Here is a 144,179-nt window from a genome sequence, read left to right on the forward strand (position 1 = left end):
CGTGTGAACCGCAAAAAAATGAGGATCGGACGTGGACTGAAAATACTATGGTGTGCATTCCTAAGAACAGGGATCATCAATCTCTGACACTCCAGCTGTTCTGAAACTACAACTCCCAGAATCCTCCTTTCACTTTGATGGGAGTTACAAGAACAGCCAAGTGCGTGTGCATGCTGGGAGTTGTAGTTTCACAGCAGGTGGAGTGCCGTAGGTTGCTGATACGGTTGAAAGATACGAGCAGCTGTGCCCGGGAAGAGGGTGGTGGGGTCTGATGATGGAATATGTGCTCGATTTATCACACCACTGGGATGGGGGAATGGGAACCCTGTTCTCTGGATCGATGGGGGTCCCAGCACCGATCAGTTCGTTATCCTTTTTGGGAGGCAGTGATGGGGGAGGGCGGTAAGCAATTCTACCATTGTTCTTTGCACTTTCAATTATCGGCGTTCACGGTTCAGCATAAATAGCGTGTTTTATTCTATGGGTCAGTACGATTGTGCAGTGGGCGCCATGGCCGGCGAGTCTCCGCTGTTTCAATGACCGCGATCAGCATTATTGCATCAAGTGTGATCACGGCATCTAAAAGCTAAAGAATGCTTCCAGGGTTCTTACCAGCATCCTCTGCAGCCAATGAGGATGCCGGTGTAACAGGCCAGAGTATACCTGGGGTTAAAGTGGCCTAGGCTAATTCATACCCCTCAGGTCATAGTACACCCCCATCAGTAGCATTAAGTGATATACACAAGAATTACTTAATTTTTAAACATTTTATTGGGGATTCAGCTTTGTCTGGTAAGTTAAAGGGTTTCTACCACTTGCATATCACATATTTGGTGATCAGACACTAGCGATCCGCTAGTGTCTGATGTAGCTTACAAGCTAATTATTACCTTAATCCGTTCGGCCCATACCTCAAAAAAAGCACTTATATATTTATGCAAATGAGCCTCTAGGTGCTATGCAGGCGTTTTTCCAGCACCTAGAGGCTCCGTCTACCTTGCAGTTTGCCGCCCATCGCCTCGCTCCAGCACGCCCATCTTCAACTCTATTCGATCCTCCCCCTGCTTCTGCCTTCCGAAATCTCGCGCCTGTGCCGTTCGTCGCGGCATTCGGCGCAGGCGCAGTCAATGTCTGACCGCTCCGTGCTCAGACATTTCCACTGCGCAGGCGCAGTGGAAATGTCTGAGCACGGAGCGGTCAGACATTGACTGCGCCTGCGCCGAATGCCTCCGAATGCCGCGACGAACGGCGCGGGATTTCTGAAGGCTGAAGCAGGGGGAGGATCGAATACGGTAAGAGATGGGCGTGCTGGAGCGAGGCGATGGGCGGCAAACTGCAAGGTAGACGGAGCCTCTAGGTGCTGGAAAAACGCCTGCATAGCACCTAGAGGCTCATTTGCATAAAGATATAAGTGCTTTTTTTGAGGTATGGGCCGAACGGATTAAGGTAATAATTAGCTTGTAAGCTACATCAGACACTAGCGGATCGCTAGTGTCTGATCACCAAATATGTGATATGCAAGTGGTAGAAACCCTTTAAGTGATAAAGCTAACTGACTTGTAACCGTCATGTTTTCAGCAACAAAAACAATTTTAGCATATGTTAGTGCTGCAGCAGCATTATGCATAAAGCAATCTTTAGTTTCTTCACATACCACTGTTTTCCTTGAGTTTTTCCCTTAGTTACGGCTGTTTAAACATTTACAATATGAGGACCTTCTCAAGATGGCTCCCCAGTTCTCTGAGGCCAAAACTCCTTTCCCTCACTTCCCATACACACTTGCTGTAGCCCGCAGCTTCCTGCCAGCCAATCAGATTGGATTACTGAGAGACACGCCTCCTCACTCTGAAACCTATTGCAGGCATGCAGTGTAGAGGACGCCCCTCCGTCTTCCTGTCTTCTTAGCCAGAGACAGATTATTTTCAGGTTTCTTTTGAAGGATTCCACTGTAGGTGAGAGTCTGATATGTTGGGGTAGCAAGTTCCAGAGTATGGGGGATGCAAGGGAGAAATCTTGGAGGCGATTGTGGGAAGAGGTGATAAGAGGAGAGGAGAGAAGGAGGTCTTGTGAGGATCGGAGAGTGCGTGTGGGGGTGTATCGGGAAAGTAGCTCAGAGATGTAGGGAGGGGACAGGTTATGGACGGCCTTGTATGTATTTGTTAGTACTTTGAAGTGAATTCTCTGGGCAAAGGGGAGCCAGTGAAGGGATTGGCAGAGGGGAGAGGCAGAAGAGTAACAGGGTGAGAGGTGGATTAGTCGGGCAGCAGAGTTGAGGATAGATTGGAGGGGTGCGAGAGTGCTAGATGGAAGGCCACAGAGGAGAATGTTGCAGTAGTCTAGGTGGGAGATGATGAGGGCATGTACAAGCATTTTCGCAGATTCAAAGTTAAGGAAAGCGCGGATGCGGGAGATGTTTTTGAGTTGGAGGCGGCAGGTGGTGGAAAGGGCTTAGATGTGCGGTCGGAAGGAAAGGGCAGAATCCAAGGTCACTCCAAGGCAGCGGGCTTTGTTGACTGGGGAGAGTGTGTAGCCATTGATCGTGATAGATAGGTCTGTTGGGGGAGTTGAACAAGATGGGGAAAGATTATGAATTCTATGTATCCATGTTACGTTTTAGAAAGCGAGAGGCGAAGAAGGATGATATAGAAGATAGGTATTGTGGGATTCTTGATAGTAAGGTGGTGATGTCTGGACCAGAGAGGTAGATTTGTGTGTCATCAGCGTAGGAGTAGTGATGTCCCGAACTATTCGCCGGCGAACATAGCTTGTTCGCGTTCGCTGCGGCGGGCGAACATATGCGATGTTCGGTCCGCCCCCTATACATCATCATTGAGTAAACTTTGACCCTGTACCTCACAGTCAGCAGACACATTCCAGCCAATCAGCAGCAGACCCTCCCTCCCAGACCTCCAGGACAGCATCCATTTTAGATTCATTCGGAAGCTGCATTCACAGAGAGAGGAGGGAGAGTGCTGCTGCTGCTGATTCAATAGGGAAAGCGTTAGCTAGGGCATTGTTCTGTGTCCACAGACTCATCTGCTGTAAGGACAGCGTCCTGACAGCACCCCAAAAAGCCCTTTTCAGGGCTGGTACATCAGTCTGCTTTTTTTTTTAATATTGCCCGTGTGTGAGAGGCTGCAGGCTCAGTCACAGACAGCACTGTGTGCACACCATTCATACAGGGTGTGACAGAAAATACCTTGCAGATAAAAAAATATTATATTTAATATTTTTCTGTGATATAATCCCAGTTGCAAGCCTGTGTGTGTCAGGCCCACACAGACTGTATTGTGGCCACTGGCTAGTGGCTAGGCCTCCACTCATACCGTTACAGGGTGTCACTCACTCAAATACCTTGCAAATAAAAAAATTCTATTTAATATTTTTCTGTGATATAATCACATTTGCAAGCCTGTGTGTGTCAGGCCCACACAGACTGTATTGTGGCCACTGGCTAGTGGCTAGGCCTCCACTCATACCGTTACAGGGTGTCACTCACTCAAATACTTTGCAGATAAAAAAAATTCTATGTAATATTTTTCTGTGATATAATCACATTTGCAAGCCAGTGTGTGTTAGGCCCACACATACTGTATTGTGGCCACTGGCTAGTGGCCAGGCCTCCACTCATACCGTTACAGGGTGTCACACACTCAAATACCTTGCAGATACAAAAAAAATTATATTTAATATTTTTCTGTGATATAATCACATTTGCAAGCCCGTGTGTGTCAGGCCCACACAGACTGTATTGTGGCCACTGGCTAGGCCTCCACTCATACCGTTACAGGGTGTCACTCACTCAAATACCTTGCAGATAAAAAAAATTACATTTAATATTTTTCTGTGATATAATCACAGTTGCAAGCCCGTGTGTGTCAGGCCCACACAGACTGTACTGTGCCCACTGCCCACCACTTATATAGGGTGGCACAGTACCTTGCACGCATAGTACCATTTATCTAAAAATAAATGACAGGCAGAGGCAGGCCACCCCGCAGGGGCCGTCCTGGTCGTGGTGCTGTGATTTCCACTGGCCCTGGAATAATGCCCAGTGTTCAGAGGCCACGTACCCTGAACCCAAAAAATTCAGAGAAAATAGTTTACTGACTTACACAGGACACCCAATCTTCAACAGCTTCCACTAAGAACCTTGACGCACCATCCTCCTCCAGCTCAGCTTTGGTCACCTGCTCTCAAGTTACCACTCTCCCGCCCGCCGCCACCACCACTAACACCACAGCCGCTTCACTTGATCCCTCAGAGGAGTTATTTACACATCAGTTGGATGAAATTAGTGATGCGCAACCATTATTTCCAGAGGATGTAGATAACAGGGATATGTCTCAGTCAGGCAGCATTACACACATGGACGTACAGTGTGATGATGATGATGATGTTGTACCCGCTGCTGCTTCCTTTGCTGAGGTGTCAGATACAAGTGAAGTGGTTGATGATGACGATGTGTCCGTGGATGCCACGTGGGTGCCTTCTCGAAGAGAAGAAGAAGAGGGGGAAAGTTCAGAAGGGGAGACAGAGAGAAGGAGGAGACGAGTTGGAAGCAGGGGGAGGTCGTCGCAAGGAGCTAGTGGCACAGTCAGACAGCATGTATCAGCACCCGGGGTCAGCCAGACAGCACGCTAATCAACGCATGCTGTTGCCACCACCAGAGTGCCATCATTGCAAAGCTCAGCAGTGTGGCATTTTTTTGGTGTGTCTGACTCTGATAACAGCAATGCCATTTGCAACCTGTGCCAAAAGAAACTGAGTCGTGGGAAATCCAACACCCACCTCGGTACAACTGCTTTGCGAAGGCACATGATCTCACATCACAAACGCCAATGGGATCAACACATGAGTACAAGCAGCACACAAACTCAAAGCCACCATCCTCCTCCTGGTCCAGCATCTTCAGCCACGTCAACCACTACTGTCCTCCTTGCCCCCTCTCAACCACCCGCCACTCCGCCTCTCACCTTCAGCAGTTCCATCTCATCTGCCCACAGTCAGGTGTCTGTAAAGCAAATGTTTGAGCGTAAGAAGCCAATGTCACAGAGTCACCCCCTTGCCCGGCGTCTGACAGCAGGCTTGACAGAACTCTTAGCCCTCCAGCTTTTTTTTGCCACTATTGGGACACCACAGTGGAAGGTACCCGGACAAATTTTTTTTTCAAATAAGTCAATCCCAAACCTCTACTCAGTGATTGAAAAGGAAGTCATGGCATCTCTGGCATACAGTGTTGGGGCAAGGGTCCATCTGACCACTGATACCTGGTCTGCAAAGCACGGTCAGGGCAGGTATATCACCTACACTGCGCATTGGGTCAACCTGCTGACGGCTGCCAAGCATGGAATGCGTGGCTCTGCAGCAGAGTTGGTGACACCGCCACGACTTGCAGGCAGGCCTACTGCCACCTCCTCTACTCCTCCTACTCTATCCTCTTCCATAACCTCCTCGGCTGAGTCCTCTTCTGCTGCAGCGTCTGGCTGCACATCAACTGAATCCCCCCAGCTCCCCAGGGGCTATTCCACATGCCGGATACGACAGTGTCACGCTGTCTTGGGGTTGACTTGCCTGAAAGCAGAGAGCCACACCGGACCAGCACTTCTGTCCACCCTGAACGCACAGGTGGATCAGTGGCTGACCCCGCACAAACTGGAGATTGGCAAAGTGGTGTGTGACAATGGAAGCAATTTGTTGGCGGCATTGAATTTGGGCAAGTTGTCACATGTGCCGTGCATGGCACATGTGTTGAATCTCATCGTACAACGCTTTGTGTCTAAGTACCCAGGCTTACAGGACATCCTCAAGCAGGCCAGGAAGGTGTGTGGCCATTTCAGGCGTTCCTACACGGCCATGGCGCACTTTTCAGACATTCAGCGCCGAAACAACATGCCAATGAGGCGCTTGATTTGCGACAGCCCGACACGTTGGAATTCAACACTCCTAATGTTCAACCGCCTGCTCCAACAAGAAAAATCTGTCAACGAGTATTTGTATGACCGGGGTGCTAGGACAGCCTCTGCGGAGCTGGGAATTTTTTTGCCACGTTACTGGACGCTCATGCGCAATGCCTGTAGGCTCATGCGTCCTTTTGAGGAGGTGACAAACCTAGTCAGTCGCACCGAAGGCACCATCAGCGACCTCATCCCATTTGTTTTCTTCCTGTAGCGTGCCCTGCAAAGAGTGCTGGATCAGGCTGTAAATGAGCGTGAAGAGGAAGAGGAAGAGTTGTGGTCACCATCACCACCAGAAATAGCCTTGTCATCATCGCTTGCCGGACCTGCGGCAACGCTGGAAGAGGAGTATGAGGAAGAGGAGTCAGAGGAGGAATGTGGCTTTGAGGAGGAGGAAGACCAACCACAGCAGGCATCCCAGGGTGCTCGTTGTTGTCACCTATCTGGGACCCGTGGTGTTGTACGTGGCTGGGGGGAAGAACAGACCGTCAATGACATCAGTGAGGACGAGGAACGGGAAATGAGTGTAACAATACAGCCTGGACCGCAGCGGCTCCCTGTGACGATACGCTGGCTTGCGCTCCAGCGTGGAACGCACCGGCCGTCTGCGATGATACGCTGGCTTGCGTTCCAGCGTGGAACGCAGCGACCGCCTGTGTTGTTACGCTGGCTTGCGCTCCAGCGTGGAACGCAGTGGCCGCCGGGCCTTCTGTGACTCCGCCCACCTACCATTCAGCCCTTAAATTGAAGACAGGTGCTAAGCAGGGTGTTCCACTAATGGAGTGCGCACCCTGCTAGCTCCATGGTATCTGAAGACTCTGTCCACATATCCAAAGCTGGATGCCTAACTACATCGTGAAGGACTGTCTACCTTCTTGCCACTGGCTTTCTAGCCAGGACCAACTAACCGCAAGTATATGCCTGTTACCTGCTCTGATTAATGTCCTGGAACTCTGAACCTACTGCATAGTATATACCAAACTGTGGACATGCTATACAAACTCTGAACCTACTGCATAGTATATACCAAACTGTGGACATGCTATACAAACTCTGAACCTACTGCATAGTATATATCAAACTGTGGACATGCTATACAAACTCTGAACCTACTGCATAGTATATACCAAACTGTGCACACGCTATACTAACTCTGAACCTACTGCATAGTATATATCAAACTGTGGACATGCTATACAAACTCTGAACCTACTGCATAGTATATATCAAACTGTGCACATGCTATACTAACTCTGAACCTACTGCATAGTATATATCAAACTGTGCACATGCTATACTAACTCTGAACCTACTGCATAGTGTATACTAAACTATGGACATGCTATACTAACTCTGAACCTATGGCATACTATATACTAAACTGAGGACATGCTATATACTAACCTTGAACCTATGGCATACTATATACTAAACTGAGTACATGCTATATACTAACTCTGAAGCTATTGCATACTAGATGCTAACTCTGAACGTTGCACAAGCTTATACTAACTCGTGACTCCTGTAATTCTGAGAGTCCCTCCTTACCATCAGTATAACTAATTAGATGGATAGCGGTAAATGATTTTGTTACCCCAAACTCTCCGCCTAAGACTGAGAGTGACGCCTGGGGTACATACTGAGTAACCGCGAATCCCACAGCCAAACACAAGGGTGGTGGGATAATAGTGGATGTCCATTGCTTCCGCAGTTGAGATCCTAACTGATCAACTAGGTGCGTTACAATGAGTAGCTCGGCATCCAACCTTGTGCAAATGGGGTCTTTCATGCTGTCATGTCTGTTGAGGGACCCTCATATAAAAAGGATGAAGGAGAACGACCTGTACTGGGTGGCCACTCTACTAGACCCCCGGTATAAGCAGAAAGTGGCGGAAATGTTACCAAATTACCGAAAGTCAGAAAGGATGCAGCAGTTCAAAACCAAACTAAAAAATATGCTTTACACAGCTTATAAGGGGGATGTCACAGCACAACGAGAATCTAACTGGGGAAGAGGTGAAAGTAATCCTCCTCATACCACGACCACGGCGGCAAGGACAGGACGCTTTACAGATGTGTTGTTGATGGAGGACATGCAGAGCTTTTTCAGTCCTACACATCACCACAGCCCTTCGGGATCCAGCCTTAGAGAACAACTCGACCGACAGGTAGCAGACTTCCTCGCCTTAACTGCAGATATCGACACTCTGAGGAGCGATGAACCCCTTGACTACTGGGTGTGCAGGCTTGACCTGTGGCCTGAGCTATCCCAGTTTGCGATAGAACTTCTGGCCTCCCCCGCTTCAAGTGTCCTGTCAGAAAGGACCTTCAGTGCAGCAGGAGGCATTGTCACTGGCAAAAGAAGTCGCCTCGGTCATAAAAGTGTTGATTACCTCACCTTCATTAAGATGAATGAGGCATGGATCCCAAAGGGACTGACAGTGGGGGATACGTTTGACTAACAAAAGGCCTGATGACATGCCTTGGCCTCAAAATGGTCCCCACGCTGCTGTATTTAATGTCTGCATACCGGATGACTTTCGTGAATTCTCCGCCACCAACTAGGGTTCAAGCCGCAATGTTTTAGTCACCTTTCTGTCTGGAAAACATAAATTTTTCTGGCCGCTGCTACAACAGTTTTTTTCTGGCATCTAGTGCTGCACTGTGGCTGCAAAAACAAAAAAAAAGGCACATACATGTGTCAATTCCCCTTTGTGATCGGTACCTTGTTGTGGTGAAGGGGCTTGCGTATCACAATGAAGCGATCATCACCTCTATGAGTGTGCTGGCAATGTTACCACACCCCAGATGATAAGGCCGTTGCTTCATTATGATCAGACCAAAAGCGATCGACTGGATAATTTTTCATAGAAAAAACTTTTTTTTTTTTTAAGTTGTATGGGTTTTTATTACATAAAATAAAAAAATCATAATAAAGTCTCTTAATAGTTTATTAGAAATAATGCAGACAATTTAAAAAATCCCCATCAATTCCAATACAAAGCAAGTACAGAGCTCAGAACTAAATTATTTCAGGATGTCGTTAATTCGACAATGATTAATCAATTCGACACACGTCCCCGGATAGGGGACGTAACAGGGATTAAACTGATAGGAATAGTACTAGTTAAGACACCACTCATATAGGGTGTCACAGCACATTGCTCCGTGCACGCGCAGTGCCCCAACTTGGGAGTAAGAGGACCGACCAAGCTGCTTTTTCCATCTCCCGGTTCCTAAAATCAATTCAGTTTGTTGTATCAGAGTTTGGTCTGTCACTGTGAAGGCAGTCGAAGGTACCCGGCCTAAATTTTTTTTCACAAAAGGCAATCACTGATATGGGACGTAACAGGGATTAAACTGATAAGAATAGTACTACAGAAAATACCACTCATATCGGGTGTGACAGTAAATTGCACGGTGCAGACGCAGTGACCGTGGCGTGGATTCAAACAAAGGGGAGGGAGCCAGCGTTTTTTTAACCATCTCCCTGTTCGAAAAATCTATTCAATTCACCTTTCCGGGACCCTTGGTGTTGTAAGTGGCTGGTTGGAGGAAGAAACCTTCAATGATATCAACGGGACATGGCTAGCTTGGTATCCAACCTTGTGCAAATGGGAAGTTTGCGGTTGGGCAAATGGACTGTTTGCGGTTGTTTGCGGTGCATTAAAAGGGGAGTTTGGTCTGTCAATGTCTGTGAAGCGGGCGTAACCCTTACACTACCTGATCGATACAACACCTGATCGTATACACACACTGGATGTTTTAAACCACGTTGTTCAAAAAATTTTAGGATTGTTAGGTGATTTATGCCCTTTATGGATTAAAATCCAACTCTGCGTCAACTATGTAATTTTCCATGGGAGTTTTGCCATTGATCCCCCTCCGGCATGCCACAGTCCAGGTGTTAGTCCCCTTGAAACAACTTTTCCATCACTACTGTGGCTAGAAAGAGTCCCTGTGGGTTTTAAAATTTGCCTGCCTATTGAAGTCAATGGCCGTTCGCCCACATTTGCAGAAATTCGCATTCGCCGTTCGCGAACGGAAAATTTTATGTTCGCGACATCTCTACGTAGGAGTGATACTGAAAGCCATGGGACTCTATGAGCTGTCCCAGGCCAAAAGTGTAGATAGAGAAGAGCAGGGGTCCTAGGACAGAGCCTTGCGGGACACCAACAGAGAGGAAATGAGACGAGGAGGTGGTGCAGGAGTGGGAAACACTAAACGTTCGGTCTGTGGGGTATGATGTGATGCAGGAGAGGGCCAGGTCAGTGATGCCAAGAGATGAGATAGTTTGCAACAGAAGGGAGTGGTCAACAGTGTCAAAGGCAGAGGACAGGTCAAGGAGAAGGAGGACAGAGTATTGTTTCTTGGTTTTGGCTGTCAGTAGGTCATTGGTGACTTTGGTAAGGGCAGTCTCGGTCGAGTGGTGGGGTCGGAGGCCAGATTGTAGCCGGTCAAAGAGGGAGCAGGAGGAGAGGTGAGAGGACAGTTCTGAATGGATATTTTGTTCAAGTAGCTTTGAGGCATACGGAAGAAGTGATATGGGGCGATAACTGGACAAGGAAGATGGTTCAAGTGAAGGCTTTTTGAGGATGGGTGTAATGGTAGCATGTTTAAAAGCAGAGGGGAAGACACCAGAGTTTAGTCATAGTTTGAAGAGATGAGTTAGGGCTGGGATAAACACTGTGGTGAGGTGGGATGGGATTGGGTCAAGTGCACAGGTGGTGAGATGAGATTTGGAGAGTAGAGTGGAGAGTTTTTCTTCTGTAATGGTGGAGAAGCGGGTTTTGGGAGAAAAGGACCAAGCAGTTGTGTAAAGGGTCTGTGGGGTCCGTGTAGTGAAGCTTTCTCTGATGTTGACTATCTTTTGTTTGAAATATTTGGCAAAGTCCTCGGCTGAGAAGAGAGGAAAGGGTTGGGGCGCTGGGGTACGGAGAAGGGAGTTAAAAGTGCTAAAAAGTTGTTTAGGGCTGTGTGACAGGGAAGATATGAGAGATGAGAAGTCGGCCTGTTTGGCATCAGCGAGTGAGGATTTGAATATGAGGAGGGATTGCTTGTATGCAGTGAAATGATCTTTAGAATGGTATTTCTTCCATCGCCGCTCAGCAGCCCTGGAAGCTTGTCTGAGTTTTTTGGTCAGGTTGGTGTGCCAGGGTTGTCTGTTGATTTTTCGGGTTTTGTTGTGTGTGAGGGGGGCAACAGTGTCCAGAGCTGTACTTATTGTGGTGTTATATAGAGTGGTAGCAGCTTCTGAGTCTTGGAGGGAACAGATGGTAGAGAGTGGGAGAAGAGAGTCAGAAAGCAAGCGGAAGTCAAGATGTTTGAGGTTCCTGCGGGGGTGTGCTGGTGTGTGGACCGGGGGAGCTGCAGAAGAGACGAGTGAACAGAAGGTGAGTAGGTTGTGGTCGGATATGAAGAGAGGCGAATTAGAAAGGTTAGATAGGGAGCAGAGGCGGGTAAAGATCAGATCCAGAGTGTGACCATCTCTGTGGGTGGGAGCTGAAGACCACTGTGATAGGCCGAAGGAGGAAGAGAGTGACAGGAGTTTAGAGGCGGCCGAGTGGCATGTGTCAATGGGGATGTTGAATTCACCCATGATGATAGTGGGGATGTCAGCAGAAAGTGTAGGAGCCAGGTGTTAAAGTGGTCAAGAAAGATGGTGGCTGGGCCTGGGGGGCAGTAAATGACAGCTACTTGAAGGTTGGAGGAAGAGTAGATGCAAACAGAGTGTACTTCAAATGAGGTGAGCATAATGGAGGGTGGCAGTGGAGTTGGGCTGTAGGAGCAGGTGTCTGGTAGGACAAGACCAACTCCTCCACCATGTTTGCAGCCGGGGCGGAGGTACTCCACTATAAGAGAGTGCAGCAGGGGAGGAGGTGTCTGAGGGTGTCAGCCATGTTTCTGTGAGGCCCAGAAAGGAAAGGTTTTGAGCCATAGCAACCGTCTTTTAACCCCTTAAGGACGTAGGGCGTACCGGTACGCCCTATTTCCCGAGATTTAGTAAGGACTCAGGGTGTACCGGTACGTCCTAACTTTAAATCGGGATTCCGGCGCCGCGGGGGTTAATCGGAACGGGATGCCGGCTGAAATCATTCAGCCGGCATCCTGTAACAACGCAGGGGGGGGGGGTCATTTGACCCCCCGTATCGGCGATCGCAGAAAACCGCAGGTCAATTCAGACCTGCGGTTTTCTGAGTTTCCGGTCCATTGAACCGGAAAAAGACGAAGAAGAGGCGGTGCTGGCCCTAGTGCTGAACGCCGCTGTCCAGGGTGCTGATTGGTGCAGGAGAGAGAGGCACGAGATTCAAACTTCCTGCGCTCCTCTCTCCCCTCCTCTTCCTGTTCTGCACGAGCACCCTGCAGCACCGTCCAGCACCAGCTCCTGCGTCCCCCTAATCGGCATCCATCACCCTCCTGCACCCATCGCCATCCAGGTAGGTTAGGGTCAGTGAGGGAGAGGCACCGTTAGGCAAGGATAGAAGGGAAAAGTTAGTTTAGGAAAAAAAAAAAAAAAAGAACTTTTATCTAAAACTTTCTGTGTTCCATCTTTCAGACCCCAGACCCCCCCCTGTCACTTGCCCCCACCACCAGCCCCCCGCACCAGGCCCTGATCTTTTCAGACCAGGAAAGAGCAGGCCGGAGTACCTCGGGAACTGGAGGCGCCCGGATCGTCCCTGGCCAACACTTTCCAGGTGTGGTCCCCCATACTGGAAAGAAGGAACGAACCCAAAAAAAGTGCAGAGTGTGTCGGAGGAGGGGGATACGGAAGGACACCACCACTCAGTGTGACACGTGCCCCGATCATCCGGGCCTCTGCATTATCGATTGCTTCAGGGAGTAACACACTTCCATGGAGTACTAAATTTTTATAATCCCCAACAGTCCCCTAGAGAACATAAAAAACTATGTCTCTCAGACTTTGGAGACACAGAAACAATTTTTTTCCCCCAAAAAATATTAGTTTTAGTGCAGGTATCCTCAAACTGCGTCCCTCCAGATGTTGTAAAACTATAACTCCCAGCATGCCCAGACAACCTACAGCTATCAGCAGGGCATGGTGGGAAATCTAGTTTTACAACATCTGGAGGGCCGCAGTTTTAGGATGCCTGCTTAGTGTCTCCAAAGTCTGAGAGCCATACATATTGGGCATCGTCGCGTGCGTAAAAGTCGTCGCTATAAAAATTACTTTTGACCAAACCCCTCGGATGAACGGTGTTAAAAATATGAAATAAAAACAGTGCCAAAACACCCATTTTTGGGCAAAATTTCCATTTGAATCCTTTTTTCCGGTAATAAAGCAAGGGTTAACAGCCAAACAAAGCTCAATATTTATTGCCCTGATTCTGTAGTTTGCAGAAACACCCCATATGTGGTCGTAAATGGCTATATAGCCGCACGGCAGGGCATAGAACGAAGGGAACTCCATACGGTTTCTGGAAGGCAGATTTTAATGGACTGTTTTTTTTTTTTAACACCATGTCCCATTAGAAGCCCCCCCTGATGTAGCCTAGACTAGAAACTCCAAAAAAGTGACCCCATCTAAGAAACTACACCCCTCAAGGTATTCAAAAGTTACTTTACAAACTATGTTAACCCTTTAGGTGTTCCACAAAACTAAATAGCGAATGTAGAAACAATTTTAGAATTTAAATTTTTTGTTACCTTGCCTCAAAAAAAGAGTAATATAGAGCAACCAAAATCATATTTACCCCTAAAATAGTCCCAAAACAACAACCACCTTATCCTGTAGTTTCCTAGATGGGGTCACTTTTATGGAGTTTCTACTCTAGGGGTGCATCAGGGGGCTTGAAAGGGTACATGGTGCAAATAAACCAGTCCAGCAAAATCTGCCTTCCAAAAACCATATGACGTTCCCCTTCTTCTATGTCCTGCCGTTTAGCCAAATAGTAGTTTACGACCACATATGGGGGTTTCTGCAAACTACAGAATCAGGGCAACCCATTTTGAGCTTTGTTTGGCTGTTAACCCATTTTTTCCAGTAATAAAGTAAGGGTTAAAATGGAAGATTTTCCAAAAAATAGAAATTTCAAAATTGTTTCTCCATCTGCCATTAACTCTTGTGGAACACCTAAAGGGTTAACAAAGTTTGTAAACCCAGTTTTAAATACCTTGAGGGGTGTACTTTCTTAGATGGAGTAACTTTTTTTAAATTTCTATTCTAGGGGTGCAACAGGGGGCTTCAAATGGGACATGGTATAAACAAAACCAGTCCTGCAAAATCTGCCTTGCAAAACCCATATGGTGTTCCCCTCCTTCTATGTGCTCCCGTTTGGCCAAACAGTAGTTTACAACCACATATGGGGTGTTTCTGCAAACTACAGAATCAGGGCAACCCAGTATTTGAGTTTTGTTTGGCAGTTAACCCTTGTTTTTTCCAGGAAACAAATTATTATATTGGAAAAATTTTCAAAAAATCAAAATTCATAAAATTTATGTCCATTTGCCATGAAGTCTTGTGGAACACCTAAAGGGTTAACAAGGTTTGTAAAAACAGTTTTGAAAACCTTGAGGGTGTAGTTTCTAGAATGGGGTCATTTTTGGGTGGTTTCTATTATGTAAGCCTCACAAAGTGACTTCAAACCTGAACTGGTCCATAAAAAGTGGGATTTTGAAGATTTCTGAGCCTTGTAACATCCCCAAAAAAAAAAATATAATTCCCAAAATGCTACAAACATGAAGTAGACATATGGGGAATGTAAAGTCATCACAATTTTTGTGTGTATTACTATGTATTACAGAAGTAGAGAAACTGAAACTTTGAAATTTGCTAATCTTTCAAATTTTTTGGTAAATATGGTATTTTTTTTATGCAAAAAAATTAACTTTTTTTTACCCAATTTTAGCAGTGTCATGAAGTACAATATGTGACGAAAAAACAATCTCAGAACGGCCTGGGTAAGTCAAAGCGTTTTAAAGTTATCAGCACTTAAAGTGACACTGGTCAGATTTGCAAAAAATGGCCAAGTCCTTAAGGTGAAATAGGGCTGAGTCCTTAAGGGGTTAAGGGAGCAGTGGAAAGGGACAGAGGACATTAATAAAAGCTGTTATTATAAGGTAATTACAGATCTTTTGACAATCATTGACAGACTAACTCAGGTATACATGCCTAGCTCTAATAAACTAGCAAAAAAAAAAATATATGACAGTTACCCTGTAAATCTTAAAACTCTAAACACATAAGGGGGGAATTTATCATGGGGGAAAATTTGAAGTCAGTTTTGGTGGAGTCTGTGCTTTATGCCACATTTATCAAATCTCTCATGTTATTTGATAAATTTGTCCCATCTTTAGACCTGACACTTTTGCCTAAAAAAGCTCCTCCAGTTTTCCTACTCCACCCTCCTCCTAGAGTGAGATTTTGACTTTTTTGCCACTTTAAAAAAAAAAAAGTCTCAATGATAAATCTGGAGTGAAACTCATTAACATGGGTAACTACACCCACTTTCCCACCCACATTACAAAACTGGAGTGTAAAAATGCAAAGACTTGCAAAATAAGTCACCAAATTTTGTGCAATTGCTTAAATTTTGCGCAAGTGAATACGAAACGTCGCAAAAGCCCTATTTTTGCGACTTTTTGAAACCAGAATTCTGGAGTGAAGGTATGATAAATCAGGGCCATAGACTTTTTCTTCAACCAGAAAAACTTGACTGTTCATAATATAATTAAAGTCATAGCATCTTGAACCTTCAATTTATAAAGATAGCTTAACATGGGGCGATTATCAGCTGAATGTTTATGGGTCACCTGATCAGCGAAGAAAACCACAGAAACAAGATAATAATGCACTTATTAAAGCAGATGCAAACACTATATATGGACTAAGTCCTCACCCTGATATGATAATGTCTGAGACACTTAGTCAATATATTTTGATCAAAACACATCTAAGCCCGCCACCAAGCGTCAAGGTGGTCTCAGGTCAGGCGGGTCCTACGCTAAACCTGCCTAAGCCATTGGGCTTCTATGTTCAGGAGCGCAGACGCCGCACATATGGTGTGCTGCTCCTAGTCACCTCCATGTGCATCAAGCAACCAATGGGAGGAGGAGCAAGCACAGCCATATGTACCACCTAATTAAGGCGCTCATTGGATAGGGTGGGGGGCAAAAGTGCAGAGGAATGCTACTCCCAAGATACTAGGTGCGCAGTCACACTTGAAGGTGCCACTCCCTCAAGCAAACACTACATAAACAAAAAAATCACAGAAAAAACTAAGATAAAAACATCCTGCACGATATGATACAAATTTGCGGATGTCCCTGGCCATATTATTGAAGAAAACCACAGAAACAAGATAATAATGCACTTATTAAAGCAGATGCAAACACTATATATGGACTAAGTCCTCACCCTGATATGATTATCTTGTTTCTGTGGTTTTCTTCAATAATATGGCCAGGGACATCCGCAAATTTGTATCATATCGTGCAGGATGTTTTTATCTTAGTTTTTTCTGTGATTTTTTTGTTTATGTAGTGTTTGCTTGAGGGAGTGGCACCTTCAAGTGTGAATGCGCACCTAGTATCTTGGGAGTAGCATTCCTCTGCACTTTTGCCCCCCCCCCTATCCAATGAGCGCCTTAATTAGGTGGTACATATGGCTGTGCTTGCTCCTCCTCCCATTGGTTGCTTGATGCACATGGAGGTGACTAGGAGCAGCACACCATATGTGCGGTGTCTGCGCTCCTGAACATAGAAGCCCAATGGCTTAGGTAGGTTTAGCGTAGGACCCGCCTGACCTGAGACCACCTTGACGCTTGGTGGCGGGCTTAGATGTGTTTTGATCAAAATATATTGACTAAGTGTCTCAGACATTATCATATCAGGGTGAGGACTTAGTCCATATATAGTGTTTGCATCTGCTTTAATAAGTGCATTATTATCTTGTTTCTGTGGTTTTCTTCAATAATATGGCCAGGGACATCCGCAAATTTGTATCATATCGTGCAGGATGTTTTTATCTTAGTTTTTTCTGTGATTTTTTTGTCACCTGATCAGCACATGATGGGTCATACACTGATCAGGTGACCCAGCGGGAATAGGGTGAGAAAACGAGTGAAGTGATAACATTATGGCCTGCAGTGATATAGTCTTGCCTAGGCTATTTAACACCCCCTAATACAGAGTTTATCCCCCCAGGTATATTCTGGCCTTTAGGGGTATAGTTTGGCCTACGCTGTTTTACACCTCCGGGTATAGTTTGGCCTAGGACAGTTAATTTTTGGAGTATACTCTGGCCTGGGCCAAACTATAGCTGGGTTTAATCTGGGAAGGGGTTAATTTGGCCTGCTACACTGGTAATTGGTTTCAATACGCTGGGTCTCTCTGAAGAAACCCATGGTATTGGAGTTGCAATTCTTATTTTGGCCAGCAGGTGGCAGGCCAATATAGGAAATTAGCAATTCTAGTATGAGCCTCAAACACGAGATACAAAACCATTAAAAAGGTTTAAAAAAAATCTAAAGAAATACAAAAATTTAAATCACCCCCCTTTCCATAGAATAAAAAAAATACATAAATTACAAATAATATAAATCCGTTCAGTTATTTTACCTCCCTGCTACTTAATCCCCGCAGATACCTACTCCTAACAATGGACGTAGACATCTGTGTGTATCAAGGACATGTGTACACACACTTCCGAGACATTCAGTCTGCTTCTAACCACAAGACTGATCTACAAGATATCACTCTTTGCCATTGTCTTGGAAAACAGTGATTGCTTGTAAGCCATGTGTCACAGCTGAGGATGGGGAAAACCCTCAGCCGTGCGGTATCAGAAGATGGATGGTCAGAGCATGGCCAGGACAGGGATCAGGGAGCAGGTCACCTCCTAAACAATTCCTAATTCTGACCCTGTCTCCTAGCCTGTATGAGCCGACCCTGATGGTAGGAGGGCTCATACTCCGGAACCTGATATTCCTGCTAGCCCTCAGGGTGGCCCTGGACTAGGAGCAGGGCAAGACGACCTGTTCCTCCTAGACACGGAGGAACAGGAGTCTCACTGGCCAAACCACACAGAAAGGGGAACACAAACAGACATATGGCAATGACAGGTAAGTGAGACTAGTACCACACCTACCTGCCACAGACACACAACCTGGAACCCACCTACAAGTGCTGCTGTCCACAACAACACAAAGGACACAGCACACACCTGACATCACACGGGAACCCAGGAAACCATATTCTGCAATAAATAAAGACCAAAGAAACATCTACTGAACACCATACATGAAGCTTATGACCACAAGGGTGGCCCCCACTGGCAGATGGTATAACAGGAGGCTGTCTCCAGCAACCATGGCTGAAGAACCCCTCAGCTAACGGAAAACAGCAGAGGCTTTATAGCCCAAAGTAGCCACACCCACACTCAGACACACCCAGTGAACACACACACAGAAGGGAGTTAACCCTTCAAACACAAGGCAAGGGAAGACGGCCACTTAAAGGGGAAGTAGACACATAAACACACACTTCACCTGTTGCCGCGGGCAACGGCATGCGAGGCAACCATGTCCTGGGGATCAGCCATAGGGCTGAGACGCTGCCACCACATGCACACAACACCACACGTTGCCACGGACAACCAAGTGAAGGAAAGTGTCACAAAACATACCATAGGCCGTGACACCATGTGACCAAGCCCCTGTTTTGTACATTGAGTTTCCAAAACTCCATTGTCTCGCTGGCTCAGAGGAGGAGTTTGGTGCCGTTTAAATTGAATGCCCTTGCTTTCCATTAAACGTGTTTTGCTTCAGCATGAAGCTTTGGCTCCTGTGTGGATTATTATGCGACACCAGCGATATTTTACTCTGTGGATTCTTGGCGATATTATTTCATGGGAATAAGATAATGACAGACGGTAACTCATATTCAGACCATCACAATAAACATCATGGGCATCACCACGTCCAAAAATGCCCATACTATTAAAATTCAAACAGCAGAGACCCGTGTCTAATGACCACGATCTGCATTATTGCATCAAGTGTGGTACATAGTTACATAGTTAATGTGGTTGAAAAAAGACATAAGTCCATCAAGTTCAACCAAGGGATAGGAGGGGATGCGAAGTGAGACTCAGATTTCTACATGTTTTCCTAAGCGTTAATGTTTTTTACTTTTAAGAATTCCTCTAAACCCTTTTTAAAACTGTCCTCTGTTCCTGCTGTGACCATGTCCCGAGGAAGTCTATTCCACAGCTTCACAGTTCTTACAGTAAAGAAGCTTTGACGCTTCTGGAGACTGAACGGTTTCTTCTCCAGTCGGAGGCAGCGCCCCCTTGTCTGTTGAGCGCATTTTACATGGAACAGTTTTTCACCGTATGTTTTGTACGGCCCATTTATATACTTGTACAGGTTAATCATGTCCCCCCTTAGACGTCTCTTCTCAAGACTAAATAAATTTCATTATTTGAATCTTTCTTCATAACTAAGACCCTCCATGCCCCTTATTATTTTAGTCGCTCTCCTCTGTACTTTTTCCAGCTGCAGTGCGTCCTTTCTATGGACTGGTGCCCAGAACTGAACTGCATATTCCAGATGAGGCCGCACCAACACTTTGTGAAGTGGTAGTATTACATCTCTGCCCTGCGAGTCCATGCCTCGTGTAATACAGGACAATATCCTGGTGGCCTTAGAAGCAGCTGTTATTTAATCTACCATCCACAAGGACACCCAAATCGTTCTCTATAAGTGACTCTCCCAGTGTTACATCCCCTAGGACATATGAAGCACAGAGTTTATTACTACCAAGATGCAGAACTTTACATTTGTCCACATTGAACCTCATTTGCCAACTTGATGCCCAATCACTCAGAGTGTTCAAGTCAGTTTGTAGTTTATGGACATCTTCCATAGACTGTACAGTTCTACACAGCTTAGTGTCATGTGCCAAAAAAAAATAATGGTGCTATTAATCTAGTCCTCGATATCATTAATAAATAAATTAAATAATAGAGGACCCAGCAGTGAACCTCGGGACCATTCTGGATAGGAATCATTGACCACAACTCTCTGGACACGGTCCTTCAGCCAGTTTTCAATCCAATTACAAACGATACTTTCCAAGCCTATAGGTCTATAATTACCTGTGAAGGACCTTGATCCTTATTTTAATATGGGCACCACGTTTGCTTTGCGTAAATCACTTAGCACTGTACCAGTACCTACAGAATCTTAAAAAATTATAAACAGGGGCACAGGAATGACTGAACTGAGCTCTGTAAGAACTCTTGGGTGTAATCTTACTGGACCCGGAACCTTGTTCACATTTACCCTATTTAACTTATCTTGGACCATATCTACAGTTAGCCAATTGAGTATATTACTGGATGTACTAACAGCCCCAGTACCACAGATATCAGCTCCTTTCACTTCTTTTGTATATACAGAGCTAAAAAAAACATTTAGTAACTCTGCCTTTTCCTTATCTTCAGTGACTACCTCCCGTTTACCATTATTTAGGGGACCTACCTGCTCAGACCTAGGTGTTTTAGCATTTATATATTTAAAGAATTTTTGGGGATTTGTTCTGCTCTCTTTTGCCACCTGCTGTTCGTTTTGTATTTTTGCAATTTTTATCTCCTTTTTACAGATTTTATTAAACCCTTTGTAATCTTCAAATGCTCCAGCTGACCCCTCAGATTTGTATTTTTTTAATCCCCTTTTTTTTGTCTTTTATTGCCCCTTTTACCGTCGCTGTAAGCCACTTGTTACCTAAAGGAATAATTTTTTTAGTGAAATTACTCAATGTGGATTTGAAGCTCTCCCATTTATCCTCAGTATTATTATGTGACAGTAGCTGCACCCAGTCTATGCCCTGAAATGCTGCCCTCAACCCAGGGAAATTAGCCTTTTTGAAACTCAGTGTCTTTGCTCGGCCTGACAGAGTTTGCTTCTTATAGTTTAGGGGGAATATAATTATATTGTGGTCACTATTACCTAGTGTTTCTCGAACAGTAACATTTCCAACAAGCTCTGCATCATTAGAGATTACCAGATCCAACAGAACATCGCAACTAATGGGAGCTTTTACAAACGGGCCCATAAGTGTTCACCACATCTAAAAGCTAAAAAACGCTTCCAGGCTTCTAACCGGCATCCTCTCCGCGCGCTTCCGGGCTTCTTGCCGCCATCCTTTGCAGCCAAAGAGGATGCTGGTAATTGGTTTCAATACGCTAGGGCAGTGATGGCTAACCGTGGCACTCCAGCTGTGGTAAAACTACAACTGCCAAGATGCCCCCTTGCTTGGCTGCTCTCAGAACTCTATAGAAATAAATGGAGCATGCTGGGAGTCGTAGTTTCACCACAGCTGGAGTGCCAAGGTTAGCCATCACTGCGCTAGGGTATTGGAGCTGCAATTCTCATTATTGGCCAGCAGGTGGCCAATATAAGAAATAAGCAATTTTATTATCATCATGGGTATTTATGAAACATGATGGTACAAAAATAAAAATAAAATAGTAAGTCTTATAGCCTCAAATACTAGCTACAAACCATTAAAAAAGTAAAAAAAATACAGAAATTTTCATCGCCCCCCCCTTTCTGTAGAATAAAAAAATAAATACATAAATAGCAAAAAATATAAACATCATGGGCATCACCGCATCTGAAAATGCCCATACTATTAAAATATAAAAATATTTTTCCAATATGGTGAATGGCATAATGGAAAAAAGGGTCAAAATGGCCATTTGCCATTTCTTCAGCACTTCTCTAACCCAAAAGAATGAATAAGGCTACTTTCACACTGGCGTTTTGGCTTTCCGTTTCTGAGATCCGTTCAGGGCTCTCAAAAGCGGTCCAAAACGGATCAGTTTTGCCCTAATGCATTCTGAATGGAAATGGATCCGCTCAGAATGCATCAGTTTGCCTCCGATCAGTCTCCACATGGGTTAACACCCATGTGTCCTACAAACGGATCTATTCTGAACGGATGCAGACGGTTAAATTATCTGAACGGATCCGTCCGTGCAGATCCATGACAGATCCGCACCAAACGCAAGTGTGAAAGTAGCCTAAAATGTGATAAAAAAAAGTCACACACTCTCCAAAATAGTATAAAAAAAATCATTATTTTTCAAAGTTTTAACCCATACAGTACCAGCACCGTAGATGTGTTTAAAATACCAGCGCCGTAGTACTATGGTGCGTTGATCGGGTGGGTGCAGGAGCTGCGCCTGCCCCATCAGCTGCAGGGGTCCAGCAGTCACTGATAGCCGGACCCCTGCTGTATGCGCTGGCAACGGAGAAAACACAGATGTCAGCACATTAACCCTAGATGTGCCGCGGTCAGCCTTGACCACGGCACGTGAGATGTCTGTGAAGGAAGTGAGCTGCCATCGGGTCCTTGCGCTGTTGTGACAGGGACCTGACAGCTTGGACGGCAGCCCCGATGCCTTCCTTAGGCATCGTGGCTGCCATCTGTGTCAGCCTGTGAGATCCAGCCCCCTGGATCCCACAAGAAGCAGGCTGTAAGTGTATTATACTGGTAATACACTTACAGACAATGCATTACAATACAGAACTATTGTAATGCATTGTAAAGGGGATCAGACTCCCAGAAGTTGAAGTCCCAGAGTGGGACAAAAAAATAAAGTAAAAAAATAAAGTTTTACACAATAAAAAATTAAAAGTTTTAAAACTTTCCTAAAAATTTCCCAACAATTAATAATTTTTTTTTTTTAAACGATGCCAATACAGCCATTTTTATGTCACCTTTCCTTACAAAAAGTAATATAAAGTAATGTAAAATACCACGCGATCAAAAAGTCTTATGTACCCCAAAATGGTACCAATGAAAATGTCACCTCATCCGGCGCTCATATGGCGCTCCTTCTATTCTGAGCCCTGCCATGCAGGGGCGTACCTAGAGCATTTGGCACCCGGGGCGAACCCTTTGTTTGGCACCCTTCCCCCAAGAAAGTTAAGAAAACATGCACAAACTTTTTTCAATGTTTTCAATAATATTTATTACAAATTTTCGGATCCACAAAACACATGCGGACGTCTGAATGGAGCCTTACAGGGGGGTAATCAATGACAGAGGGGTGATCACCCATATAGACTCCCTGATCACCTCCGTCATTGATCACCCCCCTGTAAGGCTCCATTCAGACGTCCGCATGTGTTTTGCGGATCCGATCCATGTATCAGTGGATCCGTAAAAATCATACGGACGTCTGAATGGAGCCTTACAGGGGGGTGATCAATGACGGAGGTGATCAGGGAGTCTATATGGGTGATCACCCCTCTGTCATTGATCACCCCCCTGTAAGGCTCCATTCAGACATCCGCATGTGTTTTGCAGATCCGATCCATGTATCAGTGGATCCGTAAAAATCATACGGACCTCTGAATGGAGCCTTACAGGGGGGTGATCAATGACAGGGGGGTGATCAATGACAGGGGGGTGATCAGGGAGTCTATATGGGGTGATCATGGGTGATCAGTGGTTCATAAGGGGTTAATAAGTGACAAGGGGGGGGGGGTAGTGTTTTGTGGTACTTTACACAGCTACCTGTGTCCTCTGGTGGTCGATCCAAACAAAAGGGACCACCAGAGGACCAGGTAGCAGGTATATTAGACGCTGTTATCAAAACAGCGTCTAATATACCTGTTAGGGGTTAAAAAAATCACATCTTCAGCCTGCCAGCGAGCGATCGCCGCTGGCAGGCTGGAGATCCACTCGCTTACCTTCCGTTCCTGTGAGCGCGCGCGCCTGTGTGCGCGCGTTCACAGGAAATCTCGCGTCTTGCGAGATGACGCGTATATGCGTCGCTGTGCGCAGCGCTGCCACCTCCGGACCGCACATCTGCGTTAGGCGGTCCGGAGGTGGTTAATAAAATAAAAACCTGCACCCCCTTAAAAAAATCACTTTCCATCTGCACCAAAAAGAAAAAAAAATCCAAATCCCAATCAATAAAATGAACAAATCCTGCACCCCCCTTAATTACACCCTCTCTTCTCCCCTTAATTACACCCCCTCCCTTAATAACACCCCCCCTTAATTACACCCCCTCCCTCCCCACCTTAATTACACGGTACACCCCCCCTTAATTACACAATTATTTACTTTACTCACATTTATTTTGATGATGCCCGTCCGACCGCTGGTATAATGGATCCTCCCGCTTCTGATCCGTGAACGCGGCGCGGCGTCAGCGTCGTGACGTCACGTCATGTTGCGCGCCGCCGCAATAATCCTGATTCCTTCCACCGAAGCCGGCGCCTGGCGGAGTCGCGTCGCGGTCGCGGCGGCGGTGCAGCAGTGGATGGAGCCGGGGAGCAGTGGATGGAGCCGGGGTGACTCTGTCATGGCACCCCCCTTGTGAGTGGCACCCGGGGGGGCCCGCCCCCCCCCCCCCCTTGGTACGCCACTGCTGCCATGTGACCCCACAGCAGTTTACCACCACATATGGGGTGTTGCCGTATTCAGAAGAAAATGGCTAACAAATAATGGGGTGCTTTTTCTCCTGTTAAACATAATTACGGCCAACTCCAATGCAGAGGTCCAGGGCACAGAAAGGGACGGCACTCCAACAAATGCAAACTTGAAAGAAAATTAAAAACTTGCTACGACTAAGGGCTATTTCACACGAGCGGATGCCGTGCATGACATTCGCTGCGTGAATGAGAGCCAACAATCACGAGAAAACAATCTCCGAACAGCTTGGATAAGTAAAAGCGTTCCAAAGTTATTAGCACATAAAGTGACACATCAGATTTGCAAAAATCGGCATGGGATTTAACGTGAAAAGTGGCTCGGTAGTGAAGGGGTTCATTTATTTTTATACTATTTAGACTAAATAAAAACTATACATACAGTCATGTGAAAAAATTAGGACACCCTTTGAAAGCATGTGGTTTTTTGTAACATTTTTAATAAAAGGTTATTTCATCTCCGTTTCAACAATACAGAGAGATTAAAGTAATCCAACTAAACAAAGAAAACTGAAGAAAAGTCTTTTCAAGATCTTCTGTAAATGTCATTCTACAAAAATGCCTATTCTAACTGAGGAAAAAGATAGGACACCCTTGCCCCTAATAGCGAGTGTTACCTCCTTTGGCTGAAATAACTGCAGTGAGACGGTTCTTGTAGCCATCTACCAGTCTTCGACATCGGTCTGAGGAAATTTTACCCCACTCCTCAATGCAGAACTTTTTCAGCTGTGAGATGTTTGAGGGGTTTCTTGCACGTACAGCCCTTTTCAAGTCACCCCACAGCATCTCAATGGGATTCAAATCTGGACTTTGACTTGGCCATTCCAGGACTCTCCATTTCTTCTTTTTCAGCCAATCTTTGGTTGATTTACTAGTATGTTTTGGGTCATTGTCATGTTGCATGGTCCAGTTCCGCTTCAGCTTTAATTTTCTAACTGATGGTCTCACATGTTCTTCAAGCACCTTCTGATACACAGTAGAATTCATCGTGGATTCTATGATGGTGAGCTGACCAGGTCCTGCTGCAGCAAAGCAGCCCCAAACCATGACACTTCCACCTCCATGCTTCACAGTTGGTATGAGGTTCTTTTCTTGGAATGCTGTGTTTGGTTTACGCCAAACATGTCCTCTGCTGTTGTGTCCAAATAATTCAATTTTGGACTCATCTGTCCAAAGAACATTATTCCAGAAGTCCTGGTCTTTGTCAACTTTATCTCTGGCAAATGTCAGTCTGGCCTCGATGTTTCTCTTGGAAAGCAAAGGTTTCCTCCTTGCACACCTCCCATGCAAGTTAAACTTGTACAGTCTCTTTCTGATTGTAGAGGCATGTACTTCTACATCAACAGTAGCCAGAGCCTGCTGTAGTTCTCGAGATGACACTTTAGGGTTTTTGGAGACCTCTTTTAGCATCTTGCGGTCTGCTCTTGGGGTGAACTTGCTGGGGCGACCAGTCCTGGGCATGTTGGCAGTTGTTTTGAAAGCCCTCCACTTGTAGACTATCTTCCGGACAGTGGAATGGCTGATTTCAAAATCTTTTGAGATCTTTTTAAATCCCTTCCCAGACTCATAGGCTGCTACAATCTTTTTTCTGAAGTCCTCTGACAGCTCTTTTGCTCTCACCATGGTGCTCACTCTCACTTCAACAGTCAGGAGCACACCAAACTAAATGTCTGAGGTTTAAATAGGGCAAGCCTCATTCAACATGCAGAGTAACGATCTACTAATTATGTGCACCTGGTGTGATATACCTGTGTGAGATCTGAGCCAATTTAAGAGGGAATACATGTGAGGGTGTCCTATCTTTTTCCTCAGTTAGAATAGGCATTTTTGTAGAATGACATTTACAGAAGATCTTGAAAAGACTTTTCTTCAGTTTTCTTTGTTTAGTTGGATTACTTTAATCTCTCTGTATTGTTGAAACGGAGATGAAATAACCTTTTATTAAAAATGTTACAAAAAACCACATGCTTTCAAAGGGTGTCCTAATTTTTTCACATGACTGTATGTGGTATCGTTGTAATCGAACTGACCTAGAGAATGAAGGGCGCAGGTCAGTTTTGCTGCAAAGCGAACACCGTAGGGACAAAACCCGTGTAGCAATTGTGTTTTTTTTCCAATATCACCCCATTTGGAATTTGTTCCCGATCCCTACTACATTGTATGCCATATTAAATGGTGGCATTAGAAAGTACAACTTATCCTGCAAAAAATAAGCCCTCACATGGATATGTAAATGATTGATGGTGGCCCCAGCATAAGGACCCCCACCAATGTAATAGTTATCCCCTATCTCAGGGGTAGGCAACCTCCGGCACTCCAGCTGTTGTGAAAATACAACTCCCAGCATGCATACTTCCTCTACTTTTCTCAGAGCTAGAAATGAATGGAGCATGCTGGGAATTGTAGTTTCACAACAGCTGGCGCGCTGGAGGTTGGTGACCCTTTCCCTATTCTGTGGATAACAACCAGAATACCCCTTTAAATATAAATTTCTTTCCGTTTTTTTTTTTTGCGGACCGTATGCGGAATCATTAATTCCAATGGGTCCGCAAAACAAAAAACAACAGAAGTTACTCCATGTGCATTCCGTTTCCGTATGTCCGTATTTCCGTTCCGCAAAAAAATAGGACTTGATCCTAGAGGTGGACATATAAAACACGTCAAAACGAGGTTGTTGTTAATTTAATTATATTGTGCAATCAGTAAAACATGGTGCAAGCGTCTATGCAAAAATATAAATGATTTATTATACAATAACTTAAAATACAATCAAAGCTTAAATCAATATAAAACTCAATGGTATGCAATAATACACAGTGATATGCAGTGCCCTAAATTTTCCACTAGATGGCTCTAACACAAATACCACCGTGCCATATTACCTCTCAAACATATAATGTAATACTACGGTCTCGACCACAATTATGAGCTAAGCTTTCAATTGACGCAATAAAATCAATAGTGATTAGGGTAGATACGAACCCTTGCTCTGCTCAAACTAAGACCAATCTCGGATATCGGGTAGTATTGCGACACAACTTATAAATTATCAGGCCTGATATTGACTATGGAATGTGAATATTCCAATCAGAGAGTTTCTCCGATATCAATATTAGATTTTTTATTCAGTAATATGCATAACTACTGAATAGTGATAATATTGATGTAGCACTTTTTTTTAATCAAATATCTTTTTATTGATATTTTATATAGAGTACATAACATATAAAAGGTGTCAGAGTGTCATATAATAGTAGTGGAGCAGAATGAACAAACTACAGATCTTTCAGAACTTTTCAATAGACCTCTGTTTGAGGAGAGTAACTTGCAGGAGCTCCTTGTAGGTTTTTACCAATGTTCATTTGATGCAGTCGTAGACACCCCTAGAACATAACAGAGTGAACTATTCATATAACAAATAGTGACAGTCAGTATGTGGTCGCACCCGGAGCAGTCAGGCAAACAAAGTAAGTAATCTATAGGTTTGGTGGTTTATAGATGTGTAGGAGGGAGAAATCTCTCTCAGATTTTCTATTTAACCATGTGTGTTCTATATTTTCAACTAGTCAGAGGGTCTGTGAGATAGGTCACTTTTGAGCATCGAAAAAGTGAGGAGATTTTTTAACTTGCGTTTTTGCTTTTGTATTCTTTCCAAGGAGCCTGAGTTTTTAGGAATCTGGAGTGAGTTCTATTTGCCCAGCTTGCTAATTCCTCCATGAGGCACAGCTGGTCGATTTTTGACTCCCATTGAGTAATAGTTGGGGGGTTGGGGCTAAGCTAGTGCAAGGGGATTAGGTACCTAGCTGCTTGGACCATGTAAGTAGGCAAATCAGATGCCCTTGGAGTCCAGTTGTCTGACGGGACCCACAATCAGACCGACGAGGACAATAGATGAATGGAGGCACCACATATTTGGTTTAATTTGTGTTCTACTTGTTTCAAAATTGGTTATACCAGTGCACAACGTAGTGTGTGGCGGTATATAATCCCACCCAAATATTACTGAATTATTTATGTGAATGAGGATTGTTAAAATATAACGTTTACTAGGTCATTTAAAAATAAAAAATTACTAATGGGTGAAAAACAACGATTATTACAACAATAATTACATGAACCTCCACAGACAAACAAGAATTACATATACCTCTACGGATAGTGTCTCACGTTGAGATAAGAAATTGGTTTGATCTTACCACGTCTGGTGGATGCCACGGCCTGTGGAGGGTGGTTCAGGTATTCGATGATTACCAGAATCTGTGTGACCTGGGTGCTGATGTCTAAGGCAGTGTGAGTACTCCTGTATAGCCCTATTGTGTCTTTCCTACCTACAAGTGGGCTGGGAGCTAAACAAACACCTGCCTAGCACACATGGAGCACCCGCCCCGACAGGGGCGACCCCATACCGAACCTTGCCCTCAGTAGGGGCCTAATCCTATTAATACCCTAATTGCACAGCCCTACATGCCATGTTTCGGTCTCAATGTCCAGACCTCATCAGGGGACTTCAACGATGTATTCAAGGGTAACTAGAAACAAATTACAAATATATACTAATTATAGATTACTAAATACTCTGAGTGCCATCTCTAAATAGGTGTATTAAAGACTCAGATTACTTACTGAAAGAAGAAGGTAATGTTTAGCCTCGTACTTCCACTCTGGATATTCAATGGGTCATATCCACGCCATGACATGAGAAGTGTCCCATGTAAGCTGTCTGTCTCACCCAAAAATGGTCATCTGGGTGAGCAATTGTTGGTTGCTGTCCACCTCTTAATATACCCCAACTCCCGGTACATGTACGCCCCCCCCCCCCCCCCGATTACCCATCTCACCTGTCCGCAACGGCCATAGTATCTGGAATAGCCTGTGGAACGCACGCCGCTCGCGTGCGTTCCACCGGACCGGAAGCTGGCATCACATGGTGCGGGCTCACCGGAAGAGAGGTCAGGGCCTGCGTCTGAGCGTCACCAGTTGCTTGGCAACTGCCCAGCTCACATCAGCAAGGCCCATACGCTGCAATTGATAACTTGCCTGCTATTTTAGTATTGCTCAATCGCAAGTATTAATAGAACTAGGATATTAATCTGACAGGATGACCAAGCACAAGCCTCGATCCCGGTATAATCGCGCCGACAAAATCCATGGTAAACTATATTTTTACTGGCAGTGCTATGCTAATGATTCCTATTAAAAATAGCCTATACCTACCCTACGCTTGGTGTGCACGTGGATTAACCCTACAGAGCAGGAGGTATACTATATTATATTATGACAACTCTGCAGTCATATGAAGCAACTATAATTTTCTTGCTCGTTTAGACCAGAGGGGTGGACAGTTTTCAAGTAGAAGATTCATTTTGCTTCACATTGGAGGATCCTCCTGTCCACATCCCCCCGTCTAATTCCCGGCTTAACCACTTCAGCCCCGCTAGGTGAAACCCCCTTCATGACCAGAGCACTTTTTACACTTCGGCACTACACTACTTTCACCGTTTATCGCTCGGTCATGCAACTTACCACCCAAATGAATTTTACCTCCTTTTCTTCTCACTAATAGAGCTTTCATTTGGTGGTATTTTATTGCTGCTGACATTTTTACTTTTTTTGTTATTAATCAAAATGTAACGATTTTATTGCAAAAAATGACATTTTTCACTTTCAGCTGTAAAATTTTGCAAAAAAAACGACATCCATATATACATTTTTCGCCAAATTTATTGTTCTACATGTCTTTGATAAAAAGAAAATGTTTGGGCAAAAAAAAAAAAATGGTTTGGGTAAAAGTTATAGCATTTACAAACTATGGTACAAAAATGTGAATTTCCGCTTTTTGAAACAGCTCTGACTTTCTGAGCACCTGTCATGATTCCTGAGGTTCTACAATGCCCAGACAGTAGAAACACCCCACAAATGACCCCATTTCGGAAAGTAGACACCCTAAGGTATTCGCTGATGGGCATAGTGAGTTCATAGAACTTTTTATTTTTTGTCACAAGTTAGCGGAAAATGATGATGATTTTATTTTTTTCATTTTTTCTTACAAAGTCTCATATTCCACTAACTTGCGACAAAAAATAAAAAATTCTAAAACCTTGCCATGCCCCTCACGGAATACCTTGGGGTGTCTTCTTTCCAAAATGGGGTCACTTGTGGCGTAGTTATACTGCCCTGGCAATTTAGGGGCCCAAATGTGTGAGAAGAACTTTGCAATCAAAATGTGTAAAAAATGACCGGTGAAATCCAAAAGGTGCACTTTGGAATATGTGCCCCTTTGCCCACCTCGGCAGCAAAAAAGTGTGACACATCTGGTATCGCCGTACTCAGGAGAAGTTGGGGAATGTGTTTTGGGGTGTCATTTTACATATACCCATGCTGGGTGAGAGAAATATCTTGGCAAAAGACAACTTTTCCCATTTTGTTATACAAAGTTGGCATTTGACCAAGATATTTTTCTCACCCAGCATGGGTATATGTAAAATGACACCCCAAAACACATTGCCCAACTTCTCCTGAGTACGGCGATACCACATGTGTGACACTTTTTTGCAGCCTAGATGCGCAAAGGGGCCCAAATTCCTTTTAGGAGGGCATTTTTAGACATTTGGATCCCAGACTTCTTCTCACACTTTCGGGCCCCTAAAAAGCCAGGGCAGTATAAATACCCCACATGTGACCCCACTTTGGAAAGAAGACACCCCAAGGTATTCAATGAGGGGCATGGCGAGTTCCTAGAATTATTTTTTTTTTGCATAAGTTAGCGGATATTGATTTTTTTTAGTTTTTTTCTCACAAAGTCTCACTTTCCGCTAACTTAGGACAAAAATTTCAATCTTTCATGGACTCAATATGCCCCTCACGGAATACCTTGGGGTGTCTTCTTTCCGAAATGGGGTCACATGTGGGGTATTTATACTGCCCTGGCTTTTTAGGGGCCCTAAAGCGTGAGAAGAAGTCTGGAATATAAATGTCTAAAAATGTTTACGCATTTGGATTCCGTGAGGGGTATGGTGAGATCATGTGAGATTTTATTTTTTGACACAAGTTAGTGGAATATGAGACTTAGTAAGAAAAAACAAAAACAAACAAAAAATTTCCGCTAACTTGTGCCCAAAAAAATGTCTGAATGGAGCCTTACCAGGGGGGGGGGGGGGGGTGATCAATGACAGGGGGGTGATCACCCATATAGACTCCCTGATCACCCCCCTGTCATTGATCACCCCCCCTGTAAGGCTCCATTCAGACATCCGCATGATTTTTTACGGATCCATGGATCCATGGATCGGATCCACAAAACACATGCGGACGTCTGAATGGAGCCTTACAGGGGGGTTATCAATGACAGGGGGTGATCAGGGTAATCAGGGTGATCACCCCCCTGTCACTGATCACCCCCCCTGTAAGGCTCCATTCAGACATCCGCATGATTTTTTACGGATCCATGGATACATGTATCGGATCCACAGAACGCATGCGGACGTCTGAATGGAGCCTTACAGGGGGGTTATCAATGACAGGGGGTGATCAGGGTGATCACCCCCCTGTCACTGATCACCCCCCCTGTAAGGCTCCATTCAGACATCCACATGATTTTTTACGGATCCATGGATACATGGATCGGATCCACAAAACGCATGCGGACGTCTGAATGGAGCCTTACAGGGGGGTTATCAATGACAGGGGGGTGATCAGGGAGTGTATATGGGTGATCACCCGCCTGTCATTGATCACCCCCTGTAAGGCTCCATTCAGACGTCCGCATGTGTTTTGCGGATCCGATCCATGTATCCATGGATCCGTAAAAATCATGCGGACGTCTGAATGGAGCCTTACAGGGGAGTGATCAATGACAGGGGGTGATCAGAGAGTGTATATGGGTGATCACCCGCCTGTCATTGATCACCCCCCTGTAAGGCTCCATTCAGACGTCCGTATGCTTTTTGCGGATCCGATCCATGTATCCGTGGATCCGTAAAATTCATACGGACGTCTGAACGGAGCCTGACAGGGGGGTGATCAATGACAGGGCGGTGATCAATGACAGGGGGGTGATCAGGGAGTTTATATGGGGGTGATCATGGGTGATCAGGGGTTTATAAGGGGTTAATAAGTGACGGGGGGGGGGTGTAGTGTAGTGTAGTGTAGTGTGGTGTTTGGTGCGACTGTACTGACCTACCTGAGTCCTCTGGTGGTCGATCCTAACAAAAGGGACCACCAGAGGACCAGGTAGGAGGTATATTAGACGCTGTTATGAAAACAGCGTCTAATATACCTGTTAGGGGTTAAAAAATTCGGATCTCCAGCCTGCCAGCGAACGATCGCCGCTGGCAGGCTGGAGATCCACTCGCTTACCTTCCGTTCCTGTGAGCGCGCGCGCCTGTGTGCGCGCGTTCACAGGAAATCTCGCGTCTCGCGAGATGACGCATATATGCGTGACTGTGCGCCAGCCTGCCACCTCCGGAACGCACATGTGCGTTAGGCGGTCCGGAGGTGGTTAATTCTTTCAATTCCCGTGAAGGAGAGGCAGTCAGGCTTTCCGTCGCGTTCAGTATTTACATGTCGTGACACAGGTGTGTCTCTCCGATTTTTAACGTCGCCGACATGCTCTCCTATCCTTCTCCTCAGTTCTCTGATTGTCTTACCAATATATTCTATTCCACAAATACATGTGATTTTATAGATTACTCCCATGCTTCTACAATTGATGAAATCTTGTATTGTATAAATTTTGCCAGTGTTGTTACTCCTAAATATTTTTGTCTTGGTCACGGGGGGGCACGCCACGCAACCTCCACATTTAAAGTTGCCACTGATGCCTCTTTCAAGCCATGTTTTCTTTTGGGCCACTGGTGTATAGTGGCTATGCACCATAAGATCACGAATACTTCTGCCACGCCTATAGGTGATGCTGGGGTGCTCCTTTATGACCTTACAAATGTCTTGGTCCATCAGTAAAACGTGCCAATGTTTAGAGATGATTTCTCTAATAGCGGAGGAACAAACATTGTATGTACTTATGAGGCGGATCTCCCTAATTTCATTTCCACCAGCAGCTGGAGGGGCCTCCTTCCGGGGGGTAAGTAGTGACACTCTATCCCTGTTCAGTGCCATTTGATACGCTGGTGTTAATACACCTGCCGGGTAACCCCGATCCAAAAAACGAGTTTTTAGGACTTCAGCTTGTTTGATGAAATCGGAACGTCTGGAACAGTTCCTCCTTAATCACAGGTATTGACCCCGCGGTATTCCCTTCCTGAGGGGGTAGGGATGGCTACTTTCCCACCTCAGGAGGGAATTGGTGGAGGTTGGTTTCCGGTAGATGGAGGTCTCCAGATGACCGCTTTGGTTGATCCCGACAACGATATCAAGGAATGGGAGTTTGGATGGATGACATTCTGATGTAAAGTGGAGGCCTATCTCGTTTTTATTGAGTTCTTGGACCCAATTAGAGAAGGCCTCCAGACTCCCTTTCCAGATGACAAACACGTCATCTATGAAACGTGCCCATTTTAAAACACTTTGGAATTCCATCATAGATTCGTCTCTGAATACTATGGTATTCTCCCACCAGCCCAGGAACAAATTTGCGTACGATGGCGCACAGGGACTACCCATCGCAGTGCCCCTGAGCTGGTGGTAGAATCGTCCATTGAAGAGGAAATAGTTCCTCTTCAATGAGAACTCAAGTAGTTCAAGTACAAAGGTGTTATGGGCTTGAAAGTGTCTTCCCCTTGTTGATAAAAAATATGATGCTGCATATAGGGACCACTTGTGTGGGATAGATGAGTATAGTGCTTCCACATCTACACTTCCCAGTATCAAGGTGGATTCCCTCCAGTTGTCCGAGAAGATCACCGGTATCTTTAACATGGGAGGAAAGAGAGAGAACAAAAGGTGCCAGGATTTTGTCTATATAGACTCCCAGGTTTTGGCTTAGGCTATCAACGCCTGATACTATAGGTCGCCCTTTTAAGGGCTCATAGCCTTTATGCAACTTTGGGAGGCTATAGAACGTCGCAATCTGAGGACATGGGGGAAAGAGAAAGTCAAATTCTTCTTGATTAATTAATTTGGCGAATTTGGCTCTTTCCAAAATACATTTAAGTTCTTTTTTATATGCCATGGTCGGATCACCAGGAAGAATTTCATAACAGTCACGAGGGGCCAGTAAACTCTCGCATATTGCTTCATAATTACTTGTACTCAAGACAACTGTGTTACCACCTTTATCCGATGGTTTCATAACAATATTTTTATTTTTGGATAAATCATCCAATGCACGTAGTTCGTCTGGAGTACAATTTTGTGGTGCAGAGTAAAGGTGAGTATGTCTCTAAATCACTACTGACCAATTTCAAGAAGACATCAACGCAGTTTGTGTCACCTATAGGGGGGATCCTCCTGCTCTTATTTTTAAGGCAAGTAAAGGGTCCCTCACCTGGAGCCGGTTCGTTTACAGTAGTTAGACTTTGTAACAATTTCACATCCGGTACCATCTCAACAGGAACACCCATTTCTATGCTTTGTTTCTTATCTATGTTACGAAAATACTTATACCATCGGAGTTTACGTGCAAAGAGATGCAGGTCAACTATAGTTTTGAATGGATTATATTTGGATTATATTTGGATGTTGGGACAAATATAGTGTTCTACTTGTTCCCAGAATCCCCTTATTTGAGGGCAAAACGAGAATATGTGGCCTAATGTGCCCCCTTCCTGAGAACATCTCCAGCAGTCGCCCGATTCCCATAATCCCATTTTATGAAGTTTGTGAGGGTTGTTGTACCACCTGGTCACTGTTTTATATGAATGTTCCTGGATTCTGACGCAGCATGAAAAGCCATGGGATCTTAAATGTATTTGGTATTTTTCTGCTGTAAAAAAGGATCTCTCTAGGTCCTTCTCCCATTGCCTGATATAAGCAGGGGTTCCCATGGCAACCATGGATTGCAGATTCTTGTATAATAGTGAAATCATGCGTTTAGGAATCGTAGGGTTGGACGCCAATTTCTCAAACCATGTTGCTTCTTGTGTTTCGCTGTATTTAGTTTGTAAGGTGTGGCACGCGTTTCTAAATTCCCTCTGATCGATGAAATTGTGTTTGTTTATATGTTGTGAACAAAGGCGTTCCATGTCTACAGGCGTTGCGAAACTAGCTCTAAGGCGGTGCCAGAAAGAGGGAGCATCTGTGGCATTAGGATGGAGTAGGAAAGGGATTAGAGAAGAAGGTAGATGTATTGGGGGATCAGTAAATGGCTTGCCACTAAGCTGAAGAAATTTGATAACACCGTGAACACCTCTGGTTAGACTATGTAACGGAGTAGATGAGGTTCCACCTATACCCCATAGACCAGCAAGCTGGTAATCAGATAAGTGGTCTAGTTCTAAGTCTGAGCCCAGTATTCTATATTGTGGGATACACATTTGGAGCCATCTTCTCAACAATATCGCCAAAGCCTCCATAAAGGCGATCTCTTGTTAAACTGTTGTATGCCAGTCTATGCTTTTTATCTTTCCATAGAAAAGTTATAAATAGAGTATGTATTGATGCGAAGAAGGACTGCGGTAGGTGTATTGGAACCATCTGTAACAAATATAAAAGTTTGGGCATAATTTAAGTTTGTAATACATTTTTCCTACCCATCTAGGAGACATAAGGTAATGATAATTAATGCAACTGTTCCTTAATCTGTTTTAAGAGAGTTAAGTAATTAATTGAGTATAATTTGGAAAGTTAAGAAGATCCCCAAGTATTTGAGCTTGTCTTGTTGCCATTTAAAGGGAAAAGTGGTTCGGAACTGGCTGATTTGTTGAGAGGGAACTGTAATGTTCAGTGCCTCTGATTTAGTATAATTAATCTTAAAATTGGATGGAAAGCTATATTCTTCAAATAGGGTTACTAGTTGAGGGAGTGCTTGTGCAGGATTTGTGATCAACATGAAAAAGATCATCTGCAAAAGCAGCACATTTATGTTCCACCTCTTTGACCACCATTAGCGTTCAGTTAACACGGACTCTGGCGCCGGGGTGGTGATATAAACGCATTATTGCTTGAGTAAAAGGGCTCGGAATTCCGAATTTGTGCAACACAGGCTGCATAAACAACCAACTGACTCTATCGAACGCCTTTTCAGCATCTGTGCCCAGGAGTATGAGTGGGAGCTTTTTATTTACTGCTATTGTGATGGCGTTCAGCACTCTACATGAATGGAAGTTCCCTTCCCTCCCTGCCACAGATCCCGCCTAGTCTGGATGTATTATTTCGGGAAGGAGTTTGTTCAGTCTATTCGCCAACATTTTTGCCCATATTTTTATATCTACGTTATAGGTCTATAGCTTCCACATAATAACTTATACTTTCCTTCGTTGGCCAAAATCGGGATGGTTGCCGCAAGTGCTTGTTTTGGGAGAGGCTCTCCTTTCAGCAATGCTTGGCACCAGGCAGTTATGCGGGGCAGTAAGGTGGGTAGAAGCTTTTTGTACCCAGCCGGTAGGCCGTCAGAGCCTGATGCCTTCCCCTGTGGTAGAGCGTTAATAATTTTTGACATTTCTTCTGACGTAATGGGAGAAAGTAATGTAGAACAGTCCTCTCTGGATAGCGAGGGTAGTTTAAGTTTTGATAGGAATTGGTCTATCTTAGAATGGCTGGTATCTGTCTGTAAGTTTGATGGAATGTTATATAACTGATGATAAAAATGGCTAAACTCTTCCGCAATATACTTAGTCTCCGTGGTTATGGGCCCTGAATTCGTTCTGATACTCTTTAGGTGTTGAGCCTCTCCTTTTTTTTTTATCAGATAGGTCATCATTTTATTGCCCTTATTCCCATCGGCATAATATTTGAACCTTGCATATTGGTATGACTTAGCACTTTGGATGTTAAGCAGATCTTTCAATTTTAGCCGTCAGGCAGATAGTTCATCTTGCATAGCTCTTGCTTTAGATTGTTTTTGAATAGTCTCTAATACGGCAATTTGGGACAGTAGAGAATTTAGCATTTTTTGTGATTTCTCCTCTTATAAATGCTTTGTGCGTCTCCCATACTATGGCCTGGGGGTGTCCAAGGGATCGTTTTCTTTGACATAGGAGGCAAGTTTTTGTGAGATATTTTCTATAGCCTTCTCTGAGCCCAAAAGGGTCTCATTTAAACACAAAGTCTATTCTCTGATGGGGAGAGAGAATAGAGATAGGGAGGTGTGAACAGGAGCATGGTCTGATACAGTCATTGAACCAACGGTAGAGTTCAGGAGCATATCTATGTGAGTATCTGAGATGAATATATAGTTTAGTCTCTGAAAAGTGTGGTGTACCTTTGAATAAAACGTGAAATCTTTAGTGGAGGTGTTTAAAGTCCTCCAAGAGTCCACTAAGTGGCTTTCTCTTAAGGCTCTTTGGATAGTTCCCAAGGCTAGGTTTTACGAATTGGTGGAGGTTCCTCTAGGGGTGTCTATGATTGGGTTTAGTGGGATATTTAGGTCGCCCCCCACTAGTCTCCCTCCCTCCATGAACGTATGGAATTTGGATAATGTGTTCTTAATCCAATGACGCTGTTTACTGTTGGGAGCGTAAAGATTGGCGAGAGAGATCATAATGTGACCGATTTTTCCCTTAACAAAGACCTATCGTCCGTCTGGGTCTGACTGAGTCAGAACGTGTTCGAAGGGTATGTATTTAGCTATAGCAATGCTAACTCCCCTTGCTGCTGATTTGTACATTGAATGGAAGCATTGTTTATAGTATGTGAGTGGCATATTGGGAATTGTATTAGTTTTTAAATGGGTCTCTTGCAGAAAGCAAATGTCAGATTTGCTCTTCCTTAAGAGAGTCTGTACCTGGGACCTCTTTTGCGGGGTGTTAAAACCTCTGATGTTGAAAGATGTGACGGTTATGGTAGCCATGGTTGTGAGTCCCATTGATAAATGAGATGTTGATCCCTGGGAGCAACCTGAACAGTAATAAAACCAAAGAAATTATACTCAAACCAGTAGATATGTAAGCTTTGGGATGACAATGAGTATGTGGGAGTGGGATAAAGGCATTCTGATCTGGCATCTCAGACCCGCGCCCTAGATATTCTAAGCAGGAATACATCTGGCCTACGGCTAACTGCTGTCCGGATTGTGACTCCTTCCCTTTTCTGGGGAGGAACCATTGGAACACCCTAAAAGATGCACATAGGTTATGTTGATTAACAAAGTGGTATATACAGTTGTGGCCAAAAGTTTTGAGAATTACATAAATATTGGAAATTGGAAAAGTTGCTGCTTAAGTTTTTATAATAGCAATTTGCATATACTCCATAATGTTATGAAGAGTGATCAGATGAATTGCATAGTCCTTCTTTGCCATGAAAATTAACTTAATCCCAAAAAAAACTTTCCACTGCATTTCATTGCTGTCATTATAGGACCTGCTGAGATCATTTCAGTAATAGTCTTGTTAACTCAGGTGAGAATGTTGACGAGCACAAGGCTGGAAACCATTATGTCAGGCTGATTGGGTTAAAATGGCAGACTTGACTTGTTAAAAGGAGAGTGATGCTTGAAATCATTGTTCTTCCATTGTTAACCATGGTGACCTGCAAAGAAACGCGTGCAGCCATCATTGCGTTGCATAAAAATGGCTTCACAGGCAAGGATATTGTGGCTACTAAGATGGCACCTCAATCAACAATTTATAGGATCATCAAGAACTTCAAGGAAAGAGGTTCAATTCTTGTTAAGAAGGCTTCAGGGCGTCCAAGAAAGTCCAGCAAGCGCCAGGATCGTCTCCTAAAGAGGATTCAGCTGCGGGATCGGAGTGCCACCAGTGCAGAGCTTGCTCAGGAATGGCAGCAGGCAGGTGTGAGCGCATCTGCACGCACAGTGAGGCGAAGACTTTTGGAAGATGGCCTGGTATCAAGAAGGGCAGAAAAGAAGCCACTTCTCTCCAAATAAACCCATCAGGGACAAATTGATCTTCTGCAGAAAATATGGTGAATGGACTGCTGAGGACTGGGGCAAAGTCATATTCTCCGATGAAGCCTCTTTCCGATTGTTTGGGGCATCAGGAAAAAGGCTTGTCCGGAGAAGAAAAGGTGAGCGCTACCATCAGTCCTGTGTCATGCCAACAGTAAAGCATCCTGAGACCATTCATGTGTGGGGTTGCTTCTCATCCAAGGGAGTGGGCTCACTCACAATTTTGCCCAAAAACACAGCCATGAATAAAGAATGGTACCAAAACACCCTCCAACAGAAACTTCTTCCAACAATCCAACAACAGTTTGGTGAAGAATAATGCATTTTCCAGCACGATGGAGCACCGTGCCATAAGGCAAAAGTGATAACTAAGTGGCTCGGGGACCAAAACGTTGACATTTTGGGTTCATGGCCTGGAAACTCCCCAGATCCCATTGAGAACTTGTAGTCAATCCTCAAGAGGCGGGTGGACAAACAAAAACCCACTAATTCTGACAAACTCCAAGAAGTGATTATGAAAGAATGGGTTGCTATCAGTCAGGAATTGGCCCAGAAGTTGATTGAGAGCATGCCCAGTCGAATTGCAGAGGTCCTGAAAAAGAAGGGCCAACACTGCAAATACTGATTCTTTGCATAAATATCATTTAATTGTCGATAAAAGCCTTTGAAACGTATGAAGTGCGTGTAATTATATTTCACTACATCACAGAAACAACTGAAACAAAGATCTAAAAGCAGTTTAGCAGCAAACTTTGGGAAAACTAATATTTGTGTCATTCTCAAAACTTTTGGCCACGACTGTACATATGAGTGTTTGGCATTGTATAGGTACATCTAGTAGATTAGGGGCTTACCAATTGCTTCCGCCCACCCTTTAGATGTTTTGGAGGGGCCAGGCCCCTTTGCCCCAACTCTCAGGGCCCACAGGAGCTGTGCCAAATCCTTGATGAGTTGAAGGAAACCCTATGGGGTCTTGTAAATAACATCTGGGTCCCTTTTGTCCTATGGCTAAATACTAGCTAATTTGTGGCCCCCATGAATGTAAATTTTTGCGGAGTTGGGGAGGGCACTTTGAAGTCTAACATAGATTATTTCTACATTAGAATGATATATGCACATACCGTGCATATAGATGTATACAAATGTGAATACGCCTAAACGGCTAGAAGCGTGCCTACTGCAGCCACGAAATCCCCAGGTGTTACAGAGATACTGGGACCCCAGATCCCTTTCTTGGGGTCACGCAGCCACAGAGTCAGGCTCCTATGAGGATAAATGGAGAGTAGTAGACATTTTGTTTTTCATGTTAATACTCTAGTAAGGGACAGAAAATAGCAAGAAGTTATTTAGCAATCCTGTAAATAGCTAACTGGAAGTGACTGCTCAGTCTGTATCTTTATTCCTCCTGATGTTTGTCGACTTGTGCCTTGTCACCGTGGACCATGGCTCCATTCACAGAAGTGATGGAAGCTTTATTGCTGTGTTGTCTAGTGGAAGCCAAGATTCAATGTACAACGGTTCTATTCCAAGAGCAGCCCATATTGCTGGTAGATTCGCAGGTTTGTGAATTGTACAGCGTTTGCCACCGATGCTCAATGTGAGGTTGAAAGGATATAGCCATCTGTATATTATTTTTGGTCTCTCAGGTAGTCCGTGATGGGCTTGAGATTGCGGCGTTTATTCAATGTGGACAGAGCCATGTCCTGGAACAACTGTATAGGTGCACCATCATGTGTTAATTCGTTCCTCCATCTTGTAGCAGGGCCTCTGTGTCCCTGTAACTGAGCAGGCCACAGATCACATCTCGTGGCGGCTCATCTTTCCCTGGGGCCTGGCGCAGGGATCCCTGTCAACACCAAGGAGATCTGTGAATAAGTGTAGGACAGCTTCTTGGAGGGCGTTCGGTACAATGGATTCCGGTAATCCTTTTATCCGAATATTTTTTCCTACTACCTCTATTCTCCTGATCTTCTATCAGGAGGAAGGAGTTATTGAGGGAATCAATTTGCATGTCTATGCACTGCGACACAGCCGCTCCGTGGCTTGTTAATAGTCCCTGGTTGCACTCCAGGGTTTCTACCCGGTGATCGAGTGATCTCAGGTCCTGCCTCATATCTTTCTTTTTTTCGTTGAGCCATATTGAATTGACAGATACATGTCCGTTGCAATAATAGTGAATCATGAATCACAACACATGTACAATATTAATTATTACACTTATAAGCAGTGAATTAAGGTGTTGGCGCAACAATTTTGATTGTTTCCACCCTCCCCCAGGCTCCCCAAAACTAAACACAACCTCTCTGGGTAAATCACTCCTTTTAACAAGCCCCCTTCTACAGTACCTCCTAAACTTGTGGTGCAATACAACTCCTAACTCCCCTCAGCAGATTCACCTCTCCCCAGCTTCAACTTGCCTAGCAGACAGGGTCGGACTGGCTCACCGGGAAGCCGGTGAAATGCCCGGTGGGCCCCTTGCCTGTCTGCTTATACTACAGCCAGAGCCACCAGCAGGGCAGTTACTATACTTTCAGGCGCCTGGTTGTTGTCAGGTGCTGGACTGCAGCACTGGCACACATACCATTTTACTTTGGTGAAAGGGACAGTACAGTACCTTGCAGCGCTTGTTACTTTCTTCAAAGTAGACTTCACCGACCAGACATGAGCAGACATTCCCCCCCCCCCCCCTCCTCTCTGCAGTGTGAGATTCCTTCATGTGTGAGGAGGGGGCGGAGCCAGAGGAGCCGAGGCAGCAGGAGATAATGGAGACTGCTCTCTCTGACCTCCTGTGTCACTGTGCCTCCAGTATAAAGTGCAGTTCTCTTCTCTCACTGGTCCCGCTACTCCACACAGCAGCACTGGAGTAAGTTACTGTGGGAGGGAACTGGGAAGTTAGGAGAGTCCTGAAACTGCTGCCCCTGCACATCTTGTGTCCACTCTTGTTCCAGCCCCTCACAGACCTTTGCCCACCAACTATCTCACCTATACTTTATACAGAGCAAGAAGTTATGTCTCCCAGTGTCACCCTCTCCCCTCTCATCAGTGGCATTTCACATTTTCCCAGCCCCTCACCCCTACATAATATGTAATGTCTCTGGAGGTTATATCAGTACTGGAGCGTTATAAGAGGAGCGGCTGATATCAGTCACATGTGATGTAATGTCTCTGGAGGTTATATCAGTACTGAAGCGTTAGAAGAGAAGCAGCTGATATCAGTCACATGTGATGTATTGTCTCTGGAGGTTATACTAGTGCTGGAGCGTTAAATAAGGAGCGGCTGATATCAGTCACATGTGATGTAATGTCTCATGTCTCTGGAGGTTATATTAGTGCTGTAGTGTTATAAGAGGAGCGGCTGATATCAGTCACATATGACTGTGGATAGGTCATCGGTATCTGATTGGTGGGGGTCTGACACCCGGGACTAGGGATCGACCGATATAGATTTTTTTTAGAGCTGACACGGATATCTAAGATTCAATATTTATACTTAATATTTTGGTGTTTTTTTATTTTTATTTAATAACTATTTCCCCCTTAGGGGCTAGAACCTGGGATCGTTTAATCCCTTGTCCTATTCCCCCTAGTAGAGCTCTATTAGGGTGAATAGGACCTCACACTCTCCCTGCTGCTCTGTGCATAGTACACACAGCAGCAGGGAGCTGACTATAGCAGCCAGGGCTTCAGTAGCATCCTGACTGCCATGGTAACCGATCTGAGCCCCAGGCTTACACTGCTGGGGCTCTGATTAGAAGCTGCCACTGTCACCAATGAAGATAACTTGCCCATTAATTCAAATATAGCGACACCTGACCTCTATGAGAGGTAGCTGCGATACGCGGCAGTTAACCCCTCAGGTGCGGCAGGGGTTAACTGCCGCGGATCGCAGCTACCTCTCATAGAGGTCGGGTGCAGCTATATGATTCACCCGCCTCCTATATTTGAATTAATAACTGAGTTAACATCATTGGTGGCGCAATGGCCACAGCCCCTCCCCTCCTCTTCCCCTCTTGCCTCTCATGGCAGTGGCAGCAGCGGCACAGGAAGGAGGGACTGCTTCCTTCTCCCCTGTGCTGCTGAGGGAACATTAATCGTGTTGATAGCAGCGCGATCCATGTTTGCAATTCGTTATCGGCAAGGTTAGATGCTGCTACCGATAACTTTGAAAATCCTGAATATTGGCCAATAATATCAGTAAATCCGATAATCGGTCGATCCCTACCTGGGACCACTGCCAATCAGCTGTTTGAGAAGACACCGGGTCTCCTGTGAGCCCTGTGCCCTTCTGTGATTTTTCTAGGCGATATGAGGTCACGTTCATTGATCAAGTGGCCTAGGAGCAGCTCCGCCCCATAGAAATGATACCAAGCACAGCCGCTATAGAATGTACGGCGCTGAGCTTGGTGAGCTGTAAGGAGGCCGGGGCACTACTGCCAGCACTTCAATAAACTTATCCTTTTGAATATGCAGGAAACATTTCCTTCACTTTGGATATTGTTTAGGCTGGGTGGTTCATCTAGGACAGGCATCCTCAACCTGCGGCCCTCCAGCTGTTGTAGAACTACAACTCCCACAATGCCCTGCTGTAGGCTGATACCTGTAGGCTGTTCGGGCATGCTGGGAGCTGTAGTTTTGCAACAGCTGGAGGGACGCAGTTTGAGGATGCCTGATGTAGGACATGGAATGTCCATGTGTGACTGCTGTCCAAACTACTGACTGTAAATAACAGACACAGTTATCAACTAAATGAGTTGCTTAAGGAGAAACAATTTGATATAGTGCAGTGCACAATACTGTTCTGTTTAGCATACTGTTACTGTATTGTGTGCTACATTCATGTGTGCGAGACTGAAAAATGAACAAGTAATATCTCCAGCTCTAGGGTGGGCCCCCAAAATCAATTCCACTGGTTGGCCCTAGGCGCCCCAGTCCGACGTTGCTAGCAGACCCTTAAGGTCTTCTTGTAGATACCATGCTGACAGCTGGAAGGGTTCCATTATGGTAATATACTCTGAGTCCTGTATGTATTTTAAAATTAATTTTTTCCATGTCCTGTATCATTTTTTTCCTAAAGTTTCTTTTTTAGTAAGTGTCCAACCATTCTAGGTGAAAGGTATGTCGCAATTGTCTCAGCAATAACTCAATAGTCGGGACATCTGGTTCTATCCACTTTGATAATAGACACTGTTTAGCTCCCAGCACCACTTTGTGTCCTATCCCTGTAAGGCCCGTCTCCTTCGATACTATCTGCGTGTAAAATAACTAATCGATAATGATAGCTTTTTCTGGTAATTGCTGGTCCCTCTCAAGATTTGATCTACCCGACGCCAAAATTCCCCTAATCTTGGGCAACTCCACAGACCATGAAGAAGGTCAGTTTTTGGCGTAGAACACTTAGGGCAGGCAGTAATTATACCAGGTTTAGTCGCTGTTACAGGCATATCAAATCCATATAACTCATGGTGGATGATTTTAAAATGGGTTTCTCTCATCCTCTCGTTTAATACCGCTCTATTCAAGGCGATAATGCCTGCTCGAACAACAGGCTGAATGTCTTGAACGTTCAATTGGACGCCCCATCTCTTGAAAAGCCCTCTGGAAGTCGAGTCATCCCATATGTTCCTCAAAGTGCTGTATAAGAGTGAAATAGAAGTTCTACTTTTATTAACGAGAAGGGAATCAAATTTGTTTAGCTGTAACTCATTGGTGCTATCCTTTACTAAACTCCTGCTGTAATTCCTGACCTGCATGTAGGGAAACATGTTGGGGCCCTGTAAGTTCCGCTTATCCTACAATTCTGACAAGGTTGCCCATCTAGCCTCTTGTTTGTGGAATAGGTCCCCCATTTTCCTCACTCCCCTAGTCGCCCAGTTCTTTAAGGGTTTTTCACATTGCCCAGGAATAAAGGTTGGGTTGTTATGAATGGGAAGATGTTTGGAAGATTGGTACGGTAGACCAAAAAGTTTCCTAAGAATCTTCCAAGTAATGATGGAATCTCTCAAAATTAGTGAACGTCTAGCTAAATACGGGAGACGTGGCAGACTGGTGTGCACAAGTGCCCTCAAGTCCCAGGTTGCTGCTAATTGTCGTTGTAGGTGTATGTTGGAGTAGTATGCCATACCATTAAACCAGTCTAATAGGTGTCTACTGAGGCAGGCTATATTGTACCCCCGAACTTCAGGAAAATTGAGACCCTCTTGCATCTTAAATTTTCGTAAGGAAATTCTGGGCTTCTTTCCGTTCCAAATGAAGCGAATGAATTTACTTTCTAGCCCCGCAATATCTGCATGACTTAGAAGTAGAGGTATAGTTTGGAGATGGTACAGTAACCACCCCACCCCCATCATTTTGACCAGGTGACACCTCCCCATCAGAGACAGGGGCCATCTTTGCCACCTATCAAGGTCATATTTGATTTTGGTGATTAGTGGTGGGTAATTCAGTTGATAGATGGAATGTGGCAACTTCCCTATTTTGATGCCCAGGTAAGTAATTTGGGATTTAGTTAGTGACAGACCTACCCCAGTAGGAGAAACTCAGGAACATTTATTGTCCTGGGTAAGAGGCAGTAGCTCACATTTAGAGGTATTAACTTTATAACCAGAATACCTCCCAAACACTTCCAAAGTCTCAAATATCTTCCCTATATGTTCCCATGGCTTCGCCAGAAATAATATGACATCATCTGCGAATAGAGCAGCTTTCACCTGGGTTTTACCAACCCGAATGCCTTCGAAAACATTAGAGTTACATAACTCCCTGGCTAGTGGTTCTAGTGCTAGGTTGAATAGAAGGGGTGACAGGGGGCAGCCTCGGCGAGTCCCCTTCTGCAAGCCAAAGGGTCCAGATAAGAAGCCCTGCGTGTAAACCCTAGCCGTTGGTTTATGATATAGCTGAGATAAAAAGACTCTGAACACGCCAGTGAATCCCATCTTATCCAGAACTGCCTCCAGCCATGCCCACCTAACATTGTCAAAAGCTTTTTCGGCGTCTAATGTACGCATGGCTGGAGACTCTCCCCCCCTGCCTCATATCTGTTATCTCCTGAACCAAGGGAGTTAGGGCTTGAGAGAGGAAGTCTTTCAAGAAGGACCTTGTTAAAGTATAGTTGTCCTCTACCTGCAGGGTGTCTCTAATTCATTGACCTCCGCTAGCACCAGCGTCCTCCCTGTCTTCTTCTACCTCCGATTCAGGACTCAAGGACTGTAGAGCCATCTTGTTTGTTCATGCTGTGAGAGCGCTAGTTGTCTCTTCACAAAGCGGTCCATCTCGGCTTGCCCTTTCTGTTTCTTGGGAGTCATAGGTTGTTCCCTGATCTTGTCTCTCCCTATTTTGACCATTATGGCAGAAGTTAGGGCGTCTTATTTGTCTAGGCATGGCTCTGTAGAGCAGGAGCTCTTCTTCAGACCTTCCTCATGTTCAGCGGTCAGGCTCCACCCCTATTGATGTAGCACTTTTAACATTATACATCCGCACTAAAGCGGGGAGTTACTAAATATCAGGCCAATTAATTCAAATCGATACTACACATAATAAAGTTATACGTTAAACAAGAATGCAGAGTCTAAGGGAAGTCAGCTCTGAAATCCGTTCTGATCATTGCGATTTTTCTCCTGGGGTGTCCCTCCTTTTTTTTTCTCTCTTCCCCGCTGTATGTGGTTTATTATCCAAAAACTTATCAGTTAGACACACCTTCCTAGCTTGGAGTTTTCAAATCATTGTTGGCTAGGCGTGTACATATGATAACGACTATGATGTCACTATTACCCAGAATGTATTTCTGCTGTTGGTGTAATGTTACTTATTTATACCTAGGTGGCACCATTGCATAAGCTATTAGCATCATTACTAGTAAGGGTTAAATGTCCAGGTCTGACTTCACCGTAAGGAAATTGACAGGATCAGCAACTGGTGTGGCACGTACAATCTGGTCCTAAAGGCCACAAAGACGGTCGAGCTGGTCGTCGACTTCAGGAAGGGAAGGGTAGTTCCCCCCCGACCCATATAGACGGATCTGAAGTCGCAAGGGTACCCAGTGCCCGCCTCCTAGGCACGACAATCTCTGAAGACCTATCCTGGCGTCCCAACATCTCGTCCATCATAAAGAAGGCTCACCAGCGGCTCTATTTCCTTCGACAACTGAGGAAGTTCGGCATGGCTCAGGACCAACTGAAGTCCTCCTACTCCTGTACCATCGAGTCGGTATTGTGCTCGTCCCTTCTGGTGTGGTATGCCGGCTCATCAGCCAGTGACAAGTGCAAACTACAAAGGGTCATCAGCTCGGCGGAGAGAACTACTCGACTGCCACTACCACCCCTTGACTCTATCTTCTCCAACAGACTGCGCTCCAGGGCTCTGAAAATATTCAATGACCACTCCCATCCGGGCCATCATCTCTTCAGACGTCTAAAGTCCGGCCGCAGGTATCAGGCCATCCCTGCAAGGACATCGAGGAGGCTGAACACTTTCTTCCTAACAGCTGTCAGACTGCTGAACTCATCACACCCCATCTCCCGCCCATAATCCCTCCCTCGCCCCTAATGTGCCCATTGCTTAACCCCCCCCTTCCACCCCCTAGTTACTATGCCTGTACCTGTGCCTAACCCAATTCCGAGCACGATCGACTGTCGTGTTTGGCGAATAAAGCTAATTCTGATTCATCTTACATTTCATACACATAACATATGGAATCCGAAATCAGAGCTACAGGGATTAACTTTGACACATGTACCAATTAAAGCATAGACATTAAGGTACCAGTTTAGACATTTCCCAAACTATCAAATTTATGGTATTGATAAGAATATAATAGACCTTGTACTCTGACAGACATGTGCGTCTCCCCTGTCACTTCAACGGGTGATTGATTGTTAGTGAAAATAACACAGTCTACACTTAAAATTCTTCTCATCATATTTTAGGAGTGTACACGTTCCTAGTGAGAAATATACAAGATAATAGATGCATTGAAGTCCTTCATAATATTTTACAATATAAATATAAAAATACACATGTCCTATTGATTATCTTATGCTAATAAAACTAAGGTTCATTATATGTGTATACAGACACCACAGATTTTTTGCTTCACCAATAGACACCTGTAGGGCTAATTAGTACCAGATAGGTCTAAAGAATATCTTTCTCTCAGTCATAATTCTATAAGGAGACAAGAATGACTCTTCTCAGACTGGTACATCTATAGAGAAGAAACCTTATGAACAGTGTCCTTTCCATGAACCTCTCTCGGCCGACTTTAAAATCCATACAAAATGGTGAATATATCACAATATGGCCTCATATATAATCAAATCCTCTATAATTATGATATTTAAAACATAAATGTTATATACAGTACCTATGAAAAAGGCACAAGTGGTTGTAGAACATGACCTGTACTTTGGGTTCACTTCCTTACAATACACACGTCAGATGCTGCAGAACCTCTTTCTGAAGACAAATAGGGAGTTTAAGGTCAGTCGCCGGATAACCTGTTTTTCTCTCCTCCACAGTGCCTGAGGTATCACAGAGCCGACCAGTGTCTCCACCATACATATTTCTGATGTAAGCCCTGATACGTTGTGCCCAATCTTGGTGACATCAGCAGTGTTGCATTGTGGACCAAATAGTAGTGTGAGCCCACCCATAAGCTATACAGCAGAACTTGTGAATACCCCCAAATATGAAAGACCACATCAGCAAGTGATCTGCCCTTGATGACCCTCATAGGCCCTGTTGTGCCAGAACCTGGTCCTAGCAGAGATCCTTTTGCCCATAAATTACCCATACAATTGCAGCAGATTTGCCCAGGTAAAATCCATAGTGGAACACAGTAAGAGGAAAGAAGAGATTTTTCAAATGTCATCCACATGCATTTCCACAATGTAAGTTGACCTGTGGTACAGATTTGTACTTGATTGATAACCAGGCTTCAAAGGACCTTAAAAAGGGATTGTCCATTTTTTCAAGCCTTTTCTCATCTATTACATTGTCTCCTATTGCTTATTTCTTAATAAAAGGCTATTGCTTTACTATATTGAGAAGAGAGGTTTTCTACTCTTAGTACAGTAAGGCTATAGCCTCTTGTTATGGGTTAAATGAAGGAGAGAGAGAAAAAAAAAACTGAAGAAAAAGATCTAGAATTCTCTGCTAGGATTTGAACCTTTAGCAGAGGTTCAAGGGTGACCACCTACCTCCAGGCTACATCCTTATCACATTGGTAAGGGTGGTTTTCTATACCTAGAAAGCTAATACATATTACTGGTGTTTTTATAGTCATATATATCGTGCCAGTAATTAAACCAGCAATACAGTACGGTATGTATTAGCTTTCTAAGCATAGAAAAACCTCTATTCTAAACATGGTAAGGCTACAGTAAGTAGTGTATATGATACGTACATGCTAGGACACAGCTCTACCCTCAGCATGCTGATGTCTAGCTCTGTCAATCAAGGGGAAGGGGGAGTGTGTAGAGTACAGGGGGCGTTACAAAGAAGTGCTCCAAGAATTCAGCCCTGTCCCCTGGTGCTCCAACGTGCTCATTTGTATATGAATAAAAATGCAGATCTCTGCAGCTGATTAACATACAGACAAAAGAAAAGTATTGTCAGCAGCAGTAACAAGCTTACTGCTGCTGACAATACTTTTCTTTTGTCTGTATGTTAAAAGGGTTGAAGGTGCGGATAGAGGCTCTCTAAGGGTGCATTCACACGACCTTGTGTATTTTGCGATCCACAAAAATAAGGATGTCATCAATGTTGCAACCATTTTTTTTGCAGACCCATTGTAACAATGTCTATTCCTGTCTGCAAAAAGGACAAGAATAGGACATGTTCTATCTTTTTTGCAGGGCTGCAGAACGAACATATGGACAGCACACACATTTTTTGGGGCCCCATTGAAATGAACAGGAGCAAAAATATGGTCATATGAATGGGGCCTAAAGCCCAGTACAGTGTATGGCAAGTCAGTTCTGTTATGAAAAAAAGCATGGATTTGTTGGATTTTCCACCACTGAAAGGCTATAAACGCCTTCTGGGGGCACATTTTTAATGACTGCATTTTACTAATTTTGGGCTAAAAATCTTTTTTTCTGTTGGTCTTAAAGGGAACCTGTCACCGGGATTTTGTGTATAGAGCTGAGGACATGGGTTGCTAGATGGCCCTAGACTAGCACATCCGCAATACCCAGTCCCCATAGCTCTGTGTGCTTTTATTGTGTAAAAAAACCCGATTTGATACATATGCAAATTAACCTGAGAGGAGTCCTGTCCCGGACTCATCTCACATACAGGACTCATCTCAGGTTATTTTGCATATGTATCAAATCGTTGTTTTTTTTTTTTTTACACAATAAAAGCACACAGAGCTATGGGGACTGGGTATTGCGGATGTGCTAGCGGCCATCTAGCAACCCATGTCCTCAGCTCTATACACAAAATCCCGATGACGGGTTCCCTTTAGTTTTCAGCAGTTTTTGTTCAGTTTGAGAAGAATTTAACCATAATTAAGGTTTCTGAGCTGTGTGGAATGCAGAGATCAGGCATATACATCCAGTCATCAGAACAACCACCTAATGGGTTCAGTGTGAAAGGAAAGCAAGATACTCTGCAGATAGACTGAAGCTTAACCCTGTAGGAAAAAAAAAAAAAAAAAAAAAAAAAAAAAAAAAAAAAAAAAAGCTGAAAATATTTATTAAAGACCAATAAAAAAAAAAAAAAAGATTTTTAGCTCAAAATGAGTAAAATGGAATAATAAAAAATGCTACAATGAAATCTGCAAGTAATGTGACGTTATGGATTTCAATTTTTATTCTTTCTCAAACTTTACTGAAAAATCCACAAGGTCCGATTAGTTAGGGTCTGATTACTGGGACGCCCCACCAGTTATATGAACAAACGAGCCCCAGGCAATTCCAGAAAGTGTACAGCCAGGAGTGACCCTGCCTTCCGGGGACCCCCACAGCTGGCTCCCACCGGTGGTGACACATTGATGTTATGTCAAAACTAGTTTCATCCAACTCACGTCAGGAAGCTGGGGGTTGTAGTCTAGTAACAAATTCTACAAAAATCAGAGGACAAAGCAGGTTTTATTCTACAGTTTTTATTATAGCAGTTAGTATAACACAAAATGGAGGATTTATGGTACAGATGAGGGCATGAAATGCGCTGGATGCACCCAGTCTACAATAGAGACGTCTTACGGCTAAGGCACTGAGCTCAGACAGGAATACAGCGGTAGTGGCTGCACCATGGTCAAGGCGCATATCATGGGTTATGTGCACTTGTGTCCATAGGACGACCTTTGAGGGGATTTTTAGTTCATAGCTTCTTTGTAATATCTTAGAACCATCACATTGGTTCCCACTTTTTGAGGAGACCCTCGGATTCTCTTTTGGCTATAGTGGTCCATTTATTTTACATGGGATGATAATCCCAAACAGAAGACCTAAGATCCCAAGTGCACAATAGCCTTCCTTACAAGCTGCTGTCATTGTGATGACCCCCGGATTACAGGCAGCTATAAAACAAATCTTACACGAGCCCTGAATCCTCAAATATGCTCCATATTCACATCACTGATATAGGAATCATTCCTGAGCTTACATGGTGACGAGTAAAATATGGATGACCTATTCTCAGGATAGGACGTCAATATCAGATCACTGGGGGTCCGACTCCTGGCACTCCCACCGATCAGATGGCCAAGGCCAGTGACGTCAGGTTCATTAATCACATGGCCAACGTGCACCTCAAATAATTCGGCCTTGGTTGCAATACCATGCACAGCCACTATACAATGAGTGGCGCTGTGCTTGGTAAGCTGTGAGGAGGCCACAGCGCTCCCATACCAGCCTGGCATTGTAAGTGAAATATGGATGACAAAGTAGGCAAAAAAAGTGGACCAAACATGGATCCTTTACGGATGAACCACTGACCATCTTGTCACGAATGTGTGAAAGAGGCCTTACACTGCTAGCATTCGTTATAATACTGCCCCCTATAGACAATAATATGGCTCTGAACAGTGGGAGAACTGTGCTAAGAGATTGGAGCGGTTTCCCTGGTAAATTCAGCTCAGTCCTTTTACCCGTTTCAGTAAGCGGGACATGAGGAGAACATAAGGTGCAATGACATAAAACACATCAGAAAGAAGAAACTTTATGGAATAATAAGATTAGTGTAAAAAAAAATTATATTAATCATCAAAATCGCATTACAGGCAACACTGAGTCCCAACACCACTGGTAAGGCCTCGTTCAGATGGCCGTAACCTGGAAGCATTTTAGCGCCTGTATTACAGCCCCAAATCTCAGACCCTCTGGGGGGTCTAATCATCCGAATTCACACCCTATGATGCAGTTAGTTCGAAGCATTAGACCCGTGGTCGGGTTGAGATTTGCAGTTGCAATAAGGACGCTAAAATGCTCCCACGTTACGGCTGTCTGAATAAGTCCTACACTTAAAAACAGAAAATCTAGGGAGTATATGTGGTATGTCTGTATAATCTACTGATAAAAGAGGATGATCTCTGCCCATCACTCTCATCATCCTTGGGGTGGTCGGTATTCAGCAGTCACCTCCGTCCTTACTCCGTATACAAAAGACTCATGGATTTTGGCAGGAAGGTTATGTGATCTTCACTGTGAACTGGTCTGGAACAACTTATAATGGCGGAGTTGTGAGAAGCTATAGGTATCAGGAGGCACTTGCTCTTAAAAGGGGTTGTCCCACTGCTGGGACCCGCACCTATAAATCGGGAACGGAGCCCTGCAAGCTGGTGGCTGGAGGACTCTGGTCCGGCCACTACCAAGCTGGCTCCCCATAAAAGTGAATGGGAACGCACCGTGCATGACGGGCCACCGCTCTTATTCACTTCTATGGGCTCAACGGAAATGGCAGAGCCAGCGCTCGACTATTTTTGCCGGCCCCATAGAAAATGAATGGAGGGCGGCTGTGCATGCGCCCTGCTTCACTTCCGGGGCTCCATTCCCTATATAAGTGCTGGGACCCACACCTATAAGACAATGGGGGCATATCCTAGCGATATGACCATTGTCTATGATGAGACAACAGCTTTAATTATAATCAATGATTGGCATCTGATGGAATGGATTAAAATGTATATATTTTTTTCTACTTTTCAGCATAGTCCAATATTTCATGAAAATTCATATGATAAGGGAGCTATTCCTGTTCTTATACACGAAGTTCCACCAGACTCTCACAGCTTCATTTAAAAATGGTTGCAAATGCGGACATTCACAATTTCTGTATAAAAAGGTGGGTGTTTAACTACACTATATGGAAAAAAAAAAAAGTATCTGGACACATTACACCTATAGGAGCTTTTATCACATCCCATTCTACATACAAAGGCCTTTAAAGGGGTTGTCTCACTTCAGCAAATGGCATTTATCATGTAGAGAAGGTTAATACCAGGCACTTACTAATGTATTGTGATTGTCCATATTGCCTCCTTTGCTGGCTAGATTAATTTTTCCATCACATTATACACTGCTCATTTCTATGGTTATGACCATGCGGCAATCCAGCAACGGTGACAGTGTTTACACAATATAGGAAAAAGCACTGGTCTCTCTGGTTGCCGTCAGTGATTCCATTATGGTAGCGTTCACTAGTATGTATTAGGTGCAGGGAGCGGGAGAAGCACTGCCAGTACTCACCCCCTCCCTTTTCTTCTCCGCGCTGCACACACTATGACCCAACGCTGCGCGCAGTTAGGTTGGGCCGGAGAAGACAAGGGAGTGCATCTGGAGGAGCGATCGCTGGACCTGGAGAAGAGTCGCGGAGCAGGAGAGGTAAGTGAAGTTCTTTTCTTTAGCTCTGATTTGAGGTCTGATGGGTGTCTGGCATGAAGTCTGATCTGAGGTCTGATGAGGGGGTCTGACATAGAAGTCTGATCTGAGGTCTGACATGGAGTTCTCATAGGGTCCTGGCATGGTAGTCTGACATAAGGTCTGACATGGAAGTTTGATAGAGTTCCTGATTTGGGGGTCTGATCTGAAGAAAAATATTTTCTTCTTATTTTCCGCCTCTAAAACCTGGGGTGCGTCTTATATAGCGAAAAAGTACGAATCAATCTGGATGAATGAGCAAACATCCCCACAGACACCCTCCAAAATCTTGTAGAAAGTCTTCCCAGAGAAGCAAAGGAGGGACAAACTCAATATTCATGTCTGTGGATATAGACTGAGAGGTCATAAAAGCTCCTGTATGTATAATGTGGAGGTGCCCCAATATTTTTGCCCAAATAATATGTGTATATAATGATTATGCCTAATAGACACTTGTTATATGGCTGCTCACAGCGGTGTCACATGCTAAGAAGTAATGATAAGTAAGGGCGCCTTCACATGCTGCAGATGTTGCAGAAATTTCAATGACTGAAAATCAGTATCATTCACCTGTATGGGGCTTGCAGAAATCCTTGTGCCTGATGCCCCATTTAAACGAATGGAACTGATTTTCAGTCATGCAAATCTGCATCAAAATGTGCAGTGTATGAGTGCACCGTAACTGGCCCAGAAGCTTCCACATCATCTGAGTGGAGGAGACTGGAGCTCAGGAGGAGACCTACAAGGATGAGGAGGTTCCAGGCTTGGTCGGACACTAAGGCTCTTCCATCTGCCACCACTTGAAGGTGAAGGACTCCCGGCGGACGTTGGTGCCGCAGTGCACCTCGCCCAGTTTCTTGTGGTACGACACAACATCATCAATAAACGTGCACTTCAGTTCTAAGGGCTTGAACAGCTCAATGACATAATCCTCCAGACAACAGGTCTCCTTGATTATCGGCCCATAGGGTTTGGGAATTCCAAGATCTTTTCTCAGAACGATCATATTAACCTGGAGGAAACATGGATAAAGCACAGAGAAGCTCAGAACACTTCAATGTGGGCATCATGGATGTCTAGTCTCATCACGGTACTCACCATATTAGGGAAGAAGGCTACAGCCTTGTCATTTTGCAGTTTGAATAAGGCAGGTATATCGATGATGTCCTCCTCTGTTAGGCAGAGTTCTTTCTTCAGAATATCCCGGTTCCAGTCAATGCAGTGCTGCAAGAGGGTCAGCAGCATTACCAGTCTCTTCTCACATGACCATATACCACTACCCATTTTCTGATATATTTGCCCACCTATATCCTGCCAATGCATACAAGTTCTGGCCCTAGTCTATCTATATGGGTCCCATAGCAATTTTGGTCCACTTCCATGTGCGCACCAGGACATAACTAATGTAGATTCTTCTCAAACTGGCATGGTCGTAAAAATAGCCCTTGTGTCTTCTGCAATACTTTAGACATATGGTCCAATTAAGGCATTGTAGTGGGAGAATATATTGTTAATTACACTCACTGACAAAAAAAAAATAAAAAAAAAATTAAAAAACACACCCAGATAAAAATGTCAGATCGCTGTAAAGCTCATCCTGCAGTTATGTCTCAGGCAGATATGTCAATGATTACAGGGGAGGTCTAGACACTGGGTCTTGCCACAAGAAAGCATAAAAGTGCTTCCCACCGCTGCCCTAACAAAAAGGCGCTCAGAGGCTACTTTTGGGTAGTGTACCTTTTGGTGAGAAATCGTTGACCGCTAGACATGCCTCTACGATGCACTCAAAAACATTTTGCCCAGTTGACAAAACCTTTTACTGGACTGAAAGAAGCAGGATGGTGGTTTTGATGAATTGCCCGACAGCTAGGCCGTTGTGACCGAGTTCTTAGGAGGTGTTGGGAGCAGTGGTTACGTCAGAGCATGCTCACATGGTGAACAGGCTCCAGACAGACCACCAGTAGAAAGGATTGTTTGATCTACTGACAAGCACAAGCAGCTACCACAGTTACATTGTCCACCATCCAGACACAGGTGGCAGCTTCATTACATTGCAGTGTCTCAGCCTGGACCATTTGCTGGTGCTCTACAGAAGGAAAGTTGGTGTCACAGCGAGTCCAGATTCTGTTCAGGTTAGAGTATGGAGGTCTCATGGTGAGCGCTTGAGTCCTGCCTTTGCTGTGGAGAGACACACGGTCCCCACTGCTGGGTGATGATTTAGGGAGTCGTCACCTACAACAGTCGGTCTCCCCTAGTAGTGATACGAGGGACACTAACAGCGCAGCGATATATGTGCAGGACAAGGAATTGTTCAATATGCGAGAGAATCTAAATCGCACATCCTCATCACTAGGCTTTTGCTATTACAACTGTTTTAATTACAGCGTGATAAAACATGGCTCTACAGCACTATTATCAATCTATAGCTATGCACTATTAGGAGGCATTCGTATACAGTTTGATCAAGGAGCATAGGCCCACTTACCAGGTTGCCTCTTCAAGTGTTCAAGTGGGGACCTACTCTAACTTTGGCGCGGCACTGTGCGGCGACTATCGTGCCCCCGCACCGCTCCAGCAGGCAATGGGACCAAGCAGCCACACAGCACCCTCTGTGCGGCAAAGCCACCTGGGCTTTAAAAGGGAACTGGTCATCAACTTTACGCTGCCCATACTAACAGCAGAATAAAGTAGAGACCGGTGAGTGGATTTCAGCGGTCTGTCATTTATAACTTAAAAATAAGTGGTTGCCAAGAACCAACATCACAATCATTGCAGACTGGGCCTGGAGAAGAGTCACGGCCACCTGAGAAGAGTCCTGGTTATTCATAAATTCCTGCTCTCCTGCTGATGGCTGACAGTCTTCTACCTAGTTTTCTCTCTTCCTCTCTAGGAGAGAACTGTCAGTCATCAGCAGATGGGCGAGAGAGCAGGAGATTAGGAATAACCAGGACCCTTCTCAGGTAGATGTGACTCTTCTCCAGGTCTGGGCTGCAATGATTATGATGCCGATTCTGGGCAACCGCTTACTTTTAGCCGATTAGGCTACTTTCACACTTGCGGCAGTGTGATCCGGCGGGCAGTTCCGTCGTCGGAACTGGCCGCCGGATCCGCCGATCTGCTGCTGACTGAAAGCATTTGCGAGACGGATCCGGATGCGGATCCGTCTCACAAATGCATTGCAAGGACGGATCAGTCTCTCTGCTTGTCATGCGGACCGACGGATCCGTCTTGTACATTTTTCTCATTTTTACCGATCTGCGCATGCGCATGCCGGAACAACGGATCCGGTATTCTGAATGCCGGATCCGGCGCGAATACATTCCTATGGGAAAAAATGCCGGATCCGGCGTTCAGGCATGTCTTCAGTTTTTTTCGCCGGAGAGAAAACCGTAGCATGCTACGGTTTTCTCTTTTGCCTGATCAGTCAAAACGACTGAACTGAAGACATCCTGATGCAAACTGAACGGATTACTCTCCATTCAGAATGCATGGGGATAAAACTGATCAGTTCTTTTCCGGTATAGAGCCCCTGTGACGGAACTCTATGCCGGAAAAGAAAAACGCTAGTGTGAAAGTACCCTTAGTGATACCCCGCTGACATCAGCATTTCTCTCACTAATTTATGCTGCCCTCAGTGAGGTCAGGATAAAGTTTATGACAGGTTTCCTTTAATATTGTAATCACTTCATTAGATTCCATTATCTCCTTCTTGAGGTCTTCTTTTTTGTCAATGAGTGTAATTAGCCCGATTTGAGTTCATACTTTGATGTCTCAAGGACTCTGCCCCTCTAACCTGTGCATAGTTGTTCTCGTACACGATCGCGTCCGTGGAAAGGATTTTTGTCACGGTCCATCGCTTGGTTTCCAATCCTGCAGGAAAAAAATGTGGGGGGCGAAGATGAATATTTCTATAATAATCACAATAACAGTGTTGTGCAGGATGGGACATGGCAGCTGCTCTCACCCTGGAACATGACGGCGTCTCCATGTCCTTCGTGCTTCTTTTCTTTTAAGATCTGGAAACAAAGGGCAGGACTGGCCAAAACCAGACGGAAGCCCTAAGAGAAGCAGAAGGAGAATAATCACATGGTTATGACCATCCAAAACAAAACAGTGTCTTCACAAAGACAAAGTGAGAAATGGCCACTGCCACCAGACCCTTCACCGCCCCCCCCCCCCCCCCACACACTTATTACAGTTCACCACCGCTCTGTCTCCAAAAATGTTCTACTCCTTTTATCTATGCTAATATAAGACATGCATTTCTCAAGGTACCCAGCAGGTGGCAGTAACATTACAAAATTTCGATCCCTGAAACGCGTTATTGTGAGGGATCATTCATGGTTTGAGTTATGGGAAGTTTGACATAAAATCTGGGACACATTTTTTATGTAAAAGCTGCCATCTAGTTCTCCTCAAATAAGGTGCAGGACTTTCTCGCCGGTATTTTTCATCAAATCTGTCATGGAAGCCCCAAACGGAGCTTCCAATGCAGATGTGAAGAGAAACCTAAGCAGTGAATTGAGAGTTAGTGAAAAGGAGAGCAGCCTGATAGGTGAAACACAAAATTAAAAAACATTTACTCTTAAATCACAATCTATAGCAGTTGAATGTACCAGGTTCACATAGTCTAAATGTACATCCACACAGGTTGTAAACTATATTACATTTAAAAAAAACTTGTGGTTTCACTGTGGTATTTGCATCAAAATTGTCATATGTTACATGTGAATTTTGTTGCAGAGGGTTTCACCCCATGTGATGCAAAGACTGAAATCCACAGTGAAAATCTCTGACCCGTTACCGAAAATTCCATGTCTTGGCCTCGATCATAAGACACAGGTTAATTGGCAATGAAACTCAAAAAACTTAGACTACTTTCACACTCCTGTTTTGGGCGGATCCGTCATGGATTTGCAAAAACGGATCAGTTACAATATAACGGCATGCATCCATCATGAACGGATCCGTTTGTATCATCTGTGACATAGCCAAGACAGATTAGTCATGAACTCCATTGAAAGTCAGGACGGATCCGTTTGGCTCAGTTTTGTCAAGCGGACAGCCCGCTTCTAGAGCGTAATGGAGACTGATCGGAGGCAAACTGATGCATTCCGAGTAGATCCTTTTCCATTCAGAATGCATTGGGGCAAAACTGATCCGTTTTGGACCGCTTGTGAGAGCCCTGAACGGATCTCACAAACGGAAAGCCAAAACAAGAGAGAGTGTGAAAGTAGCCTTATCTAAAAGAAAATAAAGAAATCAACCTTAAGGGCTCATGCACACGATAGTGTGCCGCACATACGGCGGGTCCGCAATACACAGTGCACTGGTCGTGTGCAGCCGCATCACAGATCCATTCACTTCAATAGGTCTGCAATCCGGAAGATGCGGTGCGGAAGCACTACGGTGTGCTTCCGTGGCGTTTCTGGCAGTGCCTCCGCACCGCAAAAAAGTAGTGCATGCACTAATTTTTTGCAGTGCGGACCCTCAGATGCGGATTGCGGACCCCATTCAAGTGATCCGGTCCGCCAACCATGGAGCAATGGTTCCTTAAGATCGATCAGATATATCGTCTTGAGGAGATTTCCTCCTGGGAAGAAAGATCTCACCATAAATTCGACAAGACATGGAAGGAGTGGAAATCCTTTAGAGGATACACGGCCCAAGACTCATGAGGGCTTACTCCCTCTGACGAGAGATAAAGCCTTTGAGAAGTTTTGTCAACTTCAGCCATTCACATTATACATAGCAGTTTCGCGACTACTGGAGATTGCTTGCCTAACCCGCCTCAGGTGATATATTTGTCTTAAGGATGATATATTTGTTTTAAGGAAGATGTACCCACATATCAGTGGATTCTGTCCTAATTCAACACACTAACATGTGGCCAGATGTTCTCCCCTACCCCCTTTATTGAAGTAATGTCTATTGCAATATTGCCCATTGAAGAACTGATTGTAATTTGATAGAGACTTATCGGCGTCTCTAAACTTTATTTTTGTATCTGCGATATTACTCAATAAAAGAGTTAAAAAAAAAAAAAAAAGTGATCCGGTCCGCGATCCGCTGCAGATGTCCCACGGCCGGTGCCAGTGATTTGCGGTTCGCAGCACGGGCACGGAACCCTTACGTTCGTGTGCATGAGCCCTAACTCTGAAAGGCTGGGTGTACACATTGCAGTACTGTGACATGTGGCAAATGTTTCTGGTTTTGCCACACAGCAAACTATTGCTACGTAAAAACCAAGCATAAAACTGGACAAAAAAAAAAAGGATAATGTATTTTTTATTTTATTTCATTCTATTCTCTCTTTGGCAAGTGCCTCCAACATCTGTTGAATATGAAAGCATGTCTTTGCCAAACTTCTGAGCTGTACACAGGTAGCTGTCCCTGGCATTCAACTTAAAGGCAGACCAAGATGGTGCCCTCCTCTTGATGTTTACTCATGACCCCTTTTGCTATTCAAATATGGTCTTCCTGCTGTTCCCAGACCGTTCTTCAGTTCTTGGTACAACATCCTTCAGAGCAAAACAACTGGCAGCAGCATTCAACCTCCGTTGTAGCCAGTAAAGGGGTGCTGAATGTTCACTGCGTGCGCTAGAGTCCCCGATTTACCAGACGCACGCTCAGCCAGCCAGCCATGCCCTCCGTTTGCCAAGGTAAGTAAGGTGCTCATATCTTTGTTTATGGCTCAAAGTTTATATGCTCACTGACGCTCCTGTTATCTGGTCATCTATAGACATTCTGGTCTAGTCTCTCGTCATGAGACCACCTCACATGGAGAGACTCAAAAGAGGAGTTTAAAGCAGAGACTTCGATAAATGCCGACAGCCCCGAGTGTCTATAGCCCAAGAAACCATAAGTTTCCCATCTTAGATCAGCTGTGTAGAGCATTTGAGGAAGTATGATCTTGTCTCAAACCTAAAGGTCCCTTTTCATGGGACCAATATTGGGTACGAACACTCGTTTCCGATAATTGGCCCATGTGAAGATGCCACCGATCACCTGATTGAGAAATAATCATTTATGCCGACACCAAAATCATAACTTCTCGGCAGCAGATCGTGAGGTGGCGGTCTGCTGCCCAGAAACAATGAATCTGTGCGGGGGATAGGCGAGTGCAGTAGCGATCCCTCATACAGTGGAGGCGATTGTTGCGTGTAAATGCAGCTCTCACCTCCTTCTTCGAAGACTATCAGGAAGGAACAGTTCCTTCCCGATCACTGCCTGCTCAGTCAGCACACGTAAATGTGCCACAAGAGAATCAGGAAGGTTCTAAATCAGTTCTGATTTAGACAAACCTGAAGCATAAAAGACAGGCTTCATAATTTATTAAGAGCAGCGATTTGGTTGAAACTGATAAATACCTACGTAACAAACAAATGCGAGAGACCGTTTTATTTGTACCAAAGTCAGAACGTTCCCTGGTCACCCCCTTGCTTGACGAATGGTTTAGGGCTGTATAACACCAACAGATTATCTGACCAATCATTGGTCAGATGGCCGTTTACACACACAGATCTTTGGTTATACACACACCCCAACTATTGGTCTGATTGGACAGAAATTGGTCAGATAATCTGTTGGTGTAATACCGTTCTTAGATGCAACTGGGATAAACCTCTGAGAAAACGTCTGAGGTCTAGATGAAAAGTTCACTTACTGCACATATTGGATGTTTTTTTTTTTTTAGAATACTGGGACACTACTCCTGCTGTGTCCCCTTACGGCTGCACGGTACACGACCACAGTGCAGCCCCGTCACAACCGCGTCTTGGTGGTTGTACCTTAAAACAACAACATTTTAGCTGCGAGATCTACCATTGAAAAAATAGCGTTTTGCAATCTCCCTTTTTAACCAGGTTTTCTGTTTGGTCCAATTTAGAATAAGATTAGATAAAACCCCGGAAACTTTGACTGATGGAGATAGACCAAGCTTCCAGAAACGAAAATAAAGCACCACGAAGATTAAGGCTGGGTTCACATCTGCGTTGTGAAGTCCGGCATACAGTGACCAGATTACAGTGCCAGAGTTGACGACGCAGATGTGAACCTGGCCTTAGAGGAAAGGACATGCTCTCCCCCCTCATACAAAGCCTCAGACCTATCACTGTAGGAACCAGCCTAGATTTCAGTGGTCCAAAACTTCCTTAGGCACCTGGGCTTCCTTACCAGTACAGAGACCTTCGTCCTGACTTCTGCAAAGAATCCTGTAATTCTACATCAAAGTGCATCAGGAAGTACACATGCTTTACTTCATATGTCCCAGCGCGGGGTTGCCATGAAATTCACGGACGCAACCTCGTACTGACTTACAATGACGAGAATAAGAACAACCACATGCATCAAATGTATAAACTCTAAATAAATTAAAGGGCTACACTCAAAATAATTTTTTAATCATTTGACCCTAAGGGACCCACGGCTGCAGAACGCATAATGCACATTGCTTCTTTTTGTAATAGGAGGCGATTTTTCCCAATGACCACTGTTAAACAGCCTGGACAATAAAAAAAAAAAAAGATAAGTTAGACAGTACCTTCTGATCTGGCGCCGGCACAAAGGTCATGAATTCATCCACGTGACCCACATACAACCAATCAGTAAACAGCTCAATGGGCGACTGCACCCTCTGGGCATACAGAAAATCCCGCACGACTTTGGTCATTCTTCTGCCGGATGAGCTGTAAAGAGAGGAGTCTGTGAGACTGAACTGAATACAGCCAAAGATAGAACATGTTACATCTTTTTGCAGTGCGGAGGCACGGACAAGAAAGCCCACAGAAGCGCTTCGTAGTGCTTCCGACCCGTGCCACCTCTCCGCAAAAGATAGGTGAAGTCTTATCTATGGTCGTATCTGGCAGATGCGGACCCATTAAATTCAATGGGTCCGCATACACACAACGGAGTGCACACGGCCAGTGCCCGTATATTGCAGACCGGCCATTTACGTTCCGCAATATGGGCACTAAGCCAGTACAGTCGTGAGCATGAGTCCTAAGGGAGACAAAATGAAGTCATATACAGGACCACGACTAAAAGCAGTCCCTAAAAAGACCAGAAAGCAAAAAGAGATCCCTTGCTTCAGACTATTGCTGAGATCATGTAATACAGATCTGCAGCCACAGAGTGATGCGTCATATCCATTCTGGTGTAAAGGCTCACATGACCTGTGTGCGTGCCCCCGACACCGCTGGCAGGGGCATTCTTGAGTGACAGGCTAGCGCAGCGAGGTGCCCTCAGAAATAGCCTTGCCGGCTCAGCAAAGCAGAGGAAAGGTGTTTACGGCTACTTGTGTGACAGCTGAGGATGTAAGATTATAGGGAAGGTCCAGAGAGGACACTGGCAATGCCACCAGCGCCACCATCAGGAGGCATTCACACTACATAGTACAGACAGCTGAGGACCTGGCTGACCATCCACCAGTACTCCAGACAGAGGAATGCCCACAACTAAAGCCTTACGTAGGAAAGCTGCTCCCAATCAGAATCCGTCCCAGTGGGTACTTCTTGCCTGCAGCAGTCACCGGAGGACTCACTTCTAGGTTTCCAAAGGAGTCCAGACTTGTGACCTTCGAGGAAGTGGCAACCTTTGTTACGTAGCCAAAATCTGGTCCCTGGAAATGCAGAGAGAAGAAGATGAGCTACATATACACATACAGTTACAGTGGGGGGAGGATGTATCATTCCATTTGTGGCAATATTCTGGCAAAAAAATAAATAAAAAATATATAAATAAAAAACAAATTTTTTTTTACATTTTGTAATTTTATGCCACCCATGGCACTTTGCGAAAGTGGGCGTGGTTAGTCAAGTTAACCCCTTCCTGCCATAATTTTCCTATTTTTTTTTTTTTTATCTGATCCTTCCAAGAGCCATTTCTTTTTTTACTTTTCCATTCATATGCACACGAGACGGCTTGTTGATTTTAAATTTTTTTTGCAGGACATTTTTTTTTTTTAGTTCATCTTACATTGTAAAACAGGACAAAAGTTGTGTGTTAAAATTGGAAAGACACACAAAAAAAAATAAAACAATTCCATCATTGCTTTCTGTGGTTTGTTTTTAACAGCGTTTACCGAGTGCTAAAACTGATATGCAGTCTAAAATGTAGTCCGTTCCGTTTGGTTGCGTTCTCATACCGGAGAGCATGCTGCGGTTTTCTTTCCGTAATGGGATGTGGTGCAAGACGGATCTGTCATGATCCACAATGCTAGTCAATGGGGACGGACACGTTTTACTCTGACACAATAGAGAACGGATCAGTCCCCCATTGACTTTCAATCGTGTTCATAACGGATGCAGACGGTTGTATTATCAGTAACGGAAGCGTTTTTGCTGAACCCTGCCGGAGCCAGTAACAGTGCTAGTGTGAAAGTAGCCTAAGAGATACCAATTTTTTTTTTTTAAATACCGGTAGAGATATATATTAATTATATATATATATATATATATATATATATATATATATATATATATATATATATATATATATATATATATATATATATATATAAATATAAATATAATCTATTTTTTTTTGTAGGCAAGCGGTAGTTTAATTATTTTTTATTTTTTTTTATCACTTTTTATTCATTATTGCTATTATTCAGGGGTGAGGTGGGAAGAAGAAAAAATTTAACTTCGATTTGGGCATTTAGATTTTTTTCATTACAGTTTTACCGTGCAGGATAAATACTTTTATAGTTTAATAGACACTGAGATACCAACAGTTTATTGTTACATGTAAAATTTGGAAAGCAAGAGATTTAAAAAAATATTATTTTTTGTTTATTATTTTTAAAAAACTATTTTTTAGTCCTAGAAAATAAAATGATAATGGCTAAGATCAGTGGCTCAACCAACACGAATCCACAAAATTAGGTGCACTCTCCTGTGGCAACACCACAACTTTGCCAAGTTGCAGAGTAAAGAAAAGGAAAAAAAATATGGAGGGCACTCAACTATCTGGTTTTTGCATGGAAACGTATCTCATATATATAGGATTAAAAAGTATTTATTCAAAAGAGACCATTTAAAAAAAAAAAAAAAAAAAAAAAAAAATATCAAGAAATAAAAAAGGTCAGTCATATTGATCAGATAATTATACCTGTATACTCCACATCACAATATATTCCTATTTTTAGGGAACATATTTAACACATTTTTCAATATGATTTATATAATGTGACACACTGGTACAGTTTGCAGCAGTATACAATTAATCATATTATAAAGCAAAATAGACAACTTATTAAATTGTATAAAAAATTTGATCAAAAAACAAATGAAAAATAAAACAAAGCTAAAATAGAATAGAATAGAACTGCAGTGCTCGTTATGTAGATAAGATTGTATTTTCTTGATACTCCACAAACATCTATGTATCAAGTCCTTGTTAGGACAACAACCTTACATCCCACTTAATATAGATGAATGTCATTTGAAAAATGGTAAGTGTCCTTTTTATTTTCCATACAAGTAATTCCCGTTATTTCTGTGGGACCGCGAGTGTCCGTTTCATATAACAGCCCAGTGCAATAGATTAGTTCTTCAATGTGGCCATAAGAGGAATGCAGGAATTATATCAAACTGATAAACATATTGGATCGAATACAATCATATTCCCTTGCAATGAACAGGAGCGCTCTGCACTTTCTAGTGACCGGTACTTGGAAGCCGAAAGCACCGGCATCCCCAGAACACGTGGGACGCCGAGTAGAACAGCTGCAGCGATACATTTACTCTTCGCACACAGAGCTCCCCCGGTCATATAAAGGAACTGGTAATGTAACCATTTATTTGAACTACAATACTTACCAATATGGTGATAATAACCAACAGGATTCAGCAATAACAGTGGAGCACTAACTGATTGTATTAATAAGGAACCATAGGTGTAGCTAACATGGATTCAAAATTGATACATTGAGATAAACACAGAGTCTGTGCAATTTGAGTTAGCATTTCATGGCCACATTGAAGAACTAATCTGTTGCACTGGGTTGTTATATGAAACGGACACTCACGGTCCCACAGATATAATGGTAAATTAACGAGGCTGAAGTTGGTTTCTTATTCGGCAGTTTCTTATACATTACTATGACAAATAAACCTTTTTTCCTCTTATTCCTCTGCAGTAAATCTGTTTTTTTCTACATAAATGTTAAATATTATTTGTGAACAATCAGATTATAAAAAAAAAAAAAAAAAAAAAAAAAAAATCTACATTATTGGTGTTTTTACTGAAAAAAACGATAGTGAAAAATGGATGAAAAAATATGCATTTTGAATAAGTAACTGAGGAATATAAGGGGTTAAATGCCGTTGGGCCACTAATCTAAGGGTGGAAATATAAAGAGTAAGGACCCCTCTAAAATACCCAACTGTATACAGCCTGGCCCAAACTGTGGATTGGCATTAAAACAGGTGCCAACCTTGCCAACTATACACATTTTCAGCATTTTGAATAAGTAACTGGTGATTTTAAGGGGTTAAATGCTGTTGGGCCACTAATCTAAGGGTGGAAATATACAGAGTAAGGACCCCTCCATAATACCCAACTGTATCCAGCCTGGCCCAAACTGTGGATTGGCATTAAAACAGGTGCCAACCATGCCAACTATATACATTTTCAGCATTTTGAATAAGTAACTGGTGATTTTAAGGGGTTAAATGCCGTTGGGCCACTGATCTAAGGGTGGAAATATACAGAGTAAGGACCCCTCCATAACACCCAACTGTACCCAGCCTGGCCCAAACTGTGGATTGGCAGGAAAACAGGTGCCAACCTTGCCAACTATATACATTTTCAGCATTTTGAATAAGTAACTGAGGAATATAAGGGGTTAAACGCCGTTGGGCCACTAATCTAAGGGTGGAAATATAAAGAGTAAGGACCCCTCTAAAATACCCAACTGTATACAGCCTGGCCCAAACTGTGGATTGGCATTAAAACAGGTGCCAACCTTGCCAACTATATACATTTTCAGCATTTTGAATAAGTAACTGAGGAATATAAGGGGTTAAATGCTGTTGGGCCACTGATCTAAGGGTGGAAATATAAAGAGTAAGGACCCCTCTATAATACCCAACTGTACCCAGCCTGGCCCAAACTGTGGATTGGCATTAAAACAGGTGCCAACCATATACATTTTCAGCATTGTGAATAAATAACTGAGGAATTTAAGGGGTTAAACGCCGTTGGGCCACTAATCAAAGGGTTAACATATAAAGAGTAAGGGCCCCTTCATAACACCCAACTGTATCCAGCCTGGCCCAAACTTTGGATTGGCAGGAAAACAGGTGCCAACCTTGCCAACTATATACATTTTCAGCATTTTGAATAAGTAACTGGTAATTGTAAGGGGTTAAACGCTGTTGGGCCACTAATCTAAGGGTGGAAATACAAAGAGTAAGGACCCCTCCATAATACCCAACTGTATCCAGCCTGGCCCAAACTGTGGATTGGCAAGAAAACAGGTGCCAACCTTGCCAACTATATACATTTTCAACATTTTGAATAAGTAACTGAGTAATTTAAGGGGTTAAACGCCATTGGGCCACTAATCTAAGGGTGGAAATATATAGAGTAAGGGCCCCTCCATAATACCCAAATGTACCCAGCCTGGCCCAAACTGTGGATTGGCAGGAAAACAGGTGCCAACCTTGCCAACTATATACATTTTCAGCATTTTAAATAAGTAACTGGTGATTTTAAGGGGTTAAACGCTGTTGGGCCACTAATCTAAGGGTGGAAATATACAGAGTAAGGACCCCTCTATAATACCCAACTGTATCCAGCCTGGCCCAAACTGTGGATTGGCATTAAAATAGGTGCCAACCTTGCCAACTATATACATTTTCAGCATTTTGAATAAGTAACTGAGGAATTTAAGGGGTTAAACGCCGTTGGGCCACTAATCAAAAAATAAAAAAATTCTAGGAACTCGCCATGCCCCTCACGGAATACCTTGGGGTGTCTTCTTTCCAAAATGGGGTCACTTGTGGGGTAGTTATACTGCCCTGGCAATTTAGGGGCCCATATGTGTGAGAAGTAGTTTGCAATCGAAATCTGTAAAAAATGACCTGTGAAATCCGAAAGGTGCACTTTGGAATGTGGGCCCCTTTGCCCACCTTGGCATCAAAAAAGTGTCACACATCTGGTATCGCCGTACTCAGGAGAAGTTGGGGAATGTGTTTTGGGGTGTCATTTTACATATAACCATGCTGGGTGAGAGAAATATCTTGGCAAAAGACAACTTTTCCATTTTTTTTTATACAAAGTTGGCATTTGACCAAGATATTTTTCTCACCCAGCATGGGTATATGTAAAATGACACCCCAAAACACATTCCCCAGCTTCTCCTGAGTACGGCGATACCACATTTGTGACACTTTTTTGCAGCCTAGATGCGCAAAGGTGCCCAAATTCCTTTTAGGAGGGCATTTTTAGACATTTGGATCCCAGACTTCTCACGCTTTAGGGCCCCTAAAAATCCAGGGCAGTATAAATACCCCACATGTGACCCCATTTTGGAAAGAAGACACCCCAAGGTATTCAATGAGGGGCATGGCGAGTTCATAGAAATGTATTTTTTTGGCATAAGTTAGCGGAAATTGATTTTTTTTTTAGTTTTTTCTCACAAAGTCTCACTTTCTGCTAACTTAGGACACAAATTTAAATCTTTCATGGACTCAATATGCCCCTCAGCAAATACCTTGGGGTGTCTTCTTTCCAAAATGGGGTCAGTTGTGGGGTGTTTGCACTGCCCTGGCATTTGAGGGTCTCCGCAATCATTACATGTATGGCCAGCATTAGGAGTTTCTGCTATTCTCCTTATATTGAGCATACAGGTAATGAGATTTTTTTTCCGTTCAGCCTCTGGGCTGAAAGAAAAAAGTGAACGGCACAGATTTCTTCATTCGCATCGATCAATGTGGATGAAAAAATCTCTGCCAAAAAAAAAAAAAAAGGAGGGGAAAGGCGTCTGCCAGGACATAGGAGCTCCGTCCAACATCCATACCCACTTAGCTCGTATGCCCTGGCAAACCAGATTTCTCCATTCACATCAATCGATGTGGATGAATAAATCATTGCCGGGATTTTTTTTTAGATTTTTTTTTTTTTACATACAAAGTGTTTGCCAAAGCATAGGAACGCCGCCTCCTCCTCAGCTCGTATGCCTCGGCAAACGTATCTTTAACTGCAGAGTAGAAATCTCGTCTTGCAGCGCCGCATACACCGACTTGCGTGTAATCTCACAGCAGCGCAATGCTTCTGTCAGAATGCACATCAGTGCTGCAGCTAGTCGATCGGTTGGTCCACCTGGAAGGTAAAAAAAGAAAAAAAAAAAAAAAAAAAAAAAAGAAAAACCCAGGCCGTAACGCAATAATTTTATTAACTTTGGAACAGAACATATAAACTTTAACTTTTTCAACTAAACATTAACCTTTTTGCTTACTGGTGTTTTTTTACCTTTATAGAACAAACCTCTCCTTCCCCATGGGTCAATGTGCAAAGCGCAAATCGCCCAAAGATGTGGAGAAGTGCGTTATGCACTTTGTCCCAGGTGAAAGGAGAGGTTTGCAGCAGCTGTGTGAGTGAATGGGCCCTAATAGCCCTGTGTGCCTGTCCTGTGAGATGATCCCTATGCTAGGTGTACCTGTGTGTGGTACTTCCAGAAACACTCCCCTAAGCATAGGGCAGGGTGGTCAGGACAGTCAGGACAGCAATAGCGGGTGTCACGCCTTATTCCACTCCTGCTACAGACACAACATTTTTTTCGGGGTGGCGGTTGGGTTGAGGTACCAGGAACGACATTGGGGAAATGTCGCTCGTGTAGACGGCTAACTACACTGGTGGATTGAAGGATCCAGTTCTCCCAGCCTTACTGTAGAGAACAAAACTATTATACAGAGCCAATTGAATCAAATATACAGACACCTTCTTATACCAGCGTCTGGTTCTGCGGGACACTAAATACGGAGCCAACATCTGGTCATTGAAGTCCACCCCTCCCATGTGAAGGTTATAGTCGTGGACTGAGAGGGGCTTTTCAATGACACGGGTTGCTCGCTCAATTTGTATTGTCGTGTCTGCGTGAATGGAGGAGAGCATGTAAACGTCACGCTTGTCTCTCCATTTCACCGCGAGCAGTTCTTCGTTACACAGTGCGGCCCTCTGCCCCCTTGCAAGACGGGTGCTAACGAGCCGTTGGGGGAAGCCCGCGCGACTAGTTCGCGCGGTACCACAGGCGCCAATCCGTTCTAGAAACAAATGCCTAAAGAGGGCCACACTTGTGTAGAAATTGTCCACATAAAGATGGTACCCCTTGCCGAATAAGGGTGACACCAAGTCCCAGACTGTCTTCCCACTGCTCCCCAGGTAGTCAGGGCAACCGACCGGCTCCAGGGTCTGATCTTTTCCCTCATAGACACGAAATTTGTGGGTATAGCCTGTGGCCCTTTCACAGAGCTTATACAATTTGACCCCATACCGGGCGCGCTTGCTTGGGATGTATTGTTTGAAGCCAAGGCGCCCGGTAAAATGTATCAGGGACTCGTCTACGCAGATGTTTTGCTCTGGGGTATACAAATCTGCAAATTTCAGGTTGAAATGGTCTATGAGGGGCCGAATTTTGTGGAGCCGGTCAAAAGCAGGGTGGCCTCTGGGACGGGAGGTGGTGTTGTCGCTAAAGTGCAGGAAACGCAGGATGGCCTCAAAACGTGCCCTGGACATAGCAGCAGAGAACATGGGCATGTGATGAATTGAGTTCGTGGACCAATATGACCGCAATTCATGCTTTTTAGTTAGACCCATGTTGAGGAGGAGGCCCAAAAAAAATTTGATTTCGGAAACTTGGACTGGTTTCCACCGGAAAGGCTGGGCATAATAGCTTCCCGGGTTAGCGGTTATAAATTGAGTGGCATACCGGTTTGTCTCTGCCACAACTAAGTCTAAGAGCTCCGCAGTCAAGAACAGCTCAAAAAATCCCAGGGCCGAACCGATCTGAGCTGTCTCAACCCGAACTCCAGACTGGGCGGTGAAAGGGGGAACTACAGGTGCGGCTGAAGTTGGGGACTGCCAATCAGGGTTTGCCAGCACCTCAGGGATTCTAGGGGCTCTACGGGCACGTCTTTGCGGTGGCTGCAACGGGGTCACTACTGCACGTGCCACCGTACCAGCTTCAACTGCCCTTCTGGTGCTCGCTACTTCACCATGTTCTACGGCAGTGCTGGTACTAGGTCCAGGAAGGGCTGCGCTGCTGGTGTATGCCTCACCACGTAATCCGACAGCGCCAGCCCCACTCTGCTGCTCTTGAAGCGGATCCTGCGCAACCTGCGGTCTAGCGACACGGGGCCGGGTACGCCTGGTGCTATCAGGGACCTCAACCTCCTCGTCCGAACTTTGGGTCAGAGAGCCACTGCTTTCTACAGGTTCATATTCTGACCCGCTAGATTCATCAGATGAGGGTTCCCATTCCTCATCCGACTGGGTCAGAAGCCTGTAGGCCTCTTCAGAGGAATACCCCCTGTTTGACATTTGGGCAACTAAATTTAGGGGTATTCCCTGAGACTACCCAAGAAAAAAAAGCAAGCCTGTCTTACAAATGGGAAGCTAGCGAAGTACCGGAGGCCGCTGCGGTTGATAAAAAATATCAAAACGGATTTTTTTATCGCCGCAGTGCGTGTAAAGTGAATGTGCAGTGATCAAAAAAATATATTTTTTGTCACTGCGGTGGGGCGGGCGTGGGCGAACGCACGTGTGGGCGACTGATCAGGCCTGATCGGGCAAACACCGTTTTGGGTGGAGGGCGAACTAAGGTGACACTAATACTATTATAGATCTGACCGTGATCAGTTTTGATCACTTCCAGATACTATAAAAGTACAAATGCTGATTAGCGATACGCTAATCGGTGAATAACGGACTGCGGTGCGGTGGGCTGGGCGCTAACCGATCCCTAAACTACCTAACCAAGGGGCCTAAACTATACCTAAAACCTAACGGTCAATACCAGTGAAAAAAAAAAAAGTGACAGTTTACACTGATCACTTTTTTCCCTTTCACTAGTGATTGACAGGGGCGAACAAAGGGGTGATCAAAGGGTTAATTGGGGTTCAGGGGGGTGATCTGGGGCTATGTGTAGTGTTGGTGTACTCACTGTGAAGCCTGCTCCTCTGCTGGATCCAACCGACGAAAAGAACCAGCAGAGGAGCAGGCAGCCATATAACAGATCATATTTACCAATATGATCTGCTATGTGGCTTCTGATTGTTTTTTTCTAAAATCAGCAACCTGCCAGCCACGATCATTGGCTGGCAAGCTGATGACGAAATACTCCTTGACGAAATGCCAGCCCGCGATGCGCATGCGCGGGCCGGCTGTGACCGATATGCGTCCAGGAGGAGTAAATCAACCACCTCCCGGACGCATCGATGCGTACATTGGTCGGGAGGTGGTTAATAATGAACGAAGCGATCTGATTGGTTGCTTTGGACAACTCAGCAACTTTTCTATGGACAGGTGTTAATAAATCTCCCCCAACATGTTATTTTTTTTTTCCAGAGAAATGCACTGTGTGGAAACAATACTTTCCAAGAGTTGTTAAATTTTTTCAGACTAACAATGTATCTTTGCTCTTTGAGGACACAGTGACATAACTCTTCCAATTCTCCACCTACAGACCATGAGGTGGAATATTGGAAGAGTTATGAGGGTGCAATTTAACAACTCTTGGAAAGTATTGTTTCCACACAGTGCATTTCTCTGGAAAAAAAAAAAAAATAACATGTTGGGGGAGATTTATTAACACCTGTCCATAGAAAAGTTGCTGAGTTGTCCATAGCAACCAATCAGATCGCTTTGTTCATTATTAACAAGGATTTCACAAAATGAAAGAAGCGATCTGATTGGTTTATGTTCAACTCATCAACTTTTCCTTTGGACAGATTTTGATAAATCTCCCCTGTTATCTGTAGGTCCATATATTTACAACAATACAATATAGGTCTTGTTTTAATCCACAGTTTGGGCCAGGCTGGATACAGTTGGGTATTATAGAGGGGTCCTTACTCTTTATATTCCCTCCCTTACATTAGTGGCCCAACAGCGTTTAACCCCTTAAAATCACCAGTTACTTATTCAAAATGCTGAAAATGTATATAGTTGGCAAGGTTGGCACCTGTTTTTCTGCCAATCCACAGTTTGGGCCAGGCTGTATACAGTTGGGTATTATGGAGGGGTCCTTACTCTTTATATTTCCACCCTTAGATTAGTGGCCCAAGAGCATTTAACCCCTTAAATTACTCAGTTGCTTATTCAAAATGTTGAAAATGTATATAGTTGGCAAGGTTGGCACCTGTTTTCCTGCCAATCCACAGTTTGGGCCAGGCTGGATACAGTTGGGTATTATGGAGGGGTCCTTACTCTTTATATTTCCACCCTTAGATCAGTGGCTTAACGGCATTTAACCCCTTAAATTCCTCAGTTACTTATTCAAAATGCATATTTTTTCATCCATTTTTCACTATAGTTTCTTTTTTAGTAAAAACACAAATAGATTTTTTTTATTAATCTGATTGTTCACAAATAATATTTAACATTTATGTAGAAAAAAAACAGATTTACTGCAGAGGAATAAAGAGAAAAAAAGGTTTATTTTTCATAGTAATGTATAAGAAACTGCCGAATAAGAAACCAACTTTAGTGAATAAGAAACTGGACGAATAAGAAACCAACTTCAGCCTCGTGGTAAATTACTTGTATGGAAAATAAAAAGGATACTTACCTTTTTTCAAGCGACATTGATATATAATAGGTGGATCTACTGAGTGGGACATAAGGAGGTTGTTTAACAAGGACTTGATACATATAGGTTTATGGAGTATCAAGAAAATACAATCTTATCTACATAGAGAGCACTGCAGTTCTATTCTATTGTTTCTTTATTTATCGTTACCACACTCTGGTAACAGTGTGGTCATGCTTAAGACATTCAGTCGAAACGCGTAGACCCTTCTGTGTCTGGTCAGCCTATGGATTTTATAAGGAAACAATAAAAGAAACTGGATTTTATCCACAGCCTTTCTGCTAGAATTTCCTTGCCGTTTACTTGTGATTGTTCCCCGGTCCGGGGTATCTGTGCACGGCTGTGGAGTACGGTGGGAGAGAGCTGAAACTTTTCTATACTTTGCTAATACAATGACACTATATGTGTCTAAGAAACAGATGGAGCGACTGCCTGGCCCGACAGTGATCATGACTGGCTGCAGGATATTTTAATATATATATATATATATATATATATATATATATATATATATATATATATATATATATATATATATATATATATATAAAAGAAAAAAAAAAGTCCAGCCAGTAGATAGAATACACAAATTAGTCCACTTTCATGGTACAAACATACGGTAATGGTTTTAGAAATGGTTTTGCCTAAATTTAAATCCCACTGAGGCATTTTAACAAAAGTGGGTGGGATGAAGTCTGCTTGTACCCTTAATAAATCTTTTGACTAAGGGCAATTCATCAAGTTTGAGATCCATAAAAAGGCACTAAGGGCCGAGATCTGGACTTTTAAAAGGTACTTGTTCTAGGACCCTCATCAAAGCCTGCTTGAAGAAATTCTAAAATAAAGCCTAGATCTAAAAGCATCTGTGGATCCCATCTGCTACCTGCATAAGACAGCAAGGGAAGTGGATTACTCATGTATTTCACTTGTTTTTCTGTTAACAATCCCAGAGCTAATCCATCATTCAGAACCTTAATTTTATTCAGATGTTATCAGTAGGATGTGCTGTTAATCTCCTCTACACATTATCATCCATAAGCATACTGTCTTTTTGGTTTTGTATAATTCCCGGTCTAGGAAAAAAATAAAAAAATTGACAAAGATAAATAATTTCAGAACTTTTTCCACCTTTAATGTGACCTATAAACTGTACAACTCAATTGAAAAACAAACAAATCTTTTAGGTGGAGGGAACAAAAATAAATAAATAAAATAATGTGGTTGCATAAGTGTGCACACCCTCTTACAACTGGGGATGTAGCCGTGTTCACAATTAAGCAATCACAATCATGTTAAATAGGAGTCAGCATACACCGGCCATCATGTAAAGTGCCTCTGATTAACCCCAATAAAGTTCAGCTGCTCTAGTTGTTTTTTCCTGAAATTTTCTTAGTTGCATCCCACAGCAGAAGCCATGGTCCACAGAGAGCTTCCAAAGCATTAGAGGGATCTCATTGTTAGAAGGTATCAGTCAGGAGAAGGGGACAAAAGAATTTCCAAGGCATTTGATATACCATGGAACACAGTGAAGACCGTCATCATCAAGTGGAGAAAATATGGCACAACAGTGACATCACCAAGAACTGGACGTCCCTCCAAAATTGGTGAAAAGACGAGAAGAAAACTGGTCTGGGAGGCGACCAAGAGGCCTACAGCAACATTAGAGGAGCTGCAGGAATATCTGGCAAGTACTGGCTGTGTGGTACATGTGACAACAATCTCCCGCATTCTTCATATGTCTGGGCTATGGGGTAGAGTGGCAAGACGAAAGCCTTTTCTTACTAAGAAAAACATCCAAGCCAGAATAAATTTTGCAAAAACACATCTGAAGTCTCCCAAAAGCATGTGGGAAAAGGTGTTATGGTCTGATGAAACCAAGGGTGAACTTTTTGGCCATAATTCCAAAGATATGTTTGGCGCAAAAACAACACTGCACATCACCAAAAGACCACCATCCCCACAGTAAAGCATGGTGGTGGCAGCATCATGCCAAGTGGCTGGAACTGGAGCCTTAGTCAAGCTAGAGGGAATTATGAACAGTTCCAAATACCAGTCAATATTGGCACAAAACCTTCAGGCTTCTGCTAGAAAGCTGCACATGAAGGAGGAACTTCATCTTTCAGCATGACAACGACCCAAACATACATCCAAATCACCAAAGGAATGGCTTCACCAGAAGAAGATTAAAGTTTTGGAATGGCCCAGCCAGAGCCCAGACCTGAATCCGATAGAAAATCTGTGGGGTGATCTGAAGAGGGCTGTGCACAGGAGATGTCCTCGCAATCTGACAGATTTGGAGTGTTTTTACCAAGAAGAGTGGGCAAATCTTGCCAAGTCAAAATGTGCCATGCTGATAGACTCATACCTAAAAAGACCGAGTGCTGTAGTAAAATCAAAAGGTGCTTCAACAAAGTATTAGTTTAAGGGTGTGCACACTTATGCAACCATATTTTATTTTTATAATTTTTTCTTCCCTCTACCTAAAAGATTTCAGTTTGTTTTTCAATTGAGTTGTACAGGTTATAGGTCACATTAAAAAGGTGGAAAAAGTTCTGAAATGATTTATCTTTGTCTTTTTTTACATCACAGAAACCTGACATTTTAACAGGGGTGTGTAGACTTTGTATATCCACTGTGTAATTATTATATATACAATTACACACACAAATATTCTATCCTGTAACATGTTATTATTACCGGTTCTCCACCAGTGTTCAAACAATCCAAATGGTCAGTGCGAGAGCGGATTGGATATAGAAACAAGGATTCAATATACCTGGTTATATCTGGTTTAACATGTATTTGTCCATTAAATTTGCTTGTTAAATTGTAAGCCATTATAAAAATTGCAAGGTTTTCCCACTTAGGGCTAGTGTTCCCACTTGTTGTAGTGATCCTACGGTCTCCCCTTGTTGTCTCTATACATGCACAATGTTTTTTAACCGTGATCAAGGTTTCAAATAAATCAAATCTCCTGGTTTTTGTTCTGTCCTTGTTTGTTTGTTAATTTTCTAAAAAAATGTAATCATATTATTTTGTATGAAAAACACACACAATGTGAACAGGATGTTCTTGCAGTGAACATCTTATGACAACAACATGGGGCTAATTCTCTGGTCCCACCTTACTGACCACCTGTCAGGTTTAGAGATACTATAAGTGCATACGACCAGAATACCATGATTAAGGAGAAGACAATACGATGTCCAAAATGCGTAGGTATGGTTTTTAATCATTGGACAAGACGTTTTGAAAGGGGTTGTGTCATCTCTGACAATAGGGGCATATCGCCAAGATATGTCCCCAATGTATTATAAGTGCGGGTCCCACATCTAAAACGGAGCCGGCAAAGTCCTGGAGGGTGCTCCCATTCATCTGCCGCTCTGCTATTTTCTGACCGGGCACCACTTTGCCGGCCTCGTGTTAAGCTTCGCTTTAGAGATAGGTGTGGGTCACAGAGGTGGGACCCCCACCTATCAGACAATGGGAGCATATCCTAGCGAAATGTCCCCATTGTCTGAGATGGGAATACCCCTTTAAGGATTTTCCAATAAAGAAGTGATGTTTTTACAAAATGCTGGAGACTCTTCATTTGAATTCGGTCATTGTGGATACGCCTGTTTCCGGCTCAGGACATCTCCTGGTACCAGGTATTTGGACATCCGTCAGAGATAAGGTATGGAACCTTATTCATTTTTTACTGTGTATCCAGCATCCATCTTACCAGGCAGGATGGGAGTCAGAAGACCCCCGTTCAAATCCAAGATGTGAAACCCACATCAGACATTTATGGCATATCCAGCGTTTTTGCCATAAATGGTTAACACGGCAATATCCCTTTAAAGGAACACTAATGCCAGTATTACATAAGCGATCATCCAGGCGATTATCGCAAGGGAAGCGCTCCCTCCCGGCAATAGTCTCCTCGTCAGTGGAGGAGACCGCTGCCATTACATGTAGCGATTTACTCCACAGTATGTGGAGGAGTGATCGTTATGCCATCGCCGTCTAGTTGATTACAGGTTACATACATTATCAAGATCAGACAGCACAATCTGCCGCCGGCAAACAATGGTTTTTAAGCGTGCTTAAAAATCTGGATAGCTCGATGTTGCTCGTTCATCTGGTAATCGGCGGTAGTATTACACAGCCAGATCAAAGCTAGGGAGCGTTCCTACAAACACTAACCATCGATCATCTGGCCGACAATCGGCCAGAGTAATTCTGAACAGTTTAAAACATTCCACTGGTTAAGGCCTCATGCACACGACTGTATACAGATTCCGCAAAATACAGATCCCTTCCATGTGCATTTTTCTCACTGCCTATCAATAGGCTGCAATTGTCTGGCCACGTACGGATCTGCAAAATATACAGATGTGTGCATGGCACCATAGAAATCAATGGGTCAGTGCACTCTTTGCAAAAAATGCGGATAGCACACGAATGAAAACAATGGGGGCTAAATCTACAATAATGCCGATTAGGTGTGTGAATAATTTTCATATATCATGTCTTACACTCCAGTCACATCCAGAGCTGCATTCACAAATTGGACAGCAATGCATTGTGGGGGTACCAATGACAGTTGGGGCTCATTCAGACGGCCGTATGCTGTCCACAAAAATACTGAATGCTATCCTTTTTTTGCGGATAGTATTCAGTATTTTTGCGGACCTATAGACTTCAATGGGGCCATGTCCTGATTTTCACGGACAAGTATAGACAGAACCGTGGAATAGAAAAGGGCACCATAGAAGTGAATGGGTTAGCATCTAATCCTCAAAAAAACGGACCCGGATAGCATACGGGCGTCTGAATGAGCCCTTACACCATGCTAAGCTGCTGGGATGGGGTGAAGCCACTGTCTCTTTCCAGTGACAGCCAGCACCATTTTGAATTTCTGACCATTGGAGCCGATCCAGTGCATCGGTTATAGACTAAATGCAGCATATGGGATACCGGCAATGGTCCACAGACACAGCACAAGTAAAACAGGACCTGATAATGATTCATCAAGCGCAATATGGCAGCTGCTAAGCCCAAAGTTCTGCTGCGGGGGGGAAGAAGTGTTGTCTCCTGGCCCTGGACCCAGAATTGTGAACTGAGCCGACTTTCCATTACAGAGTGAGATTAATTGAGCAGCGCCTTCCATAAAACTGTAAGACAACCTGTAAAATGCCCGGGAACAGTGCCCAGAAAACTCCCGGCTACCAGAGCCTGCACAGAATACCCGGGTGACATCCGACCCACACGAGATAGACATTTATGGCTTATATTTAACACTTCTATAAAACCCAATGAAACAGAGGCGCCCTGCAAAATATAGAGTAAAGAACATGCAGCCATAACCAGCTCCTGTACTGGCTGATCACAAGCCTCCTACCATTTCACCAAGTGACCCGACTGGATGCTAGCCAAGGACTGTACACGGGGCCCTGGAAAGTGTTGCAGGGCAAAAACAAACAAAATGAACCAGTTTTATGGTGCTGATGTATACATGACAAAAAGTATTGTTGAGGGACAGGCTGCATTCTCAGTGATGTCACTGCTGCTCTCTAGTGAATGGATAGGCTGCATTCTCAGTGATGGATGCTAGCCAAAGACTGTACAGGGGGCTCTGTAAAGGGTTAATTTTGTTAGTTTTTGCCCTGAATCTGCAGCACGTTTTATTTATGGTGCTGATGTATACAGAACAAAGAATTGTTGATGGATATGCTGCATGCTCAGTGAGGTCATTGCTGATCTCTAGTGAATGGACAGGCTGCATTTTTAGTGATGTCACCGCTGCTCTCTAGTGAATGGACAGGCTGCACTCAGTGATGACATCACCGAAAGTGCAGCCTATCCATTCACTAGAGAGCAGCAGCAACACCGTTGCTCTGTAGTAAATGGACAGGCTGCATTCTCAGTGATGTCACCGCTGTTCTCTAGTAAATGGACAGGCTGCATTTTTAGTGAGGTCACCGTTGCTCTCTAGTGAATGGACAGGCTGCATTCTCAGTGATGTCACTGCTGCTCTCTAGTGAATGGACAGGCTGCACTCAGTGATGTCACCGCTGCTCTCTAATGAATGGACAGGCTGCATTTTTAGTGATGTCACCGCTGCTCTCTAGTGAATGGACAGGCTGCACTCAGTGATGACATCACCGAAAGTGCAGCCTATCCATTCACTAGAGAGCAGCGGCGACACAGTTGCTCTGTAGTAAATAGACAGGCTGCATTCTCAGTGATGTCACCGCTGCTCTCTAGTAAATGGACAGGCTGCATTTTTAGTGAGGTCACCGTTGCTTTCTAGTGAATGGATAGGCTGCATTCTCAGTGATGTCACCGCTGCTCTCTAGTGAATAGACAGGCTGCATTCTCAGTGATGTCACCGCTGCTCTCTAGTGAATAGACAGGCTGCATTCTCAGTGATGTCACCGCTGCTCTCCGGTGAAGCACTAAACATCAATCACAGTGAACTCACCAGCAGCTCCCGAATGGGAAAATCCTTCAGTTCTCCATCTCTGGGAGAATCCAGCACGACCGGGAAACTTTTATGTGGAGCCTGAATGTATCCAAATTCCAGCTCGTCCTGTGATGAAATGCATTACTAGTATGTGGGTATGTCGTCATACAGGTCTCCTGACCAAACATCTCACAGACCTGCATCCAGCGATCCCCTCGGTTCACATCTTCAAAGCAGATCTGGATCTTGTAATTGGCTTCGCTCACCAGGTTCTTGATCTCCTTCAGGAACAGGTAATTGTCCTTCACGCTGCAGGAAGAAAGCGGACACAATATTCACGTCTCAGTCCTGGAGCCTAAAATAAAGGCTGTGACTATCACTGAAACGCGTTGTCGCCCGTCACCTGCAGACGTAAACCACAATAGGGTCCAGCGTGTTGGGTGTAATGATCAGCGGCGAGATACGAAACGTCACCACGTCTGTGAATATGGGGGTCTCGGGGATTCCCTGCAGGATAAAGCAGAAGAACAGAGGATGGATATTTGCACTTTACACTACTTGTATGATTTTTGCACCCCATATTACTCATACATCTGGTGGAGCCCCAACAACACGTTTCATCCAGAGCCTTCTGGTTCAGGAATACAATACTATTACTATTGTAGCATCTGACACACAGGTAGAGCAAGAAGAAGCAGGGGTTAAATGTAACTGCCTGATAAAGATATGCTATGAGCCCCTCTCCTGCCCTTGTCCCTAATGTGTCCTTATTCAGGTTTCCTGCAAGAAGCCGAGATCCTGGCAGCCGCCTGCAGCCACGCTGATTATGTTGTTAGCACTCAGACACAGGAGCGAAACTTAAGCCAAGTACAGCGACGAGAAACCGAAAATCAGATCCGGTTACTGGACACGAACTGCCAGCATCAGGCATCTAAATATGGAGGGTACACCGAGGGGAGTGAAGAGACAGGAGATCTTCCCTCCATGGTGGTCAAGAAAAGAGGGCAACGTCCCCTCCACGCCGGTGTGCCACTGCCTGTGCCCACATGGGTCTGGTCACTGATGCAAATGTTCTGCCAGGATGCTGGATGCCCCCTCTACACCGGTGTGCCACTAGCTGTGCCCATATGGGTTTGGTCATGAATGCAGATGTTCTGCCAGGACACTGGATGCCCCCTACACACTGGTGTGCCACTGCCTGTGCCCATATGGGTCTGGTTTCTGATGCAATGTTCTGCCAGGACCCTGGATGCCCCCCTTACATACTGAGAATTTTACCTCCACCTGCGTCTCTAGCAGACTGGCCTTGATAGTCACCAGTCCATTAAATCCTTCATCCGGGAAGCGCAGTCCTTCCACAAAGAACTCCAGCTCGCTGGTCCCCGTGTACCGAGTCTTGAAGAAGAGCTTCTCTCTTCCCAGGACGTGCCTGTACATTTTATCTGCCAGTAGAAAGCAAAGGAGTCACGTGACACCGTAACGGTCGGACAGGGCATTTTACGGACACCTACGATGTGCAGTTTTAGGGTATTTCTATGTTGCAGTCCTCAGCAGAACACTATCTCCTATCATCATAGTTTGCTACAATGTCTGGAGTACAAGTATTGTCCAGGGTAGATACAACTGTAACAGACCCTCAGCTGTGAGGAGAATTAGGCTCAGAACTGCTCATTATATGACGACTGCACTTCATTTACCTATAAGAGGCAGAGGTACGAGGTGCAGTAGCGCCGTGTCCTGATTATCGGGGTCTCATGTCTCTAATGCACAATGTGCTAATGGCTCATTACTTCGGCTTTTGTGACAAGTGTGAGGGCACTAATATACATTCCTGCCCCGCGCCAAGCAGCCTCTTGTTGTATTAGGATCGGGTGTCCAGTGCGGCATTAATGAATGTTCTGCAGCCTCTCAGGGGGTATCAGGTTTGAGAGCTCGGGATTTCTGTAGATGCCACTTTAGGAGGCTTAGAAATTTGTCATTGTCAATTGGGCTCTGAGAGACCAAGCCAGCGGGACTCCTAACTATATCCAACCACAGGACCTTCGCTGCCTTATATATGGGACTGAGACTGCTTCTGAGCATTATTAGCCAGGTTCTCTCTCTATATAATGCTTTACTTGTCAATTAGTGACCCCGAGTTACATATGGTTTTATATTCCAATATCATCCAGAGCTGCATTCACAACTCTGCTCTTACATCATGTCTTATAGTCCAGGCACATCCACAATGCGGCTTTTACAAACATATAATATTCCAGTCACGTACAGAGAAGCATTCACATTTCTACTCGTAGATTCGGTCTTAAATTCCAATAACATCCAGAGCAGCAATCCTAATTCTGCTCTTAAAGCAGGTCTCATGCTCTAGTCGTATTTAGAGCAGTATTGACCATTCTACTATTACATTAGGTCTTATACTCCAGTCAGGTACGCATCAGCAGTGACAATTCTACTGTAGCATGAGTATATGCTGCATCATATCGCATATATTAATCCCATCCAGAGCAACATTCCTAATTCTGCTCTTAAAGCGTGTCTTGTACTCGAGTCCTATTCAGAGTAGCATGGACAATTCTACTGCATCATGTCTTTATTCCAGTCTCAGCCAGACACCATGTTTTATAATCCAGTCACATTCAGAGCAGAATTCAATCCTACTGTTAGATCATGTCATGTATTCCAATCACATCCAGAGCTGCATTCACAATTCTGCTCTTACAGCATGTCTCTCAAGTCAGGTGGAGAGCTGCATTCACAGTTTTACTGTTAGATCACGACTTATATTCCAATCACATCTAGAGCTGCATTTACAGTTCTAAAGCCACAACATGTTTTGTACTCCAGTTACATCCAGAGCTTCTTTGATCCATATGCACAGTGCTGACAGACGCCTTCTAACATCTTAGTCGAGTCAGTACAGACACTGAACAAGCAAGTGGAAGCAAATCATGCGAGGTCCTAACAGAATTGTGGATGCGGGTCTGGGCGTTACTGGAGTATAAGACAGCATGTCTTATAGTCTAGTCACATCTGGAGCTGCACCCAAAAATCTGCTAGATTACATCATGTAAGTCAGGATCGGTAAAAGGAAAGTAAAGCAAAGTGGAATCATGAATAAAATGTGAAAAAAAATTCAGAATTTAGCTTTAGAAAGAAAATAAGAGCTTTGGAAACCTCCCTGGGTTCCTCGGGGGCGGGAAGGAACTCACTGTGCAGATGGAACACTCCCAGGTTTGGTGCTTCAGTGGCAGAGATGTAGAGCAGCAGGTGGTATCCTGTCGGAAGTTTTTCGGGCCCTCGGATCCGGAGCAGCATCTTGGACATATCCAGGAGATCTGGGGGAGGAGACACGGGCCAGGTCAATGCTGCGCCTCCTCGCTACACAGAGCGACCCACGAGCGAGCGATTACTCACCCGTCTTGGACAGCACAATGTTATCTCCTCCATCCACCGTGCGGGAGATCAAACTGTCCTTATCACAGTTCACCAGCAGGATGGCGCCCTGACCCTCCAGACCCCAGGTCCACGTAGCCTACAAGATATCACACAACATTATATAGCAGGACTGGGAGATACACCAGTCTAATGGGGAAAGGGAAGGTCATCAGCCATTTAAAGGGGTGGTCCTATAAAGAAAAAAATAAATCTGCATTTTTCAAACCAGCACCTGGATCTGAATGCTTTTGTAGTTACAGGTCAGGTTAATCAATAAAATGCATCTGTATAGCGCCACCTGCTGTTCGCTCTTTCCAAAGCCGGAATTAGACTTACCGGTAATTCAGTTTCCACGAGATCACCACGACGGCTACAAGGAGATTGACCCCTGACCTCTGTAGGGGCAGGAACAGAGAGAGGGTTTAAATCCCCCCCTCCCACCACCAGCACCAGTGTGTCCAAAATTACAGAGACAGAAATAAGTGGTGAGAACAGAAAATTAATGAACCGAGAGGGTATTACTTCATAACCTCCCAGGTAAGACTAAGGAAGGGTAGGGAATATATGTGCCGTCGTGGTGATCTCGTGGAAACTGAATTACCGGTAAGTCTAATTCCGGCTTTCCACCTCATCACCACGACGGCTACAAGGAGATATAAAAAATTATAGCTTAGGGGGGGACGACCGCCTGAAGGACCTTACGTCCAAAAGACAAGTCTGAAGTAGATAGGTCTAACCTATAGTGTTTAGTAAAGGTGTGGATGTTAGACCAAGTAGCAGCTTTACAGATCTCCTCAAGAGAAGCTCCGGCCCGCTCGGCCTGGGAGGAGGACATAGCCCGGGTAGAGTGAGCTCTCAAATTTGGGGGGCACGACAGACCTTGGGACTCATAGGAGATGGAAATAGAGTCCTTTATCCACCGTGCTAAGGAGGACCTGGAGGCTTTTTGACCCTTATTCTTACCTGAGAATAAGACAAACAGGTTGCTGGATTTGCGGAAACCTTTTGATACCTCGAGATACCGTAAGACCGAACGTCTTACATCTAGAGAGTGGAAGCTAGATTCCCTAGTATTAGAGGGATTACTGCAAAAGGAGGGTAAGACTATCTCCTGGTTACGGTGGAAATCTGATACCACTTTTGGCAAAAAACCCGGATCTAACTTAAGAATGATTCTGTCATCGGTGATACGGAGATAGGGTTCCTGTATCGATAGTGCTTGGATCTCGCCTAGCCTTCTTGCGGACGTGATGGCCACCAAGAATGCAGTCTTAAGCGATAGATGTTTGGTGGAACAACTAGATAGGGGCTCAAACGGAGCAAGAGTCAAGCCAGTGAGTACCGTATTGAGGTCCCAGTTGGGGATCCTAGATTTTAGAGAGGGACGTAGTCGGGAGGCAGCTCTCATGAATCTTTTAATCCAGCGATGACTGGCTAGGTCTTGATCAAAGAAGCAGGCAAGTGCCGAGACCTGTACCCTCAGGGTAGAGGGTCTAAGACCTAATTCAAGCCCCTGCTGGAGGAAGTCCAAGATTTTCAAAAAATTTGGCGGCTCTAAATTTGGGGCAGGGTTGCCCATCCAGGTACAGAATCTCTTCCAGATCTTTAAGTAAATTGAGAAGGTAACCTTCTTTCTACTCGCTTTTAGGGTGGCTATCACTCTGTCTGAGAGCCCCTGGGACCTCAACCACTGGACCTCAGGATCCATGCTGATAACCTGAGGAAGCTCGGATCTGGGTGTAGGATTGGCCCCTGGTGAAGCAGGTCCCTCCTGGAGGGAAGAGGCCATGGATCCTCTACTGATAGATTTTTTAAAGAAGAGAACCAGCTCCTTTTCGGCCAATAGGGGGCTATTAGAATTAGTGTCGTATCTTCTAGGTAGAGTTTCTGGATTATCCTGGGAAGTAGAGGCAAAGGTGGGAATGCATAACTGAGATCCCAGTCCCAATGAATCGTCAGCGCATCCAGCGCCCAGGGATTGTCCCGTGGGTTTAGCGAACAGAACGTTGGTACCTTCGCGTTCTTTTTGGAGGCGAACAGATCCACTTGTGGGGTGCCCCATCTTTCTGCCAAAACCTGAAATACTTCTTGATTCAGGGACCACTCGGTATGATCTATTGACTGGCGACTGAGATAGTCTGCTTCTACGTTCAGTATTCCTTTTAGGTGAATTGCGGAGATAGAACTCACATGGGATTCTGCCCAGTTGAAGATCTTTCTTGCAATAGACATCAGTTTCTCCGATCTCGTACCTCCCTGGTGAGAGAGATAAGCCACCGTCGTCGTGTTGTCTGAAAGGATCTTTACGTGCTGACCCACCAGAAGGGTCTCTGCAGCCCTCAGGGCTTTCCAGACTGCTTCCAGCTCTCTGAAATTGGAGGACTGAGAGCGGATTGTTGGACTCCAGGAACCTTGGAACAAATGATCTCCTACTTTCGCTCCCCATCCTTTTCCGCTTGCATCCGTGAGTACTTGAATGTAGGGAATCTTCTCCCAGGCAACTCCTAAGGACAGATTGCTTGTGCTTCTCCACCAATTCAGGGAGGTCTTCACCGCTAGGGGAATCAGAACTTTGTGATCCAAGGAGGACTGTTGTTTGTTCCAAGTTCTGAGAATCCATGCTTGGAGGGATCGGAAGTGGGCCTGACTCCATGGGACGGACATGATACAAGACGAGAGAAGACCCAGGAGGCTCATAGCTTCCCTTATGGGACATGACCTCCTGTTCTGGAAACGTCGAGCCTGTAATTGAAGGTTTTTGACCTTGTCTGGTGGAAGGAAGGTATGCTGGGTTCGGGAATCCAGGATGACGCCCAAGAACTGGATAGTGCTGGAGGGCACCAGGTTCGATTTTTTCATGTTCACCAACCAACCCAGATCTTGAGTGAGAGACAGGAAGGTTTGTAGGTCTGTTCTGAGTTTGTTCTCCGAATTCCCAATTAGTAGGAAATCGTCCAGGTACGGTATAATCACCAGACCTTTGTGTCTCAGGGAGGCCACCATCTCGACTACCAGCTTTGTAAACACTCTGGGTGCAGATGATATCCCAAAGGGGAGGGCCGTAAACTGGAAGTGATGAGTTACTCCCTTGAGGTCCTGGATGGCGAACCTCAAGAACCTTTGTGACTCTGGATGAATTGGGACGTGATAGTAGGCGTCCTGAAGGTCTACTGAGCACATCAGGGCGTTCCTCCCTATTAACGGAATCAGGGACTTCAGGGATTCCATCCTGAACTTCCGATAAATGACAAACTTGTTCAGGGCTTTCAAGTTTATAATTGTGCGGAATGAGCCCTCTTTTTTCTCTACCAAAAACAGGTTCGAATAGAACCCTTGCTTTTGCTGTGTTGACGGGACTTGTACTATCACGTTCGTCGCCAGAAGACCTTGGACCCCTTGCAGAATCTTTTTGCGCACTTTGGGGGAACTTGGGTTGGTGACAATAAAGCGGTTTGGGGGAGATGAAGAAAGTTCGATGTGGTACCCGGATTTTATTATGTCCCGAACCCAAGGGTTCTGGGTAATGGACTCCCAAGGAGTCAGAAAATTCTTCAATCTCCCCCCAACTCTGGCGTCACTGCTTGTCCGAGGGCTTATTCTGGGAGGAGGAGGGGTTGCTCCTACCCCTGCCCCCTTTTGGGTAACTCCAGCGTCCTGACTTCCCTTTATCCTTAAAGGGTCTATTCTGGCTGGTGGGGGCCCGAAAAGGATATCTCCTTTTATAGGGTCTCTCCTCTGGGAACCCCTTTTTTTTGTCCGCCGCTTTCTCCAGGATACGGTCTAGGACGGGCCCAAAGACATATTCCCCCGAGAACGGGATGGAGCATAGTTTCATCTTTGATGTGTTGTCGCCTGACCAGCTCTTCATCCACAAGGCCCGGCGGGCCGCATTAGAGAGCCCTGCATCCTTTGCCGCAAATCTGACAGACTCGGCTGAGGTGTCTGCCATAAATGCTGTGGCGGATTTCAATAGGGGGAGGGACCTTAGGATCTCATCCCTGGAAGTATTATCTCTGATGTGAGATTCCAGTTCCTCTAGCCACAGCCCCATGGATCTTGCCACTGAGGTAGCTGCGATGTTTGTTTTTAAAGTGAACATCGCCGCTTCCCACGATTTTTTTAGGAGGCTATCTGCCTTCCTATCCATGGGATCGCGCAGCTGAGAAGTGTCTTCGAACGGCAAGGCAGTCTTCTTATTGACCTTTGCGACTTGAATGTCGACCTTTGGTGTTTCACTGAAAATTTTTGCTTCGCTTGAGTCAAACAATAGCCGGTTCTTAAAGGACCTGGACACCCCCAACCTCTTTTCCGGGTTGGACCACTCGTCAAGTACCATATCTCGTATGTTCTCGTTTATTGGGAACACCCGGGTCTTTTTAACCCTGAGTCTCCCAAACATCTCATCCTGGACCGAGCGGGCTCTAGGGGTTTCTTCGACCCCCATAGTGGCCCGGACCGCCTTTAGAAGATCTGGCATCTCATCCAATGAAAAGCAGAATCTTCTATCTGATTCCGAAGTATCAATATCAGAGGAGGCCCCCTCGTCCTCCCAGGCTCTAGATGATGAGGCGTCTTCCTCTATCATCTCCGGGTCTGATAAGGAAGGAGATGGACCCCTACGTCTTTTTGGTGGAGGTGCATCCCTGGGTGAAGGCATCTGGGATAAGGAGGTTCTTACTTCCTCATGGATCATGGACCTTAATTCGTTAAAGAAGGAAGGTTGTTCTTCAGCGATAACGCTAGAGATGCAGTCTTTGCAAAGCTTTTTGCGATAGTCGTCCGGAAGCCGTTTAAGGCAGGACACACACTGACTGTTTTCTGATTTTTTTCTGGGCCTCCTTAGCGACCTGGGAAGAATAACCCCCATTAGCCATCTAGGTATGCATGGAACTAACAGACAGAAGCCCCAAGCCAGAGAAGTGGAGGAGGAGGAACAGGCAACCTGGTACAGTGTCTAGGAACAAGTAACAGGGTGGAACAAAGCGCTTCCCCACAGGGGAACTTACTGCAGGCGGCACAGAAGGGTCTCCAGGGGAGCGGGGTTCGGTCGACATGACTGCACGCTGCTCCGATGTACGCCGGTACACTGCACCGCTGGCGCCGAAAATTTGAATGTGAGACGCCTCTGAATGACGTCACTTCCCTCGTCCACCGGAAGTGACGTCTGCCGCTTTCCTGAAGCGCTTAGGCGCGCACCCGGCGATAGCCAAACAGGCCCGGCGGGAGACGCGACCCGGGAGCAGGCTCACATATCGTAATGGAGCGAGTCCTCCCTCCTTCACCCCTGCCCAGCGTTAGTACGAGGACCGCAGGAGGGCAGGGGGAACACCCGGTAGGTGTCAGGATGTTACATTCTCTTCATCTCCCCGCAGGGAGACTCTCTCTGCCCCTGTCCTCTGTAGGGACAGGAAACACTGGTGCTGGTGGTGGGAGGGGGGGATTTAAACCCTCTCTCTGTTCCTGCCCCTACAGAGGTCAGGGGTCAATCTCCTTGTAGCCGTCGTGGTGATGAGGTGGAAATTCTTTGTCCAGCTCACGGAGATGGATGTGCATACTCTGTTCCATACGTTAACTGCCACCAGTTACAGCAGAAAGGACACGTCCCCTGAGCTGTCAGCTTGGAATAAATCTAGCAGAGCAATTGGAGCAATGAATGGCGAGATCTTTGGATCCATGCAAGGTACAGGGCTGGTTCTAGCTGTGTTAGAAAGAGATTGTCATGTCCTATACGATGTCCGATTTTCCATTTTTTTTTTTTTATGCTGTAAAACCATCTTTTAACCCTGTTGTTACTGACCATTTCAGGCTTGAGAGCAGTTGACTGTAGGGATATTAGGATTGTGGAAAGAGCGGAAACTTCCCTGCCCCACGTGATGGGTACATTCACGCTGTACTGAAAGTTTGCATGTGGCAAGAAGACATATCATCCCTACACTGCAAAAAAATAAAATGAAAAAACGTGCAGCACATACAGACCTGCGGTGCAGATTTCAAACCCACAGCATGTCAATTTCTGCTGCGGATCTCACCCTTTACAATGCAGGGGGCGAAATCTGCTGCAAAAACTGAGCCCAATCGGCTATAAGAGCTGCAGGACTCGAAACGCGTGACACTATTAGCACATCACTAAAGTTGCATGAACTCAGGTTTATGAGCTTCAAAAAACAGAATCATCAGGGTACGGCATGGTTTCTCCAAGACTTGTACCGGCTAGATACCCCTAAAGTGCCAGATATTGAGGTCACCAGTGCCTTAAAGGGAACCGGTCACCTGGAAGAGATAATTTACACTAATCATAGTACCTTAAAGTATCTCTCATAGTGTGCCCAAAGATGTATTCATATCTTCTTTCTGCGTTGTGCCGTCTCATAAAATAGACTTATAAAACTGTGTTTGGCACCTTTTTGAAGTCGTGCTGAAGTCACGGGGGCAGCGGCCTCCTTGACTCAACCGTCGGATAAGCCCGCCCCTATGCCGCTCCCCTGCATATTGATGGACATTTTCCCCTGTAGCTGGGACTGCACTCTTCTCGCGCATGCGTCGTGCGTGTCCTGCCACAGCATGATCCCAGCTACGGCTCCCTCCCTCCCTGGCATCTTCTTGTTCACTGCGCCTGCGCCGTTCCTTCACAGCGCGCTCATCGCTTCTCCCCTGCTGCGTGAGCGCGATCACTGTCTGCTTGCACTACAGCGCAGGCGCAGATACCCATTTTTCCCTGTAACTGACACAGCTTCTGGCTGGTGACAGTTGAAGATTTAAACAGAGTGTGCGACCATCTCAGTGAGGTGGACAAAAAAAAAAAAATTATATATAAAGGAAAGGAACAAAACAGCAGGTGGCGCTATACATGTACATTTTATTGAATAACTCACTGGCTATACAAAATTTTTAATTACATGCAATTACAAAAGTATTAAGATCCAGGTGCTGGTTTGAAACATGCAGAATATGTTTCTTGGTAGAATCACTTTAATGACAGGACTACAAAGAATGATGTCATTTGTGCCCTCAGCTCTGAGTGGATTGGCTAAGAGCTTTCAGAGGGGAGGAGTCTATGCGACAGGCTATATTCTAGCACCCTGATGGGCTCCTCAGAGGGCGCACCCTCTCCTGGTGACTTTCTGAAATAAATAAAAATAATAAAGTATACAGTATTTTTCACTTTATAAGACGCACTTTTGTTCCCCCAAAAGTAGGGTGGGAATAGCCCTGCGTCTTATAAAGCAAATACTAATGAGCGCTTCCATTATGGAAGCACTCATTAGTACCGGAGGACCGGGAAGCTCTGTACTCACCGCTTCCTGGTCCTCGGCTGCGCACAGTGTGAGGGCGCTCTGTGACCCAACGCTGGAGGCGAGGAGCGGCGGCGTCCACGAGCAGGAGAGGCAAGTGTTTTTCTATTTTATTTGATCTGCATGGGGGCTAATAAATGGCATGGGGGGGGGGGGGGGGCTGGTCTGAGGCCTTACTGGGGTCTTATTAACATTGCTGGCCTGATCTGAGGTCTAATGAAAAAATAAAAATAAAATCTTATTGTCCTCCTCTAAAACCTAGGTGTGTCTTATAAAGCGAAAAATACGGTATATACGTCATCTTGTATTACAAAATATCACAAAATGACCTTCCCATAAGAGAACATATCACGCGGCCCACGTTTACCTTATGTGGGTTGTTTCGTTCTACGTTACCATCCCGATCCGCGTCGACATCCAGGGACATTTCTGACAAATAAACGGGAGAGAGATTATAAGGAGGAGGAAAAAAAAAAAAAAAAAAAAAAAAAAAGGCGGCCACAAGGATCCAGATTATACAACACCGCCAGAGTACACATTCCTAAAAATTGTGGTCACATTTTATTTTGGGTCTTCCCGTAGGGTGCCTACCCCCTTGACCTGTTACACACGAGCTGCGTTTGTCAGCCCATATTATAGCCGCAAGTCCTGGCCTGACGTGGTTGGGATGTACCCCCTGACAATGGAGGGGGCTGTGTAATCTGCAGCATGTGCAACCTGAACTCATCCCGAATGTCGTCCAGAAAGAAAAATGTCCGTGTCCTGATGCAACACGCACATGTCTCGTCTGTCTTAGGAGGATTAAAGAGGACACATATCTGGTGTCCGATTCCTTCTCCACGCTGCTGCTCACCCCAATAAAAATGGGGTCAACATGGCGGCCGGGGGTGGATGCCGGACACTGGTGTTATAGATACGTAAGCACTGACATTCGCAGACCTTGCATCAGGTGGGTAGATTACAGGGATATATATATATATATATATATATATATATATATATATATATATATATATATATATATATATATATACATATATATATATATATATATATACAGACGTGGACAAAATTGTTGGTACCCTTTGGTCAATGAAAGAAAAAGTCACAATGGTCACAGAAATAACTTTAATCTGACAAAAGTAATAATAAATTAAAATTCTATAAATGTTAACCAATGAAAGTCAGACATTGTTTTTCAACCATGCTTCAACAGAATTATGTAAAAAAATAAACTCATGAAACAGGCATGGACAAAAATGATGGTACCCCTAGAAAACACAGAACATAATGTGACCAAAGGGACATGTTAATTCAAGGTGTGTCCACTAATTAGCATCACAGGTGTCTACAACCTTGTAATCAGCCATTGGGCCTATATATATGGCTCCAGGTAATCACTGTGTTGTTTGGTGATATGGTGTGTACCACACTCGACATGGACCAGAGGAAGCAAATGAAAGAGCTGTCTCAAGAGATCAGAAAGAAAATTATAGACAAGCATGTTAAAGGTAAAGGCTATAAGACCATCTCCAAGCAACTAGATGTTCCTGTGAGTACAGTTGCACATATTATTCATAAGTTTAAGATCCATGGGACTGTAGCCAACCTCCCTGGACGTGGCCGCAGGAGGAAAATTGATGACAAATCTAAGAGACGGATAATCCGAATGGTAACAAAAGAGCCTAGAAAGACTTCTAAAGAGATTCAAGGTGAACTTCATGCTCAAGGAACATCAGTGTCAGATCGCACCATCCGTCGTTGTTTGAGCCAAAGTGGACTACATGGGAGACGACCAAGGAGGACACCATTGTTGAAAACGAATCATAAAAAAGCAAGACTGGAATATGCCAAACTACATGTTGACAAGCCACAAAGCTTCTGGGAGAATGTCCTGTGGACAGATGAGACAAAAATCGAAGTTTTTGCCAAGGCACATCAGCTGTATGTTCACAGACGAAAAAATGAAGCATATCAAGAAAAGAACACTGTCCCTACTGTGAAACATGGAGGAGGCTCTGTTATGTTCTGGGGCTGCTTTGCTGCGTCTGGCACAGGGTGTCTTGAATCTGTGCAGGGTACAATGAAATCTCAAGACTATCAAGGAATTCTAGAGAGAAATGTACTAGCCAGTGTCAGAAAGCTTGGTCTCAGTCGCAGGTCATGGGTCTTGCAACAGGACAATGACCCAAAACACACCGCTAAAAACACCCAAGAATGGCTAAGAGGAAAAAATTGGACTATTCTTAAAGTGGCCTTCTATGAGCCCTGACCTCAATCCTATTGAGCATCTTTGGAAGGAGCTGAAACATGCAGTCTGGAAAAGGCACCCTTCAAACCGGACACAACTGGAGCAGTTTGCTCATGAGGAGTGGGCCAAAATACCTGCTGAGAGGTGCAGATGTCTCATTGACAGTTACAGGAAGCGTTTGATTGCAGTGATTGCCTCAAAAGGTTGCGCAACAAAATATTAAGTTAGGGGTACCATCATTTTTGTCCATGCCTGTTTCATGAGTTTATTTTTTTACATAATTCTGTTGAAGCATGGTTGAAAAACAATGTCTGACTTTCATTGGTTAACATTTATAGAATTTTAATTTATTATTACTTTTGTCAGATTAAAGTTATTTCTGTGACCATTGTGACTTTTTCTTTCATTGACCAAAGGGTACCAACAATTTTGTCCACGTCTGTAGAAGGCCACTTTAGAATAGTCCAATTTTTTCCTCTTAGCCATTCTTGGGTGTTTTTAGCGGTGTGTTTTGGGTCATTGTCCTGTTGCAAGACCCATGACCTGCGACTGAGACCAAGCTTTCTGACACTGGCTAGTACATTTCTCTCTAGAATTCCTTGATAGTCTTGAGATTTCATTGTACCCTGCACAGATTCAAGACACCCTGTGCCAGACGCAGCAAAGCAGCCCCAGAACATAACAGAGCCTCCTCCATGTTTCACAGTAGGGACAGTGTTCTTTTCTTGATATGCTTCATTTTTTCGTCTGTGAACATACAGCTGATGTGCCTTGGCAAAAACTTCGATTTTTGTCTCATCTGTCCACAGGACATTCTCCCAGAAGCTTTGTGGCTTGTCAACATGTAGTTTGGCATATTCCAGTCTTGCTTTTTTATGATTCGTTTTCAACAATGGTGTCCTCCTTGGTCGTCTCCCATGTAGTCCACTTTGGCTCAAACAACGACGGATGGTGCGATCTGACACTGATGTTCCTTGAGCATGAAGTTCACCTTGAATCTCTTTAGAAGTCTTTCTAGGCTCTTTTGTTACCATTCGGATTATCCGTCTCTTAGATTTGTCATCAATTTTCCTCCTGCGGCCACGTCCAGGGAGGTTGGCTACAGTCCCATGGATCTTAAACTTATGAATAATATGTGCAACTGTACTCACAGGAACATCTAGTTGCTTGGAGATGGTCTTATAGCCTTTACCTTTAACATGCTTGTCTATAATTTTCTTTCTGATCTCTTGAGACAGCTCTTTCCTTTGCTTCCTCTGGTCCATGTCAAGTGTGGTACACACCATATCACCAAACACAGTGATTACCTGGAGCCATATATATAGGCCCAATGGCTGATTACAAGGTTGTAGACACCTGTGATGCTAATTAGTGGACACACCTTGAATTAACATGTCCCTTTGGTCACATTATGTTCTGTGTTTTCTAGGGGTACCATCATTTTTGTCCATGCCTGTTTCATGAGTTTATTTTTTTACATAATTCTGTTGAAGCATGGTTGAAAAACAATGTCTGACTTTCATTGGTTAACATTTATAGAATTTTAATTTATTATTACTTTTGTCAGATTAAAGTTATTTCTGTGACCATTGTGACTTTTTCTTTCATTGACCAAAGGGTACCAACAATTTTGTCCACGTCTGTATATATATATGCAGTATGCCTTGCCGGTATGGGCGTTTTGTACATTCTGGTGACATAAGAGAATCACCTCCTTTCACTGGGATGCTCTGGGGTCCTGTGCGACAGTGATTTATAGTTCACTGGATACCACCAAAACCAGAATGTTCCCAGCCGCAGGTGTCCTATGACCGAACACATGACTCTCAGCTGCTGGAGATATCAATGCAGGGGATCTCCTCACTATTCTGCACCCAGTTCCCCGCCTATCGGGACTAACTGTGCCATTACAGGCTGCATAGACCCCCAGATATGTCATAAACATGGCGCTGGGCAACTATAGGAGCACACTTTTAGGAAACTTCAAACTCAAAAACTGGAGAGGGGTTGAATTTTCTGGTCTTCTCCAGAGTTCTCCTCTAATGCGTAATGATCGGGGCTTTTATTAAAGAGATATAGACGTACCGATCGCAGTCAGGTAGATTCCGGCTTTGTCCACAGCTGCATCCGACCCCTTCTTATAGTAAGCAAATGTTATCTAGGAAGGAACCAATGAAATTAAAAAATGAAAGACAAGAAGCCGCCAAATTACAGATTTTTTTAATGCAGGAAACACTACCCAGTTGTAGTTTTGCAACAGCTGGAGGCACGCTGGTTGGGAAACACTGGCATATGCCCATTCCCCTCCTTATATGCCAGTGTTTTCCAACCAGTTTGCCTCCAAACTACATAAAACTGTTATAATGGGCATCGGTAATTGGTATCGGTGAGTACTTAAATAAAAGTATCAGTACTCTTACTTGGCCTTAAAAAAAAAAATGGTATCGGGACATCCGTAGAAAAAACAAAAATCACACTTGTATGGGGCCCCTGACTGTAACAGGTCCGTGTTCAGTTCTACACTTGGACAGCACACGGATGTGAGAAGTCGGAATCAGCTCTAACATGGGATGTAGTGGAACCAGAGGTGGAGCATGTGCCCCATCTGGACAATGCATTGCCTGTGTACCGTACACCGTTTATTACCCACTTTGCCATCGTTGATATCGGTGCTTGGCGCAGTCATCTGGAACTCCACCAGTGTCCTGTTGGACAGCGGCCATAGTTTCTCTCCATTAATCACTTTCTGTTGGGAGACGTCGCTGTTCACAACTTCAAACACGATATTTGGGCTGTGACGAAAGCTGAACCACTTGCACTCCGGCGGAGACCCCCTGTACAGAGAGCAGAGACGGCCTGTAAGAGGTGACATGTACAGCCCCTCAACAATCCTCTGCCCAGGAAGGGGTGCTACAGCGGAAATAACCTTCATGTAAAGGGGCACCACATTAGAAGCCACCCTATGAGAACCCGTAAAGGTGGGGTTCCTCTTTTGAATAAACATCCCTTTCTAATGGTGGGGATTGGGAGCCTACTCCATTCACGTCTATGGGAGTTTATAGAACAGATAAGCAAGTCTACACGCTGGGAGGCAGTTTCACCACAGCTGGAGTGCAGGAGGTTGTTCTCAGCCTTAGGCTACATGCACGCGACCAGATGTGTTCTGCGGTCCGCGAACAGAACGGATGGCCCATTATAGAAATGCCTATTCTTGTCCGCAAAACAGATGCGGACAGCACACGGAGTGCGCCTCGGATGCGGAACCAAAACCACGGTCGTGTGAATGAGCCCTTACTCTGACAGAGCAGGAGATTGTGATCTCTAACACAATTACAGGTAAAGCCATGCTTCTCAGTCCTCACAACACTTGTACCTTTTTGCTTAGGCTACTTTCACACTGGCGTTTTGGGCGTATCCGTTATGGATCGGCAAAAAAATAAAAAAAAAATAATAAATAATAAAAAAAATAAAAAAACACACTACTATGATAATAATACAACCGCATGCATCCGTCAAACAGATCCGTTTGTATTATCTGTAACATAGCCAAGACGGATCCGTCATGAACTTTTTCTATTGTGCCAGGTTAAGTCACAGAAAACGTTTGGCTCCGCTTTGTCAGGCGGACAGCAAAACGCTGCAGGCAGGAGACTGATCGGAGGCAAACTGATGTATTCTGAGCGGATCCTTTTTCATTCAGAATGACAGGGGCAAGGCCAATAATTTAGGCATTTGCCCCTCATGGTGTCACTGAGACATGGTATTGTGTTTGTGTCCCCCCCCCCCTTTTTATTTCTCAGGTAATTCTGAATGTTAGGGCTCTTTCACACTTGCGTTGTCCGGATCCAGCATAGAGTTCCGTCGTCGGGGCTCTATGCCGGAAGAATCCTGATCAGTTTTATCCTAATGCATTCTGAATGGAGAGAAATCCATTCAGGATGCATCAGGATGTCTTCAGTTCCGGAACGGAACGTTTTTTGGCCGGAGAAAATACCGCAGCATGCTGCGCTTTTTGCTCCGGCCAAAAATCCTGAACACTTGCCGCAAGGCCGGATCCGGAATTAATGCCCATTGAAAGGCATTGATCTGGATCCGGCCTTAAGCTAAACGTCGTTTCGGCGCATTGCAGGACCCGACGTTTAGCTTTTTCTGAATGGTTACCATGGCTGCAAGGACGCTAAAGTCCCGGCAGCCATGGTAAAGTGTAGCGGGGAGCAGCATACTTACCATCCGTGCGGCTCCAGGGGCGCTCCAGAGTGACGTCAGGGCGCCCCAAGCGCATGGATCACATGGAACACGTCATCTGTGCGCATGGGGCGCTCTGACATCATTCTGGAGCGCCCCCGGGAGCCGCACGGACTGTAAGTATACTGCTCCCCCGCTTCCCGGTCCTACTATGGCAACCAGGACTTTAATAGCGTCCTGGCTGCCATAGTAACACTTCAAATGCTTTCAGTACACTTGCGTTTTTCCGGATCCGGCGTGTAATTCCGGCAAGTGGAGTACACGCCGGATCCGGACAACGCAAGTGTAAAAGAGGCCTTAGCTGGCAACAGGACCGAGAGGTGATTGGCCTAAGGCAGTGGTGGCGAACCTCAGAGCCCTCTCTGTGGGCACCCGCACCCTGGAAAAAGTCTATGGTGCACAATATGCCTTAATCTTTTCCTGCCATTCATCAGAGCAGGGCGCACTATGAACAGCACAGGCAGCGCATTGAATGTAAATAGCTAAATGATAAAGTACGTGGAAGATATACGATATTGGACTGTAGCATTCAGGTTAAATTGGCGTGTTGGCACTTTGCAATAAATAAGTGGGTTTTGGTTTGCAGTTTGGGCACTCGGTCTGTAAAAGGTTTGCCATCACTGGCCTAAGGTGTTGCTGGGCAAAGGGCTATTTTTAACTGAACTGTGGATTGGCCAAGGGCAAGTTTAGGCGGGAATTTTGAGTATTTATAGTCGCCACTCGCCCTTTGGAGCGTGTCCCTCCCTCCTTGGGTTTTAGTCGTGGTTTCTTCCAATAAAGGGGGTGGTGGGGGTAAGTCAGCCTTACTGGGTGAACTCTTGCGGAGTATTTCATTAATGGACTTTAGTTAATATATACGGGAATTTTAATGGCTTAATGGAATTGTTAATATTTATGGTTAACCACCCCCCATTTTAATAAAGGCCGCGGCCATTTTTGTCCATATTTGTAGTTTGTCTTCATTTATTCATAATTTATAGGTTTAAAGTCGTCGAGTATGGCACCATTCATTAGGGCAAAACTGATCTGTTTTGGACCGCTTGTGAGAGCCCTGAATGGATCTCACAAACGGAAACCAAAACGCGAGTGTGAAAGTAGCCTTCCTGCAGGTAAGTTCACTCAGAGCTCAGTCCCATCACTCCGCGGGGGCGAGGTCACTCCTGCTCTCAGCTAATCACATAACAGTCTGGTATGCAGGTTACCAGAGAAACCTGTGTGCAGTGAGACACCTGCTGAACTGTCTAGACTCTACAGGTTGGGACTAAAGTTTAATCTACTGACCAATGTATTTAGAAAATGTATTTTTTTAACTGTCCCTTTATGTTGAAAGCTAATCTTTGTTACTAGTGAGAAAACCCTAATCCTGTTTTCTCTAGCAGATCTGAGAGGAGTGCAGCCATGCCTTCCCGATGCCTTTTTCCTGTGATCTGTGGCAGAGGAGCTTCACTACTGAGCATCTACATAAAGGGCAGCACACATTCATCTCAACTAAAAGCTTAGATCAGGAATAGACATTTATAGGACATTTCATCATTTTCCCAAATTCTTATGAAAATATATTCAGCACATACTGCATTGAACTAACTGTACTATTATATATTTTTGGAGTATGAGTCAGTCCATTTGATAACTACTCCGACTCCACCAAAATGGACACCGACTGACCCCACAGCCCTGGTTTTAATATGTGCAAATGAGCCTCTAGGAGCAATGGGGGCGCTGTCTTTACACCTAGAGGCTCCACTCTCCTTGAAACTGCTGCGCCCTCTGGACTTTCATTGATAGGCTGTGAAAATGTCATTGCACCTGGGGCTAAGTGCAGATGGTACGGCAGTTGCAGAGAGAGCAGAGCCTCTCTGTGCAATGGCAATGCCCTCGTTGCTCCTAGAGGCTCATTTGCATATAAAAAAAATAATACTCAGCAATGCGGGCACATATGAACATGGGACCAACACAGATGCCTTCAGCTGCCAAGCGCACATGTAACAGGTCAGCCAGTGTCATAGGTACAAAACTGCTGACAGATGCCCTTTAAAATCTCATCTACTTTGCAGCTACTACAACGTGCTGCAGATTCTTCTCATGTGATTTCTCCGTGCAGCATACAGTACATTCAGCCGCACTTGGTGCGATTTCGCTTCTTTTGCGAGTGATATTTTGTGTCCTCGGACCAGACCCGTCCCCGTTCTCCCTCAGTCCTGCAGAGCAGCTGCATTTTGGAGCAAGCAATAAACCATATTTGCAGATTAACAGTGAGACAGGACACTGTCACATTCAGTTCACACGGCGGTGGCGTTTGGTACATGATCTGGATCCCTGTTCCTTGGTGTAGGCTAAATAAGGAAAGCCCCAATAATGTCCTCTCGTAAAGATGTCACTCACGGGCCGGCACTTCTGATTCAACGTGGCTGGCAATGCTCATTCTAAGGAACACGACTCTAGACCAGAGCCTTGTGCAGGCTGCATGGAGCGGGCCCCTGAACGGCAAATCTTACTATTATGCACGGACACAAAGCCTCCAGGATCCTCTATAGGGCAGTTATGAAGACCAATGCAAAAATGTGCAGCATTTTTTCACTTTGAAGGGCATAGAGCTAAAACGTGAGCGGGACCACCTGCCGTGGCTTCCAGCGGCATCTTTCTGGACACTGCTCCAAGAAGGGACATGTCCCTTTTTTGACACAGTCATGGCTTTATGGGTCCATTCACACGTCTGCATGAACAAGTCCGCATCCGTTCTGCAAAATTGCGGACTGCCGCATCCATAGCTCCCTTTCGCGGCCCGATAGAGCATGTCCTATTCTTGTCCACAGCCATGGACAAGAATAGGCATTTCTATCATAGTGCCGGCCACGTGCGGTCCGCAAAATGCGGAACGCACATGGCCAGTGTCCGTGTTTTGCGGATCCGCAATTTGCAAACCACTTGCGGATGTGTGAATGGACCCTAAACCACAGGCTGCAAGAATGGCAGTGCATCCACCCTTTGAAAACAATGGCATGAGGACACCACATAGTCGCCTCTGCAATTTAGTGCAGAATCCGTGACAAAATTCGAGCAGCAAAATCGGCAATCGGCAATCGTGAAGGTATATTCACACTTTTTTGCCATGTGGATTTTGGTGTAGATTCCCGCCCCCTAAAAACGCTTGCAATTTATAGCCATTGATTTCAATGGTAAAACTGCTCGCTAATTTGCACAGAGCTTTTTATTTTTATTTTTTATAAAAAAAGTGGAGTGGAAAAAAAATAAGCAACATGTTCATTTTTGTTGCGGATTGCGCTTTGAATCCAAATCCAATCTTCCCATCAAAATGGTCAGGATCATAAAAATGCAACAAAAACTGAAGTGAGAATAAAAACCACCTCCAAATAAGGCCTTGTTCACATGACCGTGGTTTTGTTCCGCACCAGTCGCTTTTTTTTGCTTCAAAGGGGTGGCATCCACATCCGTTGCTCCGTTCCGTGGCCCAGCAAAAATTATGAGTCATGTCCTATTCTTGTCCGTTTTGCGGAAAAGAATAGGCATGTCTATAACGGGCTTCCTGTTCAGTTCCGCAAATTTCAGAAGGCACACGGTTGGCACCCGCATTTTGCGGATTCACAATTTGCAGACCGCAAAACACGGCACGGTCGTGTGAACAAGCCCTAACCATGAGGAATCCTGAAGTGGATTAAAAGGGGCATTTCGGTTACATCCACAGGATAGGTGATAACTATTAGATCAGTGGAGGTCCTACTGATCAAGAGAACTGGGGCCCCGTACCCCCTGCAGGCACCTGAAATGAACAGAGTGGCCGGCTGAGTATACGTGCGGCCGCTCCATTCATTTCTATGGGATTTTCGGAGAGCTGTACTCCGCTCTCCGGAGCTCCTACGAGCACGAGTGAACGGCCACCCCATTCATTTCAGGAGGTACAGAGTCCCCGTTCTTGTGATAATTGGTGGTCCCAGCAGTAGGGACCCCACAATCTAATAGTTGTAGCCTTTCCTGTGGCTAGTGAATAACTTAATGTAACTAGAATACCCCTTTAAGCATCATTTTTATTTTTTTACAAAAAAGGTCTTCGTTGGGGAGATCAAAAAGGTCTTAGTTGCCCATGGTAACCAGATTCCACCTTTCTTTTTTCAGAACTCTTTTGGAAAATGAAAGGTGAAATCTGATTGGTTGCTAAGGCCAACTAAGCCAGTTTTCCTTTTACACCAGTTTTGATTAATTTCCCTCTGTGTGAATATACCATAAAGCGTGCATCCACATTTGGTGTAAACACTGCGGATTGCAAGTGGCACATCCGCAGCGTTGTGCCACACAAGCCTTGCTGCCCATAGAAATAACCAATCACAGCACAGCTTTCATTTTTCAAGAGCAGAATATAAAATGAAAGATGTGCTCTGATTGGTTGCTATGGGCAACAAAAATCAGACATCAATATGGCCTCCACTATAAGGGTTATCACCATCTTTCCTTCAGTACTGATCAGAAAATCTGCCATATTACCGCAAAAGCTGTATAACTAGGTAGATTGAGCGTAGCTGACTGTAGGAGATGGCTGACAACACCTGTGTGAGCTTACAGGCAGCCATATTGATAGTCACCCAATTTTCCCAGCAACAGATATGGGGAATTGAATAATGTGACTAAAGACGACGACCAGGGTCTTACATTTACAGGCAGCCATTGTCACAATCCTCCCTCACACCCAGAACACAATACAGGCGTGTTTATGCGACACCCAAATCTCCCTGTAATCTATAAATGGGCATCAGTAACTTGTGAGTTCCACCTAGCAAGTTCTAAAATGTTGAGGGACCAGGGAGGAATGCACGCAGCCAGCACGGTTAGCAGTCTCCGTTAAGGATGACAAGTGGGAACAAGCAGTAATAAACGACACCGAGGGGGACAGGGTCAAGAGATGGAGCAGCTCGTAAATACTTCATTCACTAGGACACACAAGTATTATCATCCCTTTAGTAAAGGGGGCCGGCCCCTCTGGAAAGGTTATTTTGCATATAAATTTTGGCACAAACTCCACAGCGCCCTCGCTGGTGACTGCTAGACATGACCGCAAACATAAGGAAAAGTATCGGTCACTGACTGTGTCCATTGGTGGAACCACTTACACAAAAGAATAAAATCATCTGGAACAATTACAGTTTCCGCAGCGCTCACGTCGACCACCACCAGTCGTGGAAACTGAGGGCAGGGTGACAGGTTCAGAGCCAGTATTATGTTGTCACATCGTAACCTCGTGTTTTGTAAAATGATCTTTATGAGCTCCAAGTGTGTCAGTTATGAGAAGGTGTTATACGTAGTACAGGACAGCAACCCCCACCAGAGCTGCCTCGCACCCAACTCTAAACACCTCATTTAGTTATTACATCCGGACGTTTGGGAAAACTGCCGACAATGGTCTCCAGCAGGCGCAGAACTAAAAATGAGGGTACACCTCAGTAGAGTACAATAAAACAGGGCATCTATGACAAGTGACAGAGGTTGTCACAGCTCCACCCACAATGCAACATCACTAGTAGTATTTGTATAGGATTAAAAGGGTAACTCCATTCAAGACCAGAAAATTCTGTCATCTGACTATCCTGGAAGTTTTCTTCTCCTTTGTAGATGTTGGCCTACTGTTAATGGAGTGCTCTCCAACCAGTGGTCTTCTCGTCAAGAGTTGCTGTCACAGTAAACTGGGAGTTGTAGTTTAACACCTGGTGAGCCACAGGTTGGAGGCATCTAATCTACATAATAATGAACCATCCTTCTACTGCACTGGATGGATGCATCCACTGACAAACCATTACCTAATACAGTCCAGGTCTATGGCATCTCTGGAGCATTGGGTCACAACACAAAGACCCATGTGTGGGCACTACCAGGGAACTCCAGCCAGAAGCAGGTACTATGCCCAAGTAAACCAGATACCCGTTCTGATGAAGGTTCTAACTGACTAATCTGTAGGAACTCCACTGCCTTGGTCCTCAGTTGGGTTATTAAGAGAGTCTACGGGGCTTAGTCTTCACTAAGCGGATCTTGTTGCAGAGAGTCGGACCCTCAGTTTGTACTCTCCACATTTGATGTGCCCTTGTTGGTCCTTTCCGTTATGAAGTGCTGCTGTATGCAGCTGTGCTTCCATATCCTGAAAGTATTGCAGGAGGAGGTGCCAAACGTCAGGCATACGTAATGATGAACGTATTGGCACCGAGTGCTGCTCCAGAACGATGGTTAGGAGAGGCCAGTGAAAGTGATAAAAAGGCAAAGTTTGGAGACAGTAGGGAGTGTGCAGCGTTACTTCGCGAGGTGCCTACTGAGAACATGTGAACGTAGTAGGCTGGAGCACGGGTCTAGTAGAGTCACTGTGAGACTGCCGATGGTCCAGAAAGAGAAGCCAAGGGATCCAGAGTCCCTATGTAGTACTGCACATGTAGGCCCAAGTGTTATGGATGGTAACCGGTGAGAGACAGGGTTAGAGTTTGGGAGTCACTGTTGGGTCGCTGTGTAAGCACCAGACGTAAATTAAAGAGCGTGACTGGCTGAAAACGAAGGGCTGGCCACCCATGAAAGGTACTGGTATAGTGGCCACAAGGAACAAAAGGAGGTGCAGGGCAGGATCTATACTAAGTAACTGGTGCAAAGCTGGGAGTGGCATCTGCACAGGGCAGGTTGTGGCACGGAGAATTCTCCTTGAGACCTATAGCAGCGGAAAGTCAGCAGTCACTTTGGGCACCACATGAATTTGACGAATGTGCTGCATGGTTACCCGCCCTCGTCAAGGAGTACTCAAAAAAATTTATTTTCACCATTCAGAACATCTATTGTTCAAGGCAAAAGGTGACCGTCACTCTGCAGGTGAGCCACCCTTACATGTGTGCACCCAGGACTGTAGATATCATTAACATAAGGCCGAGCTAGAGTTCAGCTGTCAAACAGAAATCCAACTGGGTGACCCTTCCAGAGAGGTCTGGTATCCATTTCACCAGATGATTGGCTACAGGAGACGTCCTCATAGTGTTAATGGGCATCTCATGGCCAACCTAGAAAATCACAAGAGGTCTATAGACCATAGAAGGGGCCACCATGAGGCCCTGACAAATGGGGGGCCCCAGTTTAAGATATAGTCTTATGTATCCAGGTATAGTGAACTTCTGTAGTGGCACTGCAGGTTAGGAGGAACTATCCTGAGGGTCAGACTGCTGTGCTTCTCCACAAGGGTTGGCAGGGGACACGACCCAGCACTGCTCCATAATGAGAAGCAGAAGTGTCAACCAGCAACAGGATAGGGGAATCGGTTTTGCATTTTTTGCTATGGGCACCCTCCCCTTATGAACACCTCTGATGATCCCAGAATCTCCTGTCCCTGGACCCAGCGCTAGATAAACAATGAACTGCTGATCTGGCAAGCAGCCTCTGCAGAGAACGCACTTAGCCGTAAGCCCTACAAATCCTTAGAAGGTTATTCCTAAGGGTGGCTGAGTGCTTCTCCGAAAATCCCTTCTCAGGTGCCGTGAGCCATCGCTCTACAGAGATTACCCAGTCACAGCTGCTCCTGGCGGACATGTGCCAGGAGACTGATCCCACTATGGAGGAGACATTAACTACTCACAGGTCCAGGGACAGAATCATCAACAGTGATGCAGAGACACATGGTCGGTAGGGCTTTGAAGATTTACTCGCCTTTTAGTGCCCGACTAGATTTTTATTTATTAATTTTTTTTATAAAATTATTCTCTTTTCTTCTGGAACAGAAGTATTGGCGGATGACCAGATCTCTACCAGGCAGCCTGAACCAAAAAGAGCCAACAAAGAACCTTATTTCACCGCCATCATGACTGGTAATACCATTAATGTTAATCCCACCATCACAGCAACAGCTGGGCAGGACACTGCATATCTTCTGCCCTGGAAGTTGCCAGAGCCGCAAAGCCTGGGAGGCCTACCGACTGTCCCGAGTCCACGTTCCCACCACATATGGAGCACATTCACATCTACACAGTCCTGTAAGCAGCTGCATTCCCCACCTAACGGCATGAAGAGTCTAAAACCAGTTTATCTGCCAAATTAGCCGTAGCTTCTACCACAAGAGAGTGCCAAAGCTCCACCTCATCTGCTGGGCTACAGCCACTGCAGTCAGTGGGAAACCGATGCCATTTGTCATCAACGCTGATCCTGCAGAAGAGGAGATCCTTGCTGACACCTCATTTGCCGTAGACTCCACCTACGCCTAAGCGATAACCAGTGCAAGAAAAGAAGCCATAAGAGACTAGCTAGGTTTTTGTGCTTGTTGTTGGCCCTTAGAACATGCACCAGGAACTTAAAATGGCTCATTTGTTTATTCAAACCCTTTTTCTCCAAGTTTCAATAACGGAGATGTTCTGCAACACTCAAGCATTGTACCCAGAACTCTGACGGACTAAAGCTCTCTGTGATTGGTTTGGCAATGTTTAAGAAAAGTACCTAAAGAAAATACTCAAATGTATCTCAGCCCTTTGAGAGCAGTTTTGCAACGTTTGTGCACCAAGCTCACATTGACTCTACTGTACTGGAGCCACAGTCAGAACATCTACAAAGAACCTCAATGCCAGCCTGAGGTTCTGCAGAGACACTTTAGAGAGAGACAGAAAGAAAGTGTACTATAACCCCCATCATTGCTGCTGTCTATTCATTGCTTATTGAGAAGGAATTGGACTGTGATCTACTTGGAATTGTGCCCTGTTACTGTCGTTTGTACTACTACTCCTATTCTGCTCTTTAGCAAAGAGAGACTTATTAATTTACACCAACTGGCCTCATCACTTGACTCCACCATTTGCCGCCCATTGCACCTGCTCTTCTGCCTTGCACCCAGATCAATACCCAACATCAAAGCCAACCCCAACTACCACCAGGCAGGAGCCCAAACACCAGGGTGCGTCTCTGGGGGAAAAGGGTGAAGATTATACAGTAGGTATTCTTTTTTTTACTATTTTATGACAATATCTGCTTTTTTAGTCTTTTATGTTTTATAACTTGGACAACCCTTTTAAAGGAAATCTGTCACATGGATTACCAATATATGAAACTATAACCATTGCCTATGGCTTTCATTTTCGATTAAATCCACTTTTTGTATTATGCAACTTGGGCTGTAAGGTGCCCAGAGCAGCGCTATTATCTTTCAAAGGTGCCCAGGAACGCCCCCCTCTCCAGTGCCGAAACTACAACAGTGCTGGTGTGTAGTTTCAGCCCTGGAGAGGCGTGCTTGGGCTCTGATGGAGGGCAGGCTGGGCACTGGAGAGCAGGCGTTCCTGGGCACCTTTGAAATATAACGCCCCTCTGGGCACCTTACAGCCATAATACAAAATATGGATTTAATCGGAAATTAAATCCACAAACGCAGAATGAAGAGTACATAAAGAAACATTCTATTGTTCCCTGCTTTCAGCCACCACTAGGATCTGTCTGTTTGGAAATCTGGATCATCTTCCGCCACTTTTGAAAACATCCCTAAAGAACTCTCCCCCATCACAGCAGTGAGCAAAAACAGTAAGGGGCCCCTGGCTTATTAAGGCCCCCTTCACACGGGCGTCACGGGTGAGGGCTGGATGCGTTCAGGGTGCATTGCGGGAAACCTGTCCACTATTGCGTTTCGATGTTCAGTTTTTTTCCGCGCCAGTTCAATGAGTTTTGCACGCACGTGAGAAAAAACTGAATGTGTTACCCAGACCCGAACTTCTTCACTGAAGTTCGGGTTTGGTGTTCTGTAGATTTTAATATTTTCCATTATAACATTGCTGTTATTCTCCATAATAACGTTCTTTAATACAGAATGCTAAGTATAATGTCAATTGAGGGTTAAAAAAAAATAATAATAATTAAAAATAAAAATATATAACTCTCCTCATTCACTTGATCGCGCAGCCGGCATAGTCTTCTTTCTTCTCCTTTCAGGACCTGCAAAAGGACCTTTGATGACGCAATCGTGCTCAGGCGACGTCAGCGCAGGTCCTGCTGAATGAAGATGGAAGGATCACCACGTGGTGAGCGCGATTACGTCAAAGGTCCTTTTGCAGGTCCTGAAAGAAGAAGACGATGGCGGCTGCACGATCAAGTGGAGGAGAGTTTTGTTTTTTTTTACCCCTCAAGGCACAATTTTACTAAGCATTTTGTAATAAGAATGCTATTATTTTCCCTTAGGCCTCTTTCACACTTGCGTTGTCCGGATCCGGCGTGTACTCCACTTGCCAGAATTACACGCCGGATCTGGAAAAACGCAAGTGAACTGAAAGCATTTGAAGACGGATCCGTCTTCAAAATGCTTTCAGTGTTACTATGGCAGCCAGGACGCTATTAAAGTCTTGGTTGCCATAGTAGTAGTGGGGAGCGGGGGAGCGGCATACTTACAGTCCGCGCGGCTCCCGGGGCGCTCTAGAGTGACGTCAGAGCGCCACATGCGCATGGATGACGTGCCATGCGATCACGTGATCCATGCGCTTGGGGCGCCCTGACGTCACTCTGGAGCGCCCCGGGAGCCGCACGGATGGTGAGTATACTGCTCCCCGCTCCCCACTACACTTTACCATGGCTGCCAGGACTTTAGCGTCCCGGCAGCCACGGTAACCATTCAGAAAAAGCTAAACGTCGGATCCGGCAATGCGCCGAAACGACGTTTAGCTTAAGGCTGGATCCGGATCAATGCCTTTCAATGGGCATTCATTCCGGATCCGGCCTTGCGGCAAGTGTTCAGGATTTTTGGCCGGAGCAAACAGCATGCTGCGGTATTTTCTCTGGCCAAAAAACATTCCGGAACTGAAGACATCCTGATGTATCCTGAACGGATTTCACTCCATTCAGAATGCATTAGGATAAAACTGATCAGGATTCTTCCGGCATAGAGCCCCGACGACGGAACTCTATGCCGGAAGAAAAGAACGCAAGTGTGAAAGAGCCCTTATAACCATGTTTAAGGGAAAAAATTACAGTGAATAGACTTTAATGGGGTTTGCTCATCCCCATCATCTCCTAGCAAAGATGCGTGAAAAACGCAAAATATAGAAAATGCTGCGATTTGCACAAGTGATGCTTGAAATTTTTTATTTTTTTTTAAATCACCGCTCATCTGCACAGCCCCATTGAAGTGAATGGGTCTGGATTCAGTGCGGGTGCAATTCGTGAAGTCTCAGCACGGTGCTGCGTGTCCCTTACTGCGCCTCTGTCGTCAATCTTTTGTCTAATAGATCAGAATCAGTCATTTTGAGCCAAGGGAAACCTTGGTGCCCTTTTTAATTTAAATAGTGGTATGGGCCCCCTAGACTATAGGGCGCCTGTGCAGCTGCAAAGCCGGCACCAATGGTATAGCCAGACCTGGACTGGAGAATGCGGTCACTAATGATAATCTCACGCCTACAGTCACATCAAAGGGCTGAGACATTTACATGGGACTGCACGGTCCTTTTATGTCTGAGATTATTCATCTACACTGACGGTTTCAGGACGAGACTTTACTTCTGTACCAGGGGACGGGAACGTGACGCAACCTCCAGGATATTATCTCATTTCTCTTTGTGATGCAATCTCCTGCAGAGGTTTCACCACTGTGGCGCAGAAGAAGTGGAGACCATGATGGGAGGGGGGCTTTAGTCAGTCAACTGTATACTTAGCGATCGCCATCGAGACATCACCCAGCTTTCCCAGACTCTAGGGCAGCAAAATCTGACTTTTGGTTCTGCAGCAACAAGTTAAATATCTCTGGTGATCGGGAAAGCTGGGTGACAGCACTATAGGAGATGCAACGGCGATCCAGCTTTCCCTGAAACATAAAATGAGGAGACATCTGAATAACATCGGATGATTAATCGTAATCTACCGAGCCGGAGAGGGTGTGCACCCGGCACCAGGATACAGGGAGCTGGAGCGTAATAACATATTGTCACGCCCTCTGCCCCATTCCCTACCCACACTGCGACTTCTGGTGAACTCATTATACTGGCCGCATGACTGGTTTTAGTTAACTCTTTAGACTCATCCAGCATTTACATTTAACTCTCTGATTACAGATAACGTAGTAGATGTCACCTGCAGTCCTATGTAAAACCAAAGTGATAACTCTCTGATTACAGATAATGTAGATGTCACACCACAGATAACACAGTGAGAACTCTGAGTACAGATAATGTAGTAGATATCATCTGCAGTCCTGTGCAAAGCCTGTATCACACCAGACGATTTTTCGGCAGATGATCGCTAACGAGCGTTCGTATAAACCCTCGTTAGCGATCATCTTGCAGTGTAAGGGTCCATTCACACGTCCGTTTTTTCTTTCCTGATCTGTTCCGTTTTTTGCGGAACAGATCTGGACCCATTCATTTTCAATGGGTCCTGGAAAAAAAACGGACAGCACAATGTGTGCTGTCAGTTTCCGTTGTTCCGTTCCGCATGTCCGTTTAAATATAAAACATGTCCTATTCTTTTCCACAAAATTCGGATCCTGGTACAATACAAAGTCAATGGATCCGCAAAAAAACAGAAGACATTCGGATGTCATTACGCATGTCATCCGTTTTATGCGGATTACGTTCCTGGAAATTACATTTTAATTTTTTTTTTCAAAGAAATCCAAACAACTTTATTTGCTTATTGAAATTTATACACGTTTCAGTTTTTTGCGGATCTGCAAAAAACGGATGACATACAGAAACATTTTCAGGGACAACGGATCCGCAAAAAACTGACCAAAAATCGGGATATAGAAAAATACTGACGTGTGAATGTAGCCTAATACTGCTGACGACTGCCCAATGAACAAGCAAACTCTCATTCATCGGGCAATCCAAACCTTTTGACGTGTTAAAAAAAAATTATCGTTTGCAGGCGGCAGATCCTGGTGTCAAATAACGATCTGCCGCTGGCAAACCACTGTACAGCATGATGGATGGCACAGTGATCGCTCCTCCTCATGCTACGGAGGAGATCGCTGCATGTAACAGCAGAGGTCTCCTCCGCTAGAGAGCAGACGACTGCCGGGAAAGAACGCTTCCCTCCCGACAACTGTCTGCCACATCGGGTTGTCTAATACGGCTCTAACACCACAAATAATACACCTCTGAGTACAGATAACGTAGTAGATGTCACCTGCAGTCCTATGTAACACCACAGATAACAGTGATATCTACTACATTATCTGTACTCAGAGAGCTATCACCTGCAGTCCTATGTAACACCACAGATAACACAGTGAGAACTCCGAGTACAGGTAATGTAGACGTCACCTGCAGTCCTATGTAACACTAAAGATAACAGTCCCCAAAAGACTTGCAAAACGAACTTGCGGGGTGTCCATCTGTGCTGAGCGGAGCTTTAGGCGCACCAACACGAGAGAGTTAAACATATCCGGTGTCTGGGAAAGCTGGGTGACAGCACTATGAGAACTGCAATGGCGACCCAGCTTTCCCTGGAAAAAAATAAAATGAGGAGACTAGGGCTGAAACAATTACTCGATTAAATCAAGTAATAAGATTTTTTGCATCCAGCATTCATTTGTGTCATGTGACCACGGAGCGGGATTGAAGCGCTTGCTATTACTCACCGCTCTGTGGTCACCCGCACTGCGCTGCACTGTTTCCTGACACATCGTCAGGACTAAGGGGGGGGGGGGGGGGGGCTGAGGGGTGTAGCTGAGTTTTTATAAAGAAAAAAAAAAAAAAGTTCTTTAATTCGTTTTTGCCTTTAGCGTACTCGATTAATCGATAGAATACTCAATTACAAAAGTAGTCGATAGTGCAGCCCTAGCGGAGACATCTGAATAACAATCTACCGAGCCGGAGGGGGTGTGCACCCGGCACCAGGGATCCGGAGTGTAATAACATATAATGTCACGCCCCCTGCCCCATTCCCTACCCACACTGTGACTTATGGTGAACTCATTATACTCCTGGCAGGACGGGTTCTAGTTAACCCTTTGGGCTCACCCAACCGCTATATCCAGGGTTAATAAATATGGCGCATTTTACGTAAAATATCCCAACGGCAGACGAGGGGTTCGCTAGTAAGGACTTTCGCGATTTTATGTTTCCCATGATTGAAAACGAGCCTTGCTGAATTCAGACGCCCGACGCAATAATCTGGAGAAGGCACAGAGGATGACGAAATATATAACAGAACCCCCCCCCAGCAGCGGCACTGTGCTACCTGGGGACACTGCTGCGGTGGACAGACCCAACCGTTAGTGAAGGCAGCAGGTGTCGGGTCACATATGATCGCTGCTGCGTCACACAGTCCCCACTAGTCCAGGATCAATGATCACGTCTTACTATAGATCACCTGCAGTCCTATGCAACACAGCAAATGGCACAGTCATAACCCTCTCAGTACAGATAATGTATTAATAGATGTCACTTGCAGTCCTATGTAACACCACAGATAACACAGTGATAGCACTGAGCACAGATAAAGTGATGTCTCACTGACTACAGATAATGTACTGGATGTCACCTGCAGTCCCATGTACAACTACAGGTAACAAAGTGATGTCTCTCTGAATACAGATAATGTACTGGATGTCACCCGCAGTCCCATGTAACACTACAGATAACAAAGTGATGTCTCACTGACTACAGATAATGTACTGGATGTCACCTGCAGTCCCATGTACAACTACAGGTAACAAAGTGATGTCTCTCTGAATACAGATAATGTACTGGATGTCACCTGCAGTCCCATGTACAACTACAGGTAACAAAGTGATGTCTCTCTGAATACAGATAATGTACTGGATGTCACCTGCAGTCCCATGTACAACTACAGATAACAAAGTGATGTCTCACTGACTACAGATAATGTACTGGATGTCACCTGCAGTCCCATGTACAACTACAGATAACAAAGTGATGTCTCTCTGAATACAGATAATGTACTGGATGTCACCTGCAGTCCTATGTAACACCACAGAGAACAGTGGAGCTCCCAAGAGACTTGCAGAAAACAGGGGGCCCCTATCTGTGCTTAGCTTTAGTGGCAGTTATTGGGGACCCCATCAGGCTGCACTGGTCGCACTCACCCGTTGACATCCACGGCGAGGCGGGAGCCCAGCACACACACCGCCTGCAGCCTCTGCCCGCGGTCCAGGCGCAGTGTGCGGCTTTGTCCCTGCATCCTGCCCGCTCTCCACCTGCAGCAGGTTACAGCTCCCCGACCGCTGCTCTAATCAACCCCGGGCAGCACACGGCCCCGCCCCCCCAGACATCACTGGCCGAGCGGCCTGTCAATCATAACAGTGGGGCGGGGTCAGGACCAGGAGGGTGGAACCCTGCACCCTAATCCCTGCAGATAAGTATAGAAACTCCCAGTAAGGAGAAAACCGAGCCTGGAGCAATGAGGACCCCTGATCGTGTGATAATACAGTATATTGCCCCTGACTGTAATAATCCATCATATAGCATCCTGTGAGTATGATAATCCATCATATAATACGCTGTGAATATAATAACCCATCATATAACACACTGAGTATAATAATCCATCATATAGCATCCTGTGAGTATAATAATCCATCATATAGTACACTTTGAGAATAATAATTTATCATATAGTACACCTGACTGTAATAATCCATAATATAATACATTGTGAATATAATAACCCATCATATAATACACTTGATTGTAATCCATCATATAATACACACTGTACATAATAGCCCATCATATAATACACCTGACTGTAATAATCCATAATCTAACACACTGTGAGTGTAATAATCCCATTATATCAAACACCCTGACTGTAATAATCCACACCATAATAAACTTGACTGCAATAAATCTTCATATAATACACCCTGTCTATAATACATCCTGTGTATATAAATCCGTCAGATTTTACACATAACTGTAATAATCCATTGCATATACACTGAGTGCCGGACAGTAATAATCTTAGACCCTCAGTGTAATAAACCATCATATAGTACACCTGACTATAATTATCCATCATATAATACATCTGCCTGTAATAAACCATCATCTAATACACCCTGACTGTAATGACCCTTTATATAATATTGCCTCTCTGTAATAAACCATCCTATAGTACCCCTGACTGTACTAATCCATTATATAATACACCCTCCCTGTAATAATCCATCACATAATACATCCTGCCTGACATAACCCACTACGTATAGTGATGAGCGTCAGGGGCAATATTCGAATTTGCGATGTTTGGAGAATATTTGCCATAAATTAGAGAATTTGCGATTATTTTCTTGATTGCGAAAATCAGCAATGTAATATTCGCATAATGCGCACGCAATACAGGCGTGGGTCACTTTTGCTACATTTTTTAAGCTGCTAGAAGACTGAGACTGGAGAAAATGGTTGGCATGGCACAACATTAAAAATGGCTTTATATGCAGATAGAGTGCTCCAATATATTCGCGATTGCGAAAATCAGCACTAATGATGAGAATATTTTTTGCGCAATACGTGCAACTTCACATTTTATCAGGTCTGAGTAGATATTACTGATTGGTGCACTAAGTATTGTTGTGACATCACAGCGCTATGTCTGTAGCATGTATGTATGGACAGCAGAGAAACAGTAGTCCCTATCACACTACCTAACACCCTGCACTGGAGCCTATCAGCTACACTATATCACTATCTAACCTACACTGACTATCTCCCACTATCTGTAATATATATATATGAGCTAACTAACTAATGTAATTAGATAAGGAATAGGATCCAGACGAAAGCACAGAGCACAGCAATAACACTGCTCTTTGTCTCAGAACGCCATAAAACTACAGAAAATGGCTGCTGGGGAGGTTCTTATATAGTAAGGGGTCGGCAGCTTTCCTATTGGTTGCTAGGGATGTTGCTAAGCTCTGACAAAGACATTGCAGCCTTCTCATTGGCCCACAAGCAAGAAGCAGGGAGGGATCATGGGTTCAGATGAAAAAAAAAATCTAGAATATTCGCGAATACGACTACCGTATATAGCACTATATTCTAAGTCTTTGCGAATTCTCAAAGTGGCGATATTCACGATTAAAATGCGCGATTCGAATACTTGTGCCCAACATTACCTACATATAATAAACCAGCATATAATGCACTCTGAGGGCTCATGCACATGACCGTATGTATTTTGTGGTCTGCAAAACACGGATCAGCAAAAAAAAAAACTGGTGACATCAGTGTTGCATCTGTTTTTTTTTTGCGGATCCATTGTAACAATGCCTGTCCTCGTCCGCAAAACGGACAAGAATAGGACATGCTCTATTTTTTTGCAGAACGGACATATAGACATACGGAAATGGAATGCACATTTTCGTTTTTTTGTGGACTCATTGAAGTGAATGGTTCTGCATACGGGCTGCGAAAAAAAAGGAACGGACACAGAAAGAAAATATGGTCGTGTGCATGAGCCCTGACTATAATAACCTATTACAGTTGTGTTCAAAATTATTCAACCCCCACTGAAATTGAGTGTTTTGGCGAGTTTGACATTGATTTTGATCATTTCAGTCATCTTGTTTACAATTAAATCACAGAGGCTCTTGTAAGTCAGACAAATATAACATAACAATTATAATGAAATAACCACAAATGTCTTGTCTGTGCTCACATCATTATCAGTTTTATTCAACCCCCAAGTGACATTCACTCTTAGTACTTAGTACAACATCCTTTTCCAGTGATAACAGCTTTTAAACGTGTCTTGCAGCGATCTACGGGTATCTTCCCCCATTCTTCATGGGCAAAAGCCTCCAGTTCAGTCACATTCTTAGGCTTGCGCGCTGCAACTGCTTTCTTTAAGTCCCACCAGAGGTTCTCAATCGGATTTAAGTCTGGTGACTGCGATGGCCACTTCAAAATGTTCCAGCCTTTAATCTGCAACCATGCTCTAGTGGACTTGGAGGTATGCTGGGGATCATTGTCCTGTTGAAAGGTCCAACGTCTCCCAAGCCTCAGGTTTGTGACGGACTGCATCACATTTTCATCCAATATCTCCTGGTACTGAAGAGAATTCATGGTACCTTGCACACGCTGAAGCTTCCCTGTACCTGTAGAAGCAAAACAGCCCCAAAGCATGATTGACCCCCCGCCATGCTTCACAGTAGGCAAGGTGTTCTTTTCTTCATAGGCCTTGTTCTTCCTCCTCCAAACGCTATGGGCCCAAACAGTTCTAATTTTGTTTCATCAGTCCACAGAACACTATCCCAAAACTTTTGTGGTTTGTCCACATGACTTTCGGCATACTGCAGTCGACTCTTCTTATTCTTTGGAGACAGCAAGGGGGTGCGCCTGGGAGTTCTGGCATGGAGGCCTTCATTACGCAGTGTGCACCTTATTGTCTGAGCTGAAACTTCAGTACCCACATCTGACAAATCTTTTTTCAGTTCCTTAGCAGTCACACGGGGACTTTTCTACACCTCGCGCTCCAGGTAGCGCACAGCAGTCAAAGTCAGCATCTTCTTTCTGCCACGACCAGGTAGCGTTTCAACAGTGCCCTTTGCCTTGAATTTGCGAATGATGCTTCCTATGGTGTCTCTTGGTATGTTTAACATCTTTGCAATCTTCTTATAGCCATTGCCCTTCCTGTGAAGAGAAATCACCTCTTCTCTTGTCTTCCTGGACCATTCTCTTGACTTCACCATGTTTGTAAACACACCAGTAAATGTCTAGAAGGAGCTGAGTATCTCAGTCCTTTTAAATCTGCCTAATTGGTGCTTATTATGCTTGATTGCTGCTCCTTGACATCCACGGGTGTTTTCAATACCTGATCGAAAACACTTGAATGAACCTCTGTTCTTAAGAGTGGTAGTCTTTAAGGGGTTGAATAATTGTGTCAAGGAAGAAATCACTAAAAAACATTTAATACTGTATTCCAAAAACAATTGATGTCATTTTAGTTGCATTTGGTTCTTAAAAAAGTCAAATGTACACTAAATTCCCTAAAACCCTTTACAGCATTGGGGGTTGAATAATTTTGAACACAACTGTACATAATACACCTGACGGTAATAATCTATTACATATTGCACCTGGCGGTATTTGGATTACTATCCCCATCCTCTTTGAACAGAGGAACGCTAGCAGATTGTGCTGCATCATTTCCCCTGGTTGGTGATAATGTATATCCGGCAGGCGCCCATCATGTATATATAGTAGATGCTGATTCATCTCAGTCTACATCAGACTACTAAGCAGTATCTGTATGAGCACTACAGCTCCAAAAGTGCCCCTAAGCGGAGCATGCTGGGTACAGACACTGAACCAGCAGGGGGCATCAGGCTGTACAACCTGCAGCTCTGGATGTGACTGGAGTAGATGACATGCTGTATTAGGATATATTGGTGCCACTGTCCTGGCTGGCACAGCGCTTGGTGTCATGTGGGCCTCAGGAATGCATTGTGTACCCTCAGTCATCTGCAGATAATGGCGCCTTTTGTTGTTGTCCAGTCTCGTGCGGTCACACAATGTGTTGGGTTTAGTCCGGTAGATTTAAGGGGATGAGTGACAGCTCTGCTTATTATGAGACACCTTTACTTCATCACACTGTCAGCGCAATGTAATGTACAGCGTGGTGTCATCAAATACAGCGTGATGTCATCATATACAGCGAATGTCACCAATAATACAGTGTGATGTCATCAAATACAGCGTGATGTCATCATATACAGCGAATGTCAACAATAATACAGTGTGATGTCATCAAATACATCGTGATGTTATCATATACAGCGAATGTCACCAATAATGCAGTGTGATGTCATCATATACAGAAAATGTCACCATATACAGACAGCGTGATGTCATCATATACAGTGTAATTTCAGAATATACAGTGTGATGTCATCATATCCAGCAAATGTCTCACCATATACAGCGTGATGTCATCATATACAGTGCGATTTCAGAACATACAGTCTGATGTCATCAAATACAGCGTGATGTCATAATATACAGCATGATGTCACTATATCCAGTGTGATGTCACCATATACTAAAGTCCATATGATGGGGTCAGTGCTATATAAAGTGTAGAACAGAGGTGATGCCCATCCCCCAGTGACTGTCCATCGCTGCTCTCAATAGAGTCCCTTATTACAATCAGTGGTGTGACTCCAGGCAGCGACGTCCCCGGGTCATGAGGCCGGTCAGACTTGTCAGTCATGGTGGAGGGACACAAAGCACTGAAGCGTCCAAAGACCTCAACTTATAGTGACATCAGCAAATAGGGACATTTCCAGGGACATTATATTGGGGCTCCTCCTTAAAGGGCCAGGTTACTTTAGATGACCAGTCCTTACATTATGAGCGATTTCATGATACATAGATTTTTGCAGCGAAGCCCCCGACTCCAGAATGTGGATAAACTGTTGTTTTAAAGGCAGCCAGCAGAATTGTGACTGCAGCTCTGGATGTGACTGAGATATATGATGAATGATCTAAGGCATGAGGGTCCAGAGCACGGAGCAGAAGGAATTGGGAGCTTCTAGGATTACAGGGATCAGAGGTGGCCCAAATATTTTAGGGGACATGTCACATATCAGGGAGGGAGTAATCCTTCATGTGACGGGCGTTATCCCCTATACATGAAACTATGTCATGTCCATCAGACATAATGACACGTACGCTCTGGGATTGCTTGCTCCTCTGCTGCCTGGATTTGGGGGCTTTGCACTGTTTCTGGGGATGACCTCAGATCTCCTTATAACAAGTTTATCTCCTCACCAGCTTTCCCAGACCCCTGAATGGCCAATCTACCAGGTTATGCATGGGGATGTGTTACCCCCATTCACCAGTTTTTGGAAACCTGGGTGATGGCTGCTGCGGGAGCTGTAAGGTCAGCCATATTGGTTTAACAGATTACCTGATATTGATGATACAGTTACCTCAGGGGGTTCTTCTCAAAGAAACCTGCACCAGTTACATGACCAGTCCTCATCCATAAATAAAGCTGTGAGCAGCAGGTGGTGGATGGGACTTTCTGCGCCCCTGAGGGATAAGGTTCTGATACCGTCTACCTTTGGGACCTCAGTGTCTAATCTAACATATCTGATGGGTTCTCAGGTCTCCATGACCTTATGTACTCACAGAGGACAACTGATCTGCACAACCAAACCAATGACCATGATGTCTGACACTTTAACTTACATATAGAACACAACAGCATGATGGGGGAAGTAGTACTGCATGGGTCGTAGAGACAGTACATGACTGAGATATAGCAGCTGAGAAGACAGTTACTCATAATTGCAATTACACATAATAGGCTTAGATATTAATGGCTTAGCAGACAATACCACAAGATAGGATTAGATACCAGAGTATCAGGATTAGATACCGCTGCTAGGCAGACAGTATCACACATGATAGACTCTCAGTTACAAGAACGTCTGTCACAGATGTTCCCGCGACAGGTGGCAGGAGATCGATGAGACTGGAAACACGTGGTTTGATCTGACATTGTTTTCTGTTTGGATCAATTGACGTCTGTGTTGTTTCTCGTGCTTGCCACAACTTATTTCCCCAGGTGTGGTTATTGTGGTCATTTAAGCTTTTCTATTTATTGTTGTTTCTCCCATTATGCTATGCGGTTTATAGATTCAGTTTGAGTTGCTGGTGTGTGGATCTCGGCTGAGTTCCTGGTGCTGCACAATTCTCCCTAGCCCAGCTCCAAACTATGATGCCCCCACCACAAACCCTAAACCACGAGGCTCTTTCCACTAGCCTTCAACCATGAGGCTTCCTCCAGCAGCCCAAAACCTTGATGCCTCTTCCCTTGCTCCACAATATTATGCTCCATCCATGCCCAAAACAATTATGATCCCTATACCAGCCTCAAACCATAATGCTCTTTATACCAGCCCCAAACCATTATGCCTACTCCACCAAACCTAAACCATGAGGCTACCTCCACCAGCCCCAAACCTTGAAGCCCCTTTCACCAACTCCAAATCATGATGCCTCCTCCACCAGCTCCAAACCATGATGTCCCTTCCAACAGCCCCAAACTATAAAGCCCCCCCCCCCCAGCAGCCCTAAACCGTGATGCTCCATCCCCTAGTCACAAAGCAGGATGTTCCCTCCACAAGTCCCACACCATGATGCCCCCACCAACTTCTCAACAAAATCCTGTATCCACCGTCCCCAAACTATGATGACCCCTGTACCAGCCCCAAACCATGATGCTCTCTCTACCAGCCCCAAACAATGATAACCCCTTATCATCTTGAAACTACGATGCTCCCTCCACCAGTCCAAAACCATGATGTTCTCTACACCAGCCCCAAACCATGATGCTCCTTCCACCAACCCCAAACTATGATGCTTCCCACCAGGATGATGATCTATCCATCAGCCCAAACCACGATTCTGTTCCACCAGGCCAAAACCATAATACTTCCCCCACCAGCCCCACACCATGATGCCCTTCCACTACACCCAAACCATGATGTTTCCTCTTCCAGCCACAAACCATGATGCTCCCTCTACCAATCCCAACCCATGATGCTCCCTCCACCAGCCCCAAACCATGATGCACCCTCCACCAACCCCACACCATGAGGCTTCCTCAACCAACCCCAAATCATGATGCCTACCCACCAGCCCAAATCCATGAGGCTTCCTCCACAATCCCTAAGCCATGATGTCCCTCCACCAGCCCCAAATAATGAAACTTCCTCCACCAGCCCCAAACCATGAGGCTATCTCCACCAGTCCCAACCCATGATGCCTCTTCTACCAGTATCAACCCATGATGCCCTTACACCAGCTTCAAACCAAGATGCTCCCCCTAGCAGCCCCAAACCATGATGCCACTTCTACCAGCCCCAACCCATGAGGCTCCCAAACCATGATTACCCCTCCACCACTTCCAACCCATAATGACCTTCCACCAGCCCAAAACCATGACGCTTCCTCTACCAGCTCCAAACCATGACCCCCCCCTTCACCAGCCGCAAACCATGATACCCCCTCCACCAGCCCCAAACCACGATGCTCCCTCCACCAGCCCCACAAAATAATGTTCCCAAGACCATGATGCTGCTTCTACTGGCCCCAAGGCATGATGCCCTCTCTACCAGTTTCAAACCATGGCCCATGAGTCCATCAAACCCAGGCAGGATGTACCCTCCACCAGCTCCACACCATCCTCTACTAGCTCTACAACAAGCATGTCAAACTCAAAGGCTAACATGGGCCAAAAAAAACAAAATTTAAGTTTATGTGGGCCGCATCAAAAAAAAAAAAATTGTTTTACAATATAATGCAGACGGATCCGTTCTGAACGGATCCACCGTCTGCATTATATGAGCGGATCCGTCTCAGACGGATCCGCTCTGAACGCAAGTGTGAAAGTAGCCTTAGGGGCGAGAACCTGGGATCTTTCATCCCTTGTCCTATTCAGCTCTATCAGGGTGAATAGGACTTCACACTGTCCCTGCTGCTCTGTGCCTTGTGCACACAGCATCAGGGATGTTACCATGGCAACCAGGGCTTCTGTAGCGTCCTGGCTGCCATGGTAACTGATCGGAGCCCCAGGCTTACACAGCTGGGGCTCCGATCAGAAGCTGCCACTGCACCACCAATGAGGGGGAGGGGAGAGGTCCCTGTGGCCACTGCCACCAATGATTTTAATACTGGGGGGGTTGAGAGGGGCTGGCGCACTGTGCCACCAATGATTTTAATGGGATGGGGGGTTAAGCACACTGCACCACCAATGATAAATTACCCCTTTATACAGGAGGCTGGTACTGGCAGATCAGCAGTTAACCCCTCAGGTGCGGCACCTAAGGGGTTAACTGCCTCTGATCGCAGCTCCCTGTCAGCGGCAGGGTGCCGGCAATGCGATTCTGCTGCCGGCACCCGCCTCCTGTATTGTGTTAAAGACTGACTTTCACTATCAGGCCACACAGAGCGGCGCCCAGCGATGTCTCAGCACTCACCATTAGTCCTGGGCGCCGCTCCGTTCGCCTGCAGTGCTCCATTACTGTCTCCTCTCCTGCTCCACATGCTGCTGATTACTATCGGAGCAATGGGAGGAGACATCAGCTTCACTAGTGGGCGTTCCTTCTTCCTGGCTGTAGCGCTGTCCAATCGCAGTGCAGGGAGAAGGAACGCCCACTAGTGAAGCTGATGTCTCCTCCCATCGCTCCGATAGTAATCAGCAGCATGTGGAGCAGGAGAGGAGACAGTAATGGGGCACTGCGGGCGAACGGAGCGGCGCCCAGGACTAATGGTGAGTGCTGAGACATCGCTGGGCGCCGCTCTGTGTGGGAAATGGGAATAGTCCTACTATTGGTGGCTCAGTGCGCCCGCCCCTCCTCCGCCCCTCTCTCCTCATTGGTGGCGCAGTGCGCCCGCCCCTCCTCCCCCCTCTCTCCTCATTGGTGGCAGCGGCAGCAGCACAGGGGGAGGGAGGACAGCTTCCTTCTCCCTGTGCTGCTGAGAGAACATGAGCGCGCCGATAGCAGCACGCTCATGTTCAGAGATACTAGACTGCCGGGCCGCAAAGATATTCATTGCGGGCCGCATGCGGCCCGCGGGCCGCATGTTTGACACCCATGCTCTACAACATCCCTCCATCACCCTCAAACAATGATAACCTCTTTACCAGGCTCAAACCATGATGTTCTCTACACCAGCCCCAAACCATGATGCTCCCTCCACCAACAGCAAACCATGAGGCTCCCTCTACCAGCCCCAAACCATGAGGCTCCCTCTAGCAGACCCAAACCATGAGGCTCCCTCTACCAGCCCCAAACCATGAGGCTTTCTCCACCAACCCAAAACTATGAGGCTCTCTCCACCAGTCTGAACTCAGGATGCCCACACAACCAAACCTAAACCATGATGCTCCTTCCACCAGCCCCCAATCATAAAGTCCCCTCTACTAGCCCAAACTATAAAGCCTCCTCCAACAGCCCCGAAGCAGGATGTTCCCTCTCCATCAGTTCCACAACATAATGCTCCCTCCACCAGCCCAAAACAATAATGACCCCTATACCAGCCTCAAACCATGATGCTCCCTCCACCAGCCTCAAACCATGAGGTTCCATCCACAGCCCCCAACCCATGATGCTCCCTCTACCAACCCTAAACTATGATGCCTCTTTCACCAGCCTCAAACCATGAGGATCCCTCCCAAAAGTGTCACAATGTATTGGTAAAATTTTTGTATGATCCATAAACAAGGGATCCAATTATTTTGTCTGCAATGCTCCTAATCTTAAAGGGGGTCTGCACTTTGTTTTAACTGATGAGCTATCCTCTGTATAGATCATCAGCATCTGATCCTCGGGCGTCCGACACCCGGGACCCCCGCCGATCAGCTGTTTGAGAAGGCAGTGGTGCTGGCAGTAGTGCCGTAGCCTTCTCACTGTTTACCGCCGGCCCAGTGACATCACGGCTAGTATCAACTAGCGTGGGTGGGGCTAAGTTCTGTTCACTTGAATGGAGCTTAGCCCCGCCCACGCTAGTTGATACTAGTCGTGACATCACTGGGCCGGCGGTAAACAGTGAGAAGGCCGCGGCGCTGCTGGAGCGCCGCTGCCTTCTCAAACAGCTGATCGGTGGGGTCCCGTGTGTCGGACCCCCGACGATCAGATGCTGATGATCTATCCAGAGGATAGATCATCAGTTAAAACAAAGTGCAGAACCCCTTTAATTTTAATCTAGGGGTAGGGGTAGCCATAATCTTTTCACCCCACTTACTCACTACCAGAGGTTTCTTTTATTATAGTAGGAACCCTGGGTGTTACCCTTTACAGCAAGGGTTTCACACTATGACAACAAGAACCTATATGTTTCCATAGGATGACATCTGGAAGTAAACTAGATAGCTTTTAATCAGGAAAGCAAAGGATTTTTTTTGTTTAGATTCACGAGGAGCTTATACAGCTTATACCAGATATTGCAGACTAAAAATATGTGATTGCAAAGAATATATAATTCAGAAATTTACAGAACTGCAGTGTCTAAGGGAAAGGAAAACCAATAATTGAAATAATAAGTAACTCTTACACTTTCTTCCATATCAACATAATGATGCCCCCTACACCAGGCCTGAACCATGATGCGTCCTCCACCAGGCGCACACCATAATACCCGCTCCACTAGTTTTACAAAATGATGTCTCCTCCACCAGCCCCAAACCATGATGCTCCCTCCACCAGCCCCAAACCATGATGTTTCCTCTACTAGCCCCAAACCATGATGCTCCCTCTAGCAGCACGAAACCATGATGTTCCCTCCACCAGCCCCAAACCATGATGCTCCCTCCTCCATACTTCATAGCAGACCAACAGCAAAGCCTCATCCCATAAGTTTTTTTATTGTACCTCATTTGAACACTGTGATTTTGGCCTATTATTATGTTTATTATAGGATTAATCTTAGCTTGCAGGGTCTGCTCTCCTGAACATAGATGCACAACTATATAGGTAGGTTTAGAGCAGGACCTGCCTAAACCTGAGACCACCTTGGCACTGGGTAGGTGGGCACAGATGTGTTTTGATCAAAATATATTGGATACGGGTCTTAGATTTTATCATTAGAGTGAGGGCTTAGTCCATATGTTATGTTTGCATCTATTGTTTTAGTGCATTATTTTCTGTGACTTTAATCATAGCTTGCCATTTCATGCGTCACTCATTCCACTGGCTTCAGTCCCAGTATGTCATTTGCTGTTTGATTTTATTGGTGTCACGATAGGTAGGTAAGCGGGGAAATAACCAAATACAGGAAAACAAACAGAACAAATGACTAGGCCCAAAAGCTAGGGAGAAAAGGGTCACCTCCTAGCGATCCCTAAAAGTTTTCCCTAAACTGCTGTGCTCATGTGCATACCCTAATGGTGGATATGCACATGCCCTCATGCCTAAACCTATACACCCTGGGCAAACCCTAAGCTGTAGGGAAAAGGGAAGAGACAACCTGCTTCTTCAAACCCAGATGAAGCAAGCATCTCCCTAGAGGCCTAGATAAAAGACACAATGGGAAATAAAGGAGAGGTCTTATCGAGAGCAGAGTTGGAGCAGACGATCCACCACACACCCAGAGCTCACAGGAAAGAACTATAATCCGCACAGGCCATTGGGGGGAAGGAGGGATAAATAGTCTCACTAACAATCAAACCCAGTACACCTGAGGGAAGGTGGATCCAGCTCAAACCCAAACCAAAACAAATAGAGAAGTCAGACATGTGCAGCCAGTCTGACAGACCTCCGCACATTCACAGGGCAAGGCGTGACAATTGGGCTTACGATTTTGTCCATCACAGAGCATACAGTATCTCAGCACCTCATTTCATTTGTCAATCCCTTTGCCTTTCTTCGCCTTGATCTCAGTCTGTTATTTTCTGTTTGGAGGTATTTATTGCAGAAGTTTTTATATCTTTATGTGCTTGAGGAAGAGAGAGCGGTACGCTTTGGAAAAGCATTGCACAGTTTTACCTGTTTTTCACCTCCTCATGCACTTTGCTTTTATTGTTTTATGGTTTCCCAAATAAAGCAGTTTTTATAGCAGCAGGGCCCTTTTTTATCTGCAATTTTTATTCTCATTTCTTCATTTTTTATTGGGATTCGATGGAATTCCAGGGAGTGGAGTTGCCGCTGTCGCCAGTTCGAGGCTGCAAACACAACGTTATCTGGAGTTGTGTCCTGGGATGCACAACCCCTTCTATTCGTGTGGATACCTTTACCTAGTCAGGTTTCACACAAGGTATTGTACCTTTTTTTATGGCAATTTTTGGGTAGAGGCCTTCCATGAACACCATTCATCTTAAAGGGGTTGTACCACCAAAAATATTGTACAGCACCTGGATCTGAATGCTTTCGTAATTGCATGCAATAACAAATTTGGAATATTCACTTAGTTATTCAATAAAATGCATCTGTGTTGTGCCACCTGTAGTTTTTTTTTTTTTATTATTTCTATGTCCGGCTCACTGAGATGGCCACACATGCTCAGTTTCATGCTTCAACTGCCTCCTGAGCTGTGATAGGGAGAGAGCTGCAGCACAATAAGGACACGCCCCCTGAGCTGCAGCAGAAAGGACACTCCCCCTGAGCTGGCAGCTTGATATAAATCTAGCAGAGCAATTGGAACAATGAATGAGGAGATCTCTGGATCCATGTGAGGTACAGGGCTGGTTCTAGCTTTGTTATGTACTATAAGATGTCAGATTTTTTATTTTTTACATTACTCATAGAATAAACCTGATAATAATAATCTGTATATAGCACCAACATATTCTGCAGTGCTTTACAATCAGTGGGTTCATGTACAAAATCATACATTATATAGCAACAAACAAGTCAAGAAGAGAATCGAGGGCCCTGCTCTGAAGAGCTTACAATCTGTGAGGAGATAGGCGTGATACAGAAGGTAACAAGTACTTGTTTTGTGCAATTGTCCAGCCATCTTAACACAATAGGGGAGTAGATATACAGCTACATGGGCCTTCAACAGCTGGTATCTGAGGTGCTTCTGAGTGCATGGAGTGTGGATATTTGATGATGGATCAGGTTCAGGAGAATGAAGGGGGGGGGGGGGGAGATGAGAATGGAGAAGGGTTAGATCAGGGGATGCGAAAGGCGAACCTAACAAGATTGTTTTTAGGGAGCGCCTTAAACTGTGGATGTTGTTAATTAACCTAATTGCTTGGGCTAGAGTGTTCCAGAGAACTGGTGCAGCTCGGGAGAAGTCTTGGAGATGGGAGTGAGAGGTTCGGATTAGGGTGGATGTCAGTCATAAGTCATTAGCAGAACAGAGAGCAAGAGTAGGATGGTAGACAGAGATGAGGGAGGAGATGTAGGGGGGCACAGCACTGTGGAGAGCTTAGTGGGTGAGTATGAGCAGTTTAAATAGAATCCTGTGTTGTATGGGCAACCAGTGCAATGACTGGCACAAGGCAGAGGCATCGGTGCCATGACTAGCACAGGGCGGAGGCATCGGTACAATGACCGGCACAAGGTGGAGGCATCAATGTAATGACTGGCACAGGGCGGAAGCAACGGTGCAATGACTGGCACAGGGCAGAGGCATCTGTGCGATGACTGGCACAGGGCAGAGGCATCGGTGCAATGATTAGCACAGGGCAGAGGCATCAGTGCAATGACTGGCACAAGGCAGGGGCATCAGTGCAATGACTGGCATAGGGCAGAGGCATCGGTGCAATGACTGGCACAGGGCAGAGGCATCATTGCAATGACCATCACAAGGCGGAAGCATCGGTGCAATGACCGTCACAGGGCAGAGGCGTTAGAGTAGCGGTTAGACAGATAGATGAGCTTGGCTGCTGCGTTCAGGATGGATTGGAAGGGGAGAGTCTGGTGAGGGGGAGACCGGTAAATAATGAGTTACAATAATCGGAATGGATCAGGGCATCAATGAGAGGTCTTGTTGTTTCCAGTATGAAAAGGGCGGATTCTAGAGATGTTTTTGAGATGCAGGCGACATCAGTGGGCAAGAAATTGAATATAGGGGGTGAAGGAAAGATCAGTGTCAGACATAACAATGAGACGACGGGTGTGCTCCCCAGGAGTTATGGTGGTGCCATACACTGAGAGGGAGATATCAGGTTTAGGTAGGTTAGTAGATGGTAGAACACAAAAAGTTCAGTTTTTGAAAGATTCAGTTTCAGATACAGAGAGGACATGATGTTAGAGACAGTGGACAGACAGACACTGGTGTTCTGTAGTACAGCAGGGGTGATGCCACGGGATGAAGTATAGAGTTGGGTGTCATCGGTATAGAGATGGTACTGGAAACCAAAACTGCTGTCCAGTAGGGGCTGTGTAGAGAGAAAAAGAGGAGAGGACCTAGGGCTGAACCCTGAGGAACTCCAAAAGAAAGAGGGAGAGAAAGTAGAGCCAGCAAATGATACAGTGAAAAAGCAGTTAGAGAGAGAACACAGTGTCCTTATGTACAGTAGATTGAAGCATGCCGAGTAGCAGATGGTGGTCTACAATCTCAAATGCTGCAGAGAGATCCAGAAGAATGAGTAGAGAGTAGTCACCATTGTATTTTGCTGTCAGGAAGTCATTTGCCACTTTGTGAGGGTAGTTTCTGTAGATTTTAGAGGGTGGAAGCCAGATTGGTAGGGGTCAAGCAAGGAGTTAACATAGAGATAGTGTCCTCAGTGTTTTCTAATAGTGAACACTGGTTTTGCAGTTTGTAGAGTCTTCTGCGGGTCTTTTACTGTTACTCTTGGGGTCTTTCTCACCTCTTTCAGGATTGCCTGTTGTGGTCTTGGAGTGGTCATAACAGGATGCCGACCAGGGAGAGGAGCATTGGTATACATCCAAGTTTTTAGTAATACTTTTGTAGCCTTTTCCAGCGCCATGTGTCTCTATAACACGTCTTCTGAAAGTTATCAATCGGTTAAGAAAAAAAGAGCCATGGATCGCGCATCCACATGCACTGATCTATTGCGTCTCCGCATCATAAAAAAAAAAAATCTTACTATACGTTTTGATCAAAATGCATAGGCCACCTCACTTCATCAATGTGACCTCCTTTGAGTGGGTCCTTACTCTAATTGAAAAAGTGTGACTTGAGACAGGGTTCACCCTAACCAATCCTTCTCGAGAAAAGAAGATATGTCAGTAACCAGGCTTTGTGTGCCTTTATTTAATGGCAATCACCTGTGAAAACCAACACGTCCAATCTTATCTCCATAATTGTAGCATATTTTGCCAATTACCTCTTGGAGAAATCATCAACACAGAGGTTCACTTACTTTTTCCCCGTGCACAGTGGATATTAGCTCAATGCTCTCAATATAAGACCTGGTCGATACAACTTTTTGTGTTATTGGTGTAGTTAGATTGTGTATATCTATAATTGTTAGTGACTCATACCTTATTTTATCTGTAATCAATGGGAAAATCCAGGTAAGGCCGGGTTCACATCATCGTTTAGTTTTGATGGGTCAGGAGAACAGAATACTAAACGGTGATGTCCACCTGGCCTAATTCCAAAGGGTTCACGTAATTTTTTATGCAACTGTAAATACAGCAGCTCAGTAGACCCGGTAGATTAGATACAGCAGCTCAGCAAACCGTATCACACATGGTAGGGTTAGATACAGCAGCTCAGCAGACTGTACCACACATAGTAGGGTTAGATACAGCAGCTCAGCAGACAATATCACACATGGTAGGGTTAGATACAGCAGCTCAGCAGACTGTACCACACATGCTAGGGTTAGATACAGCAGCTCAGGAGACTGTATCACACATGGTAGGATTAGATACAGCAGCTCAGCAGACTGTACCACACATAGTAGGGTTAGATACAGCAGCTCAGCAGACAATATCACACATGGTAGGGTTAGATACAGCAGCTCAGCAGACTGTACCACACATGCTAGGGTTAGATACAGCAGCTCAGGAGACTGTATCACACATGGTAGGGCTAGATCAGGCAGCTCAGCAGACAGTATCACACATGATAGGATTAGATACACCAGCTCATAAGACTGTACCACACATGGTAGGGTTAGATACAGCAGTTCAGCAGACCATATCACACATGGTAGGGTTAGATACAGCAGCTCAGCAGACAGTATCACACATGGTAGGGTTAGATACAGCAGTTCAGCAGACCATATCACACATGGTAGGGTTAAATACAGCAGCTCAGCAGACAGTATCACACATGAGAGGATTAGATACAGCAGTTCAGCAGACAGTATCACACATGGTAGGGTTAGATACAGCAGCTCAGCAGACAATATTACACATGGTAGGGTTAGATACAGCAGCTCAGGAGACAGTATCACACATGGTGGGTTTAGATACAGCATCTCAGCAGACCATATCACACATGGTAGGGTTAGATACAGTAGCTCAGCAGACTGTACCACACATAGTAGGGTTAGATACAGCAGCTCAGCAGACTGTACCACACATAGTAGGGTTAGATACGGCAGTTCAGCAGACTATACTACACATGGTAGGGTTAGATACAGTAGCTCAGCAGACAGTATCACACATGGTAGGGTTAGATACAGCAGCTCAGCAGACAGTATCACACATGGTAGGGTTAGATACAGCGGCTCTGCAGACTGTATCACACATGGTAGGGTTAGATACAGCGGCTCTGCAGACTGTATCACACATGATAGGATTAGATACAGCAGCTCAGCAGACCATATCACACATGGTAGGGTTAGATACAGCGGCTCTGCAGACTGTATCACACATGATAAGATTAGATACAGCAGCTCAGCAGACAGTATCACACATGATAGGATTAGATACAGCAGCTCAGCAGACAGTATCACACAGGATAGGGTTAGATACAGCGGCTCTGCAAACTGTATCACACATGGTAGGGTTAGATACAGCGGCTCTGCAGACTGTATCACACATGGTAGGGTTAGATACAGCGGCTCTGCAGACTGTATCACACATGGTAGCCTTACGGTAGGTTCAGAGAAATCTGTCAGGCTGTTCCAGCAGAGGGACAACCTGCTGGAATTCACTCTATCTGGCATAGCAGGATAATGCCGTGATCCCCGCTGGATCCCCATTGACTATAATGGGATCCAATGGGAATCCAGAAGATTTCCGGCATCAATGCCGGCTTTCTGCCTGACAAAAAGTCCTGCATGTGCGATTTTCTTTGTCCAGCCGAAAGCCGACATCTCTGCCAGAAAGCGTCCGGTTCCCCTTCGGATCCCATTACAGTCAATGAGGACCCGGCGGGCCACGGCATTATCTGGCTATGCCGGACACAGTGAGCTCCGGCAGGCTGTTCCTCTGCCGAAAAAGCCTGCCGGATTTCTGAACGCAGATGTGAACATACCCTTAAGCCGTCATGAATGTGTGCTGTACGTGTTCTCCACGGACAGAACGCGTCCCCATTCATTTCAATGTGTGTATTCAGACATCAGTGTTTTAGCACGGATGCACGCTCTATTTTGTCCGTGTTCACGGATCTATCACGCCCATTTTAGTCTATGGGTCTGTGAAAACCACGGATGCAACACAGATGCCATCCGTGTTGCATCCGTGTTTCACGGATCATAAAGAAGAGTTGCTTTGAAAATTATTTTTCAGCTGTTCAGTGTCAGTGAAACACGGATGCAACACAGACTACAAAAAACGGACACACGGACTCAACATGGATCCTTCACGGACAGCTTCACGGATGCATCACTGACCACCTGCTCACGGATTTGAGTACGGACACGGACGTGTGAATGAAGCTTTAGAAAGAGCAGCTCAGGAGACAGTATCGCACATGGCTGGCTTAGATACTGTGGTTCTGAAGAATAATTTCTAATTGATATTACGATGGCCTATTGTAGATTATGATCCGAAGATCCGGCGCTGGTGGTGACACGGTGACTGATTTCATGTACATTGTGATAAAGATTCCAAGCAGCGGTCGGAGCGCATGAACAGGTGACCCCGCAGCTGACACTTATCCGTTATCTCCAGCTCTATTGCCGCAGGCTGTTGAAAGCTCCTTCATTATGGACTATGCGCTGGCGCCGTGCCAGGGCACAGTGATATCCTCAACTCTCTAGGCCTCACGCGCTCAAATGAGACTTTCCCTTTAAAATCAAAAACTTCCAATTAACTAATGATCCTGGCATCTCCTCATCTGTAAACTTCAGCCTTTTCTTACGTGTATCTGTTTCTGGGAAAGCTGGGTGACAACCAATGTGGCCGCCATTATTTCTCCTTCCAGCATTGTCATCCTGGACAAGTCCTGAATCTGCTGTCTGGCTGGTACCATAACTTCTGGAAGATTCTTAACTTTGGAGGTCAATGTCATGCAGCGATATCAGCTCCTCTACAGCTCTCGTATGTGTGTATATCCACATATGACTTTCATAACAGTCACAACCCCCATAAACAGTGTAGGACACAACCCTCCATATCCAGTGTCAGTCTCATCCCTCCATATCCAGTGTCAGTCTCATCCCTCCATATCCAGTGTCAGTCTCATCCCTCCATATACAGTGTCAGTCACAACCCTTTATATACAGTGTCAGTCACAACCCTCCATATACAGTGTCAGTCACATCCCTCCATATACAGTGTCGGTCACATCCCTCCATATACAATGTCAGTCACATCCCTCCATATCCAGTGTCAGTCTCATCCCTCCATATCCAGTGTCAGTCTCATCCCTCCATATACAGTGTCAGTCACAACCCTTTATATACAGTGTCAGTCACAACCCTCCATATACAGTGTCAGTCTTATCCCTCCATATACAGTGTCAGTCACATCCCTCCATATACAGTCACTCACATCCCTACATATACAGTGTCGGTCACATCCCTCCATATACAGTGTCGGTCACATCCCTCCATATACAGTGTCAGTCACATCCCTCCATATACAGTGTCAGTCACATCCCTCCATATACAGTCACTCACATCCCTCCATAAACAGTGTTAGTCACAACCCTTCATATACAGTTTCAGTCACAACCCTCCATATACAATGTCAGTCACATCCCTCCATATACAGTGTCAGTCACAACCCTCCATATACAGTGTCAGTCACAACCCTCCATATACAGTGTCGGTCACATCCCTCCATATACAGTGTCGGTCACATCCCTCCATATACAGTGTCAGTCACATCCCTACATATACAGTGTCAGTCACATCCCTCCATATACAGAGTCGGTCACATCCCTCCATATACAATGTCAGTCACATCCCTCCATATACAGTGTCAGTCAGATCCCTCCATATACAGTCACTCACATCCCTACATATACAGTGTCAGTCACAACCCTCCAAATACAGAGTCAGTCACATCCCTCCATAAACAGTGTTAGTCACAACCCTTCATATACAGTTTCAGTCACATCCCTCCATATACAGTGTCAGTCACACCCCTCCATATACAGTTTCAGTCACAACCCTCTATATACAATGTCAGTCTCATCCCTCCATATCCAGTGTCAGTCTCATCCCTCCATATACAGTGTCAGTCACATACCTCCATATACAGTGTCAGTCACATCCCTCCATATACAATGTCAGTCACATCCCTCCATATACAGAGTCAGTCACATCCCTCCATAAACAGTGTTAGTCACAACCCTTCATATACAGTGTCAGTCACATCCCTCCATATACAATGTCAGTCTCATCCCTCCATATCCAGTGTCAGTCTCATCACTCCATATACAGTGTCAGTCACACCCCTCCATATACAGTTTCAGTCACAACCCTCCATATACAATGTCAGTCTCATCCCTCCATATCCAGTGTCAGTCTCATCCCTCCATATACAGTGTCAGTCACATCCCTCCATATACAATGTCAGTCACATCCCTCCATATACAGAGTCAGTCACATCCCTCCATAAACAGTGTTAGTCACAACCCTTCATATACAGTGTCAGTCACATCCCTCCATATACAATGTCAGTCTCATCCCTCCATATCCAGTGTCAGTCTCATCACTCCATATACAGTGTCAGTCACACCCCTCCATATACAGTTTCAGTCACAACCCTCCATATACAATGTCAGTCTCATCCCTCCATATCCAGTGTCAGTCACATCCCTCCATATACAATGTCAGTCTCATCCCTCCATATACAGTGTCAGTCACATACCTCCATTTCCCTCTTCGTCCTCCGGCAGCACACCATGGGTTAACTCGACCTCATCAGATCCTTGGACCGCCCACCTAGTTAGACAATTAGAGATAGTTAGTTAGTACCTACAGTATATAGGAGGTCCTCTAGCCGCATCCCCTTGTGTTTTTTTAATGTCCTCAGCAGACTGGCCGTCACTCGTGTGGCCAGCTAGGACCGTGCCCGCCTGATTGAAGTGTCTCCGGTGCGCCATGTATGTTCCCTGGCGCGTTTTTTCCATGTTCCAGCGGCGCCCCGGCAGTAACGAAGGGACCGGAAGTCTTGTCCCTAACTTCTGGTGCGGTGGAACGCACCATGTGGAACGCAGGCGCTGGGCGTCTGACGTCACAGGAAGTTCCGGTTTGGGCGCCAAATTTGAATTATATAAGCTGTAATTATGGAATTATGTAAGCCTCTAGCTCACTGCCCTTGTGCCTGGCAGCAGAGCTTTTGCGTTTTTTAAGGTAAATTGCCTGTCCTGTGTCAGGCAGCCTTCTCCTCCTGCAATTTTAAGACTATAATTTATTTCTTTTTTGCAGATGTCCAGCTCCAGCAGTAAGAGGTCTAGGAAGACCAAACACAGGCTCTGCCGTGCATGTGAACAACCCCTTCCTGATAGGTGCTTGGAAGATGTGTGCGCCGACTGCCTGGAGAGCTCTCCTTTAAGGTCCGCAAAAAAACCTAAGAAGCAGGTTCTATGCATTTCCTGTATCCAGCCGCTCCCTGAGGATGCTGTGTCTAACATCTGCAAGAACTGCGCTCATTCTGATGATGTATCGGATTCCGATACCAGAAAGCTGATGTCCTTACTCAAGGCCTTTTTAGAAAAGTCCAGTAAGAAGAAGCTGAAATCAAAGCGTTATGTTTCTCCAGCTTCCTCTGATCAAACTTCCCGGTCTGAAGGAGAAGTATCGTCAGATTCGGATCCAGAATTGCCGGTATTGGAGGACAATTTCTTGTTTAATAAAAATGATGCCAACCTCCTTATTAAAGAGGTCAAGAACATCATGGAGTCTAAAAAAGAGAAGCCCTCTGAACAGAATGAAGAGAACCTCTTCTACTTCCCTAAAAAGAAAGCTACGGTTTTTCCCAGCCATCCAGTACTGAACTCTATTATGCACAAGGAATGGGAACATCCTGTCGGTAAAATCAACCTAGGATCCAGATTCAGGGCCGCTTATAAAACGGACCCGGCCGAATCCACAAGCTGGGAAGCCCCTGCTAGAGTAGATCCTTCCGTTACAAGGCTTGCTAAGAAATCCTTCTTTCCTAGTGATGACTCTTCCTTACTAAAGGACCCTATGGATAAGAAGGCGGATGGCCTCCTGAAGAGACTGCATACTTATATGGCCTCCCTGAATAAGGCAGCTATGGCCACGGTTCCAGTGGCACGTGCACTGCGCGTCTGGCTGAGTCACCTTGGAAGGGATATTGAGGATGGAGTTTCCCGTGACGAATTACTCCAACAATTGCCGACTTTAAAACTAGCTGCGGAATTCTTATGCGATTTCCCTGTTGATTCCCTGAGGCTGACAGCAAAAAATATGGCCTTGGCCAACTCCGTAAGAAGAGCCACATGGCTGAAGTTGTGGTCTGGTGACCCTGCGTCTAAGAGCAACTTGTGTTCCTTGCCCTTTGAGCCTGGCAAGCTTTTTGGTTCCCATCTGGACAAGCTCCTGGAGTCCAACACTGAGGATAAGGTCCTCAACTTCCCTCAAGTTAAGAAGAAAGAAAAAGCTAAGTTTTTTCATCCCTATAAGAGCCAGGATTATAGAAGATCCAGCTTCAGAGGACGCCCTCACAGGGGAAGATCAAGCAATAGGCCGGGTGCAGAGGGATATAGGAAGAAGTCGGATGACTCCAAGCAGCCCAAAACCGAATTCTGACGCCAAAAGTCAAGTAGGATGCCGATTGTCCCATTTTTATTCAGAATGGAAACAAATAACGTCAGACAGCTGGTCTCTCCAGATAGTAAAGGAGGGATACGATTTAGAATTCTGCCGGTCCCCTCGAGATCGTTTCGTCCTGAACGAAAAAAATCAATGTCTCTTCCATCTTCTGCAGGAGTTCCTGGAAAAGGGCGCTCTAGAACCAGTACCCTTCAATCAAAAAGGGAAGGGAGTATACTCCAGAATATTCGCTGTCCCCAAAGCGGACGGGGGAAACAGGCTGATTATAGACCTACGGTACCTGAACCATCACATGAAGAAGATACACTTCAAGATGGAAACAATAAGGTCCATCACAGCAGTACTCAGACGGAATCAATTCCTGGGGTCCTTGGACCTCAAGGACGCATATCTCCATATACCAATAAAGAACTCGGCGAGAAGATTCTTGAGGGTGGCAATCCAGGTCAAGAGGAAAACCCTTCACTTTCAGTTCAAGGCACTTCCGTTTGGTCTGTGTTCTGCACCAAGAGTATTTACGAAGATAGCAGTCGTCATAGCAGCGGAGTTACGCCTTCAGGGAATCCTCGTCTTTCCCTACCTGGACGATTGGCTCATTGCAGCAGATTCCAGAGACATTCTGCAAGTGCATCTCAAGACAGCAATAGAACTTCTTCAATCCCTGGGCTTCTTGATAAACTGGAAGAAGTCGGACATCACCCCCTCTACCTCCAAGAAGTTCCTCGGTCTCCTAATAGATACGAACTCCATGATGTTATACTTAACTCCGGCGAGGGTAGAAGTCTTGAGAAAAGAAATAAAGACCCTAATGACCCTACGTTCCCCCTCTGTCCGCAGGGTTATGAAGACCTTAGGCCATATGACAGCGACATCGGATGCGGTACCATGGGCCTTGATTCACGCCAGAGACCTCCAGCAGGATATGTTGAGAACCTGGCATTACACTCGGCACAATCTAGAGGCGAGAGTAAATATAAGAACCTCAACCGTACAAGGTCTAAAGTGGTGGCTTTCATCCAAGAATCTCTCCCGGGGGAAAGTATTCCTATTCAGGTCTCCGGTGGAAATCACCACGGATGCCTCCAGCAGTGGTTGGGGAGCACACTTTCAGGACAAATGGATCCAGGGGGAATGGTCGACGCTTCAGAGGAAGCGTTCTTCAAACTACAGAGAACTGAAGGCAATATTTCTTGCCCTGCTCCATTTCCAGCCGTTCATCGAGAGAAAATATGTGATGATCCGTTCAGACAATCTTCCAGCGGTGTTCTACCTGAACAAACAAGGAGGTACAAGGAATGCTGCGCTTCTGAATCTGTGCAAGGAGATCTTCCTTTGGGCAGAAGTACATCTCTCAGAATTAAGAGCGACGCATATAAAAGGTTGCTTGAATACTCGAGCGGATCTCTTGAGTCGGAAGAAGATCAGTCAGTCGGAATGGGAATTGAATCCTGTTATATTCCAACAAATCGTAAGCAGATGGGGGTGTCCGGATTGGGATCTCATGGCATCCAAGGAAAACAGGAAATTGACCAACTACTGCTCCCTAAACAGGAGGGATCGGCCCACAGTGGTGGATGCGTTCTCCATCAGTTGGAAGCACCTATTCGTCTATCTCTTCCCACCTGTTCCTCTCATCCTCAGGGTTCTGAGGAAGATCCTGCTGGAGAGACCCCAAGCCATCCTAATAGCCCCATTCTGGCCCAGAAGGTCCTGGTTCCCTCTCCTGCTTCAGATGTCAAAGAGAGAATACTGGAAGCTACCGCTAGTTCCCAACTTACTTCTTCAGAACGGCCTGTACCATCAACATCTGGACAGGCTACACCTTACGGCCTGGAGACTGAGAGAGCCAGACTAGAACGGGAAGGTCTTACCGAATCAGTGATTTCTATCCTACTGTGCTCTCGCAAAAATTCCACTAATATGAAATATGCAAGAATCTGGAAAAAGTTTGTGGCCTGGTCAACAGAATCTAACTATCCAGAAGTTACAGTCAAGTCCATTCTACAATTCCTCCAAGAGGGTTTCCAGAAGGGTTTTAAGCCCAATACCCTAAAGGCTCATATGACAGCGATCAACGTGATGACAGAGAATACATTTCTTAATCACCCTCTCATATCCAGATTCTTCAAAGCCATAAGGAAACTGAAGCCAACCTTGAGAGAACCTGTCCCTGTCTGGGATCTCTCCCTGGTCCTTAGGAAGTTGTTGACTCCGCCTTTTGAGCGCCTTCAAGATACAGACCTTAAATGGTTGTCATACAAAGTATTATTTCTGGTGGCTATTACCTCAGCAAAGCGCCTAGGAGAACTACAGGCCTTATCCTCGAGACATCCCTATCTTAGATTCCTGCCCGACGGTGTATTGTTGCGTACTATGCCCTCCTTTATACCGAAGATCTCTTCCACGGACAATGTGAATAGAGAAGCTTTCCTACCTGTATTTATGCCTGACCCTGCTAACGATCAGGAGGAACGCTTACATACTCTAGATGTTAAAAGAGCCATTGAAATCTATTTGGAGAGAACAGCAGATTTCAGGAATGCAGAAAGCCTATTTGTGTCCTTTTCGGGATCAAGAAAGGGTCATCAGCCATCTAAAGACACCCAGGCTAGATGGATAAAGTCTACGATTATAGAAGCATACGAATTAGAAGGTCTCTCTTCTCCGTTCCCTCTAAGAGCACATTCAACAAGAGCTACCGCGGTCTCCTGGGCGGAACAAGCGCAAGTCTCTATCCAAGACATCTGTAACGCTGCGTCCTGGTCCAAGTCTCTCACCTTTGTCAAGCACTATCGGCTGGACATCAACGCTAAAAGCTCAGCCTTCGGCACTGGAGTGTTAAGTGCAGCCTTGCAGATTGATGCCCCCCCTTCGTGATCTATAAAAATCCCATCGTGTGCTGCCGGAGGACGAAGAGGGAAAGTAAAAATACGTACCTGGGATTTTACTTTCCTTGAGTCCGGAGGCAGCACATATATACCCTCCCAAATAAAGATCTTTCATTAGCATGAGTTTTTTGTCTGAATCTATTTTTTAAAACACAAGGGGATGCGGCTAGAGGACCTCCTATATAGGTACTATCTAACTATCTCTAATTGTTTAACTAGGTGGGCGGTCCAAGGATCTGATGAGGTCGGGTTAACCCATGGTGTGCTGCCTCCGGACTCAAGGAAAGTAAAATCCCAGGTACGTATTTTTCCTATACAATGTCAGTCACATCCCTCCATATACAGTGTCAGTCTTATCCCTCCATATACAGTGTCAGTCTTATCCCTCCATATACAGTGTTAGTCACAAGCCTCATATACAGTGTCAGTCAGATCCCTCCATATACAGTGTCAGTCAGATCCCTCCATATACAGTGTCAGTAACATCCCTCCATATACAGTGTCAGTGACAACTCCCATAAACAGTGTCAGTCACAACCCTCCATATACAGTGTCAGTAACATCCCTCCATATACAGTGTCAGTGACAACTCCCATAAACAGTGTCAGTCACAACCCTCCATATACAGTGTTAGTCACATCCCTCCATATACAGTCAGTCACATCCCTCCATATACAGTTTCAGTCACATCCCTCCATATACAGTGCTAGTCACATTCCTCCATATACAGTGTCAGTCACAACCCTCCATATATAGTGTCAGTCACAACCCTCCATATACAGTGTCAGTCACATCCCTCCATATACAGTGTCAGTCACATCCCTCCATATACAGTGTCAGTCACATCCCTCCATATATAGTGTCAGTCACATCCCCCATATACAGAGCCAGTCACAACCCTCCATATATTTTATCAGTCACAACCCTCCATATACAGTCACAACCCTCCATTTGGATTGTAACTCACAACCCTCCATATACTGTGTCACAAACAATCCTGTGTTTCAAAAACTGCCATGCACAGTGTTTCTCACAACCTTCCATATACAATGTCAGTAACAACCCTTCCTATAGAGTCAGTCACAGCCCTCCATATACAGTGTCAGTCACAAACAGCCATATACAGTGCAATTACAACCCTCTATATACAGTGTCACTTACAAAACTCCATATACACTGTCACTCACAACCCCCTGTATACAGTAAGTTACAACCCCATAATCCAGTGTAATTAACAACCTCCATATACAGTGTCAATCACAACTCTCTATATAGTGTCAGTCAAAACCTGCCATATACAGTGTTACTCACGACCTCCTATATACAGTAAGTTGCAATCACACCATCCATTGTAACTCACAACCCTCCATGTACAGTGTCAGTCACAATCCCTTTTATACAGTAAATTACAGCCCCACCATCCAGTGTCAGTCACAACCTCCTATATACAGTAAGTTACAACCACACCATCCAGTGTGGCTCACAACCCTCCATATACAGTGTCAGTCACAATCCCTGTAAACAGTGTCACTCACAGCTCTCCATATACAGTCAGTAATAACCCTCCATATACATTGTCAGTCAAAACCTTCCACATACAATGTTACTCATAACCCTCTATATACAGTGTCAGTCACAACACCTATATAGTTTCACTCACAACTGTGCATACAGTGTCACACACAACCTTCCATATACAGTGTCACTCAGAATCCTCAATATACAGTGTCACACACAACCTTCCATATACAGTGTCAGTCACAACCCACCATATACAGTGTCAGTCACAACTCTCTATATACAGTGTCAGTCACAACCCTCCATATACAGTGTCAGTCACAACCCTCTATATACAGTGTCACTCACAACCCTCCATATACACACAGTGTCACATACAGTGTCACATACAGTGTCACTCACAACCCCATATACAGTGTCAGTAAAAACCCTCCATATACAGTGTCAGTCCCATTCCTCCACATACAGAGTCAGTAACATCCCTCCATATACAGTGTCAGACACATTCCTCCATATACAGTGTCAGTCACAGCTCTCCATATACAGTGTCGGTAACAACCCTTAATATACAACTTGTACCAATAATGTGGAGACAGCACACCAAAGACGGCATATAGCTTCAATTAAATATTTATTTCACCAGTGGTACAAACTCAGAATACATTTAATGCTTGTTGCGACGTTTCGGGCCCAGTTTGGTGCCCTTAATCAAGCCGGAAAAAACGGGTGTCAGACTTCCACGCTCGACCGCAGCCAGGGGTCCCTTTTTAGTAAAGGAATAGATATTTTGTCGTGACGCCAGTTGCAGTGAAGCAACAAGGGCACAGGGCCCCTTTTAGTGATGTGGTGGATGGTACCCAGGAGTAGGAATGCCAGTGTGATGTAGGGTGGCCTAAATGTCCCTTAATGATGTTGCATGTGTCACAGTGCTCCTACCTGGATACGCTGGACCCCAGGGCGGTGTCGTCTGCAGCAGAGTAAAGGGGTAGTTGATTAAGGGGATGAAGAAATAAATTGAGTCCAGACTTTGTGATGAAGTTGAAAAACGGCTTTACTTGAATAAACTCTTCTCCAAACAGTTTACAGACTTTGTCTTGGTTTCTAGCAGGCTTTGGCATGAACTGTGGCAGGCAAACTCCTCTCTGCTACGTCTGTTGCTCTCTGGCACTGCTGTGCTAACAGGCTGACTGAATAACTTTGCTTTAGCTGTATGCTGCAACTTCTCTTTTTGTAGTCGGACTCTAGCTTAATCCAGGGAACTCTGCTCCAGGCTTCAGAGGCTTTATGCTGTGACCTCCAGGTGCAGCTGAGCTTAAGGTGCTCTAGCTGTCCTAGGCGGGACGGGCTCCTGCTGCACACCCTCCCTTGACAGGGGGTAAGCTAGACTAACTCTAACTAACTAGACTAAACTCCTCCTTCTTTTAGAGAGAGCTAGGATGGACAGAAGGGTTCCATTCTGGGTAAAGTAGCTCTGCCATTGTTGCCGCCATCTGCTGGTGAACCAGGTGTATTACAATTGAACATAACAGTTACATGGAAATAGATATGCACATTATGCAGGACCTGGAAATACATACATGCGATGACATGAGGTTAGCCGTAGGAGACAGTAGCAAGGTGCAAAGGTGGAAATGCCACTCTGGGGTGTTACACATATACAGTGCCAGCCACAGCCCTTTATATACAGTGTCACTCACAACCCTCCACATACAGTGTCAGTGTCACTTCATAATACCGGCCCCTGCTGCCTGCACTGAATATGATCATCTATATAACAATCCTCATTGCTATTTTGCCAATGCGTCACTGACTAATTTGACCACTGGGAAATCAGCGAGGTTGGCAGTGGGTCTCATGGCACAGTGGGGCCTGGCTGAAATCCAGGACAAATGGGGCTATGGCTACGGGGGTAATTTGAGCCCACTATATATTACTCTGTACTTGGTATATTGTATTATATTTCCCATCCCTAATGATGTATAAATTGTGTAAAATATTAATATCTAATGGCGCCAGACCAGGCCTCCCGTGATACAAGAATAGCAGAGTCATGGCACATGGAGGGTACGTGCCGGACACACATACACAGCAATCATCACCCAGCTGCCAGACCCACACAAGTCACGTCTGTAAATCCCCTGACAGATGTGTGATCACCCACCTTGTCAACAGGCAAATGTCCCTCCTAATTACCAGGAAGAAACAGCTATGTGATCCCGGGCCACGGCCAGCTGGCTGCGTCTCACCCCGGATCCCGCGCCTGACCGCCAATGCATCGCAACAGGGGCGGATTTATCAAAACTGGTGTGAAGGAAAAGAGGAGCTAACTTTCAGAGACAATTTTATAAAAATCTGCGTCGCAATGGGCAGTGGATCCGTTTTTTAATTAGTCTCCAGCACTATTAGCGGACACAGACCTAACGTTGCGGTAGTCGTCCATTGTCAGATCACGTGTCCTAATCATCATACGATGGCCTAACCTCCAGATCCTTACAGAGCTCAGTGAGTTTGGAAATTGTGGTGACCACGGCCAAATTACTAATGAGCGCTTGCGCCAATAAGTGACCTTGTTAGGAAATCTGTTTCATGGGACGGCTTAGTTTTTTAGACAAAATTGCAGGAGGGAGCGCAGGGTGACGACGTTTACTCATCGCAATGTGATTACTGATAAAAGAGAAGGTTACTGGCGTCATTGCAAAGTGAGAACTTGCATGGACCACGAAATAAAATAATATGTTACCCCCCCGTGCACAATGCTTGAAGGTGCTACAGAAGACCAAAGCGTGGCTTAGATGCAACTGAATCTGGAGCTGCTGGTCCAGAGCTGAAAAGAAATTGAATGCTATGCTATTTGTGTGCACCTCATCCGCTGATTTTTCGTGATTTTTCGAGATGAACCATTGAGCACGTGCGGTACCAATATTCTCCACCAGGTGGCGGCATAGAACCATCCTAACCTGACCTTGTATACTAGCTGTGCAGTGTAGTTTAGGCATTTAAAGGGCCACTAGAGGTGAGATTTCTGTAGCTTTTCATCACTGAGCAATTAGCGTGAGGGCTGATAACATAAAAGATTTCAATATTTGAGAATCTTCAGAAGTTGTGATTTTGAGAAGAAATATTCTCCCTGTCCAAATAGCAATATGTCTGCACAAGGCAACAATAGCGCCCATATTAAATGCATGCATTGAGACATCCGACATTGTGTATGCGGCTGCGAAGCAATGTCTACTCTTGTCACCAAAGGGTTCAGAATGTGCCCCTAACACCGACACTAGATAAGCATCCACCCCCCCTGCTGAGCGCAGCTGTCACTCACCTCCCTGACCCGGCTGAGGTTTCTGGGTGAGCTGAGGACTGGAAGAAGGGGGGTTACTTTAGAACAGGGATTCCCAACCAGCAGCCCTCCAGCTGTTGCAAAACTACCACTCCCAGCATGGCCAGACAGCCTACAACTATCAGGCTACAGCAGGGCATGATGGGAGTTGTAGGTTGACAACAGCTGGAGAGCTGCAGGTTTAGCATCCCTGCTTTAGAATCATCAACCCACACAATAATCAGTGTCGGAGGCCGGGCAGAGACTGGGGGCAGGTCAGGGATTGTAAAGGCTGCACAATGGCATTGCTATCCCCATATACAGGGCCGGAACCAGGCATTTTGTTGCCCTAGGCCAGGAATGACCTCTCCAGCTGTTGCAAAACTACAACTCCTAGCATGCAAAGACTGCCTACAGCTATCAGCCTACCGCAGGGCATGGTGGGAATTGTAGTTTTGCAATAGCTCGAGGGCCACAGGTTGGCCATCAGGGATAGCTAACTTCCGGCACTCCAGCTGTGGTGAAACTATGACTCCCAGCATGCTCTATTCATGTCTATGGAGTTCTGAGAACAGCCAAGCAAGTGTGCATCTTGGGAGTCGTAGTTTTATCACAGCTGAAGTGCCGGAGGTTAGCCATCACACGCCTAGGCTGATAAAGGAAAATTGTTCCTTCCGTAAAACCCTAAAAAATGGATAAGGGCTGCATCCATTTGTAACACCCCTGAGTGGCGTTACTACTCCTGCACCCGGCTTCTATCTGTGTCTGCTAACATTAAAGTCATCTATGCATTTTATTCCAGGTCCTCCACACTGTGCATTCCTAATCTGATTGCAACTGTTATGTTCAAATGTAATGTGCCTGGTTCACCAGCAGGTGGCAGAAAACATGGCAGAGCTATCTTAGATAGAATGGAACCTTCCATTCCATTCTAGCCCCCCTCTGGAGAGAAGTGGGCTAGTACTACTTCCTGCAGGAAGGGTGGGAACAAGTTCTGGTCAGTCTAGCTTATTCCCTGCTAGGGGACAGGTGTGCAGGGGGCACGTCTCTGCTGGACGTGCCTAAGCCAGCCAGAGCACCCTCAGCTCTGCTGGCCATGGAGGCTAAAGCTTAGAGCCTCAGGAAAGTTCCCTGGCCTAATCTAGAGACAGACTACAAAGAGAAGTGCAGCATACAGAAGAAGCAAGGTCATACAGTCA

General features: G+C 45.1%; 1 protein-coding gene across 1 annotated transcript; it reads right to left on the reverse strand.

The window, feature by feature from the left end:
• Window positions 1–51,476: 51,476 nt before the first annotated feature.
• Window positions 51,477–112,931, reverse strand: LOC122929066 (protein-arginine deiminase type-2-like). The gene is made up of 16 exons (XM_044282512.1): window positions 112,769–112,931; window positions 96,143–96,326; window positions 95,578–95,650; window positions 91,609–91,670; window positions 83,929–84,046; window positions 83,724–83,849; window positions 81,793–81,956; window positions 80,918–81,021; window positions 80,712–80,823; window positions 80,533–80,640; window positions 63,715–63,866; window positions 62,790–62,934; window positions 58,212–58,305; window positions 58,041–58,117; window positions 55,346–55,471; window positions 51,477–55,259 (listed from the first exon to the last, which is right to left on the reverse strand). Exons 1-16 carry the CDS (start codon window positions 112,861–112,863, stop codon window positions 55,023–55,025), a joined length of 1,977 nt encoding a protein of 658 aa, XP_044138447.1. The 5' UTR covers window positions 112,864–112,931; the 3' UTR covers window positions 51,477–55,022.
• Window positions 112,932–144,179: the final 31,248 nt, after the last annotated feature.

The sequence above is a fragment of the Bufo gargarizans genome, chromosome 2 (assembly GCF_014858855.1).
Source record: "Bufo gargarizans isolate SCDJY-AF-19 chromosome 2, ASM1485885v1, whole genome shotgun sequence".
Taxonomy (NCBI): domain Eukaryota; kingdom Metazoa; phylum Chordata; class Amphibia; order Anura; family Bufonidae; genus Bufo; species Bufo gargarizans.

Coding starts and splice junctions, on each gene's coding strand:
- LOC122929066 (XM_044282512.1), bottom strand. CDS start 112,863: ATGCAGGGACAAAGCCGCACACTGCGCCTGGACCGCGGGCAGAGGCTG. Junction 81,022..81,792: donor TGCTAGAGACGCAGGTGGAG/GTAAAATTCTCA, acceptor TTTATCCTGCAG/GGAATCCCCGAGACCCCCAT. Junction 58,118..58,211: donor AGACGCCGTCATGTTCCAGG/GTGAGAGCAGCT, acceptor TTTTTCCTGCAG/GATTGGAAACCAAGCGATGG.